This window comes from Labrus mixtus, chromosome 7, assembly GCF_963584025.1.
Source record: "Labrus mixtus chromosome 7, fLabMix1.1, whole genome shotgun sequence".
Classification (NCBI taxonomy): domain Eukaryota; kingdom Metazoa; phylum Chordata; class Actinopteri; order Labriformes; family Labridae; genus Labrus; species Labrus mixtus.
Genome location: NC_083618.1, coordinates 8,573,036 through 8,716,329, shown reverse-complemented (window position 1 = coordinate 8,716,329; position 143,294 = coordinate 8,573,036). Strand labels below are relative to the sequence as shown.

The 143,294-nt window shown below is 39.5% G+C and overlaps 9 protein-coding genes across 13 annotated transcripts; 2 read left to right on the top strand and 7 right to left on the bottom strand.

The window, feature by feature from the left end:
- Positions 1–51,143: 51,143 nt before the first annotated feature.
- Positions 51,144–58,902, bottom strand: gata2b (GATA binding protein 2b). Its single transcript, XM_061042548.1, has 6 exons — positions 58,742–58,902; positions 58,113–58,533; positions 56,909–57,481; positions 54,967–55,112; positions 52,683–52,808; positions 51,144–52,045 (listed from the first exon to the last, which is right to left on the bottom strand). The coding sequence occupies exons 2-6, from the start codon at positions 58,336–58,338 to the stop codon at positions 51,761–51,763; spliced, it is 1,356 nt and encodes a 451-aa protein (XP_060898531.1). The 5' UTR covers positions 58,339–58,533; positions 58,742–58,902; the 3' UTR covers positions 51,144–51,760.
- Positions 58,903–70,318: 11,416 nt separating this feature from the next.
- Positions 70,319–132,390, bottom strand: uroc1 (urocanate hydratase 1). The gene is made up of 20 exons (XM_061042544.1): positions 132,100–132,390; positions 131,457–131,587; positions 130,844–130,937; positions 130,700–130,759; positions 130,472–130,600; positions 130,314–130,375; positions 130,121–130,187; positions 129,090–129,233; positions 128,896–128,984; positions 128,720–128,782; positions 128,448–128,627; positions 128,256–128,353; positions 128,088–128,160; positions 127,814–128,003; positions 127,616–127,714; positions 127,435–127,534; positions 126,050–126,131; positions 125,824–125,923; positions 125,550–125,708; positions 70,319–70,331 (listed from the first exon to the last, which is right to left on the bottom strand). Exons 1-19 carry the CDS (start codon positions 132,223–132,225, stop codon positions 125,568–125,570), a joined length of 2,028 nt encoding a protein of 675 aa, XP_060898527.1. The 5' UTR covers positions 132,226–132,390; the 3' UTR covers positions 70,319–70,331; positions 125,550–125,567.
- Positions 75,597–80,664, bottom strand: si:ch211-157b11.8 (fibroleukin). Its single transcript, XM_061042543.1, has 6 exons — positions 79,770–80,664; positions 78,389–78,584; positions 77,946–78,023; positions 77,757–77,869; positions 77,358–77,620; positions 75,597–76,645 (listed from the first exon to the last, which is right to left on the bottom strand). Exons 1-6 carry the CDS (start codon positions 80,046–80,048, stop codon positions 76,303–76,305), a joined length of 1,272 nt encoding a protein of 423 aa, XP_060898526.1. The 5' UTR covers positions 80,049–80,664; the 3' UTR covers positions 75,597–76,302.
- On the top strand, positions 83,024–96,474 carry LOC132977729 (ras-related protein rab7-like). Its single transcript, XM_061042541.1, has 6 exons — positions 83,024–83,358; positions 88,772–88,834; positions 89,713–89,839; positions 92,357–92,575; positions 94,848–94,976; positions 95,071–96,474. The coding sequence occupies exons 2-6, from the start codon at positions 88,782–88,784 to the stop codon at positions 95,164–95,166; spliced, it is 624 nt and encodes a 207-aa protein (XP_060898524.1). The 5' UTR covers positions 83,024–83,358; positions 88,772–88,781; the 3' UTR covers positions 95,167–96,474.
- Positions 99,102–101,626, top strand: arpc4 (actin related protein 2/3 complex, subunit 4). Its single transcript, XM_061042542.1, has 6 exons — positions 99,102–99,187; positions 100,328–100,446; positions 100,544–100,655; positions 100,749–100,844; positions 101,034–101,204; positions 101,287–101,626. Exons 1-6 carry the CDS (start codon positions 99,185–99,187, stop codon positions 101,290–101,292), a joined length of 507 nt encoding a protein of 168 aa, XP_060898525.1. The 5' UTR covers positions 99,102–99,184; the 3' UTR covers positions 101,293–101,626.
- LOC132977728 (6-phosphofructo-2-kinase/fructose-2,6-bisphosphatase 4-like) lies at positions 101,890–117,164 on the bottom strand. Of its 3 annotated transcripts, none has more exons than XM_061042539.1 (14): positions 117,021–117,164; positions 108,826–108,942; positions 108,135–108,231; positions 107,620–107,686; positions 107,456–107,530; positions 107,302–107,358; positions 106,742–106,863; positions 106,450–106,657; positions 106,164–106,310; positions 105,968–106,072; positions 105,744–105,873; positions 105,488–105,550; positions 105,256–105,320; positions 101,890–103,066 (listed from the first exon to the last, which is right to left on the bottom strand). In XM_061042539.1, exons 1-14 carry the CDS (start codon positions 117,061–117,063, stop codon positions 103,007–103,009), a joined length of 1,356 nt encoding a protein of 451 aa, XP_060898522.1. In that variant the 5' UTR covers positions 117,064–117,164; the 3' UTR covers positions 101,890–103,006. The 3 variants fall into 3 exon arrangements, with proteins under 3 accessions (XP_060898522.1, XP_060898520.1, XP_060898521.1); XM_061042537.1 differs by lacking the exon at positions 117,021–117,164 and adding an exon at positions 109,975–110,168; XM_061042538.1 differs by lacking the exons at positions 101,890–103,066; positions 117,021–117,164 and adding exons at positions 104,204–104,709; positions 109,975–110,168.
- Positions 120,422–124,515, bottom strand: LOC132977727 (MAP kinase-activated protein kinase 2-like). 2 transcript variants are annotated; one of them, XM_061042535.1, is made up of 10 exons: positions 123,914–124,515; positions 122,724–122,863; positions 122,230–122,294; positions 122,063–122,142; positions 121,845–121,971; positions 121,560–121,635; positions 121,288–121,412; positions 121,085–121,170; positions 120,918–121,001; positions 120,422–120,825 (listed from the first exon to the last, which is right to left on the bottom strand). In XM_061042535.1, the coding sequence occupies exons 1-10, from the start codon at positions 124,175–124,177 to the stop codon at positions 120,610–120,612; spliced, it is 1,263 nt and encodes a 420-aa protein (XP_060898518.1). In that variant the 5' UTR covers positions 124,178–124,515; the 3' UTR covers positions 120,422–120,609. The 2 variants fall into 2 exon arrangements, with proteins under 2 accessions (XP_060898518.1, XP_060898519.1); XM_061042536.1 differs by having other exon boundaries at positions 120,918–120,998.
- Positions 132,391–132,743: 353 nt separating the features above from the next.
- Positions 132,744–136,199, bottom strand: LOC132977734 (mitochondrial intermembrane space import and assembly protein 40-B-like). Of its 2 annotated transcripts, none has more exons than XM_061042546.1 (3): positions 135,821–136,028; positions 135,305–135,403; positions 132,744–135,186 (listed from the first exon to the last, which is right to left on the bottom strand). In XM_061042546.1, the coding sequence occupies exons 1-3, from the start codon at positions 135,852–135,854 to the stop codon at positions 134,843–134,845; spliced, it is 477 nt and encodes a 158-aa protein (XP_060898529.1). In that variant the 5' UTR covers positions 135,855–136,028; the 3' UTR covers positions 132,744–134,842. The 2 variants fall into 2 exon arrangements, with proteins under 2 accessions (XP_060898529.1, XP_060898530.1); XM_061042547.1 differs by lacking the exon at positions 135,821–136,028 and adding an exon at positions 136,035–136,199 and having other exon boundaries at positions 133,221–135,186.
- A 513-nt stretch (positions 136,200–136,712) lies between these two features.
- Positions 136,713–142,856, bottom strand: LOC132977733 (protein transport protein Sec61 subunit alpha-like 1). Its single transcript, XM_061042545.1, has 12 exons — positions 142,722–142,856; positions 142,016–142,083; positions 141,867–141,932; positions 140,779–140,857; positions 140,560–140,691; positions 140,360–140,469; positions 139,659–139,812; positions 139,369–139,529; positions 139,060–139,257; positions 138,684–138,875; positions 138,508–138,584; positions 136,713–137,854 (listed from the first exon to the last, which is right to left on the bottom strand). The coding sequence occupies exons 1-12, from the start codon at positions 142,726–142,728 to the stop codon at positions 137,668–137,670; spliced, it is 1,431 nt and encodes a 476-aa protein (XP_060898528.1). The 5' UTR covers positions 142,729–142,856; the 3' UTR covers positions 136,713–137,667.
- Between the last annotated feature and the right edge of the window lie 438 nt (positions 142,857–143,294).

Below are 143,294 nucleotides of genomic sequence, written 5' to 3'. Positions count from 1 at the left end.
GAAAACCACACAGGGAAAGAAGAAAAAAATCAAATCTGTCGCTTTGTTCTACTGTGTCTCTCCCATTTCTCCTGTTTGCCCCCCCACACTTTCATACTGAACTCATTGGAGTTTTATTAAGAATCTTTTTCTCTGTCCATTACTGCTCGGATGTCTCCTCAGTAATCAGTTATGGAAAGCATCTTTTAGCTTCCTTAATATTTCCTCTAACTTGATACCATGACAAAGCACATATTCTAGTCTCTGATGCAGTACAGTCAGTTTGGGTTGGATGTGAAACTCTGTTGGATCCATATCTAATTTATCTTTTATTTAATCCTTTGTAAAGATTACAAAAAATTAAACTAATATACAGATTAGCTGAAAGCATTTATTTTCTCTCATTATGTCCTATAATCTAAAACATCAACTGAATTATGCTGGAATATTATTAACACTGAATTGTTATGCAAGCATGTAATGTTCATAACATTACTTTCATCCTCCTTGTCTTGATATAGATCTTCCTTAATTAATACAGACGTGGGAGTGTGGGTGCAACATGTTTCTCCCCTCTGTGTTTTAACATGCATGCTAATCCTGTTTGTGTGTGTGTGTGTGTGTGTGTGTGTGTGTGTGTGTGTGTGTGTGTTAATGTGTGTACAAAAAACACTGTCCCTTTCAAAGCTTAGGTGAGGAGGTTTTGGGTGGACTGAATAATCTGCTTTAAGAGCTGATTGTTGCAGGAGGAAACAGACAGACAGGCTATGGGACTGCAGCTGTGGGTGTGTTCACGCCTCAGCTCAGCTCAGCACACACACACACACACACACACTGTTACCAAGCCATAACACACAGAGAGACACCTGACATTGACAAGTAATCACAGCCTAGCGTTTATTTTATTTTGGTCCATTTCTAATCATTTCTTTTTAACAATTCCCCCCTCAGCCTTCCTTTTTTTTTTTCTTCCAATATCTCTCCTCTTGCTCCGTAGAGATAAACACAGCCGTGATGAGTTCCCCACAATACCCTCGTCCTTTTTTCCTGAAGACCCCTAGGTCAGCCAGGGGTCACAGGGTCAATGTCTGAGCTCCTGAATGTTTAGAGATGGGAAACAGTCTGTGATGAGCAGAGATAACACAGCAGAGAGAAAAAAACAAGGTGTGTGAAGCCTGTGGATTACTGACGAGGGAGAGGAGGGCAGGAGAATAGTTTAAAATGTGGTTCAAGGCAGAGGAGATTTAAACGACTAATTTGCAGTCGTTTAACTGATAAATGGTTGAATCATTAATTAACACTCTAACCAGTGGGGAGGCAGTTAGGCTGCTGACGATACTTAAATATATTCCTGGCTAACACTACTATTATTTCCCGTCTCTTTTGTCTGACTGCGTTTCTTTGCTCAAAAGCAGTTTCCTTTTTTTTTCTTCTTTTTTTTTCAATTGCTCTGTTTCTGATCCAAACATCTCCCCTCAGATATCGGTGTAGGTGTTTACACGTGACTTATACGTATATAATCATTTTTTAAAACATTATTAACCTCCTTTGATTTCCTTTGATGTTTATTACTGATTATTGGATGTCAGGAGCTGCATGAGACAGCTTCACCGCACTAATGAGCAGACTCCCAGATAAAATCACCCTCAGCCCCCTCACTCCGCTCAACCCTCGCCTGCCAATATAATTAACTGGGATGAAAATGGGCATCATTTAATTAATACCGCCGCAGCCTCTTTCAGATGACTCCTCCATTTCCGGTGCTGCTTATCTTCCGCTCCCCCCTTCAGCCTGTGAAAGTCTATGTGGTTGTTGTTTTTGTTCTTTAACTTTCCTGTGAATCTTGGATGAAGATATAAACATTGAAGTAGCCTCTGTCATCAATAGTTTTCAGATGTCTTTAACGTGAACTGATTGGTTTGAACACAGGCTCGACGTCTTGTTTTATTTGCAAATCAAGGCAGTGCAAGATGAGTTAGTTTAGCACTTACTTACCCCTCTCCTGGTTCCTTTTCCCGAGTTTTAAAGTTGTTATTCCAACTTAAATCTTTCTAGTGCTTGTAAATAACATGGACACAATAAATAAGTATGTTGTATTTTATAGCTCAGAGCATTTAATATAACGGTTATGTGCAGCGATCCTGGTCCATCCCAGATGCTGCTTAATCTAACTCCTCTAGAAAGTTGATGAGATTTATCTGTTGCATTACAACTTTGTTTAAATTATTTTAGCGATTTTAATCCATGTTTAAAAGTGAGGCTTATTCTTGTAGAAGGGCAGCATTTCAAGATCTCAAAGACAATACTGTTATTTAAAATCGAGGGAACGAGTGAACATATTTATTTTGTTCTCCAACAACAAAGATTGTAAGTGGTTAAGCGTCTTTACTGTCGGATGTTCCTCATACTGGAATGTGCCTTAGGATTTAGTCTCACCCTCTTTCTTTCATTTTCGAAACATTTAGATATCGTTTGTTAATCCATCTTCATGATTCTGGTCAAAGATCACTTGGCTGAGCTATTGAGGACCTGTTGAAAAATACTTAAACCTGACTGCTGACACTTTGGAGTGTTTAAGTTTAAGAGACTGAAGATTCTGCTAGAATGCCTTAAAACCAAATCATCCTTTGCATATTAAAGACTCTCTCAGCGGATGTGTCCACAAACTAGTTGTATAGAGTAACAATACTCTCTAGCCTAAGGACCCACCACCAACTCCATGAAAAATTGTCAAACATTTCAGATGTTACAACCAATAATATTCATTTGATGAAAAATTGTGCGGTTTGGACTAACACTCAGACACTATGAAACATTAAAAAAAAAAATTAAAAAGCTATTTTTAGACTTTTTAACACATTTTTATTCCAGGCCCACCTTCTGGACCCTCTAACAAAGGCTCCGTAACCCAATTTTGGGTCCCAACCCACCAGTTGAGAACCACTGCATTGTTCCTTCATCACCTCAGAGTTGTTTGCATATCTATTCCTGTCCCATTTACGTAGACAAAAAAAACAAAACATGCAAATAAGTGCTGGCACCTAAATAAAGCAATCTATTGATGAACTGCATCCAAACCCTGACACACCTACGCACACGCACACGCACACGCACACACACACACAATGTTTTACTGCCACTGTCACCGCCTCATCTCCCTCCTCACCCTCTCAGGATGAGGGGACAGACAACGAAAAGGCAGCTGAGAGCTGATGGACAAAGAACAGACCAAATAGTCGATCAGCTGAGCTCAGCAGAGTCCAGTTGTTCAGGTCAGAGGTCGCCTGCAGCATCACCTTGAAAAATGTCAGACAGCTCTGACGGTCTTTGCTGATGTCCTATCCTCTTCTTTGCCTTCACACACAGAGGAGGGGGGGGGGGGGGGAGACGCAGAGATACTGTTTAAACACAAGTTCTTGCAGTTGTGATTTAAAGTGAAAAGGGAAAGCAGCGAAGAAGCAGACATGACTCAGAGGAAAAGGTCATCAAGAAGGAGGCCACAGAAAAACAAGTTTCTCTTCGTAATTCACCATCTTTTCACACTAAACATCACAGTTATTCTCTCTGTAGTTTTTTTTTTAATATACTTAGAATTGACAATCTCTCTTTTTTGGTCCCTTGTGTTAAAGATAGTTAATTATAAGGGCTGAACATAAAAGACTGATAAAGGTTTACTACCATTGGCTGATAAGTTAAAAGACATTCCAGTGCAGAAAAACGATTTTGGTATTTTTGACACAGTGTCACACGTTTCTTTAACTACAGTATAAAATGTCCTACTCGGTACAAACTTCTTCATGTCATAATTATGTTGGCAGTCAATTGTAAGATTTTATTTACCACTCCTGACCTCCTTAAAATATCCAAAATAACATCCATTACAACTAATTAGAAGGCACACAAATATTTAACACAAATGTCATTAAGCAAATCAGAAATATGTTTTGTCCTTACTTTTCTCTGGGACTGTTTTTCTTTATGTATAGAGACTTACATTTTATTAAACTTCTCGATTTTGATTTGAGGTCTTAGTCACCGAAATGTTCCCACTAATTCTGTTAAACTAACAGAGTAATGATTGTGAAGGAAAGGCCTGAAGCTGTTCCCTTTCCAGCATTGTGTTACTGCTGAGGGACGTCAGGCAGCAGGGTGCAGCGTTTCAAACTGGGGGTCCAGTTCAACTCAAATTGCTGGTGGTGGGGTCATGTGATGCGTAGGGTCATGTGAAAAGTCACTTCCACTCTGGATAACCTTGTAAAAGATGTCAAAGGGATGTCAACTATTCTTGGATTGTCATGCTTGTTATACAATTTAATGAAATGTCTTCAGGGAGCCTTGGCGAGTCCATTTGGCTCCCTGCGACCCAGAGGTAGATGTTATGTTTAGATTAGTCCCTAAACATGACAGTCATAAACAAAGAAACGTTTCCTAAGTCTTTCCTTATGAGTCGAGCACTCTGTGTGGTTAAGATTCTCAATCCACTGAGCCTGAACTATAAGAATACTCTTTGAAGAGTCATGATTATTATAAAAAAAGTGTCAAAATTGAGAATTCTCTCAGAGAAAATGCTAATAAACAGAATCAAAGTTAATGTTTAATTGTTTTAACATATAGAAGCTTAAAATATAAGAAATTCCATGTAGGATAGTTCACACATAAAAATATGCTTAGTTATTTTCTACCACAGTAGTTTCATTTAATTTAAAGTAAAATGCTCAAACTGTCCCTCATCCTTTGTTTAAGACATTTCTTTAACTTTTCGTCTCTTGGCAGTAGCACAAAGGTGATGTAAAACATAACACTGCTGCTTATGTGGACCCTTGAGGACCTGCAGATTTTTTTCTTCCCTTCTGCATTGGCTTTATTTGCTGCTTAGGAACTGTACAGTCAAGTGATAATCAAATGTGGTTTATTATTACAAGGGCCATTTTCAGTTAAATGTGTTTTTATTAATCTAAAGTAATTAATTAATTAACATGATCATGTTTTTTTGAGGAGAAACCCCTGATGTGGATGAAGAGCAGTTACATATCCTTATGCCACAGAAAAAAAGAGGCATACTTAAGAACCTCAGGATCTCGACTTTAGGAAACCCCAAATGGTTCTTTAATGAACAGAGAAAAACTGTTTACAGAGTTTGAGGCTCTCATAAAAAAAATGCTAACATATTTTAAACCTCCAAAAACCTCCGAACAGCAGATTATCAGATTCAAGTACATTTATTGTACACTGAGGTCTACTCTGTGTGTACTGTAATGGCCCTGTGTGTATACAGAGTTAATCCTGGACTGACAGGCAGGGACAGTCGGGTTCTGACGGGCCAGGAGATTTCTTTATGGGGACCCCAACATGGCTCTTGTTCAGTTTGGGACCCGTCTGAAAGCCAAAAACCGCCAGGCTGACCCAAACACTGCCTGACGGGGCTTTTAGAGGAGCAGAGTGAGTGACTGAGGTCTAAAGGAGATCTGACACTGCAGCCTGTGGTGCTGCTGTTTATGTTTGTATGCTAACTCTCCGAAAACTGTGTTTATGAAAACAGTGGCCCACTGCCCATCAGATACGAACCCCAAGACTGGAACAGGAACAACTCCTATGAGAGAACTAAGAAGAGACGAAAAGATGGACAAAGAAAGGGAGAGAAGGACAAGAAAACAGGAAAAAAAAAGACAAACAGTTAGGCCTACATAATAAAACAAGGCAGGGGGGTTTGTTTGACACAAATACGGTCTGAAAAACCAACCAAATCAGTTCAAGTAAAAGCCCTCTTCATGTCTCTCAAACTCTTTTTCCCCATGTCCTGCCCCACTTTGTCTCATCCTCTGTCTTTCCAAATATTTCAGCTAAACTCTAAGTACTTTGCCTCTCTCCCTAATCCCCCCGCTGCCTGTAATTTGATTTCTTCCCTCAGTTTTACCCCTTCAGTTGTCTTCCTCCTTAATTAGCTCATATCCCTCTGGTTTGCCAGATTGAGGGTGTTGACACGCACTAGGCACAGCCCCATATCAAACATATAGCCTACTACAGTATATAGATAAACTGCCCTCCAGATCAATTTATGCTTCCCCACTGTTTTTCTACTTCTTTCAAGAAGCCTTAATTGCATTTTTGGGCTTCTTCTGTTTTGTGTTGCTTGCCGACATGCAGCTCTAGTTATCAGTTGTTTTCTGTTTCATATAAGTGTGGGAAACCTCACAGTTGACAATATTAGATCGTAGTTGTTTACATCTATGTCTATATCAGGTGAGGTTTACATTTTCTGCATTTTAAAAGTGAAAAAAAATAAAAATTTTCTTTGTAAATTCCCTCAAAACACTTTCTTCTAAGACTTCAGTAATGCATTACAAAGACACTTCATGCGTAACGTTTGGTCCAGTGTTATGTTCTGACACTTTGCCTCTACGTATATTTCAACTGTCCTAGATCATTTTAGTGTAATCAAAGAAATAAGGAGGGAAAGTGCTTCTAAAAGTTCACATTTCAAATATCCAAATTGTTTTACGCAGCTTTCATTTATTTACCTAATAATCCCCTGAAGCAGCTGGAAGACTATTTACTGTCTGTAATTTGGAGTCCTGTTGCTTTTTCTCCAAGCGTTAATTAACCTTCAAATGGAGAAATTATTGCAGACACACAAGTATGCATGCACGACAAACACACACACACACAGACTCTGACAATGGAGGAGATTCTGCATGCTTTTCATCCGAGATCTCCTTCCCTGCTTCTTTGTCTTTCAGACACACACGTGTATATTCCAGACTTAAAACATGCGAGTCAACATTTATTCTCCCTCTCCTCCCTCCGTTCCTTTTGTGCAGCAAAGTCCGACTCAATCTCAGCCTCTGGATTCTTTGTACTCCTGTCAGCGCTGAAAGAACATGGCAGGTTCAAAGATGACATATATCTGTTCTCTGCTCAGAAACCAGTTAATTTCCCTGCTTTTGCTCCATTTGTTTCTTTCTTCGGCTCCTTTTAGTCCTATATGTCATCAGTGTGATGACGTAGCTGTACAACATTCTATTATTTTGATATAAGCCCTAATTAGCGCTTCAGTCTAAATTAAAAAGCTCATTCATATGAAAATGGGGCACTGATAGGGATTTCCTCCGCTAGCAATAATCGCTAACCTTACATAGCAACTCTTAATTAGAAACGGACTTGATTGACAGTGAGTAAGTTCTCATATACACACGTGCATACGTAAGCATTAAATAATACATTCCTCTGACTATGTACCATTATACTTATTATAATATATGTTCTTTTTCCTCTCCTCATTTGTTTTTTTGGTCACGCCTCATGATGTCAGCCGTCTGATAGCTTAATTCATGCAGTGTTTACTGTCCCAAAAAGATCCCCGTCAGCCTTCCTCTCCTCCTCTATTTACCGCTTCATGGCTGCATATTAAACATCAGGTGTGTGTACATAAAATCATTGTGAGGAGGCACGGGGTGGCAGGGGGACAACAGAGGAGCGGAGACCATTCTAGGGAGACGCTGAACAGCAGATACAATGACTGATGGTGCGAAACTAAACAAACAAAAAAAAATCTCCTTTTCCGTCTTCTTTGATTCCACAGCTGCGTCTTTTAATGACCCGTTTATTATGTTACCACTCTTTGTGGGAGTTATCAGTGCATTAACAAGTTCCATGAAACAGTGGCTCAACTTAATTCAAGATATTTATATGTACTTTTCTGATAAGTGGATAAAACTTTACTTTGACCTCCCTTTATAAACATATTATTCTGATGTCTGTATTTATGATGACATTTTAATGTTATATTTATTTTATCTAAGAAGCAACCATATCTGGGTAAAGAAGCACATGATGATTTCACAGTAATAAATAAAGCTGTGATTACTAATAATGAGCCATTTATGATAAATGATAAAAGAAAGTTTAAGCTCTTACAGTGTTATACAACTTTACAAACTTAATCTACAAATCATGTCACAGACTGGTTTATTAAACAAGGTTTATGAAGTGAACTGTTTTCCTTCTTGGTATTGGTGACACGTAGGATTTGATTTAAAAAAACAAAATGTCCCCCCTTACTTTCATCTATTGAATATGACCTGCTTCTTGTATTTTCCCTCTTGTTTTAACAGATACTACAGAGTGTAAAAAATAAGCTTTTCATTTATTACTACACAAAAATACCAGATAATAACTACAAACATTTAATATTTGGGCGGCAGTAGGTAAGTCTTTTAGAGACTTGGGTTGGGAACTGGAGGGTCGCTGGTTCAAGGAGGCGGACAAAATTATGGAAGCTGGTCTGGTAGCCGGAGAGGTGGCAAGGCACCTGCCGAGGTGCCCTTGAGCAAGGCACCGAACCCCAACACCGCCATAGTGCGCTCCCTGCGTAGCATTGTGTAGCAGCCCCACTCTGACATCTCTCCACTAGTGCAAACCACACGTCCTGTTTGTGCATGTGTGTGATTCAGGCTTATGTGTGCGAGAAGCATTTCTTTAAATAATAGTTTAAGACAGAATTTCCCTCAGGGATTAATAAAGTATGTAACATTACAAATCAAAAAATCAACACTATGTTATCATACACTTACAACCATACAGTACATAATATTCTGGGCAGCTTTGATTTCTGCTTCACTCATTGTTTATGAATAACTAAGCACAGAATTAAAACATAATAGTGAGTTAAATTGATGGTTTATGCAGTTGTATCAAGTCAAAGTCATCTTTATTGTCCATTTTTGCCGTACATACTGGACATACAGAAAAATCAAATCGTTTCTCTCTGAACCACGGTACAAACTGTAAAAGTATACAAAATATAAAGGACAAAATACAGATATACAAAAGTACAAAGATAATGTGCAAAAACATGTGCATTCATAATGTCATAACCTAGCTCCAGGGCCATGACAAATACGAGAAAGAACACTACTTGACTTGAGATAACAATGATTTATTAGAACAACGCACCAATAACCACAGCACAAACAAACATGGAGTGAATGTGGATGTGTGGCAAGAGAGAGGGAGCTCCACCCTGGGGTCGGGCTTTTATGCCCTTAGAGCTACCGGCCCACGTGCTCTAGATTGAACCAGTCCTAGTACGCTAGGAATCAGACACAGAATCAATTAGCCAATTCATGAACTAAGGCAGTGACCGTCACAATAACAACAGAAACACCAAATGTGCATGGAATTGGAACTAGATATAAATAAATGTAAGGTACTAACTTAGTGAAAGAAATGTGTATTTTAAAGTCCCTTTGTCTCTGTCATTGATAGTGTAACGAAACGGTTCATGAGGTGGTATTTTTAACTGTTAATTAAACAGTCTAACAACATCTACATGCCTTAAAGGCCAGATCAGCAAAGGTCCCAATGTCAGAACCTGCAGAGAAGAGAAAGTTAATGACTGATCTTGTAAAATCATCATCAAAGTTATCAAGTTTTTTTTTTTTAAATATCAAACAGTACTTTCCTCAAACAAAGCAACGCAGTTTGTTTGGGTTTCTTATCTTTACACAGATTCGAGATGACGCAGTTTTGTGATGTAAGAATCCGTTTCCTGGAGTTCGATCAGCTCACGTGTTCTAAATATGTCAACGTTTTCAAAGTTCTTTTTCCCCATTCCTTTGCTAACTTTGTATCTACATTAAAAACAACTAGCAGTGTTTTTTTAAGCTGTTCAATTCAACAACCCGATATTCCCACAGTGATTCATAAAACCATACAGATGAGGTTATGAGTTGAGAAGTTTAGAAAGTTCAACTTTTAGACTCTAATCTTCACTGTTAATGCTCATTTTTTGTGAAATCATTGTTACTTTTCCCAGACACAAAGAAACAGCCAGATGACGGTAAATATGATTATTATGAATTCAGCTATCTGTGCCCCATAGTTTCACCGGCCCTGTCACAAGTGAGTGTGGCTGTCTGTCTGTCTCAAACTAAGAAATCAGATTAGACATACCCGCGGCTCGTATGCACGCTCAGAGTATGTGTGGATGGGAAGATTTAATGGAGGATTGGGGTTGAGGGGTTGTCTCTTTACTGATGTCAGGCCCCAGGCTTCAGGGTAGTGTCCCACGGAAATGAGCCATTAAAATTGAGGACGTATTTATTTTTCTCTTGCTTTTTTCCTTCTCTGCATTTGGCACGGGGTGCAGAAGTCAGGCAGGCTGTTTGGGAATGAGTTTTTGCGGGATGAAGGAAAGTCCTCAGTGTAGAGCGGTCTGTGAGTTAGATTTCGTAAATGGAAGTGCTGCTTCGTTTATCATGGCTTTTGTATTTAATCAGCGGTGTCTGTTAGTGGATGGAATAGTTTCCTGTTGGGCCAAACAGAAGTTCAAGCATGAACCTAGATCTCTTCTCATCACCAGCAGACATTTCAGTAAAGTTAAGTGTGCACCTTAAACTCGCCCACTTGTTTCTGCAGTTCTAGACATCCAAGTGTTGGCTTGTTTAAGCAGAAGATTTAACAGAAGTCAAACACAAATTCAAAATGAGGTGATGGTTTTCAGCCAATATGAGGCCAAGATTTGTGCACTGAGAGAACGTTTGATATGATGTGAATCCATAACTTAACATAATGTTGAACTCGTCAATTAAAGATGATGGGAAAGAAACATTATTTTTCCAATATTTTCATAATCAGTGAAACAACAACACCCCAGGACTACAGGGAACATTTTTTTATTTGATAATTAAAACACAAAATGTTTCATCAGAAAACAATCATTATTTTTCATGTGTACCATCCAACAGTGAAATCAAGTGTTTTGTTTTTACTAAATGTTTTTACAAATTGTTAGTTTATACTTACTATAATACGTCGTTCCATTTGAATTGTTTTCCTTTATGATTGACAGAAATGTATTTAACGGCTCAAAGCATGCACTGTTTAGCAAAAACAACTGAACCAACCCAAACAACAAAACCAAAAATACTGCGACCCAATTTGACTTAATAAGTTGATACCATCACTCCCTTTCTACATGAAATCATTTGTCTACCTGGCCTATAAGCTCTCTTTCTGGCTTCAGAATGATCACATACAGTAAAAGTGACACCTCAAACAGCTTGAACTGTCTCTCTCAGGCTGACATAATAAATACAAACTGTATCAACCCAACTACACAGAGATTTTGTTTCATACTGTTTTCTGTAAACAGTAAAGTTTGTCTCCCAATCCACCGTTTCAGAGACTAGAAGTTGACACATTTATATTTAGCACTGCACTACTGTGTGTTTGTGTTTTGCAGTGTGTGTGTGTGTTTGCAGCGGTGATTTGGTTTGCACAGAGGTCAAGTAAATGCAAAACTCCCAGCAACCACGATGCATGGTCATTGTCTGCGCTGATCCCTTCCTGTCTGCTCGCTCTGTGTATTAATCTGTTTAATAAAATGTGGGGTGGATTAAAGCCTCAGTGGATGCAGACTTCAGGATCATCTCACATGGATACGATTGGCTGACTGGTTCACTCATCTGGAGGCAGTTCTGACTCGTGAAAGACACATCTTGGTTCACTTATTTGATGTTCCTCCCTGAGCTAATCTTCTCCTTCCTCTTCATCACTGATGAAGTAAAAGTGTTTTCAAACACAAAAAAACATGCCTCTTGTTCTCTAATCTTACTCTTTTTGTCAGTTGAGTGGCTGTTTTAATCTATCTTATCTGGTTCTTCTCTTATTTTGTAGTGCTGAGGCTTAAATACAGTATGTGTTGATAAAATGAGAAGGTAATCCAATCATTGTAACATCTGTTGAACCTGTGTAGTCAACACGTTAGATTTAGGCCAGTCCAAAAGTCTAATTCTACATCTAGACATGTTGCATTTAAAGACTTTTTTAATTGTTTAGGCCTGCAATCATTGCATGACTAACTACAACACACCATACCAAAGTCCTGTAAATATATGTGTATTGACATTCCTCTGATTATTATAGATAAATTATAGCTACTTTTGTATGCGATGTATTCAACATAGCACATCTTGTTGGTCATGTCTCAGCTTTGTACTCTATTAAGTCATTTATGAGATCGGGCCATCAAACCAACATTTCTCTAAAGGGCCAAAATAAAGAGCCAGAAACACGTCAAATTGTTATGAAACCAGAGCGAGATTAAGAGCTCAGATAACAAATCAAATAATTATACGTTAGGGAAAACTGTGCTCACAAAATGTTTCCAAAGTTATTGAGATGAGGGCTACGATATAAAACAGTAATATAACAAATGAACATGCATACCAAAAACGCTCACTAAAAAACAACAACTCAAAATATTAAATATCCAAATGTAATGCTTTCTACATAAAAAAAAAAAAAAAAACATCAAATAGTCAAATAAAACTTGTGTTCTCACAGGGATGCGATGCTGTGGTATTTTAGGAACTAACGTAAGAACTGCTCACTTTTTGGTTAGAATTCATAGATGAGCTGATGGTGATAATAGGAGCATTTTTCTACATAAAATCAGATGTTCTGTTGGACCATTACACATCTCGTTTGCAAGTATGTGCAAGGGTGGCGCAATCTGAAATCATAGCTGAGTTTGTTCGTCCTGTTCTCTTATATTCACAAAGTAACCTTTAGTACCGAGTCCCCACAATGTGAGACTATTACACACTCAAAAACAGAAATCTACTTTGGCTCTTCCCTCCTGCTTAAATATGGATGGAGGGATGAAAGGAGTCCATGATGTTCACTCACAGAAGAACAACAAACATGACCCTCCATCTGTATCAGTCCGTTTTTTCCTCGGATGCTCTCTGCTGTGATGCAGTGACTCAGATTTCAGTCCGCCCCTCTGGAGATTTTTTGATTTTCTTTTGTATAAATATGAATGAATGTTTCGTCTGCATGCATTTATTTAATTGGAACATGTAAAAAAAAAAAAAAAAAAAAGGGAAGGTAATTTCACTAATTTCAGCAGCCTGTGAAAACACTGCAGGGCAGAGTACCAATCTATACATGAGTGTTACTGACTGTACACTCACAAATAGGCATGCACTTGATTGTTCACACAGGAGGAACGGACACATGTAGACATTTACAATCAGATTTTCCTACTTCAATGCGTCTGTCTAGGCCTGCAGGCTTTAAAAATCTTTCAGTATCACTCTGTGAGCTCGACCATATGCTTATTGTGGTGAGTCTAAGTGTAATATTGAGGCTTAATGACATAACTCCCACCTGGAGAAGCAGCCATTATTAAGCCTGCTACAGAGATAAGGCAGACATTAGCAGAGTCTGTTCTTTTCATGGCTACTGCAACAAAAAGAGTGACAGCCTCCTAACCCTAACCGTGCCCACTCAGACGCGCTGCTTTCTCTTTCTTGGTTCCTGTCTGCAGGGATGTGGCAGAGAGCATTGTGTTTGGGTCAGAGGCCGTTTTAAATAAGCAATAAATGTTAAATCTGCCTGACATCTTCAGTATCCATTACTGCAAAGAGCAAGCTGGGGGGGAGATAGAGACAGAGAAAAGCGGGAGCCAAGCTGGTAGACGGAGAAGATGAGATCAATAGAGGCAGAATGGAGGATTGATTCGAGCTCTTAGATCTTTCAGATTAGTGGCTCGATTAGGGACAAATATGGAGGCTTATTCATGTGACCTTAGCAGTGACAGCCTGAACTAAGTGGTCAAAGAGTAATTACATTCAAACTCTGATATCACACTGATGTTGGAGATCTGGAGATGATTGCTTTGCTAGATTTTCTAAAATCTCGACAAGACAAAAGTTTGTATGGCCCAATTTTTGTAAAAGGCCAATGCACGCTGTCACAAATGTTGCCTTTTTAACACTCTGAGATTTAACACTCTGCCTCAGATCAAGGATCAAGTCCTTGCTTTGGTCAGTGATGCCACATGATGTGGGGTTTAATTTCTGGTCTGTCCTGTGAAGAACGCGAGAGAAAATTGTGTTGAATAACAAAATGTGTTCTCACATGTCCTGAGGCATTTAAAGCAGCGGTTATGAATAATGGAGCCTTCATGTGGCATGCTGTCCCAAAAAAAATGCACATGCAAATATACAATGTTTTGCAAATGATTGTGCTATCTGTTGGCTATTGTAGTCTGTAATCTAATCACAACCGGTCTGACAAGTAGCCCCCCCCCTCTCTCCCTGTATTAAACACATCACCCTGTACGTCATTCTAGATCGTTCAATGATTGATTGACTTTTTCTTTATGAAAACTAGCTCCCCTAAATAAAATTTGAAGCTAGTTAGTTTTTACTCATTTCTAATTTGACTCACTCCATGTAGACTGTGTGTACTTGCGTGCCATTAGCTGCCCTTTTTAGATGCCCCACCCTTTCCAATGCAGCGTTTGAAAAGCCCTGTTGCTATGTGAAACTGTTCATAAGAAGAGGACGTAGCTTCTCAGGGTCATCATCAGTAAAGTAGGGTGATTGTTTTAGAGCGTGTGCCACAAGAAAACTACTTTGTTCGACATTTGCTTCTGCTAAAATGAACTTTAAGTCTTCTATTTATTTTTTTTCTGTTCAGTACATTTGTAAAGCCCATTTAATGCTAGCCCACAAGAGCACCCACATAAATGTAACACAGCTACCATGAATTACTGATTGTCCTTGGTTCACCGAGCTAGCGTTAGCAATTAGTGTTTAGCTAGTGTTAGCTTTAGACTTAGCTTTGGCAAACCTCATCTTTGGCTCCACCCTCTCATCCGAATACGGTCACTTGTGGTTCCGGCAAACAAAGACGGCAACATTTCAAAAGCAAAACTTGAGGAATGAAGACAAAAGTAAACAAATCAACAGGTGACGTCTCGGTGGATTAGTTTACTTCTTATGTGAAGTGTTTGAAAATAAACCCTCCTAGCTAGCACAACGTACATGCTAAAATGTACTGTGGAGCAGTCCATGAGTCAAACAAATGCAGTTCTTGTAGTTCTCTGTGCTTTATATCTTGTGTAATTCATGTAGCTGATGAGTTTTGTATGATTGGCAGATGAAGTTTACTCGTGTTGCCCACACCGATACGACTGTGAGAGATACAACAACAAACAACACTTACAGCAAGAATTAGTGAAAGACGAGCCCTGTTTACGCTTCTGTGCGAACGGCTATTTTAAATTAGATGAATAAATTTGGAAGCTTAATTATTTTTGGTGCTTTGAGCTATTATTCTCCTCTATAGGAAACCGAGGGGTGAGATGAGAGGAAGGGAGAGGATATATGATCCCTAGAAGACAATTACAGACAAAGTTCCTGTTTTTTTTGTTTTTTTTTACTTTTTCCGTCTCCCTCATTCAGTCCCCAACAGGCATAACTTTAGTTCTTTCACTCATCATAAGATTGGCTCCAAACAAAATAAACTCAATTAACCTTATTTCTCCTCCTTAATTCTTAATTTCTAGAAGACTCCTTCCAGCAAACACCCACTCAAGGGCTCTGAAATTGTTCCTTTAAGTTTAAGCATGAATGTAAAATAGGCTGTCTTAATCAGAGTATAGAGTCGTTACTAACCGCAGCCTGTCAGTCTGTCCACTTTCAGCCCCACACATGGAGTTTTTGGCCGAGTGTAATTCAATCAATTCACACTAACTCTCTCCTCCTCCCCTCTTTTCCTGCTTTACTTGCCAGGTCATGTTCTGTGGCTTGTATGTTTGATTGAGGCCTCCCTCTTGTGTCTGGAAGAGAGGGGAGGTGGGTTCCGTGGGGAGAGAAGGCCTGGTCGCGTCGGGACTGAACTTCCCTGGGCTGGGAAACAATTACAACCCCCACCTCCCCATATTTCTCTATTTCTCCTCTTGTCTGTCCTCTGCTATTCTTTTCTTTCTCTCTTGCTTTAACACTCTGTCTCTTCCATCCCAGTCCTGGGGCACTATATACCCCCTTTATTTATTTATGTATCAGGAGACGGAAATGGATTCCCACCCAGGGAAGAGGGGTGAGAGGGAGGTGACTGGTGAGTGTGTGCACATGGATGTGAGAGTTTGCGTGTAGACATGCAGGCATCCAGTACATACAGTGTGTTGTGATGTATGGGGGGAGATTCTGTATTTAAAGGAACCGCAATGAGTTTTTTGGATTGTATCATTAAGATGTATGAGGATGCATATGGTTGATTTTATTCTGGCTGATAGATAGTTACTGATTTGAACATACTCACTAATATAGCAAGGTACCAAAAGAGGCCATGTAGAATCAGATGCATCGATGTTTTAAAATACTTTAAATTGTCTTTGCAAATATTTTCATATCAGACCTTAAGGATGTAACATGAGTAACATTGGAAGTAAACAAAACTTTGTTTGAGGGTACCTTTAATTCATGTTTAGTGTTTCTTGAAGGGTACACAAACCCCAGAGGATGTTGCCATGGCAGCAGAGCAGACTGTCTGCCTCCTCTTATCCTTTAATTTTCTTATTCATGCTTTTAATTTTTGAACACATTCTGAAAACGCAAACACAACACATCTCGAGGAAACTCATTGATATCAACTGATTTTCTTGAAAAAAAGTTTTCAAACTGTCAACAACAAAACCTTTTTCCATCTCTATAGGACGATGTTATGAAGCAGCAGGCATAGTCTCCATACTACAAATGATCCTTTTGACCAGACATGACCCACAGCGCAATTAATGCCTGCATGAATAAAAAGTGCCAAAAAAAGTCAGAGCTACATAAAACGCGAATAATCAGCTAAAATGGGAAAGGCAAAACACAAAGGAAACACTCTGAAAAGCTAATCAGGCTCACAGCTAGATGAGACGTTGTGATTGAGTTGTGCACTTCCCTGCTCATTCCTGTATGAAGACCTTTGCTTGACCTCTAGGTCACCCCTTTGAAAGAAGTCAAGGACTTCTGCTCAGTTGCTTTGGGCTGGAAGTGGAGGAAGACAGGGTGAGCTGAGGTTCAGCGGGCCAGCTTTCTGTTAGCCCCAGAGTGCGTGTTATCACCTCCATCAGAGCAGCACACTGCAGTAATTGCAGCCTGTGATCTCCGTCTGGCCCAGCTTTAAAACATTTTTTTAACGTCTCTCAAATATTCTCCCCTGCTACTCACATACTTCAGATACTTGAAAGCAAATCATGTTGAAAGAATGTTTTTCAGTCCTTGTTTTGAACTACATGTGTGATTTATTGTGAACATCACACATAAGGCAACAAACTTAACAATGATCACTTCATGTCTGATTTCTGCTTCACATTTTCTTCTTGTGTTGACAGGATTGATCTTTTGAATTTATTCGGTTGGATTTTGATAAATAATGTCTCACGACAATTCGAAGAAAACATCCTGAGGTGTAAGTTTGCCCACACAGGTGGCAGTGTCATAAAGTCAAATCAAAGAGATAATCTGTGTGGGATTTATATTTATTTTTTAATTAATAAGAACACATCTGTGTTCATATTCAGACCAGACACATGATTATCGACTTATTATCAGAAATGATGATAAATATGTGATATGATGTTTGAGATGACACAGTAATTAATTTCACTAATGAGTGTACTCCTATTGTCAAATCTGGCAGTATTTTCATAGTACTGGTTTTAAAAACTTTTTCTTAAAAAACTGAAAACTTTAAGAAATTAAAAAACTTTTTTTAGAAAACTGTTTTAGAAAACTGTAACATCTGTGTGAATTATTATCATAATAATTGCCATAGTGCTGGCACAGTGCAACATTTTATTTTTTATTTCTTATTGTGAGTTTTTTTAGTTTGACTGTAAAAGTTTGAGGAGAAATAAAACTGCCTTTACCTGGATAAATCCAGATATCACATACAAACTTGTGATCTTCACAGTAGAAACATAAACACACACACAAAGTACGCTTTGTTTGTGTGTATTTGCATGTGGTTTGCGTGGCTCTAAGGCTGCAGCTTATCACCTGCCGGACCGGGTCTGTTTTCTTATCACTCTTTTTATTTATATTTTTTCTACCTGTGATTGGCTTTTATCAGCCCTCTGAGCTCTGATTGGCCGTTATCTCTGCTTGCTGCTCTGATTGGGAGGTCAGAATGCCTTATTGAAATGGGGCATGAATAGTCTGATAACACACTGATATCCGAGTTCAACCCAAACTCGCTGATAATACTCAACATTATATCCTTTTATCCCTCAACCTGTTCCCACCAGACCCTTCGGCCTCTCCATCCACGAACAGCATTATCTAATTTTAAAGTTATGTAACCTGTCATATAACACGTGTTCACTTCAGTATAGAAACTGCATTTGTTACAGAGTAGGGGGGTTTCTTGTTAACATTTTAGTTTAAGTGCATGTTTAATGTACTGGACCTTTGAACAAATCTTTGATATTTGTACTTTTATGCTGTGTATTTCCTTTGATTTAATTCTTAAACACTGGAGAAGGAAAAATGTGGATTTATGCTCCACAACGTTAATCAAGCTGCTGTGGCATTAAATGATTCACATGCAGAGTAAAACAATTCTAACAATAGAATGCATGTGCTTCATTTAAATGATTCAACAGAATAGAAATGAATCAAGATTAGCATTTCAGAAACAGGACAATGCTGCTAACTTAATTATGTATCAGAAAAAAATGATCCTTTTTTATATAATAATAACACCTGCTGGGGCCATTTCTATTCATTTTCAATACTTCTACTTTTAATTCCAATTTATTTTGTTAAGTTACTTTTGCTCTTACTTGCATTACTTCACTAGTTTACTATTTTTTAGACTGTTTTTTTTTTAACTTTTCCTTCAGTAATCTATCTGAATATAAATTGCAGCACTGGTAATACAAGCTGTAGTTGATATTTAGAATATCTCATTCTTACTGTAAAATGAATAGCAGGTTTTTAGGATGGGTCACCAACATGTTTTGTAACGGTGGTATAACTGAATTGATTTACCTTCTTTTATTATGTCAGCTCACATTGCAGTAGCTCTGTATTATAGACATTACGAGCACAGATATAGGACACACAGATAGGGGGCTTTGAACTCTTATCCACCCCTTTACATCATCTGTTGTGAAATGAGATGATTCTTGTCTCCCACATGTTGTCTGTTTCTCCTGCTCTGTGTAGTGTTGGTCTTTCTCTCTTTAAAAAAATCACATCAGCAGGTCCTCCTTTTTCTGTCTCCAGGATGTCCGTGTACTTGAATATGTACCTCTAGGGGGTAGTAGTAATCAAGAATGCTTAACCTGGTGACTGATGAGAGTGTGTGTGTGTTTGAGTAGTGTGAGTGATTCTGTGTGTGTGCGTGTGCTTTTCTGAAAACAGTGACGACAGAAAGAAAAGATGAAAAACATTTAAGGACATTTAAGATTTTCTTGAATAAATAGAACATTTGAAATCCTAAATATCATCATCAGCTTACTGTTGACTAAATGGACGTAACTCCCTCCTCTTCAAAACTGTTCAGTTAGACTTCACCCATACTTTAAAAATGACCCCTTCAAAATAAAGTGAGTTTCTTTGTATTACATTGATTTTCACCAAACTCTAAATGTTTAAGCATCAAAAAAGTGAAGGCACTATATAAGTCCTTGGAACCTACCTCACTTTGATACTGTATGAAAACAACATGTAAATATGAACTGTTTGTATAGCAATGACTATAGAGATCTATTCTATTTATATTAACAAAGCACAGGAGGGAGTCAGCTCTATTTTTGCATTTAAATAATGCTTTTTGAAATCCTTTGAGCTGCAGCCAGCATTGACAAAGAGTAACTGTTAAGTACATTAGTGTGATTGTTGAAATACAAGTAATGATAGTGATGTATGTGAGTGTGATAGAGCTAACACAGATATGCTTTATGTTGTCTTCCTGTGCACTTTATATGAAAATATGAATCAGAGAGGAATCTGACAGTGGAAAGAATGCTCCTGAGGTTTTCCACGGTGGAAAAAAAAAGAGTTACTTTGCCCTGAACTTTACTTTTCCCTCCCTCAGTACCCAGCTCAGACATTTAGTCTTTAATGTTGTATATCAAACCCATCCAGATCTCAATTATCATTCTTAATGAGGGTCTGACTCTGGAGGAATCCCTCTTCCATCTGCAACCTTCAAAGGTCCTTAAAAGAAACATCTGAGGCTCTCTATCGGACAAAGTTTCTCCTTCATTTGAATAATTCTCCTAAATCGGCCAGAGGGAGATATGAAAGTAAAGAGCGCGCCTTTAAAGTCCTGAAAGTGAAATGAGATCTGGGGATCACAGGAGGGAGGTGTGGTGGTCTATGATATGAATGAGAGTTTGGGGATCTGTATCAAACTGGAATTGTTTTTATTAATTTCTATCCATTGTACTTTTAGAACGTGATTGCACCGTGTATTTAGTATATCCAGTATATTCACAATCATGCACACTTACTCTGAGGTAGAAGAAGAGGTCAGGAGGTGTTGGAGGGGAAGATATATGTGTGTATTTCTGTGTGTGTGTGTGTGTGTGTGTGTGTGTGTGTGTGTGTGTGCGTGTGTGCGTGTGTTGGTGTGTTCAGAGGGCCTGTATCTCATTACATAGGAGTGTGATAGCCATCAGAGTCAGAATAATATTTAGCACATGCTGCCTGCTAATGAAGCGGTAATGTCCACAGACTGGAAATGAGAACCAGAGAGGCCTTTCTTTCTTTTATCCGCTCATCTTTACAGCTTTCTTCTTCCATCCCTGCTCTAATATTGCTAATCAAATAACTGAATGCTGCTTGTGTTCACTATGTTTGTGACAACTTTGTCTTCCAAAATCCTGCTTCCTTCTTCCATTTGTTGGTTTGGGAGTGATGGGGAAGAGCCGCAGGAGGGCGAAATGTCTCTCTTTTTCTCTCAAAAGGTGAGAAAAACTCATTCAAGCATTTTAAATGACAGAAGGTCTTGGGATTAAAAAAATGTATACATTTTTAATCACCATGACTTTTCATCTTTTTCATGATTTGCATTTTGAGCTAAATCTATCATTCGGGACATTTTAGGCATGACTGACAGGTTGAATTTAATAAATATTTTTCTTATAACCACTTTTTCTGCTTACTTAGCGTTACTGTGAAATAAATAAACTACATTACAAATAAATATACAACTGAAGTGCAAATGTTGTTAGCTAAATGAAACTTAAGTATGAGTGTAAAAGTTCTCACCAGTTAAATGGCCCCTATCAATGCTTGTTGATGTATTTGACTATAACTTCAAATAACTTCAAATAAACTGTACCTCATTTTTTCTATTTTAAACCCTTTTCATAGGTTCTCAAAATTAAATCGGCAAAGTTACTTATAACTAGTTTTGTAGTCAAGACCACACTAACCGAGACCGGAGAGCTCCGCGACCGAGAAAAGACCGAGACATTTAGGTATCCAAACCGAGTCAAGACGGCCGTAACCAGGGAGGAAAAAATCATATTACAAATGAATTGAAGTTATTTGTTGTTTTGGAGAGGGACGTTTTTCTTCTAATCACAGTTATGACATGGAAAAATAGCCTTTGTTTGGTGGTCTTGAACGGACTTGATTTAAAATCTGGAGTCTGCCCAGTCTGAGACCGAGACAAGACCGAGTAAAAAAGACAGAGTTAAAATCATAATACTCAATTCATTTGACCTCAGAGTTTTACAAACACACAGTAATCCAGTAGTCATTGTAACAAGACCCTACATACTTGTGTTGCTGTACAAATAAGTTATGTAATAATAGTCATTGTGCTGTTTTGATATATTACTTTGCATCATAACATTTGAGTCATTTGTTTTGTCCCTTTATCTGCACTCAGAAACAAAGAGGGAGGCTACAACAAATGGGTTTCTGTGTTGTGAATGCAAATCGATCAGAAGTCACGACTACATCTGTCAAGAGGAAATCAGCTGCAGGGCTTCAGATGTGAAAAGCTGTCTTTTTTTTTTCAAGTGTTTTTTTTTTTTTTACAGTAAGTTCCATCTCCATCTCCATCAGCTGCAGATTTTGTATTTCTCCGAAAGCACAAAGCATGATTTCACTCTAATCGTAACAAAGCAGCTCGCTAAGAAGAGAGTTATTATAGAGCATTGTTGGCTGCTGGATGGACTCACCTGTTGTGTAATACAGATATGAACATATTAACATTTAGAAATGAATGGCTGTTTGATTATAACATTATAAAACAACAGCCACACACCTACATAAAACTCTGTAATTTCACTTCATGAACTTTGAAGACTGTCGGACCTCACACACGGCTCTGATGGTGGATTAGGTTTAGAGTCAAAACATAAATAAGGTTTTATAGCTGAACAATAAAACACTCCTCTTTGTTTGATCCTCTGCAGGTTTACTGTGCTTCATTTGGGTTTTGGTTATATTAGCTTGGATTCTTCTGCGCTTCCATTTTTGGGCTCATGTGACTGTTTTATGATCGGTGCGTTAATAACAGTTAATAACAGCCTCGTGTTATCAAGCAGGAAAGCAGACAAAGCCAGGCTGTTGTTTGTATGGCTTATAATATAGACATTTCTTTAAAAGGAAAAAAAAAAACCTTACAACTTTTGTATTATGAAATGAGTCCATAAAAGATGTATATTAACTCTCTGCTCACAGACACACATGTTCACACTCTCTCACGCACAAATGCACACACAGTCAGTGTTAGCAGTCGCTAAAGGCCAAATGCAAATCCTCCGAAAGTTAAACCAACGGAGAAAGCAGGCCTGAACTCAGCTTATTTGGTTAATGTCATTAAGTCTGTCTGTGTCAGTCACCCTCCACACAGCCCATCCTTTCTCTCTTTTTACAAACGCCCGGACACAAAAACACCTGCAGAAAAGAAAACGTGATTGTTTCAACTCTCACCCGTGGCCCCCTGTTCTCTCTCTGTCTCTCTCTCTCTCTCTCTCTCTCTCTGCAGCCCTCATCCTTGTCGAGAAGATTTACATGCCCCCTTTTTTGCCCCTTTTATGCAGAGACTCTCTTCTATAGAACCCCCCCCCCCCCCTTTCAACACACACACAAACACACACAGTTACTGCACAAACACAGCTGACAGGAGGTGGAGGCGCTGCCATGACACAGTCGCGTGCCGTCCAACAAATCCCTCTCAATCCGCCAGCCAGCAGGCCCCGAGTGGGCTTGTGTGCGTCTTTGAAACTGTCCTCAGTCTTCCAGTGTGTGTGCTTCAGGGTATTTTATAGGGTTTGTAGCTTTGTGTATGTGGATCTGTCCGGCTCCCCAACCATTGTGTCTATTTCAGCTTTTTTTCATAGCTTCTCCGATATGTTTTTTTTTTACGGCTATTTGGCATTTGGATTGAGCAGATTTATTGATTTCTGTTTTTAAGAAAACAGAAACAGAATCACACAGTCAATTGATTGTGTTAAAGATGTACTCAGTATCCTGAACATCAAATACAAGTTTGTTTTGAGCCAGCTTGTTGCACTCATCAATCCTCTTTCCAATCAGTTAGTCTCTCTTGATTAATCAATATGTCTATTTGATGGACCAGTCTTCCAATAAATCTATCTTATCTTTTTTATTTGTAAAAAAAAAAAAAAGTTTGACTAAGGATTGGTATCTACTTGACAAATTAGGTTAATATCCACCTTTGTAAAATCCAATATGTTGCAGCATGTATTGCTAACCCAAGCAGAAAGACAAGACAACAGCCATTGTAGCCGCTCTGTGTGGCTGAATCTTAAAGTCAACTTCATAGAGAATACTAACATGCATTTACAGGTTTAATGTGGTCAGGTCACTATCAAAGTTTAGCAAGCTATTTCTAACATTTGCTGTGGTAGCTGACACAAAGTAAGGCTGAGGGGGATGGGACAGCATCTATTCTAAAACCTGTATTGAGTCATTAAGCCAAGTGTTGGGCCAACTTAAATTTAACTTGAGGACGCTAGATGTCAAGTTTGTTATAAAAAATAAAAAAAATCAACTTTGGGGGCGAAAATATGAACCAAGTGTCATGGCAGTCCATCACTGTCACCTGTGAGGACGCTCAGCCTGCCAGTATTATTTCTCAAAGGTACCATCTTTACAAAATGTAAAATAACATTTATTTTGCAGTCAAAATGCTTTATTTTTGTGTAAAATAGTTACGATAAAACAGCCTAAAATTAGTCTTTTGAAAAAAATCTCAAATACTTACTTACTTAATAGATTTTGTATATGTACCAAATGTCCTTGATACAATTTAACATCATTCATATTGCTTAGAGGCCGTGTTCAAACCTTTAAAAACTGCACTACATACGGATGTTGCTGTTTGCTTTTGCTGTCAGGATGTTATAAAACCCCACTAATGGAAAAAGTCATGTAAATCCAATGTGTAGAAACAAATCTTAACTCTATACAGCCATTGTTAAGGTTCCTGTTCTACATGTTTGAATCATGCTGCATGTGAATAAAAAAACACACACTTCTTCTCTAAGTCTGGTTGTACATTACATTTTTTCCATGTGTGTATTCCCTCCTTACATTATGTCTGAAAGATTTAAGTGATGCAGTCAGTGACGGATGGCTTTGCTTTGCTGTGTGGCATTTTAACCAGGTCTTTAGAAACAACTCTGCAGCTGCCTCCTGATATATGGCACTGTGGGTTAAACACACACACACACACACACACACACACACACACACACACTCACAGCAGCCCTCCAGCTCTCCTCAGTCCAGGGGGCAGTAAAGTGGTTATCTCTCTCTCTCAGATCCTAATCTGACAGCAGCTTCTGCCTGTTGCCAGGTTACCCCTTGGGCGTCAATCTCTATTTAAATCCTCTTTGCCTCCCGCCCACCCATCAACACCAGCCCTGCACACCCACCACCACCCTCCACTCCCCTTCTCTTCCCTCCCCAGCCCCGAGACTCCACTCTCTGTTCCCCAACTCCTCCACCTCCCCCAGTCTGGGTTTGACAGTGGCATCAGGCTGGATTCACACAGGGCAGCAGGTGACACATGGACGCTTTGGAATCAGCTTAAGGAAAAAGATGGACAGTGTGTATTTTAGGAGGTAGACTCTCATGATGAAGTTTACTCTACATGCTCTTTGTTTGTTTGAGAGACCAGGGGTTTGTTTGAGAGACCAGTGGCAGGCATAGGGTCTTGAAACTAAAAGGAGGATGTGGGCAGAGTCTGCTCAGACAGATGAGGGGGATTGATGGAGAGATAGAGTGATAAGGGTGTTCTGCTGTCTGACAGAACGTTCTTCTCTTCCTCCTCTCTGTGCTGCTGTGGCTCGTGAATGGAGGTCTATTGTCTGTGTTGGATAAGGCGTCTTGGATGTTGACCCTTCCCCAGAGGTCACAAGGGGAGCAGGGTGCATGAGAGAGCGCAAATACAAAGACAAGGCCACCGAGGGGCCCAGACACTGTGCCAGCTTGACCTTGGAGAGGCTGTACAGTAGTGTGTTTGTTTGTGCTGTTAGTTTGATCTATTAACTATTGTTGACTGCTTAAGGACTGGAGGCGACAGACGCTGTATTGTTTTCTACAGGAGGAAGAAAGACTCACAGGTGTCTGTTCAAAGGTTCATATGAATAGATAGGTAGATATATAGACAAACGGCGGGACGGCTGGATTGATGTATCTCGCCCAGGTCCGTTTACTCTGATGTGTTCAAGTTTTTGGGGATTTTAAAGTTTGTGGCTTTTTTGAACCTAACTATAAAGATGGTTCTTAAGAGAGAAAGGACTTCTTCTTTCTTCCTTTTGTTTTCTTGTTGACAAAGATTCCCACTTGTTCGGGGAACATTATGCAGATTTGGTATAGTGGTGTAATTTGCTCCTTGGTGTCTGTATTTATATTTGTGGTATATTGATACGTGGCTTTAAAACATCCACAGATAACATCCGTGGATTATCCACGGTTCATGAATTTCATTTTTGAAAAGAGGGGATGAAAGGGAGTTGAGCATCCAATGATGGCTTTACCTTTTTCAATTCCAACATAGGCAAAATATGGACACGCCCAATCTGTACATTCAAACAGTTATTGGTGGTTCCTGCTGTTCTCATGCAATGACACTGAGCCTTCATGCTTCATGCAGGATCCCAGAAGAGTTGGGGTTTTTGGTGGAGGTGTGTCTCTGCTGTGTTTTGTGTGTCTGCAGTCCACTTGGCTTTCTCTGGTCAGTGTGTCCGTCAGTGGGTTGTGTTAGAGGGCACGCTCGATGCATCTGAAACCTCCGGCTGGACGGCCGGCAGGCACTGCTCAGCCTATGGTGCTCCACCTGGCTGATTGATGCGGGCCTGTTTGAAGTCCTCTCAGGGAGAATGAGCTCCATTCATAAGCTGCTGAACTCTCCACACTGCCAACCCCACCCCTCACTGCTGTCCCTCCACTCTGTTAACAGCTGAAATGTTACCCCGCTCAGCGCTCACAGTGGTATGAGACGGAGGTGGACCGACAGCAGCATGATAGACTCCGGATGATCTCCGTCTGTGGTGAGCTGCTGCCTGATGGAGTTAGAGTTCTCTGCTTTTCTAATTCAAATAAGCTTTATGTTGACTGTCCCTAACCCTGTTTAGCATAATGTAAGTAACATTAGATCTGTAATCCAAATAAACATTGTAGAATCTCACAATCAATCTATGATTTTAGTTCATAACACAGACATTTGTTTAAAATGCAAATAGCATTTTCTTTGAGCCAAATATGAAAAATTAATTGCTTTTGTCATATTTCAACCTTTGGCAAATCGAAACTAGTACTTGGTATTTTTACTTGAATCACAAATGATTCATCCATTAATAAAAGATATATTTAAAAAAAAATACATGACAGTTTGCTGACTATGAACATCTGGTACTTTTTTTATTATGAAATAATACTGTCATTTTTCAGTCTTGTTAAATGATGAGAAATCTCAATCATGAAAATGCGTATTAGAAAACTCATAACTCCACTCTGTATAGCCCCCAAACTGATACCTTTAAAGCAATAGTTTGAAATCCATATTTTTGAGAATAATATCAAGAGAGAGATACAACTCTCACTTTTGCAAATGTTTTATTTGATTTATTTAACGTTTTTCAACCAGGTAATCAACCCATTGAAATGAATTATTCTTTCACAGGGGTGACCAGGCCAAGATGGCAGCATCACACATCATAATAAACAAATTGGTTCACAGATAAAGTGCAGAAGTGGTGATCACAGATTAGAATTCAAAAACACAGGCCCTGTCCAGTGGTCTCGTGTTTTTTGTCAGTGAAATGAGGTCTGAGAGTTTTAAATCATTTTGGAGAACGCTTCATGTCTTGCAGCAAAACTAAACGCGAACACGAGGAACAGACAATAAGAAAATATCACAGGAACACAGGTACACATAGTGGCTTCTAGTTCTTTTGAGGTATGAACATAAATAAGAAGAACTAAAACAAGAAGAGCTTTATAAATAAGACTAAGCCAGTGTCTATACCTACAAGGTAAGTAAGGCAGAACAAGACAGTAAAAAGACAAAGGACAAAAGTACATCCAAAAAGCTAACACGGTAAAAATCCAGAATGCAAGAGGCACTGAATACAGTATCCCCCGAGAAACTAAACTAATGGTCACTAGTTATCATGTTATATCTGAGTTTGATCTGAAGTGTGAAAAATGTACTGTATTTTCCTTGTGTCGCGTAACTTTCAGTTTTGAAGCTATACAGCTATACAGCTATCTCATTTGCTGGGATATCAAACTTTTCATCTTGCTCATTGAAAGGAACTTTTTTGAAAGGAAGTTTATTTGCCGAAAAGTCAAAGTATCCTGTGACTTTTAAGACTTCTCATAAAACATTCCTTATTCACTTCCAAAAATGTTTTTGTGCACATGCGCCTGGTCATGCATGTGTACTTCTTGTTGTCTCCTTGTATCACGGACATGTGAGTAAGAGTACCTCGCAATTTTCTATCAGAGAGATCTGTTGTTGACAGGCAGAGTCGAGGTCAGTTCCTGGCCCTCTCAGCACGTTTTGTCTGCGGGATCCCTGGAATGTGCAGGAATGTGAGCTTGGACAGGTGGAGAGGTCTTCCCAGAGACACACACCTAAACACAACAGAATCCACCCCCCCCCCCCCCCCCCCCTTCTCGTCTCTTCCTCCATACTCCCAAACTCTTTCAAGTTTCCCCTCATTCTGCATCTTAAGAGTGAGTTTGAGGACACACCCCTTTCTCATTTTGTCTCTGTGAACTGAAGAGACAGTCTGACGAGAAATGGATGATTTTACATTTCCAACCATTTCATCTCATTTTTCTCCTCTCTGCAATTTTCTTCCTTGTTCTGTTTGATTGAGTTTAGGACACATACAGAGAGATAAGCCCACTATTTTATAGATGGACTGTCAGGGTGTTTCAAGGTTTTAAATGTTGACTCTTCTAGGACAGGTATTCCTCTGGGTTAAACAGGAGAAATCATAGCCTGAAGAATTTTTTATTGACTTTGATCAAGGTGTTTTTTGTAGAAACTTTTATTGAATACATAAAAATGATATTAAAGAAACGGACAAAACGTAAAACCTAAAAAACAGAAGACATACACTTGATCACACACAGACTCAAACATATTAATGAGGCATTGATGTAGAGGTAATCAAAGATGATTTAAAGAGAGAAAATGTCAGCAGACTGAGATACTAGGGTTTTCAATTAGCAGTGTTAGAGAATTGGAGACTTTCAAGCATCAGAAATAACTTCAAGAATAAATGTAAAAGACAGCACCTGCATTTTTCATTTCCATAAAGCTTCTTTTATCCAACTCTGGTTACAATTTTAAATTTAGCAAAGGTGACTTATCTTCTGGGTCACCTTCATACTTTCAGTAACCTTATGATGTGTTTTACAAGTTCTATGAAGTAAAAACTTGTTTTAATGGAACAGAATAATCATCTGATTTTCTTTTTTTTGCTTTCATCATGTTTTGTTTAATTTCAACACGCACAAATCTGTTCAGTGTACACAGCGCCAAAAACGCAAACAGAACTTGTGAAACATCCGTTCAGCATATTTGCATTTCCGTTTTTATATTTCTATACAAGGATGCTCGAACACTATTCGAATATCCCATGTCTACTTCCTTCTCTCCTTCATTAGTCTGTCTACAGGACTGTGTACCAGCCTCCTCTGCCCCATTACTGCATCCTCTCAGGGGTAACCAGACCCAACCAGAGCCACCCGGACCCTCTTGACACCCACTCCCACACACACACTGTCCTGTAAGACTTCTGTTCCCTCTGATTAGATTTGTCTTCTCAAATTCAATCTAACTCTGAAACAAACACCCTTTTATTCACCCGAGGATACACACAAACTACTCCAAAACATGACACTGAAACTCTACTTAGTTGATTGTTTATGTGGTGACTCTGATTCTCAGTAAAAGCTGCTAATAGGAGCAAATTACTGCCAACAACTTGGAAATATCAAGTGCTAGACTGCTCTGCTGTAATGCAGTTAGTGCTGACCAATCCGATTATGGGCCTGCGAGGGGTTCAATGGAGCACCGGGGAGGGACGGAAGGGACGGAGAGAGGGGGGCGTGACAGCCTCAGGGGACAGGGAGTGGAGGGGTACCTGGCTCCTGGACGGGAACTGTTGCTGTTTGTCTGTAATTGTGTTTGGAGTGGACCCTGGGTTAGAGAGGATACGTGATCTGGTCAGTCTTTATTAGCAAACATAAAACATCTGCTTGGCTGAGGGCTTCTTTTGTCTCTCTTTAACAGAAATGATACCTAGAGGGCTTCAGCAACACTTAGATCGATACATTTCCATGTAAGAATGGGAAGGTTTTTTCTGCAATTCAGTTTAATTCAGACATCTTCATTCATCCTACTGTGGGCAAGTGGTTTACATAAAACGCATATGAAACACAGCTGCATACAGACAACTTATGAGCTAAAATATGGAATAAGATCCAACACTAATACTTATCATTAAGCGACTTATACAAAAACAAAGTGAATTAAAAGAAGGAAATGTTTCTTGATTCAATGATAGAAAGTCTGTCAAGATACACAAGACCTTTGGAGTATCTAGTCATCTGCAGATAGTTTGAACAATTAAGAGAAGCACTTATTTTAATAAGCAGGTTCAATTGAATTCAGTTCAAACAACTGTATAAATCCCTCTAGGGGCAATAAGTTCGGAGCAACTTCTATGTGAAAGACATACGGACAACAATAAATAAAATAAGAAGAGAGATCAAATATGGGATAAGATCTAAAAAGAATACTAATATTTAGCAGACTGGTGAATAAATAACTGGATAAAACACACAAGGTATCAGTCTTACTAAAGGGTCAGTCTGAAGGAATTATAAAACCCGAGGAGCCTTTACAGTTATTATCACATTGCAGAGGGGAGTTTTACACACAGGTCAAACTGGACAACATGTCTAGAAGAAGTTCATACTTAGTTTTACACCTATGATCAGAGCAGATTTTAACATTATTGCTGTGTCATATAAGACTGTGTTTTACTGTGAGGCTGTCAAACCATCAGGTAAAAGAAAAGCAGAGAACACTCTCTACAACAGAATATGACGACGCCCTGATGGCAGCAGAGCAAATTCACTCGGTGTACTTCAAGCCAAAGTATACCGACTGCTTTCTAGAGGATCTGCTGTTTGCTAAATCAATTCAAATCACTTTCTTATGATCTCAGTGTAGACTTTTTTTTCAAACTGTTCTGTTCGGTTGCAGTAAAATGCTGAAGATGATTGAAGGTTTTATTGAGGTTAAGGACATGTAACTTTCCTTTTAGAACAAGCAGTTTCTGCCTTGTCGTGTTTGTTTGTTTTTTCTTCTTCTTCTTCTTCTTCTTCTTCTTCTTCGAGACACATTAGGCTGGTTGTGAACCCAGAGGTCGGCGAAAACACAGATCTTAGCTCGCAGGGTCGACTTTGTTTGACGTCTGGAAATGTCGGAGTGGTAACTCAAACCAGGCCTGTTAATCACGGCTAATGCAAGTTTGATGCCGCTGTATTTCTCCCTCTATCTACTGCTTCGTTTAGCCTCCATTACCTCAGCCTTACTTCCTCATTCCACATCCCCTCTCCTCCCTCACCCCCCTCCCCCCCCTTGTCTCCCCCTCAGGCATCCCAAACCTCATTTACACAGATATGTTTAGCCAGCACAGGAAGCAACCCGTGCCCTTAACAAAATTACGGCCCAGCCAGCGAATGAGCCGCGGGGCTGGTCTGCAGGGACCAATCACAGAGGGGCTTGGCTCTACCACTTCCTGCTTAGTTGGACTCAAAAATACTGACTTTTTTTCTAGCCCCCCCCTTTCTGTGAGATGAATTTGGACCCAACTGAATGCTCACCTCCTACATCGTGAACTAATGTACTCCATTACAGCTTTTATATGTGCAGCTTTAAACGATGTTAATGATAAGAGCTGTAATGATGGTGATGTAAATGCACTGAGTGCTGCGTTAACAGACTCAGGGTGCACTGCCGCTCTGATCACTATCTCTGCGGCGCCTCAGTAATTTGGCTCTGAAGTTGGCTCTATTAATGGGACTCTGCTTTTCCTTTTTCCTCTCATATCCTTTTATTCTCCCTGCATTCCTTTTTACATCCTCTTTTTCTTCCAGGGCCAGTTTTAAAGAGATCGCACTATTTTTGCAGAGCTTCATATGCCTATATGGGGGTTTGACAAGGATAAAAAAAAAAAAAAAAAGCTGATTTGCATTTGGAGAAACAGGCTGCAAATCAGAAATGTTGCAAATTCAAACACACATCACAGCATCACTTTTTGAGATGATTTTTCTTTTGCATTTGTTTTTTGGGTTTGTTTTCTACTGTGCATTTGCTGCACTTTTTATGCATTTTTGCATTTGTTTTTGGACTTTTGTTTTTGTGTTTTGCATCTTGCATCCTCTCTGAATGTGCAGCCCAATACTTCAGTGAGAAATCTTAGGGGCCATTGCACATAACAGATGTTGAAGAAATACTTAATATACTGTATCTTTAAAAAAAAAAACTCTATCCAACAACCATTTCTTCAGTCATCCCAAACTTGCGTGTTGTATCAGTAGCAGATATCCTAAAGATGAGTGTGTGTGTTTGATTCCTGATTATTATTCCTCTGTTGTCCATGGTCTCACAAGGAGCAGGATGCCACTTAATCAAGTCTCTCCTCCCGCTCCTCTTCTCCTTCTTGAATCCGTTTCAGTATGCATCAGGGACTCTGGTGGGGTATAACCATGTGTGATATCTCTCTCTCCTTCATTCCAATCAGCTCTCCCTCCATGCCCTCCGCTCAGGTAATTAACTTCTGCCTCCCACCTCCGTCCCCTCCACGCCCAGCCTCTCTCTGCTCCTTATCTGTGCTCCTTTCAGACTGTTAAAACTATCAGCCTCCCCCCCCCCCCATCTCACCCTGTCTAATTCCTCTGAAGGTGGGGAATAGGTAGAAACTAATCCAGACCTTCCACCACATCCACTCACCACCTCCGTCTCACACCACCTGAATTTCTTTATACCCTTTCTTGTCCCCTTTTTTTTTTAAAGCATCAGGGCTTTTCACCTTCAGCTTGAATGGAGATTCAAGAGCTGGAGATTGGATTAATTACACATTTTACCCTGATCAGTAAAGAGAAACTTGATCGACACACACTTTAACTGATTAGGACACACACACACACACACACACACACACACACACACACACACTGAGTAGGAAAGGTGAGCACAGAGGCAAAATCTTTGCCGTTTTAGAACTGTGAAGGATTAAAAGGTATTGTAATGGCTTTTTTCTCCTCTCAGTTCATTTGTATTGACAACTTGTTACTCGTCTGTCGCACAGCGGAGAGCAGGGAGGTCGCAGATCTATGAAATGAGTCAGGCCAACAAAGACAGAGGGGGGGGGGGGGGGATGAAGACGCTTTCATCTTTCCTCCAGTGAGGCCTCTTATGCACTAATTCTAATTCATGGTCTGATTCATAGCTTCTCTAAAAGGTAACGTGCACACACTGCAGGAGTGAATGGAGAATACAAAGACAGGTACAATCTGTGACAGATAATCGCAGTCATAATTACCATAGTTTGATAAAGAAGAGACGGCCCTGATTGAATAGGACAGGAGTTTAGCAGAAAGACATACGCGCTCCCCTCTTGACTTCTTTCTTTCTCTCTGCCTCTCAGTATATATAGCCCTCACTAATAGCCTGTGACTGGCAGTGTGTGGCACTGCTCGCTGAGTTAGAGGTCAAGTGTTAAGTGTTGTGTGCGCGCTAAGGATTTGTTCCAGATCGTGTGTGGTTAACCGAGACGATGAGAAGTGCACTGTTAAAATTTTGCTCAACTGGCAAGCACATGACATTTCAGCTGAACTGGGTCGTAAAATCAAAGTCAGCAATACGTTCTCTTACAAAAGGACAAAGTGAGTTTGTATCATCAACAGCCTCTTTCTTCGGGATTTCTTAACCATTACAGGAGAAGAAGGGTTGCACAAAACTATTAGTGTAATCTGTCTGTTTAATCAGGTTTTAGTCTTTTAGATTGAATAAAGAGGAGGAGTATATTTAATAGAATATTTCTCTTTGAAATTTGCTGCTTATTCATATTAGCATTTCAGGTTTTCTTTTTTCCACAATATGGATTCATGCAGGCTTATTTAGTCACAAGCTTTTACATTACGGCTAAGATAACATTTAGCAAAATAAGAAGCTATTTATCATGGAAATTGTTTCTCAAGATTTCTCTTCATTTGATGTATAATCTTAGAGGGACAAAGCATTTTTTTTTGTTTTTTTTTATTGAATTGAATTATCAAACAAAGTTATCTCTACTTTGTCCTCTATTTGGCTTCTAAATTGTACATTTTGGACCTTTTTTATTGGCAATTGAGCGTCTGTCTTACACAATAAGGAGTGGATCATATTTAATAGTTGTCAGTATAAAGGACACTTCATACATCATACAGATTTATGTATTTCTTACTATACAGATGATTAAACTGTAAACTTCCAGTGTTTATTTATTCAAAGCTTATGGATTCTTATGGACAGGTTTACTTTTCATTTAACATTTTTACCTCCATGGGAAGTATCTTTTGAACTCTATTTATTGATCTCATTTCCTGTCTCTAAATGTAAAGCATGAAAAATAAACATTAAAAAAAAACATTTTTTTAATGTAACTAGTGTTGAATACTGGTGAACAAGATCAACACTGATGACCATAGCACCATGTTTGTTACCTGGCTTCTGACTCTTTGAACTGCATTACCTTCTTTCTGTATAAATGTAAACAATTTGATACATCCTTTCACTTTTTTGTTTATTTCATGTTTTTGTTATAGTAAGAAAATGGTTAATTACACTTGTAGTCATATAGCAGTCATTTTTCTCAACATGTCTTTTAATTCCTTTGACAGTTTAAAATGATTCAGCAAGAAACAGGAACATATAAAAATCAATCTGTCACTCTTCTCAGAGGCCAATATGATTGATGGAAACTGGAACTGGTCAGGAAAAAAGAGCTATCAGTGGTTTTCAACATGGTGGGTTGGGATCCAAGAGTTGGTGGTGGGGCTGATTTCAGTGGGACAGGAATGTGTGCCTGGAAAAAAGAATTCTGTCAGAAAGTCTATGAAGAGCTTTTTACAACATGTTTATTTAGTTCCATCTCTTTGTTCTGTAACAGGTTTTGTACTGTCTGAGGTCCAAACTGCACTTTTTTTTCATTAAAGAAATCTGATTGGTTGAAAAATATCTGAAATTTGGGTTGAGATTTGCCATTGTGGGGGTTTGTGGTGGGTCCTGAGGACAGGACAGTTGAGAACCTGCTTTTTGCAACTTTTTGGTGAATTTTACAGTGTGTATTAGTGTGTACTGTTTTACAGTGTGAAAGCTCTTCTGTCAGGTGTCTTTTGTGGGCATTCATGAAGGGACACCCCTCTCTCTACCTGGTATTTAACCATCAGCTCTTTGAAAGGGTGTTCTCCTGATGAATACCAAATCAGATCCTCTCTGCATTGTGTATCTGCTTCCACTTACACAGCCTAAAATACTATCACTGATAGTTTCAAATGTAAAGACTGCCCTCCGTCACGGCTTCAGCACACACATATAGCCTATAGGACAGTATAAATTTCTGAATCCATGCCTCTTTCTTTTTTACTCCACTTGATGTCTCATGTTGCAGAGACAAAGATACAGATCCCTCCTCCTTTTACACCTCAGAATATAGACCTGCACAAAGACCTGATTCACACACCCTCCATAGACTCTCCCCTTTCTTAACTGTTGAACACTTTACATCCAGCAGCACAGCGCAGGTTGGCCTCCGACTCAGGTCTCTTTGCTGTCACAGTAAAAGTGAAAGCTGTTGAGGCTGTAGCTGTGCAGGCCTCAGAGAGGGAGCAGGACGGATGGATGGAGAAAGAGAATGACTGAGATAAAAGTAGAAATGGAGAGCTGAAAGTGAGAGGATGCAACAGGAGAAAGGGAAGCAGTAGATTACTCACAGTTCTTATCTCAAAGTGAAAAAAAAAAGGTTATAGTGTTGAGAGGAGAGACATAGAAGGAGGGAGGGAGAGCATTAATGGCTTTGGTCTGGTTGGTCAACAGCTCCGTATAAGACCTGGAGCCCCGCTTGTGTCTGACCTCCCTGTGTAGTGACGCTGCATGAAGATGAAATGTAAGTGCACGTTATCTCTCCACATCACCTCCCCTCTCCTCCATCTATTCAACCTTTTCAGGAAAGTAGTTGTTTGTAGCAGTGGAGTTTCTTCTTTTTTTTTACCACAGTGGTGGCACATGGGGGACAACTTTTATTGTCGGATGTTGCAAATGTCTTAACAAAAAGAAAAAATGTTAATGCATACTGTAAGCTGTCTTTAAAGTTGAACTTAAATAAAAAACTTTAAATGGAAAAAAAAAGAGACTATACGTTTTCTCAGTTGAACTCAAAACTGTGTTGAAATGATTTATCATTAATCTATTCTTTATTACTGCTATAATTATTTCATAATATACAGTAGCATAATATTTCATGAGTTCATTTATTTTTTGCGGTTGTATCATATATTAATTAAATGTTCAGACATTCAAGCTTAACTTATAAAGAGGTTTATTATTCAATCAGCATGGTCCCTGTTCCTCCCACATTACTCCTTTACAATAACGCACTTAAAAGTGTGCTGGTGGCGCAGTTGTTAATGCCCCATGTACAGAGGCAACAGTCCTCCGAGGGGGCCAGGGGTTCGAATCTGACCTGTGGCTCCTTTCCAGCATGTGACCTCCACTCTCTCTCTCTCTCTCTCTCTTCCAGATTTCTGACTTTATCCCCTGTCCTGTCTCTCTAATAAAGGCATAAAAAAAAAGACAAAAATATATTTATTTATTTTGGGCAAATTATAAATCCTGCCATCCTTCTATACAAACATGACATGCCCACTGTGTCTGTCTGTTTGAACCTGTGAGCTGATTGGCTTGTTTGTTTTTCTTGCCTGTTGTTTTTTTTTTTTTTAACACCCCTCCCTCCTCATCACCTAATTCTAACAAAGAGTGGATATACCTTCATAGTGTTCACTGTGCTACATCTACCTCGTCTTTATCGCTCGGTGTTTGTGGGTCAGATGGAAGAATTAGAAACCTCATAGGTTCACTTGGTACCGTTTGTTGTTTATCTTTATTTCTTTTCATCAGCAGGTTGCTACCAGAGGCATTGTGTAGGAAAAGGTCAAACAGTAAATATTAAGTGGTACAACATGTTAACAAAACACCATCTTGAGGCCTGCTTCAGGTCGTTGCAGTAATTTAAAAGCACTACCCATCACTCTTTCACTGTGTGACAGATGATACAAAGTATCGTTACAAGCAGCTCCCAGGGGAGGGAACAGATAGGAGCACAGGATTCAGCAGGAAGGAGGACTAATGAGATGCAAGGGATGGTCAGAGGTAGATAAGATTTCTGTGTCAATCACACACACGCTGGTGCAGAAAATATGAAAAGCCAACTAAGCACATATATCATAGAGACAACACAATTTGTTTTTATGTATGTAAAGAGCACTGTATAATTTTTTTTGGGATGGGTCCTCTGCTGTGCCCCCCTGGGTCTGTCTCCTTGTGTCTAACTGGATTAGGATGGACAGACAGAGATGGAACCAGCAGGAAAATAATAGCATTAGTACCTGCACACTGAGCACGAGTGATCCATTGTCAATCCAAACCCATTCAGCTGTGATTGACTGGTGATAAAGACTTTCAAATGAAGAGCACTTTGCCCTCCATGTGATAACCATACATTTATAGAAGGAGCATTCACAGTCTAACGGAATGAGTACACTTTACATGTATTAGCATTGGCTGATTTCAGAAGTTTTGAGCCATTGTTAATCAATCAGAGAGAATCTGCTCGTAAACCTGCTTTCCATTGACCATCTTTGTTTTTAAGAGCACAGTGAGAAGTAACTAACTGACAGGAATGCGTCCATCAATGAGCACGCCGTGTATCTTTGCTCCCAGAAACGAATCAGAGATGTGGCTTGTTTCCTATAAGTCAGCTAGAAATCTCCTGTAAAAGGTAGAAATACCAAGATAGCAGAAAGTAACAGTAATAGATAATTTGTGAGCAGTAATCTCCTGAGATCTCCATTAAGTGGCAGCGACCACAGAGCTGGTCCGATAACCTTTCTGTCTGGGAAGGAGCACTATCTGTTAGAAGACGACTTCATTGGATTAAACATACCCACCTACAGCCCAAAACATCTGATCTCTGACTGGTAGTTGCCATCTTTAATTACTGAGTGCAATTACAGTAAAGGCAGACAGATGGTGAAACAGTGATTACACTACACCCATGACATGTTTCAAAGCCTTACTGTAACCTGTATTTCAATTTTTAAGATATTTGTTAAGCAAATGTCAGTAGTCAGTGTGTGCATATTGTCATAAAGTAGATTATCTGATGGATGTGTTGTTCATGCATGTATCTGAATTAATTAGCTGTAGCATGGCAGCGGTGGAAGTTGAGTTTTTCTTCTTTATGCTAATTCAATCCACCGTGGAGTCTGTAAAGTCAGCTTTTGCATTCAAGCCACTTGAATGTATTTTTTGTAGAAAAAAAAAGATAGCAGCACTTCGATTGCAGATTGAATCAAGAGGGAGTCTTTCTCAGGAAGGCATGAATAAACGCTCTGGATTTCAATATTGTTTTTGGGAGGGAGAGGTTTTTTTTCTTGCCTTTGCCTTTGTTGGTGCTTAACATAAACAGGAACCGTGTGGAAGAGAGATGGGGTGACACGCGTCAACTGGCAGAGGGTTGGATTCAACCTGTGGGCCAGTGTACCAGAGCTTTGCTTCTGTGAATGTGGTCCATGCTCTAACCACTTAATCACACCAGCAACCTCACCCTCAGTGTCATTGTTTATTGAAATATTTCACTTTGAATTGAAAATATGAATTTCATGATGCTGCTAGAGGTCCAGATAAACGTAGTCATCAGGATTCGTGTTTTGTTTATCATGACATCGCATGATTTTGCCCCATCTTTTAGGTGAATCCAATATTTGTTTAGTTATTTTCATTCTTCAACCAAGCTGTTGACACGATATGATATGATCTGATGCAATACGATACAATTCACTTTGCCCTTTGGGGAAATTGTCTTGGACTCAAGTGCTTAACACATTCAGCTCCACAGTATCACCAAAAAACAACAACAATAAAAACAAAGAACAATCCAAACAGAGCAGCACACATCAATAAAATCTTCAAACTTATAAATGCACATTACCCATATTGCACAAAATCCGCACAGCATCACAACATCCCTCCACACTACTGAATGAATGTGATTCAGCATTTTAGATCTAGCTGCTATTATACAAAGCATCCTCCATTAAAAACTAGTTGAGCACAGATTGGTTGCAGATTTCTGAATGGCTTTTATATCATTAGTTTATACAAAAAGTTGGGCTAGTTGTATAAGTGCTGGATGAATGCAGGACTTGGGATTCAGCGAAAGAAAGACAAAACAGAGAGCAGAAGAGGATGAATCAAAATAAAAAAAAAGGATGGGTAAAGAAAAAATGTCATTTGTTATTGAGGTGTCTGAAGGAAGTTTTACAAATGATTACACAAAGTCTGTACAACAACAAGCATGTTGCACATCTGTGTCCTATCCTGATATCTACAAATGTGATTGATGATCGTATACATGTGATAATGTACTGCTGGTATCAAAGCTGTTGCTTTGTTGTTATCTGAAAGGAAGTGTGCTGGCATGAATGAAGTGTGTGTGTGTGTGTGTGTGTGTGTGTGTGTGTGTGTGTGTGTGTGTGTGTGTGTGTGTGTGTGTTGAGAAAGCAAGAGCACGCATTAACACAGTGGAAGTGGCGGCGCTGTTCATTTGTCAAGAGATGGATTGCAGCCATTGAGAGGAAAAGCTTTTAATTTGGCTCTGGTGTGGTAATTAGGTTTCAATTCGCAGCGCTCACTAAGAGGAATTGGGAGCATAATGAACTTAGTCATCTTACTGTGTGTGTTATGAAAGTGGAAGAGGAGAGGGGGGGTTAAGTATACACAGTGTACATTTCTCAGTGACCCTTATACGCTCATTCATTGTGTAATGCTGTTTATTACGGGTATCACAGTGCCTCTAAGCATTAGTTAAGTGGCCTCGGCACATTACTGTAATGGAGAGAGAACATGAAAACACATTGGAACTTGATCCAGCTCCTCCCTGCTGCTCTCTCCTCTCTTTTTAAATAATGTCTCTTTTTACAGTATAGAAAATATTTTACCCCGGTCTCGCTCTTCCTCCATCTTCTCCCTAGTGTCTCCTTCCCGTGATCTGCTCGTTGCTTCGTCTGGACCGAGCTGAAGTCACTAATGGCTGCGTTAAGTATGCAGAAAGGACAGAACATGGGAAGTTCATGTTACATGACCTGGGACAAAAAGGAGGTGGGAGGAAGAACGACTTGGCCATGAGAGGATAGAAAGGGTATTAATGTGTGTGTGTGTGTGTGTGTGTGTGTGTGTGTGTGTGTGAATAGGTTTTCCTTAAAAGGACAAAAAATAACAGAAAAACCGTTGTTTACATAAAAAACAGACTAGTCAGAAAGAAAGGTATGATAGATTTAATTTTTCTATTAATGTCTCTAAATGTTTGATAAGTTCTTGCTTCTTGTGTCTCTGTGCATACTTATGCTTTGTGTGTGTGTGTGTGTGTGTGTGTGTGTGTGTGTGTGTGTGTGTGTGTGTGTGTCTGTGTGTGTGTGTGTGTGGCGTGCATGTGTTTGTGTGTTTGTATATTTGGCAGCGGGCACAGTAGCCACATGACGACCCCTGCGTGACCCCTGAGAAGCGTGTAGGCGCCGGGGTTCAGTCTGACTCTTGTCACATGATCCCCTGCTGCCCTCCCTCTCTCCATTCACAATGGCGTATTAATCTGAACAACACACACACACACACACACACACACACAATTTCTAAACAGTCACACTTACTTTCTTCGAAATAAAAAAAAGAAACCACACACACACTCACAAATAGACGTTTCTTTGTCTCCATGTGCAACGTTTGGTGAGGGCCTGTCAGCTATAACATTTGGGGGAAAATCGATGTTCAACACGTTTTATTTAGGACCATTTCTTAATTTATTGGCGTCTTCATAGAATTCCATGTGTCTGATCTCGTGGGGTAGAGGTAGGTGTCCTGGTGCATGGAGGCAGAAAAACCTTTCTTTGAAAAATGCGTTCTGTTCAGGCATTGATGTCTCTCTCTCTCTCTCTCTCTCTCTCTCTCTCTCTCTCTCTCTCTCTCTCGCTCACTGGTTTGTCATCAAGGGATCAGCAGAGTGAGAGATAGATGAGGTGGTCTGAGGTGCAGCTGGTTTTGTGCTAATAGAGGATGTGGGTGTCCTGTCAGTTATGTCACTCCATCTATTGGCTGCACTGGAATCAAAGCCCTGTTCAGCGTTTTATTTTGTAAATCTTAATTTCTTGCTTGTAGAAGTGAACACGCCGTTACCCGAGCGACTTCCTCCTACCTCTCCGGTCTCTCCCACGGTTGGGGCCTCCAACCTTCCAGCATCCTTGGTGTGTGGGCTGACTCCAGCCTGGTTTCCTGTTATAGAAATTTGCGGAACCATGATCCCCCTGAACACATACACACATAGTCACACACACACACACACACACACACACACACACACATCCTCAGTAGTCCTGTTGCCATCTGTAGGTGAGTGTGTCTTTGAATGTGATATACTGTATGTGTACTGCTTTCTCACACAATGGAGTCCACGCACAAGAACCAACAAGGCTGGTGGAGAAGGAGAACTAAAGTTGAACGGGTGAAGTAAAGTCATGACACTCGCATACACAAGGCGCTCACAGTTCTCAAAAAGACATCTCAAAGGTTATCGTCCTGACAAAAAGAATACTGTTATAATATACACATCACTGTGAAAGATGGGGCTGTGCCAGATTATCCATACTGCCCTTTAACGTTAAGCTGCTGTAATCAATGGTTCTGTAGTTCGGGAGGATCAAATGATAATGTGAGATGTGAAAGTGGTCTTTCATCATGATGAACCCACAGAAAATTAGAGGCCCACTTCGCTGTTTCCCCCTGAGCTTTGTAGAGGCCTTTTTTTTCCCCTTTCAGCTCATTGTTTTCTTTTTCTTTTATCTTCACAGTTTTGGATTCTGTTTGCAGAAATAATTAACAAAATTAAGCCATTTATTCCCTTCTGGAGCTCGAGAACAAAAACAGAGCTTCAACCTAAATTACGATGCGAGTCCTCGGGTGGCAACTGACTCCACTCTAAATGTCAAAATCAGCAGCTGCCAGCTACAATGCTATACCTTTCCCACTGTTCAAATGTTGCGATTCCCCTACTCGTCAATGAGTGAATATGAGATAAACAGGAATTGTAGAATCTTAATAACATGAAAAACTTAAAGAATAGTTGGCATTGTCCCACAAAGGTTACTTTCTGTTTTCGATAAGACTTGCACACTTTTATCCAGCTATAATAAATGTGAATTGATTTTAGTGTGATTGGAAATGAAAAGCAGGACACACTGTGACTAAAAGTACACTAACATTAGTTTTCAGGGTGTCTGAGGCACTCACAGTGATGCAGGTGTAACCGAAGAACAAAAAAGTACAAGTCGCAACTTCTCGCTGGAGATGAGCGGGGAAGGTGAGCAGCAGGGTGAGGTTTCAGAACATGGACTAATAACCTCACAGTGTCACTCAATCCACAGCGATTGTGCCGCAGCTCCTCGGCAGTGTTGTCACGGCAATCTGAGCACCATTGTCCTCGTATGTGTCCCGCGGCAGTGGTTCATGAAGGAAGTCATTTCCTAAATGACAATAAAAAGCACAATGAGAGGGTGTAAGCGAGCAGATTGATCATATTTACTTCACAATAGATCCAGTCTAGAGGAGACGGACGGATTTTCTTTCACTCTGTGCACTTGAGGTGAATGTGTGAAAATCTCAGAATGAGCTTCTGTGTTCACATTATACACTTGTTTTATTTTATAACGGAGTTCTGATCAGTGTATGGTTTAATAAGTTTATGAAATTGTGAGAGTCTATGCTTGTTGAGGTCAAAGTGATGTAATTGGCTAAACTTAGGCCCACATTGACTCCAGGTCTCTCACAATGGACAAGGTCTGCCAGCAACATAGTAAAAACATTGTACTAAAACCAGCCTGCTAACCCCCACCCATCTCTAGCCGTGCAGAGAGGTTGCTCATATGCTGTCTGGCTCTCTCATCAGCAGGTCAGGAGAACAAACCCCCAAGAAGAGTTTGAATACAGAGGAATGTGAACTTCCTCATACTTGTATGTTTCAGTAGCTAATGTCCTCCAATTCTCATCCCGCTCCAAACCTGTCTCCTAGAATTCGCTTATAAAGGCCCCTAACTTACAACAAAGGATTATGCTGCAATGTCCTTCCTTAATTGACGTAACTTACAAATATGAAGTATTTGCAAAAGTTTCCACACATTTGTATTTGCATTTTCCAATACTATCTAGTTTTTCTATCATTGCCATTATATAACATAACAATGATCAAGTTGACTTCTTGATATAGTTGTTTACTGACACAGTTTTAAGGATAGGGTTATGTAACTGATATGTCAAGCTCTAATCTTCACTGAAAATAACATCTTAAGAAAATTCAGCATTCTGTGATTCATCCCTTAATTGTCATTCTGCCCTGCGTCTGTGTATGTGTTTGTGTTTATGTTTACAGGCCTGCACATGAGTAGCTCAATGGCACCCAGGGTTAAACTGTTTAGGAAACTCACATTGTGTACGAGCTCATTCAGTTGCAGCAGCTGCATTTGCTGCAGAGATTTCTGTGCACATAAAATGGCTCTTCTGCAGGTGACAAAACAGCCTCTTTATACTGGAGCTGTATAAAGGACAATACAACAATACAGTAGGGTGTTGCGGCCACGGCAACAAAGGGAGTGAAATTAAAGATGTGAAGAAGCTGTGTGAGGCCGTGTGGAAATGGTTACAGTGGGTGGTAGTGGGTTAGTGGGAGGGAGGAGGGGTCTGCTGTGTTAAGAAGCAGACGCAACATGGGAAGCAGATCATGTCTGTCACTGTCCTTCTTTTCTTTTTCTTTTGGCCGCCTCTTTTTCTCTCATCACTCACAACCATGTCTCCAGTTTCTATTGGCCTGTTTTCATCCCTTGCCCCACCTAAGTGTGTGAAAGTTGTGTTTCATTCTAAATATATATTTGTTTTAAATAAAGGGTAGAATTTTACTTTCATAAAAAGTAAGAAATTAACAGTATAAATAGGTCAGTCAATATCAGACACACAGGTGCTGAGCGAGTGGAGGAAGGGTTAAAGAAGCACGCAACAGAAATTAGAAAAAAAAAAAGGAAAAGCAATAAAAGGAGAGGAAATGAAAAGCAGCTTGATGGTGGAGGCTGATAAGAGGTCCACTCGTCAAAAAGGCAATCAGTTGAAATAAAAAAAAAAATGTTTAGAGAAGAAGTATAGATGTGAGAAAGAAGAAGAAAAAGGATATAGCAGCACATATGACACATCACAACACTTTTACCATGAAGGTCTTCAAAGTTACTGAATTTATGCATTATCGTGTATTTCTATGTGTATGCGTGCGCGCGCGTGTGTGTGCATGCGTGTCCGGTTTTGCATATTTAGCTCATTATCAGTTTTGACTGCCGTCATTTCCAGCAAGCTGAGTGAGATATCAGATCTGCAAAGGGGGAGGTTAGAACTATACGTTGCAACATATGAGCTGTGTGCTGTGGCTGGGTTCAAAACTGAGGCTCTAATGCTGTTCAGTTCTGCTCAAGACAACCTGATCACTTGAGTCAACAAACACAAGCCCAGAGGTCTTCCTCCTTCTCTCATAAACACGCTCTTATTCCTGTCACAGCTTCTCCCTGTCCATCTTTCATCAGGTCTTCTCTTTTCCGATTGTTATTTTGCGGTGCGAAACTCTCTCGTTAGTGCATGTTTCTTTTTTTGACTTGCTCTTTCCAATAATGTGTTACTAGGAAAAGAAGGGGCCTCCGGTCTGAGCTGTTGTAGCTCTGCAGGTCATTAGAAGGTCAGCTGAGAGACAACCTTAACAGCATAAGCTCTGGTCTTCAGAATAAACCCCAAGCAATAATTATCCAGACTCTCAAGCATCCCCGCTCATGGCTGTCACATGGACACTGATTTCTTTTAGGAGCAAAACACTGAACTGATGTCGAGTTGACACCAAAGGAAAATGTTTCTATTGGGTGTGGCAAACTGGATAAGTGGCAATTTTGTGGCACTGGAGTAAAAGTTAAGATTTAAATAGTGTCTTTAACATTTTATATCAGGTGTCCTTTGTTGCGTGGGGTTTTATGTGGGACTACAGATTAAAAAATGAGCGACACTCTAAATCTGGTGAAACCATTTTATCCTTTTTTTGTATAAATAATTAATGTCATTGCACACTTCCCCCTGATAAATAGAACAAACAAACAAATCGTTAGATATGGTCAGAGGATATGGAATATTGGTGCAATGAATTTGGGAAATAATATAACTGGAGGGAACAATGGTGTCTAGAGACGATCAGGTAACTGTGTGCATGTGCCAACTTCACATTGTGGTTTATCTGTCACATCTCTTCAGACAATAGATACACAATATAATAACAGTAAGCAAATGTTCCTCTCTGCCATCCCTCAACATATTTTACAGTAGCACAAAATGAAAGGACTGTTAGATTGGAGGTGCTTCTCCATCTATCATTTGAAGATGAATATATACATATATTGTGCATCAAACTAAACAGTTGTAGAAGGTTGTAGTTATTAGATTATGACTGACAGGTTCTGAGGTTGGGCTTCAATGAGTTATCAGCCTGAAATAAGTAACGGAATAACAAGAACAAAGAAACCCTATGACATATCAGATCACAGACTTTATTTTTGTTTTAGTTTTAACTACTGTTTTTGTTTAGTTATATCTCTAAGTTTCTTCTTCTTCTGAGAAGCACTTTGTAACATCTGTTCTTGAAAGGTGCTATACAAATAAACTTTACTTACTTGATAATCAGCTAAGAGAAATCAATGAAGACGCATATTTGGCTGAAAACTCTCTCAAATGTTAGGCAGTTTGTGGTCATTTGTAACAGGTCCAGTTAGTAATTTTAAATCATACTCTGTCTTTACAGACATACAGTATATGGGCCAGTATGGGTGCAACGTACCTGAGGTTTTTTTTGTCCCTTCTTTTTTCTGTACTGCGCTCCCAGCCTAGATACCCCGCCTCTCAGATTTCCTAAGGGCTGAGCCCTGGGCCTTTTGTCAAACGTGTTATAAGATAGGGGGGGGGGCCCAGACGCCCAGTCCCAGGGGCCCTAACACACAGGACGTTAGCCTGGTGCTACAGAGTAGCTCTGTGGGGTAGACGTATTTGTCCCCCGCTCTCTGCTGGACCCTCCCTCCTTTTTTTATTGGAGCATCCGACCAAAGAAAAGAGCTGATTGTTTGGAGACAAGAGGGATGAATTTGTCCGCCTCAGAAGGGAGAAGAAAAGCAATTTGAAAAGGACTTGTCAGTTGTGGATCGGGTGGTTGAGGGGTGTCCTAGTTTGCATGGGGAATGCGCTGTGTGTCAGCATGTTCTATCTGTTCTGCAGAATACAGTGTGTGTGCCCATTCAGTGTTTGTATTCCTTATCCAGTCTGTAACACAGGGATGCATACATCCTGATTACTCCTTTTTGTTGTGATTCGTCCTCCTAACTTTCAACTATTATTATGCCTATCCTGATTTGTTTTATTCACGATTCACGGTCTGCTATTAGATTCTCTTATGTTTCTTGAAAACCTTCATGATATGTCATATCTTCATCCATAAATGTCAGTATAAAACTCATGTATGGCCTCAGTGAGAGTATGTCAGTGTGTCACTGTGAATATGAAAGTTCTGTTAGTGACGTGTTGTTCATTTCTCCGTTTGGATGCAGCTGATGCTTATGGCATGTTCTCAGGATGGCCAATAGTAGCCCTCTCTTTCTTCCCCCTTGAGATCCGAGCAGAGACAACACCTCTGTGTATCAAACCCAGATCTCTCTGCAGCTTGTCCCAGATTGCAGCAGAGACCCACTGGTGCAGAATGGACACGCCAAACATCACCTGGCCCTTTTACAGTAAGCCGTGTGGGAGCGTGGTGTTTAAAATAAAATGACTGCGTCTCAGGTTTATTTGTCTCTTGGTTACCCCGGGGACAGGTTTGAGGAGGATTTTGTTTTAGTTATTGGGGTCGAAAGGTAATGGAGGTGGTGCTATGCTCCCAAAGTGTTCTACAATACATCAATCATTTTTATGATGGATTTGTGATGGGCAGTTATATGTATTTATATGCACGTAAAATTCCTGCAGTTGACTATTTTAATGACAGTTTGACTTGTATCTACAGTACGTCACCATTAAATTAACCTTTAACCGTATTTTGACTAATGTATCTATTTGTGTTCTCCTTCTTCTCGACCCCTCCTCTTTATGTGATTATTGAGGTGGACCTCTGCTCCTTAAGTCTTTCATCTCCTTTATCACCATCTCTAACCTGCTCGTCTGAACTTACTTCTGGCCTTGTTTTTGATTCCCTTAATTGTGCTTTGTAGAAAAGCAAACGGTCTTGCAAAGGTTGGAGCTGATTTAAGATGCCCACCCAGTCCCCAAACTCCTAAACCTCAAGAGGACTTTATGCTTATTCCTTGTCTGTGCTTTATCTCCTCTTTATGAGGAAAGTATCCTTCTGCTCATATTTTCAGCCAGGATGTGACATTTCAAAGAGGCGTGGGGTGGGAGGGGGGTTAAAGACTGACATAGTAAGTGCTTCCAAGGTTAAAGGTCAGGAAAGACTTGAGAGGAGGCTGCATGCTGCACTTGAGTTGACCCTTAACTTCAGTCATCTAAGACTCACAGGTGGAGCCTCGAGGTAGAGACATCAGCTTCAGATTTCTAAGCAGCTCAAATCAGAAGACGAGACTGGAACACTGACATTATTTCTGAAGAATCTGAACTCTGAGCATTACATAATAGCAGGGTTGTGCACAAAGTTCTGGACCCTGCAAATAGACAGTGCCCGTCTTCCATGGCTTTTCATTCGCTTGTATTTTAGAGCCGTTCTCACATAAGAGCCTTTATTTTTAGGCCTGTTTTTCATTTTTGTACTCCTAATAATAGCTGATCTCTTCCCAAAACTATGTTGCATTTTTTTTATTTTTACCATGCACCTTGTTTTTGGCTCCCATCCTTTCATGCTAGTATGAAAATAAACATTTATAACCATTTTTTCTGCTTGAGATAGAACACATTTGAGATAGAAAGTGTAAGTGTTGTATTAGTAGAGTTTGCTTCAGAAGATTTTGAACTGCTCTGCTACACAATGGTAATGTGTCTTTGACCCTAAAGCGGGTGTTATCTTCACTCTGATTTATTACTTATTTTAAAGTTCTGAGGAAAATCATTTTCGGAAATCCAATCATGTCTAACATGGTCAGCAGTGATATTAGATATTAAAAGTATTAAAAGGAAATGGCTTATATCACTACTGTGCTGGTATCATGTAACCGCCTGAGAATGAGAAGGCCAATTTCATAAGAGTATTATCTAATGAGCAGATGCAACTGGTTGAGTAATTGTGGGAACATATGGCTCAGCCTGCTCAGTTTCTGTCTCAGCTCTAATCTGCTGCTCTCTGTGAAGTGACCTGATTATTAGAAAGAGGTGCTTCGTGTCAACGAAGGTTACAGCGGTTATGTTAATGCACTTATACTGTGATGAAGAGAATTACTGCAAAGCCTGTCCTGAATGAAGAGGATAGGCGTGTTATCAGGAGTGTTACAAAAGCCCCTCTATGCCCTGGTCAGACAATAAACTTTAAAAAAAAAATACAACAACAAAAACTTTTTTCAATACATACAAGATTTAATAATAGGGTCTAAAAATGTTTGTAGACCCTGAAATGAAATAATTATTTTTAGTCATCATTGCTACATTTCTTTATTGTCGGGAAGGGGTATCCAATGACCCACATTTTCAACTTTATATGACAGGTCAAATAAATCTACTCCAAAAAAAAATGAAAGTGGCTCACAGATATACTTACGTCACATTGCTTACTTTTATTCATATGATGTATCTACACAAAAATACATGTGTGTTTACATGAAAAATGTCAATACCCAAGGCTCACATCAGAACATCTTAAAGTTACATCACTAGCACACTATGTCAAATGTATCTGTGTTTCAAATATCAATGTGTCAAGTTCACATGTCCGGCATCTTGATTTCACATCAAAGTCTGAAGTAAGCATTATTAAACTTCATCTCCATTAATACCCCTTTTATATCCAACATACTGATTATGTCACCCTGATTGGTGTTCAGAAGAGAGGTGTAGGAAGATCACCCAATGTAGTTAAAGCAACAATTTATAACTTGTGTACTGTCAAAGTCAACCTAATACTATGATAACTTTCAACAGGGAGAATGGTGTCTATCCTAATACCGCAGAGGTCCCCAGTCGCCTGCTTTCAGCACTTTGAAACTTTGGCAGCGGGCCGCAGTTCTCTCCTGAGAAGTGCGTACGGCCTCCAGCCTTCAGCTAAAAAGAAGCCATTTAGCCCGTGTGATACAATGGCTTTGGCTAAGAGACGGTGGTGAATGAAGCTAAGAAGAGAAGAAGAGAGAATGATCAAGCTAGAAGCCAGACTAAAGTAAATATTGGACTTCGTCAGTCGAAATGGTTCTTTGGCTTCTCACATCTTTTCCGGTGTGAAGATGTGCAGAGGCTATGTGTATCCTATAACTTTATATTAATTCACTACTTACTCCATTGCTGTATTATCAGAGTATAGGAGCAAGTTTGGGTTCAGGGGAAGTGTATCTCAATGGACAATTATCCCCTATAAAATCCCAGTACAGAATCACTTTTAAAAAAAACACCATTCACTGCATTTTCATTGTAAGGAAGAGAGAAGCAAGTTGTATTATCAAATTATGCTCCCTGTACTACACAGAGCCGCATGGTACCACATTTGTGTGGGAAGCACTATTCGATTGGAACACTTCCTTCACCACCCTCTGTTTGTCAACAAAAGGACGCTGTCTATTGGGTAAGCAGTGCAGTTGAACTTAGAGACCTTCCATGGACACCAAAGCTTACCAAATCGTATTCCTCCATATTGTTGCTTTCAGTCCTTCAGTTCTGAATTTACATTTCATGACACTCATGTCAGAAAAAGCTGCTTCATAAGGTACATAAAGCCAAATAAAGACGACACCAACACCATCCAAACAAATAAAGAAAACTGGGCAGTATCACCTCAGTCCACCAACTTGCACCTTGTCATGTCCTGCTCCAGCTTCCCTGTTACTTCCCCAATGGCTTCTTGTGCTTTGCTATGTGTTTGGACGGACACTCTAAATGATACCTCTGATGCCGTGTTTGGCATCTTTGGTGGCTAAATGACTACTGGTTGCATTTTTTCTGTGTATTTGTGCGGTCTGCAGAGAAGTTTGCTGCAGTTACTGTGGGCTTGAGCATGGGGCTGCGCATTGCTTCTTTAGCTAACTGAAAGTGAGGCTGGTACCGTCGATGAGGCAAACACACTTGTACGTCCTATTCGCAAAAAAGTCTTCCTCTTTCTGTCCAGTGGAAATGTTACATTTTTTTTGCTTTTTCTAGGCATGGCCAACTTTGTTTTCCATTATAAATCTGGCTAAACTGACTTGCTTATTGCACTGAACGCCTCGCTTTGGCTCAGCTAGCATACAGCGTAACCATTTGGATCTGATGATCAAAGTTGCTGTGACATTGCTGAGATGGTTAAATTCAGCTGTTGAAAAACTAGACAGAGGATTCACCTTTTTATTGACAGCTGACAGGCCTATCCTTTTTGGACACTGTCTATAAACCTCTTGGGTGAGCTACTGAGAACCTGGCAACAGCCTACCTGTAGCTCATGAGTGATTTTCCTTTGTTTAGCTACAAACATTTTGTTATTTGCAGATGTGTGGCTGACGTTCCAAAAATAAGGAATTGTCCATTTTTCAGTTTAGAATATGAAGATATATATCATTTTCGGTTCTGTATGTTGATATGAAGCTAACTTAGGTTAGCACAAAGACAGGATGCAGCTAGCCTGATTCTTTCCATAGAGCACCATTAGCAACGGTAATGCTTGTGTGAAGATGGCAGATTTTGATTTAGAGAAATAGATGTGTGACTTGGCCTGGCGCAGAACCTTCTGGGACTTTTATAGGATGGAAGTTATAGGTGACTGTCAATGGATTTCGTAACATTTGGATAGATGAATGCTTGTTGTTTCCCCCCTGTTTTCAGTCTTTATGCTAAGCTAAGATACCATTCTAAATAGCAAGGGGATTACTAAAGTCTTGGCAAGAAAGCACATACGTGTTTCTAAGAATGTGTAAGTGTCCCTTTAATGTGTAGCTCAAGAGATAAACATGGATGCATATAAAGCAACAGAACATTTAATGCACAGAAGATGAACTTTAGATGGTTATTATGACTGGACAGGGGAAAAAAGAGGAGTGACTGACATCATATCTTTTAATTGTATGAATCTTTTATCTAAATGTGCATTAATGAAAAGGGACATTTGTAACACATACACACCTATGTTTCTCAGGTTTAACATGGTACCATTAATAAGGAGGAAAGCTTAGTTAGCCATATCATTTCCTGCATCTGTTGTTTTTATGAAGACATATATATATTAAATACTGGATATTGAATAGAAGGAGAAGATGTGATAGTGAACTTGATCTCTTTATTTCTTATGAGTATAAATGTTGACCAGCTCAGAGAAAGCGCTTCAGCTAAAAATATATAATCATAACTGTTGTAACAGTATCCGTAATATGACTCAGGGGATATAGTCACAGAAAAACAAGGCAGTGAAAATAAATTATCTTAATAACAATAATTATAATAATAACAATAATTATAATAAACAGTCAAATCAAATTTAGAATCATAAACCTTTCTTGCTCGCTTGTTTCTTTGTGGAAAAAGTTGTCCATAAGCAAAAAGAAAAAAAAAATCCAGCATATTTAATATTCAAAGTTGTGAAAGGGTTTCTCAGTCTGAGACGTCCCCATCAGACTCGCATATTTACAGTATTCACAGTTTATTATAAACCTGTTGGGCACATACTGAACCACACTTCAGTGGTGTAAAACTTTGCTTTACGTGTGTATGGCTGACTGACAGGAAGGAGAATATCTCTTTCAGTCTTCCTCCAACAAAATATGTACCTATAGATCAGGAGTAAACTGGTCCTTTCCTTCCATAATGCATCTGTTCTCAATCAGGAGAAAGTTCTCCAGCGTTCTTATTTGTTAACCCCTCTCCCCTCCTTTTCCTCTCAGCCCATGGCCGTAACCATGTTAGAGTGGTGCGGGTGCCCAAAGGACGGGTGTAGCGGGGTGGGCGTAGGGAGCATGTGTCCTGTGTGGCTGAAAGGCGGCAGGTGGCCCATAGACATGTGTCCGGCCAGAGAGGCTGCGCTGAAGGGAGAGCTCTTGTCATGCAGGCTTTTTGAAAACTCCTCGTAGCTGTCGCTGCACCGCTTGTTCTTTTTGGATTTGTTGGACATTTTTCGGTTGCGCGTCTGTATTCCCTCTTTTTTCATTGTCAGCGGCCGGTTCACCTGTGTAGAGGGGGGAAACGTGGGTGTTAGTGATCAGCTAAAAGTTGAGAGAAAGATATCAAAAAAACACCACAAAGTAGATTAACATCATTTATTTTGTTATTCCTTACGTCTCCGGCTTTTTACCCAGAGGCTATTTTTAGGTGGAATGTTAAACGTGGCCGAATGAAAAATTATTTTTTTTCCAAAACATTTGTGGAGGTCAACATAAGAGAGCAAATCAGGCTTAGGCTACACATACAATACTAGTTCATGAGAACATTCATGGTTACTGGTTTTGGAATCAACCATCAGATTCATCCTTTAAAAGTATGCATCATAAGTCATTTGTGAATTGAGTGATAAACAATAAACACTGAATAGCGTGAAGACGGAATCCAATCTTTATACTTATTCATAAGTACTCCACTCTTATATCAGTCCCACCTTTGTGACTCTCAAGGAGATTGTGCCTCCAATGGAAACAAAAAACACAAAGGAAGATAACACCAACCGGTCCAACAGTCTCTCTCTCTCTCTCCCTCTCGCCCTCCCTTATCCCTCAACAATCAGTGTAACCTTCCTGACTTTACTTCCCGTCTACCTGACCCTGCCTGCTTTGTGCAGGTCCTATACCGGGCGATCAGCAGACACTTACATTATGCAGTTTGTAGTAGAGGCCGCAGGCATTGCACACAGGGTCTCCGTTTGCATTGCGCCTCCAGAGCGTGGTGGTGGTCGTCTGACAGTTAGCACAACAGGTGCCTGCTCGTCTGGCAGCAGACTGTGGAGAAATATGAATAAGGCTTTAAGAATTAACTTGGAAATACGTTTCATAAAGTAAGAGATGACAATTCTAAATAGCTGCATGGCAGGTCACTTAAACTCATTTTGACATTTTACAGCTGTGTTTTTTGCAGTACTAACAGTGCATATTAATATCATCTTCAATCATTTATCAAGTTATCTTTGGTCATGTTCTTCTTGAAACATGACTTAAAACATCAGTTATCACTATTGTTTAACATGCATATATGTTAAATTTCATGGCGGAGTCTCTTCACTATTTTGATAACAGAATTCAAACAGTCATACATTGAGCTTAAGTATTTATTTAGTGCTTAAAGCTCTGATCTAAACTTATTCAAAGTGATGACTATTGGTCCCTGACAGTCAATCTCATGAGGCATGACAATCCAGATGGATTCTTTATACTTGACCATTTCATACTTTTCACCACAGAAATAATGCATCCATCTGCATCCAGAATCTCCTTATCCAAGTTTCATCTGACAAAACAGTTTTTAATTTTTGAGATATTCAAATGATTATTTATAGCCTAACTCACTGTGCCCATATTTCTCCTGTGAGGTCATACATCAGCGTTCATAACTTTCCCTATCGTCGTTTTAATGTTCGCTCAGTACTTTCTCTGTCACGCACTGAAAGCTTGACCACTGTGTTCGAGCTCGGAGCCTGTAGTCAGGAGTCCGCAGCAGGAAACAGGCGCTGGCCCCGCTGCTTTATCTTGACCGGTCACACATCCGGAGAGGAAACAACTGGAAGCTGCTGCTCAACGCAGCGAGCTCCGAGCCCACCGAAGCGTACGGAACATAGTCTGATATGTGGCTGAGTGTGACATTATGGCGGAAAGACGCCGAAATAGTTATCGTATACTTTGTGTAGGCTGAGGCAGACAGGTGTTTGCAGGTCGGCATCGAGTACATGTCGACCCGTTTGTCGTGGCGACGTCGCCCAAACTGAGAGCAACTCCCGTGCGTCAAAACAGAATCACTGATCAGGTGATTCTTTTTCTAAATTAAATATCTATGGAGGTCTTTTAATAATAATAACAAATTATATAGTATTAATCATTTTCAACCAATAAGTCTTTTTACTGTATTCCATATCATAGCGCGATTTGTTTCTTGATTGACCGATATAGGTTACCGTTTTAGAGTAAAAAGTCCCTCCATTTGAAAAGTGTGGATTTTACTTCAATTTTTTTTTTTTTGTTGGTTTGTCGTCCCACTTTCCCACGTCACCCTCTGCATTCGTTTAGGTTTCCTTCAAAAGAAAACAGTTTAAAACCACCTTTCAAGAGAACAGCCTCTGTAAATGAAGGTGCTGTGAAATGAGCAGTGTCGTTTGACTCTACTAATGTCTGTAGGCTATACTTCATTTCATGACTGCTTCCTGCCGCATCTTCACTTAACTACACATAACTACTTTTTAGTAATCAATTACAATTATATCTCACACCTTAAAATGTCCACTCCCATAACTTGGTCGCTGCACACATTGCTGAAGTGTTTACAGATTTGAGCTCTCAGATGAGCTGATATGAAATTGGCCTGACTGCACACAGCATCACTCATGTTTGAAGCAGGTCATCATGGGACATGGGACTTTAAACAGCTCCACATTTGCTCTGTCCCTTCACGCAGACTCTTTATGCCCTTTGAACATTGTGTCTTCAAAACATGCACTTTCAAAGTGCTACAAAAACCTCCCTGCGTGGTTCCAGCTGATAGGAAACCCAAACCCACATAAACAAACAGCTTTTTAAGGGCTTAGAAAGATAGACAGAACATTTTCTGTCCACCTTAAAATGAATAGTAAAATAAATACCTTCAGTTTATTTGAGAAAAAAAAATCACAATCAACTAATTGTGTGTGAGCACAGCCCTGTGATGCGTTGCTGACTCTGCTATCAATGACAGTATCAGAAGCAGCAGCAATAATGATAACAGAAACAACTCAGATAGTCCCTCTGTGCTAACACGCTGAACTGAATGAGCCAGAGGTGAATGACAAACACAATTCCTGGAAACTGATTGGGAAAATATAACTTTCCTGCAATTGTGTTCCTTCTCCCACTATCCCTCCACCTTACTCTCTTTTGATTTATTAGCACACACAAGCACACAGATGTTACTAACCAGTCTGCGTTTGGGTTTGATGAGCGGTCTGTTCTGGCCGTTCATCTTGTGGTACAGGCCGCAGGCGTTGCACAGATAGTGTCCCGTGCTGTCGCGTCTCCATAGAGGGGTAGAGGTCGCTCCACAGTTCACACACTCACGGCCCTCTGAAGAAGAACACACTTTGTGAGATGTGTTTGAAAAGTTCATTTTAAACTTATTGCTCAATTGTAAATCTCTGTTTCATTTGGCTATTGAGCATATTTGTAGAATCCAATGATTGTGTGTAGGGTCACTATCATCTTTTTCTGCCACTTATATGAAGTAACTAATGTGTGCGTGACTCAGTATTTATGTGGACTCATTGCTTTCCCCCCCCCCCCATAGATTAGTAATTCCAAAATTCAGTTTAAGATAAAATGCATTTTCGGGTTAACTTTTCACCCTTGGAGAGAAATGAACCGCAAGTATAAAGTAACTTTGTTCGAGTTATGCACTAGCAGAAGGACAGAAACAGCAGAGAAAGATTTCCAATCATTAAATGTAACGTCAGTTAAAGCTTCAAAGCAGCATGATAGATAGATTTGACAAAAGCAGATTGATTTAATGCAATATATAAAAAATAAATGATCTGAATGTCCAACAAACAAACAACCACTCAGGGAAACATGAAATAATGCCGGCCAGTATTTCTTCACATTTTAAACCAAGTGTTCATATTATAATCACAGTAGAGTCACAACAGTAACTGTGAGAAGAAAATGTCTAACTGAATAATAAACATGTTATTCATGTTATGTTAGATAGGTCACCCTACACTATAAACGTGTCAAACACAGCCAGACTTCAGCTGGCAGCGCCCTGCTCTAATCAAATAACAATCAGGACAGGGTATTAATGTCTAATGTAACAGAGACCAGACTGGGAGCCTAAATGCTCAGGTTTTGGCTCTGTGCACCTGCGGAGCTTCCTTTCACAACTCTGGGCCTGATCCAGTTCACAGTTCATCGTTGTTACAGAGTCATGCTGCACAAAGAAGGATTATCAACGTTTATCTTTGTTGAAGCGCTGTTAAGGAGTGTCCTTAGACAGCATCATTGAAAAATAGAACTGTTTTTATACATTATTCTTCTGTTGCCATTTCCAAATATTACCTGAATGTGACAATGATCAAATTACAGCCTTTAAAAGGCAGGTTTTGTAATGCAGAATAAGTCATAAGAAATCAATCTGGTTACATTGGAAATATAAGCATATTCACATTTATTACCATATGACATTTACGCTACCATTTAAGTATGCAGACAGGCAGTATGTGCATACATTTCCCCTCTGTGAATCAATATTATAAACGCTTTTCTTATCTTAAAAGAACATCTTGAAATATTTGGCTTTAATGTGAAATGTTCTTTATTTAAACAGAAAACAAGTTTAGGCCTATTCTTTAATTAGTCATGTTTAATTAACAGTTAAGTTATTTGGAAAAAATCTTTAGATTATAATCTTCAACCATTTCAATCCTAATTATGACTTTATTACATTCATGTCTTTGTTTTTGTTCATGTATCAAATGATATAAAATCATCTGAAATTGACAGAATATATATAACTATTATATAATTGTAAAATATTCCCTAAAAGAACTTCCAAATGATGCATACATAAGATTAAAAAAAACATTTTAGTATCACATATATTTACAAATGTCAATTTCAGAAGGATACCAAGGTACATTTTATTATTTATTTTAGCATTACCCTTAACTACACCTGATGTAAATTTGTTTTATTTTGGTTGTTTTTTAAGTTGTTTTTTTACTGCCACCAGTCGGCTTACTAAACAGCAGACAAATGATATGCTAACTTAAAAACAGACTGAATATTTCTATATGATCTTTTGTAATCCCCCCTCCTTTAGGCTACTGTTTGTGGGACTGATCTGAGGTGTGTTTCAGGTGACTCACCGGTGCAGGAGCGTGTCTTTCCCTTGTTCTTGGACATGAAGCTGGATGAAACTCCCAGCAGGCTGCCGGAGTGAAACAGGCTGCCGCCGTACTCGTGCGCCTGGAGAGAGTAGGGATAGGTCGGTATGGGGTGGTGGGTGGAAGGGGTCTGAGCCAGGCCGTTCCTCAGAGGAGAGGAGCCCTCCATCTTCATCCCATCCGTTAACGACACCTGGTATTTGATAGATTCCTTCTCGTCCATCCTGCTGAGGCAGGGAGACGTGGCACCGGGGTCCGGTGATACGTCCTTTGGCGGTGTGGGCGGGAATGTGTACAGAGACGGGCTGGAGTGGGACGGCGGCGTTAACGAGGAGGCTGAGACCGTGTTTGAAGTGCTGCTGCACGGGTAGACTGCAGAGAGGCCACCGGGGGACGCGGAGCCTGGGTGATGCATGCTTGGCTTGCTGAAGGGGCTGACGGCCCAGGCGTTGTGGTGGTGGAGGCCTGACAGGGCTGCTTTCCCTCCGTCCAGCCATGAGATCCCCGGGCTGTGGAGGATTTGAGGCCGGCAGACCTGAGTCCCCGTCAGACGCGCTGAAAAATAATCCACAAATTGAATAATTATTACAAACAGACAGAATGATTAAGTGGCTATTACAATAGGCCTAACATGTGAGGTGCTTCGTAGCATGCAAAAAAAACCAAACTATCATTATATTCATCGATAGCTACATTTTCCCGATCTTGATGTGTAAAGAAAGTCACCTTAATTTACAAAAAGAAAAAAACGATCTGCTATTTCCCGAACTTGTTAGTAAGTCCTATAAAAATAGTCCGAGTCCCTTGCATGTGTGCAAATTTCCTTTAGGCCTATCTCTATTCTTTCCGATCTCAAGATTATCTTTTTTCATAAAAGGGACAACTCAAAATCATAAAAAAAACCAGTTTAAAAAATAAAAAGCTTAACTCAATAGGACATCAATATAATCATACAAAAGTGCAGAGAAAACCTCAATTTTTTTTATCACGTGTTAAACTGCAGAAAATGACACATTCAGTGGGTTAAATAGATTTATTTTTTTTAAATCTTAATTCTATTTGAAGAAAATATTTTTTTTTTAAACTTCACTATGTAGACAGTTTTTATTCATGAAAAAAAAAAAAACTTTCCATAAATAACTTTTATTTCTCATCAATGTTTGCACTGTTGGTAGCTCCATCTTACCGTGCGCTTGGCTGTAGGACACCCTGGCCCGGGCGGAGTTGTGGTAATACGGGTTTCCCTGCGAGTCCAGGTGATTAAAGAAAACGTCCACCTCATCCGGAGGCAGCAGCTGCGCCTGAGGCTCCATGTAGTTGTGTCCCAGGCCGTGGTGGTGTGAGTCCGGGTGCTGCCCGTTTAGCACGGCGTGGTGGTGCATCCAGCGGGGCTGATCAGCCGCCACATCCATCTCTGCGTGGGGCTTTACAGTGCTTCACAGTGAGCAAATATCCAGCAGAGGACACCGAATGAGAGGCTATGGAGTCCTTTATGATATATTCACTTTGTCCATTTACAGTAGAAGAATAATTATCTTTTTTTTCCCCGTTCTGATTAAATTCCTCTCTTTTCCTGGAGCCTGTGCGTGAAGTTTAACACTGGAAACCTGCAACAAGCAAACATCACATGTTAATGTTTTAAAGGCTGTAGCCATAGTGTTTTGTTTCTTAGCATCACTTGTCTTTATACCGAGATAGCTTCACGATGGATAGTTAACTTTACTACATCACTCTCTTTACACCTATACAACCCACTTTGTCTTATTGCACAAAATACTTGACTGAATACAGGAAAACAAACCTTGCACACCGTACCTTAGTTGGTTTTATTTTATCCACAGGTTTCGGTCAACTCGAGCCTCCTTGGAAAACTGTCTCGTGTCCCTTTTGGCTGCAGCAGGTCCTCTCCTGTCTTCAGCTGCTGTTTGTCAGAGTAAACTCCGTCCGCTGGGACTTACAGCAACACGTATAAATGTGTGTGACAGCGCGGGGCCAGGCTTGTCAAGCTGGTGGGCGGAGCTTTGATGAAAGCTTCTTCTCAGTCAATCACACAGCAGTTTCTGCTGAGGCGGGTCCAGAGAGCTCAAAGTCACTACGATGTTTCTGTCATATTCATTCGGAGAAGGTGGAGTGTCTGCTTTAGGCCTTATTGTGACTTTGATGTAGACCACTTTATATCATTTAATGTTTTATCACCAGGGTAATATCCCCTGAAGAAGAGTGTCATTTTTAAATTAACTGGCTTTTTCAAAACATATTTATAGTTTATTAGTCTATGAGTTGGCTCAGCCTGCAACCACACACCAGTTTAATAGTCTAAGAAATATATCTGGCTACACTGGATTTCATTTGAAAATGTAACAGAGGAAGTGAAGCTGCAACACGTGTCACTGCATCTTTTTGTACAGCCACTTACTCTTACATTAGTTCATTTCCTCCCAGGACACTTTAATTCTAAAATGTATTCTTGTGTCGTTAAGGTGCCAAAGTGTCCCAAATAGAATAAATAAATACAAATAAAAATCTTTATTAAAAGATCCTTAAAGATTTTTTTTTGTAAGTGTTCTATTATCAATGTGCAGATATAAGAATATTACGTTGAAATAAAATACCTGCTGCACTGATGATATGTTTTGTTATAGATCATTTAACCATCAAATTATTAGGCTAAAGGCTTTTTTTGCAGTAATTTATTGTGAGTATTTTTGGACTCATTCTTGGTCTGTTGTTGGTCGTTTAATAGCTTAAGTTCAGGCTGCATTCTAGAAATGTAACTCTCCCTCTCTCTCTCTCTCTCTCTCTCTCTCTCACACACACACACACACACACACACACACACACACGCACGCACACACACACACACGCACACACACACACACACACACACACACACACACACACACAGGCTCACTCTTTCTCCCCCTCGAGCATGATTGACAGACAATAATTGGAGAGAAGGCGCGTGCAGCCCCGGCCGGCCAGCTCTGCCGCCTGCTTGACGCCGTTTCCTGACGTCAGTGCATCTCAGTGGAGAAAAAAAGAAAATAGAATCAGGACATGAACTTTTAGAGGGACAGAGAGTGTGTGTGTGTGTGTGTGTGTGTGTGTGGGGGGGGGGGGGGGGGGGGGGGGGTGTTCTAGTCCCATCGGATGAACTCAAGGAAGTGATATTTACACTGTGGCAGCATTAATAATACATTAGTAGGCCTTCATCCCAAACCCTGCTGTGATTACTAAGAACATATCAACAAGCAGTGCGTGGCAAACAATAGCTAAGGTTATTTGAGATCAGATTTGATAAGAATAGATTGCAATAAAAAAAAATCCAAAACTGAGATGTTTTGATTAAGGAAATTCTGCAAACGTGTAAGTGACCTAACAGCAGGCTACATCACACAAAAACAAGTCAAAGCGGTTTCGCATAGTCTTCTTATCTTGCACTATTTACACTCTCTCAACAGTTAAACAATAAAAGAAGAGCTTGCTCCAACTGCATATAGTTTTTGTTTCTCCCTCAAGCCTGAGTGTTACACAATCCAACAGGTCAGTTTTGGATTGTTTTAATTGATCCTCCAATCAATAGCTACAATGTAGCCAAGTCATCCATTTCAGCAAAACTATCGGCCTATCTGATAAGAAAGGCCCAACTGGTCAAGGGAGATGGGGTGTTCACCAAAAATTGGATTTCTGCCTCTTTTGGTTTCCTGCCATTTTTGTAAAGTGTCATGAGATACGTTTTGTTGTGATTTGGCACTATGTATGAGGCGACAAACGTTTTGGCATGCTCTAATATGATTTAAGTCCCTCATTTGATCTCTTTTTCTTTGTAAAACTGTGTAACTTCACTTGATAGATGAGTTTAAATCAATGAGCATCAAGTACCAACACTTGTTTCCCTCCGCATGTTTGTAGGGCAGGTGCAAATGTCACTTAGATAAATAAAGGGATCTATCTATCTTTCTATCTATCTTTCTATCTATCTTTCAATCTATCTATCTATCTATCTATCTATCTATCTATCTATCTTAAACAATAAATACGATAGCCTAATTATTTGGTAATGTATTTATTGGTCCTACTTCCTGTCAATGATAAACAGTCAAGTTTATCTTAAAAAATACACTCTGATGTATAGAAGTGAATGTCATTATTTATTCAGGGAAAACGCTTCTTTTCAGGCAGTATTAATGGATAAACTCCCTCTTCTATAGAGTGGAGAAAGCAGAGCACAGCGGAGGGACAAGTGCGTCAGTATTAGAGCTCATCAGCATGATAATGTGCAAATACACATGCTTTGAGTGTGAGCCCTTTTGATCTGGCGTGCCGATAAAAACCTTATCGGCAGAGAACATCCACTTCCATTTTAGGATTTGACATTAATTCAATCCGCCCTTTTTAACTGCTCTTTTTTCTCTCTCACGAGCTCAGGAGAGAGAGGTCGCAGCTCCGAGAATCTCATTACAGAGCTGCCATTGAAAGAAATGATTTACCTTGCCAAATAATAAAGATTAAAAAAAAAAAAAAATTCAAACGTCACTGATTAAAATAGATCAGAATGAAATGTTTTATTTGTTTCAAGCAAATATAAATAACTCTGATCAGATGTTGGTCTGTGTTCCCCTTTTTTGGTTTGGTTTAGTTTTGACATTTTGTGCTCTTTGTGTTTCAAAATAATTGTTTTCTATTTAAATGATCGTGTTGTGCTTGGAAAGGGAAATCCAATGCTGCTAGGATCCTTGGGTCGTTGTGATTATCACCCAGCCCGGGGTAATTTTTCATCGGTGCTGGCTAATCTTTGTTCTTTGTGCAGATAATAAATAGCCTAATCGTTATCTGCGAGCTGCTGGAGGTGTCGGGGAGAAAGGGGGCTGATCGGGCCGGGAAATAGGCTCCAAAGTGCCGCGGAATAAATGGCATTTCTTATCTCTCTCCCCCAGATTATCGCCGCCTTTTCAACACGTGCACAACAAATAGATCTAATGCAGGGAATGCATCATTTACTGGAGCAGATCCGTGCAAATGATAGATGCATAGATAGAGGAAGAGGAGGCCGTATGGTGTTGGCTGTGTTCTTTAGAGGTTTAATGTTGCGCTTGTGCATGTCTTATTTAAACAGCATAAAGAGGGCTCTTTTCTCCTATTATTTTTTAGGTTATCTGCATGAGCCATCTGAGGTTCCGGTTCTTTGTAGTGATATTTCTTTTTGCTTTCATGTTGGATTTGACTGGAGAAGAGTTAAACAGGCGCAGCAGACTCCATCCAGGGAGAAAAATATATTTGAATAGTATTTTCATGTGGTGGATATTCAGTAAAATGGGAGCAGGCGGTTTTAAACCACTGGTTCTGTTTAGAGTTGTTTTCTTATATAAACCACACTTATTTGAAACTCAAAGGCAGAAGACAAGTGGGATTGATTTTACTTTTATTTCATTACATGGTCTTTACCTTATAGCACTTTGTGTCTGTAGAAAACATTGTGTTCTCGAAATAAAGAAAACAGAGAAGATGATTTGATTGAACTATTTCATAATTTCTTCAAAACATCTTAACTCATTTTAAACAAAAGAAGAAAACATGAAAACTTTATTTTCAGTGTCTTATATGAAACACAGACACATAAATTAAAGTGACTGCACGAATCAAAGAACATGCTGATGGAAAACAAACAAACACTTTAGTCCTTTAGCACAAAAAGCTCCACAAAAAGATTCAATACGCATTCAATCAGAAAGAGCTGCCATAAAGTCTGAAGAGAGGTGCTGTGTTAAAGCATTGTGCTGCAGTGTGTTTAGGGCGACCAGTTATGGCAATGAAAGGCATTTTTTCATTCTATACAAACGTGATGTTTAATAAGTTGGCAGCTGCAGCAGCCCTGGGTGCTGCTGATGGTCTCCACGGTAACACAGATAACAGCGCAGTCATTTTCCATATCTTACAGTCTATTATATTCAAGGATTAGTTCTCCTTCCCCAAAAGGTCAAACATAAAGTCAAGCCAGGCAAAAGTCCTCCTCCTCCTCCTCCTCCTTCTACAGTGATGGAGCATTTCTCTTATAAACCTGTGTGATGACCTTTGTTGACATGCTTTGATAGATGCATACCTCCCACTGAGGACAACGAACCTCATATTCTCATACAGGCCTGACACTGATTTTTATTTGGTTTGGCTGTGATTAAATTTTTTTCATATTGTACATCGAAAATCACTGTTTCATCTCCTCTTATATTCCCAGTAATTCAATCATCCCTTAGTCAAAGACAAGAGACATATAATGAAAAAGATTAAATTATACAAGAGTTCATCCGTTGTGTTCAGGAATTTGCAGTATTTTAAACATTAATCCGGCGGTATAGTTCCAAAGATTTTAGCATTTGTCAGGGGGCAGCTTCAATATGTCGTGGTCCTAACTCCATCCAACCATCCTAAGGCTAAAAGTTGCTCCTATAGCTTGCAGAATTTGGAGACACTTCTGAAAAAGTTGTGCCAGTCCCAACTTTAGGACTCCCTTGTTGTACGAAACAGACCCAACTGCTAGTTGATGGGAAAGCAGGGCTAATCCCCTCGTGTCTTATAATATAAAAATGACAAAATTATTCTTCAAATAATTTGTGTGACAACCAAACTTAATTGTTACCAGAAAAACATGCGATATCTCTCAATGGGCTTATTGTTTTTAAAGCCCAAAACCATTTCAGCAGTAAAAGTTGTTCCTAAATCCAGAAAACAATCCCTTGTGTCATTAAGACCTGCTCTCAATCACAGATGTGGTGAGTGTAATGTGACATATCAAAAACACAAAAATCATAAATTTTCAGAGCATATTTTTATGGCTGTTCTATTAGAAAGTAGTTTTAAAAAGAGTCAAAGCAGCTTACCATCAAATAACACGTGCTACCACTGCCACACGGGCGATACACAGCTATATTTTTCATTCAAACCAAATGATCTCAACAACCTCACCACCCTTTGATTGTCTAGCTTCTGTTTGTGGAAGCCGTACAAATTTCCTCCATCTCAACCCGGAGAAAACTGAGGTCCTTGTAGTGGGCCCTGATCTATTTCAGTAAGGAGGTCAGCAATTAAAGCCGACCCCTCTCCATCAACACCAAGTCCTCCTCTAAGAACCGTGGTGTTGTTTTTGACAAACGTTTAAACTTCAAGGGCCACATCACTGAACTGGTTTAATCCTGCTTCTTTTATTTAAGAAACATTGCAAAAAAAATCAAACCTATTCTAACAACCACACACATTGAACTCTTAATACACAACTTAAACTTCTCCCACTTAGATTACTGCATGTCTCTCTTCATGTTCATCACTTAGTCCTCAACGTCATGACTACAGCTGGCACAAAATGCAGCAGCTTGGTTGTTAACACACACAGGTTGTCATTCCCTTATCGCTCCAATTCTTCCAGTTCACTTCAGGGTTGATTTTTAAAATGTGGATTATTAAATACAAAGCCCTGCATGGCCTGGCCCCTACTTTGCCCTCCCTGTAGCAGCCACCTTCTCCGATGTTCTGATCAGGGCCTGTAAACAGTTCCTCGCTCTTATTTTAAAACCAGAGGTGATCGAGCGTTGGCAGAGGCGGCTCCTAAACTCTGGAACAGTCTCCTGCATAACAGCTCCTCTGCCCAATCCGTAGTTTCTTTTAAACAGCTGCTAAAAACTCATTATTATAGGTCTGACTGTGAATGTGACATGGTGTTTGTGTTTCTGTTTGAATGTATGGTTTATGTGACATAATCTAAGTATGTATGTGTGTGTGCTTGTCCAACTGTCCTCAATCTGTGATTATGTGAAGTACTTTGTAACTGTGTGTTTTTAAAAGGATAAATAAAGTTTATTATTATTATGATAAATCTAAATAACACAGGGCTAACAGAGAATACAATTGGAACAACTCTTCACTTCAATGCAGTGCTGATGAATGAATGAATGTGTCACGCCTGTTTTTGAGTGGAAGTCCTTGAACTGAAAATGCGATGAGCACTGTAGATGTGCTCTGACAGTTTTTGTCGCATTGAAATGAAAATCAAAGTGATTTTAAATACCTGAACCCACTGCGACGGGGTAGATGAGTCAGTTACAGCATGCTGGATAGACCTTTTTTCATTTTTGTTTTCATGGCAAAGATTCACACTTAGTGATACATTAAACAGGATACCTTTTTTTTCTTTTAATCATTTTTGTGTTGTTTTTGTTGTTGTCATCATGTATGTTTTGGCTGCATACACTGCAGGCAAGAATACACACAGACACAGAACAGTTGCAGCATTGTAGTGGTTAGAGTTATTTAAGGTTTCCTTCCCTTCTCATTGGTACTTGTAACCTTATAATTCAGAAAAAGGCGGGTCCTTATGTGCCTAAAGTCTTGCAAAGAGCCTTCAAGTAAGTATACAGTGTCTCTGGTCCGTCTTTTGAATTTAGGAATTGTTTGTGCTTTTCAAGATAGAAGTATGAGCCGCATGGCTGTTAAGGAGCTAAATGCTATAACTATATGAGCTTTCCTTTTAGGTAGAAGAGTGTAGAGGCACTCGTGGGATTGGGAGTGATATCTTTTTTGAAACACGTTACATATGCATTTGCAAAGAGTCCAAAATGTGTTAAGGCTGGCACAGGAGCAGAACAAATGTACGTAGTTCTATAAGGCTGACCTTCACATTGAGGACATAAGGGGTCTTTATTTGGGAACAATTTGGTCAGCCTTGCCTCGGTCAGATGTTCCAAACAATTTTGACCTGTTTCAAGCAGTGTTTATATATGGAGAAGATTATTAGGCCAAGCACTGCCTCTCATTGGTTACAATACCATACCATACAATATCATACCAGTCAGAACCATGTGATTTAACTTGGATCTTTCGAAGCACATAAGAAGCCTCCTAATGATAAGATACACATTTTTGAAGGCGCTGCATGTTGGAATAATCAGGTGGACAGTGACACCTAGGGGAGAAGTGCTCTCACTCTGATGCAGCTGCCTTCCTCTTCTCTTGATTCATCCGTAAGCTTTGATTTGTTTCAAGGATACTGCCCACCTGTTCATTTTTTTACAGCAGTATGAAGAACTCTACATTAAAGGTAATCTCTTCTGAACTTAACTCTGTGCTTACAGTAAGCACTGGAGAGTTTCTCCGGTGTCTTTCGATCGCCCTTCTTTCTCTCGTTTCTGCGTGCAGTCTCTTGAAGGATCTTGAGTGAGTCATTAGAGGTCAAAGGTTCGCTCATTCACTTCCTCCGAGGGAGCAGCAGGAAGTGAGAGTTTACAACACCTTGTTACAAACAACCTGTCAATCAAATGGATTCTTTGGAGCCGGTTGGGGAATAACCAGTTTAGGTCGTTTTGGTTTTATTTTGTCTTTCTGAGCCCCTCTTCTCTTTCGCTCTCTCTCTCTCTGTGCTTGCGTACATGGGTGTGTGTGCGTGCTTGAGTGCAGTGTGAATTAATTCAATGACTTAAGAATTGTTTTTTATATACTCACAGGGATTATTAACCTCACATTTTAATTTGTAATTCTGGAATATTTAATATGAGGATTATATTTTTCTTGCTTTATAGTTTCTATATCATTTTAGTGAGACAATGTTTATTGAATTGAATAGTGAACATGGATAAAAGTGATGGATAAAACTGCCAACCTGCCCATTATAGGACAACCTGCTATAGGGTCACCGGTTTCTCTCAGTGGTGAAATCGTGTGTTCCACAAAGGTCATAGCCCTCGAAGAGGCGGCCCCCAGTTTTACTCCCAACTTTCTCCGTTTACTGCATGTCATCCCCAAATTTCTCACCCATGATTCTGACTTCACACACTGTCCTGTCCTCTCAACAAATGCACGAAAAGCCAAAATATTATCTTTACAACAGTCATCCAGTCATTGTGGCAATATTTCAGTTTGCACAAAAGTTGTGTATAGATGTGGTGGACATTGTTATCCATACAGTACAGCTAGAAGTCGGATATGAAATGAATGCAAAAAGGCCAATTTCCCATGTTTTCTTTCACTCAGCCAGCCTTTATATAAAGCATGTTTGATGAGACAATCTGTTCGACTGCTGTTGAAATGACTTCCCTACAGTATATTAGAACATCTGTATGTTTGATTTTGTCCAGAGGTTGAGGTTGACTTCATGCAGATGTAACCGGTGTGCCTGTCCTGCTGAAGTTCTAAACTTCACTGGATGCACATCTGTTACTGGTCGTGATATCTGCGTTGTGTTCTGGTGTTGCGTTGAAAGAAGAAGTACTCGGACCACGATCTGCTACTGGTTTCTCATTTATTGTGAACCGTGCTGGCTGCTGCATCTGCACAAGTCAAAAAGAAATACAAAAGTCTCAGTAACATGCAGTCTCTCTCTCACACGCGGGTCTCCAGTCCCCTTCTCTCAGTGAGCTTAGCGCGGACTGCCTTTTAAATTATACATGCAAATAATGCATTTTTAACAAAGGTCAAATTCTGTTTTAAACAGCATTAATGTCTTTAAATAAAATGTAACACTAAATTAAATGAAATTATTTCAATGCTAAATGCATTTGCAGCACATGAATTACAACCAGCATAATTATTTATGCAAACAGTGAACATATAAAACACATAAAATGCACATACCTGCACAAGTCAAAAAGAAATACAAAAGTCTCAGTAACATGCAGTCTCTCTCTCACACGCGGGTCTCCAGTCCCCTGTTAGCAGATAAACACAAGGGAAACCCTGTAGCACTTGGAAACATGTGTCTGCTAATAAACTTCATAAAGTTCATTTACAAGTCTACATTTAAAACACAACTCTTCTGCATGTTCACCAACTTAAAGAGTAACCTCCAATTGCAAACTGCTGCATTTTACATTGTCTATAACAAGAAATTGTGCTAAACCATGAGCAGAGCAAACTATCCTTATCTTCTCTCAGTGAGCTTAGCGCGGACTGAGAGAAGCACAACACATGACGTCACGCACACTGCGACCTCTTAAAGTGACAGTACAGGTATTAACAGTTGAACTTCAGTGAGCCACAAAACACACATTAAACATGTTAAAACGAATATTTCTTCAATGTTTATCAGGATTTGGTGAAGTTTCAAATATAAAATAATAATAATAATTTTAACCTGGTTACACACACAGAGTGTGTGTAAAAAGAGTTTTCTTCATGTGCGTATCTGCGTGTGTGTGTGTGTGTGTGTGTGTGTGTGTGTGTGTGTGTGTGTGTGTGTGTGTGTGTGTGTGTGTGTGTGTGTGTTTTGCTAACTTTCATGTTTGTTTGTGTGTTCATTTCTCACCTCATCCTGTGTTGGATCCTCATTGAGTCTATTAATCCCTGACTTTGTCCTCATACTGTGAAGACATTTAGGAAATGTATGCTGCTTTGCTTAAGCTGAATCCCCAGCAGTAACCTGTCCTGCCTGTCACACACACACACACACACACACACACACACACACACACACACACACACAGATAGAAACAAGCTCTTAGATCTAAGTGAACCTTGTCTTGCTCTCTCTTGCTCTTGGTTTAATCTTAAGGTCGCTAAAGTTACATCAATCATTGTGTCATTGTGGGAGTGCATGCATATGTCTGTGGGTTTTGTGTGTGTGTGTGTGTGTGTGTGTGTGTGTGTGTGTGCGTGTGTGTGTGTGTGTATTTGTGCGTGTTTTTTGTCACTCTACCTCAACTTTCTGCAGGTGCAAGAGAGAAAGTAACAGTGAGAAGAACACAAATACACACCTGACCATTGGGCTGCTTTACCACATCCTTTGTACTATACTTGGCTTCTTCCACAACACACACTTACTTACACACACACACATACAAGCACAGAAGTTTATGTTTCATAACCTTTGACAAGCACAGGGTGTGTATCTCGTGGTTTTTTTTTTGTCACAGGTATTCCTGGTGTTTATGGGGGATTATGATGAGCTGCTTCTGACTACCGGCTTATTTCCTTTCATGTGTGTTTGTGTCAATCTGTATTATCAGTCTAGATAATCCTCTGATTTCACAAACAGTCTGCTTGATCAGCATTCTCCATCTCCTCACATCTCCTTTTGCTGCAGCTTTCCTCCTCATTCTCATCATCAAAGTGACAGTTTGGTGGATTAAAATGAAAACAGTCAGGAGAGACTCTGATACAGAAGTAAACTAAAGAAGAGAACTGAAGCCTCTCTGTTTAATGTTGGGAGTGGAGGTTTCCATCTGTATACCTGGAAAAAAAAAAAAAACTTATTTATTTTGACCGCAAACTTCAACAGCAATTGTTAAAAAAAAAACTCTGAACAGGCATTAATCTCTTTTTTCGTTCTTTTTTTAAAATTTCTACATGAAATGAACTCTTGAGAAAATAATGGTCACAGTGTACAGAAGGTCTGAATTCAGACATACTGTGATAATCTGTTTCCCTTAACTTGCAAAGATAGATTGACCTTTAACCTACAGATCTAGAGTGTTGGCATCTCCGAGAAGCAAAAACAAGCTGTGAACACATCAGTGACCTTATCACCTCTTAAGATATTGTGAATTTTTCAAAGCGCAGTTGTTTACACACAGGACACAATGAGCTATTTTATTCTTCATTTGAAGTCGTGTTTCAGTGCATTGGATTCAAGTACGCCCAATTCATTTTTAGTCTTCATATACAGTATGTGATGTTATATCTTAAAAGTGCTCCTCAATGTTTGCCAGGTATTTCCAATGTTTTATGGCTGCTATTTGATGCTGGACACACAAGGCTGGTTAGAGGGTTGACAATGAACCAAAACAGTAATGTTGCAGGCTGAACAGATAAAGCTACAATATGTGCAAAGTCGGGAAAGCTTGAGGGGGTCTACAATCAGGTGATAAAATCTGTGCATTCATCCCCATAACCATAAAACTCCCTGTCACATATGTCATTATGTAATAAAAAATACATAATGACATGCAAACATTCTCTATAGCTACTTTAAATATAATCTGATAAATCCAGCTCTCTCCAATACAATGTTACAATTGACTTAGCAGATGCTTTTATCCAAAGCGACGTACATCAGAGAGTAAGTACAACACTAATCCATTCATACACTGCCACCGAAGCAGCAGGAGAAATATGGGGTTAAGTGTCTTGCCCAAGGACACATTGGACATGTTGCTCTGCTGGGGATTGAACCCTCAACCTTCCGATTGAGAGGCGACAACTCTACTCTACTGAGCTACAGCTGCCTTGTTTGAGCTACAGCCGCCTCGCCTGTCCAATACCAGACAGGACACACGGAGACAATGCTGTTTGAATATTTTTCTGCTTTTAACGAAATCATGAAAACTATGAGATCACTTAAAGCATGCCAGGCTGTTCTTAAGTAGAAATGCACATTGTTTATCAAAGTGTAAAAGATGGTCACATTTCAAATAGCAGGATTAAAAACAAGCAAAGGAAACACAATGAAGTTGAAAAAGTTGAAAACGAAGTGTTGGAATAGGAATTGCTGAAGACCTCAGCAGTTAACCTGACTCCAGTTAGATATGTTACTAGGGCTGGGAGTCTTTGGGTGTCTCATGGTTCGATTTGATTTCGATTCTTGGGGTCACGATTCGATTCAGAATCTATTTTCGATTCAAAACAATTCTGGATTCATGGTTCAAGTCTATTTTTGAATAAGTACATACTTCAGGATCTACTCAAGTCATCTGTGAGACTGGCTGAATTTCTTGTTGCTCCATTTGGCATTCTACTGAGTGAAAGAGCTTCTTTTTAATGGACTCACGTCAGGTTTATTATTATGTATTCTATTTTTGTTGATCTTGATTTAAATAAAGTACTATAGGCCTACATGTTCACACAATCAATGATGTAACCCAAATTTCTTTCTGCAGCAAGACATAAATGTTTGACAACCCCCCGTCTACAAGCATGCATCAAGCAGACAACAAGCAGATGCTGCTCGTGTTAGTTTCATAAATATTTTAGATCTAAATGTTTTTCTATGTTTGAAAACTTCACATACAACACATCCTCCCCCTCTCTCCCTCTCACTGACAAACCCCCTTCATCACCACCTTCTCATAGAGATCTAGAAACGATTTAGTGAGGCCTAAAACACATGGGGCTTTCTGTGTCGTCCCCTCTCTACTCTCTCCCCCCCTTCTCCCCCCAGCTCCTCACCACATCAGGATACACTTGTTCTGGTGAATTCCGGTTTCAAACGGAACGCTGCCTTGCTCTGGTTTTGTGCAGGAGCAGTATTAAAAGCAGGCACATGCTGTCTCTCAGTGGCCCTGTGGTCTTGGGGGGGTGGGGTGGGGGGGTGTAACGGCCAGTTAAACCTCACACACCTTTGAGACCTCACCCGCTCCTGCTTCCTCCCTCTCATCACCCATAACAGCAACTTGTGCAGCCTTATCAACATGAGAGCAGATAGATGGATGGAAGGTTCCTTCCACAACAGGCCAAAGTTCAACACCTCCTCCTCCTCCTCTTTGTCCTCCCGCTTCCACAACACTGTCACTGATCACTGAGAACACCTTTACACCAGACTCCCTGATGTTCAGCCTGTGCAGTAAATAATCAACATATATTTCACATTCAAGCATAAATGGGAGGCCACAAACCGTTTTAAAACTTCTTAATCGCAACTCAATGTCTAATTCTGCCTTGACCCCTAACCTCAGTTATGCTGCCCCTAGTGTGGAAAAGATGTACTACAAAGAGTTTTGAATTTTATTTTGTTTTTTATTGGTGAGATAACATATCAAAAAAGGGACATAAATGACTAAAAGGTGCACAATGAGACAATTGACAGACACAAATTATTAGTAACAATGTTCAGATGATGAAGATGAGTTTGGTAGCAGAGCTATAATGTTCATTTAAAAAAATATGAAACGTATGAGGAAACGTATAATATAAATAAATAAATAAAGGTAAATGTGGTTGATTATGTTGTGTGTGTGGAAGGCAGTGATATGCATGTGTGTTATGTGATCTGTACATTTTTTACGAGGAATAAGGGTGAGACCTGTTTTCACATTTGTCAGTCGACGCTCTCTTGTTTTTTCAGTTGTTCGAGAACAGAACTTAAAAAGGTATCAGTTGTAGACATCAAAACCACTGCAAAAACATCACATTTAAAAAAAAAAAAGCTTTAATAAGTATGACAGCATTCCCTTTTTCTCACTGAATTGTTCTTATAATCCCAGAGTGTTTGCACAAGTATTGTTTTGAGTGTTTATTTCTTTTCAGAGCACAATATCTATTGTTCTGTCATTTCAATGCACAGAGTTTCTGCCTTTTTGTGTTTCTCATGTGAAACATTGAGACAAGACGCCCAACCATTTTTTTTAGGCTCTGCTAAGCAACATTGCCACCTGGTGTTCAACAGAGTGGGCCTTCTGGATATACTGTATTGTTGCTCGTGCTGAGCCCTTAAGGGAGGTTTTGGTCGCCACTTGTGATCTCTGTTACTGAACCAGAGGAAGGAACTTCATTTGTACTAAAGTGTTAAAGTTGCAAATTGCGAATTTAAGTCATATTCAGTCTTTACATGTCATTGTTTGACCATCATTGAAGTTGTCTGGATTTATGAATGTTGCCTGAATAATCAAATAAAAAATTGTTTTAAAGCACATTTAAAAAACAGTCACAGTTGACCAAAACCATAAAACCATAAAACACTAAGACCAATTCCAAAACAACTGGGAAATAAAAAGGAAAGTGTGAAAATTTTGATTTGATGTCCTTTATTAATCCCTGAGGGAAATTCGGTGAAGATTGATTGGAAAAGAAAAGATAAAAACCCATCTCTCATGCAGAGCCAAAAGCCATGGAATAAAAGTGTGTATTGAGGTCTGATTTAAAAATAGGCAGTGTGTTGGTGCCGAACATGTGGAGACAGAACGATCACCTCACCTCAAAAAACAGCTCTTGAATTTAAATTTTAGTTGAAATTTCCTTAGCAATTTTGGAATTGATATATTTTTTGTAATATGTCTATGTATTTACCTATTATTTTATATTATAGCTTTTTAACCTTTCAAAACTTTGTGTTTACATTAATTAAGCCTCTTTTATTGCCATCATAGGTCAGGCTCTTGCTGTGTTTTTGCAAAATTTGTCTTTTTAAAAAAATACTTTATGTTGACTGCTGCTTATACATATTATAAGGACATGTTACAAGGGAACTTTCCTCAGAGCACTGCAGCGGGATATGCTGGCTAACCGCTGCCCAGGCTGAGGCTTCCGGCCCGGGGGGCAGCAGAGCCTGCGGGTACCCCTCACACCCTGCTGCAGCTTCACTATCACCTAACACCAGACACTGTGCCAGGATACTGTGGTGACACAACCCTGGGCCTCTGTTCCTCCCTGTCAACAAGACTGATGGATGTACAGTGAGGAAATGAAGAGGACAGGAGGAGTCATTGACATTTAGAGGGAGAGCAGCTGATTAAGATTTTTTGTTTGCCTGTTTTTTTCATCATTTATTTTTAGGATTTCTCTCAAATATAAACTTTACTTACAGGTCCAACAAAAATGGGTTTGTTCCAAATAGACTCACTGCAGAATTAAGCAGACAGACATCTTTAGCTAAAATGAAGTTTTCATTTGGCGCTTCAATATGTCACCAAGCCACCAGGGGGCAGAACATAGTCTTTTCATTATTTTCTCCTGTAAGACAACATACATACATGGACACAAAGGCAAAATCAAATGAGGAAGCTGATATTTTAATGGTTTTTATGGGTGATTGAACTTGATTATACCTACTATCTGCTGTGTGTGTGTGTGTGTGTGTGTGTGTGTGTGTGTGTGTGTGTGTGTGCGTGCGTGCGTGCGTGTGTGTGTGCGTGTGTGTGTGTGTCAGGCCTCTTTGTGGGGGCATATGTGTAAACCAAAGGAAAGGGTAAAAGGAGCTTGTGGATGAATAACAATAATTATGCCGGCGTGATCAAACCATCTTGTGTGTGTGTGCGTGTGCGTGTGCGTGGGACGAGAGAGAGAGAGAGTGTGCACTTGGATACAAGCACATTGCAGATGTGTGTATAAGTAGTGTGTGTGAAATTCCGTGGCCGGTCGGGAGTCTGCCTGAGATGAGTCTGTGTGTTTAGATCAGAGTCCACTGGGCTGAGCCCCCTCACAGGTTAATATTAGACACCCAGCTTGTCGAAGGGACTGACAGCTCATCGTGAACACACACACACACACACACACACACACACACACACACACACACACATAAACTGTGTGTTCCAACTGTGAGAACCCAACACATCACTCACAAACCAACTCTAAGCTCTCAGGAAAGCCTCCATGTCTCTCTCTGACTCCAACTTAAAAAAGTGGGTGAGGTCAAGTGTGTGTGTTTCTTTGTGTCTCTGTGTTTTTTTTCACTTTGTGGTAGTGGGAAGAGGATACTTTGAGACTATGACTTCAGGGTAAAGCTTCCAAAGGTCAGTGTGTCAGACTTAGACCTGGGAAAGTATGAGAAAGTTAGGAAAATGGCCTCTTCCAAACTGGGCTTGTCTGTGTTAAGTGTGAAACCACCAGCTTTGGGTTTGGCTCTACCTTAATACAGCTGGAAGCAGAACACAAGAGGCAGTGGGTGGACAGAAAGGGAGGGGTTACAATCCCAGTCACCTCTCTGCTGCATGAATAACATGGTGATGAAGTTTACATTTCAAGAGCTGTTTTTCAACCACATCTAGGTTGGTGATAACCTCTCATCGACTGCTATGAAGACGTTGACTCTCATGTCATCATCTGACCTAAAATACATGTACATGTTAAAATCCACGTGAAGGCTGTATTTCCCACAAAATGAGAATCCATTTGTGGTTGTTGCTGACTGGAGTGGTTTATTTCATCTTAAAAAGTGAAGAGTTTGTGGAACATACCATACTAACTACATGCTTAGTAGAGCAAGCAGCAGGATAATAAAACAACCATGTAACTAAGGAAATAATAAGGGTCTCCTATCATCAGCTGTATTTTCTGCAGGAAGAATACAGCAACATTTCTCTCTCCCATGTATGGGCTGCAACAAATAAATCAATGTTTGAGAAACACTGAACAAGCTATCTTGCCAGATATGGAGAGCTCAACACTGATAGCTAATTAATGCTAACATAATGTTCAGTTATTCTAAAAGCTGGAGCAAGGAATTAGCTGAGACAACACCAAGCAGACAGTCTAGAACCAGACAACCACCTCCTAATCAAACATAACTCGAACACTAAACACTGCTTGGTCTACATGCCATTGTTGCATAAGTCACCAATCCTTGAGTCCCCAGTGCTCGAGTCCGAGTCGAGGCCGAGTCAACAGAGAAAAAATCGAAGTCAAGTCCGACTCTGAGTCCAAGTTTGAGTCCTCAGGGTCGAGTATGAGCCCAGATGGGCTTCAGTTTTTCACTTTAACACTTTCATTTATTGATGTAAAGGCGTTAAATACTAAGTCTTCATGTTTACACTGTACCTAAAGGTCTATAGGTTGTAAAACACAGAGCCAAATTAACATTGAATAACTGTAAAAAAACAAAAACAAAGTCAGCATTACAAAATGTCAGGTGATTTTATAGTGTTGTATTGATATGAATTCACTTTCAAAGATTAGAGAAGCTGTTTACAGGAGCTGTAAATGTTTTCATGTGAGCAGTGATGCAGCAAATATCAGAAACTTAACCCTGTTTTAAAAATGTTGTAAGTTGCCAAAGCAGAGGAAACTCTCCAGAGAGGAATGATGAACTTTAAGCATCTAAAATAAAATGTTGAACGCAGCTCTGATGGATCGCTAGATTTATGAGGAGGATTTCACTCTATGAAACTCAGCTGACTTTGTGGGACCATTTGGACGAGTAGAAAAAGTTAATATTGGATTCTGGATGATCCTGTTGGCGTGTCTGGAATTTGAATCATGAAGTCCAAGTTGATGTCACCAGTGCACGAGTCAGAGACAAGTCACAAGTCCTGAACGTCAGAGCTGGTGTTGGACTCGAGTCCGGGTCCTGGACTACATGCCTCACCCATGCTGGTTATTCATTTTTATCATCAAATGTTCTTTTATAAAGTAAATCAAATATTCTGGAAATGTATTATAACAACAACTTCAACAAGCAGTATTATCTATTATGTGTCATTGTTCTGAGTAATGGTTTCAATTTGGTTTTGCAAAAGAACAGCCCTTTAATAAACAGAGAATATTACAGAGTCGTATGGAGTTCCAGTGAGTGCTTGGATATGATTCTTTTAAAATATATTTTATTCTGTAATCCTTTAGCTGCCATGTGCATGTTATTGACTTAAAGCTACCTTACATTGAGTAAAACATCCTTCAAAGAAAAAGCTGTAGCTGACATGCTGTTATTGTACTTTAGAGGATGGTGCTGTGACATGTGGTCATCATCTTTAGGCTGTTCCTGCAAAGTTCCTGGGTCTTGTCTTCATCTCCACCCTCTTAAAGGAGTAGCGCTCTCCTGTTCGGCCATCTGTCAGGATGTACCATGTACCCCAGTAGATACCGTTGGTCACCCCACTGTAGCGCCCCGGGTAATACCGTCCATTCAGGTTTGCTGCCAGGCATGCATCAAACCACCATCCTGCACCATAGTACTGACCACAGTTCCCGGCTACGTAGCGGTCGTTGTCTCGGTCAGCAGTACTGAAAGATCTGCCATCATGGTTGTAACGTTTGCTGTAGCTCAAAGCATTGCCTGCATCACCGGAGTACTCCCGCGCTGTCAGACGATACCTGAAGACAGGGAAGCAACATGTTACTCATTTTAGTTGGCAGGGTTGTTCTTTACATCCAAGTTGATAGTATTTGTGTCAGTGTATACTGCAGAGCCAAGTAAATACAAATAACATCATACACAAAACCATGCGTGCATTGAGCCTACTGGAAAAACACTAAACCTAGACCATTTACACGTCAGTGAACCTGTGGGAGAGGGCAAACGAAACATTTCAGGCCCAGTTTTCTTCTTTTTTTTTCATGGATAATCAAATTTTAAAAGCTTGGTATCTTATTACTGAAAAACTTTACAAGTGTGTGTTCATATGTCATAATGTCTTTAGGTCTCTAGGAGCGACTTGACAATCAATCATTCTCTTTAGTATACTCTACTTTGTCTATTTCACTCCTAAGGGGACCGCTGTTGACTGAATAAAGATCATGCTGGGTTGAAGAAGACTTGAAACATGTGACTGAAACATATCTGTGCTCGGTGAAGAATAAATCGGAGGAGAATAGGATCATTTTCTCATCTTCCATTCAAACATATGATCTCTTTTGACGGCAATGCATTTATGCACTGCTGGCCGTTAGAGAGAATGCAGATTCATGTAACTTCCTTACAGGCTTCACTTTTGAGACAAAGAGACTTCATCCACTTCTTATGCGCAGTCTATTGGCTTTAAGTGTCGTTTAAGAGTTATGTTTGAGTCTCTGCACTGTGCTTCACCTCTGTGCCTCTGAGGCCACTTTGAAGTTGTTGTAGTTGGCGTGGCGCTTCTGCTGGTGCCAGTCCTCCAGCTCGATGCGAACTTGGTGTTGGCCACTGGAGGTGAGGGCGTAAAGTGCTGCGTTTCCCAGCCACAGCTCTCCCTGCGGACTGCCAAAGCCCTCCCGGTATTCCTGCCATGTCTTGTTGAAGTCCAGTGAGCCGTCCTGCCGATTCTGGATCACTGTCCATCCCCCACCCACTGTCTCCATGTCACATTTAGCCTGAGCCAAAACAAAGATATTATAAAGCCTAGATTTTAATGATCCACAGATAGATCAAAGATGCACACCTCTAAAACAGGATAAGTAGGGTGGGGGTCCGCCTGTGTATTTTATGAGTGTGGTAAAGCTGAAATACCTCCAAAGCTGGTCGGTGCAAGTCCGGCTGGATAGTGTAGATGCCATTTTCTTTGATGCCGAGCTTGTAAATCTCTGCACAGTCCTGTGGATGTAACCTCTCCAGAGGGGGGACTAATAACCACACCGGTGCATCTTTATTTAACCAATAATCAACAACAATTGTATCATGTGATCACCGTTTCCTTACCTGTGGGTGGATGTTGTGTAATGCTCTTCAGGAAAAGCAGCAGATCTTTCTCCCCCTCTCTTCCCACGGCTGCACTCTCTGTCACCCCAGAGACAGATTAGGTTATCAGTGTGTTGTCAGGGGTTTAAAATAGAAGCTTTGTGTTTCTAAGCCACACAAAGGGGGGCCAGTTTGGATCATGAATCTTTAAAGCGTCTACACATCGGGATCCATTCCATACTGTATGTGTGGCTGTCTGTGCGTCTACACAGGAGGCTCATCCTCCTCAGTGCAGTTAAATTCCTATGCACTCACCTATGACCAACACTTAGCAGGCCTCAGTGAGGTTCTGTTTACTATGTGTGGGGGAGTGACTGCCCTGGCATTTTGCATGTGAGTTCGTGTGTCTGTGTGTATTCGTCTGTGTGTTGCAGAGATGGTAGATATAAATGTGTATTACTCACCCAGTCGTTTGGCCATCACCCCAAGAGTCTGGCTGTGACAGTGGAGGTCACACTCCGTCAGTACAGCTGCCATCAGAGCCAGGATGGCCCCTAGAGAGTTGCTGTCCTGGCCCCCGTAACTCCAGGGGCCCCCTGTTTCCTGTAGGGAGCGCATGCAGCGCTGCAGCTGAACGAGACGCTCTCTCACACCTCCAGTCTGCCAAGAAAGTGCTCAAAGGTACTTCTCTATAAGATATTGTGTCATGCATTACACACAAAGGAATCCTAACCCCATTTTAATTTGACATGATGGGAAACTTATAAAGTATAATTGCAGGATATCTGACAACTGTAAGAGGAGTTACCTATAACCAATCACTATGGACATCTTGAGGTTCATTGGGAGATATTTCAAAGTAAAATAACATATAAAATATTATTTGATAACCCATTAAGCCTAACATATAAAACTTTGCTTACATTGTGTTAGCCTATCAATGAGTTATGTAACACAAACAAATGTTAGTGTTTCCTTTCCGCTACTTCCTGGCTCACAGTAATATTATCTATATTACTGTATGGTGTTAGAAATTTAAATATAGTCCCAAGATCCTCTGTATTTCCACAATCCAGTCTTTACTCTTGATTAAGTCAAAAGTGCTACATTGATGATGATTACATAGATGCCCTAAATATATATGATTTGCAACCCAACAATATGACATTGAAAAATATTTAATATCCCCACCCTGAGTGTGATGTCATAGGAAAAATGGCCACCTTGTGAATATGATGAATGACCTTTTGCTTTTCATATCTATACATTTTGTTGAGTAAACATGAATGAAATGCGTTTGAGTACTGAAACAGAACCTACATATATATAATCTTGCATTCAGTTTGAAAGATGTCCAAATCACAAACCTCACAGCACGGTGTCTACTGTCACACTCAACCTGTCTCTTACACTTACATCAGCCTTTGTAATAGTCTCCCTCACACACCTGTTGCTGCATGAGCTCAGAACAACCATATGATGAGGACACTTTTACAGCAGGCCTAATTTTGTCCCTTCTTTGATTACTGACTGTTATTGCTCCATGACTGTCAGGTGGTGCCAAGTTTAGTGTGCCGACTGTCCCATGAGGAAGGACCTGCTGGCCTCAGACTGATGACACTGCTCAGTCTCGCTGTGTATGTGCAATAAACAACCAGAGATCAGCTCCTGTCCTTACTTATATTTTTTCCTAACTTCCCTCGCTGTTACATGGCGGAAATTTTGTTTTTCATTTAAAGATTGCATTATACGGCTTTTTAAAAGAATAACATTTTGATTTAGGTTATGTAAGCAAGGATCAGTAAGTCTAACTTGGACAGATGTGCTGTGGCTGATGCATCTTACCTTTGGCAGAACCTGGGGAAATTCATGCCTGTGCTCCAACCTCTGAGGTGCATTGGAGATAGCTGGGAGGGAGAACCCCATCCTGCAGGCTGATGACCCAGTTTGACCCTCACAGGCACCAGTGCTGACTCCTGCTCCCGTTGCTGGCTGGATGGGCACAGCCACCAGAGTGTCCCTGCAGGGAGGGCTTGTGCAGGCCGGAGAAGCATCTGAGGACAGCAAAGCTCCCACATACAGAGACAGCAGAGTGAACAAGCCGAGAGAACCAAATGCTATCATGGGGATATTCAAAGACACAGGCTTTTTTTTAAACTCTTGAGCAATGGTCCCAAGTTTTTTCTCCAGGAGGAGAGCTTCCTTCCACTGAGCTGCAAGGTTTTTGTCCTCTCTCTTTTCTGTTGTTGAGGATTCTCAGCAAACTTTCTCTTTGCTTTGTAGCTCTATAACTGCCTATTCAGGTGGCAAGCGTTTGCAGACCTGTTCTTTTTATTCAGCTCTTTGGCGTTATCGTCGTCTGTCTTCTTTTTCTACTTGTCTTTCATCTTCTTCTTTTTTTTTTTTGCTCAGTTCACCTTACTCCTGGTTCTTCTCTTCCTTCTGCTCTCTCTCTCTGTTGGTGAGGTCGCTTTGGCTCAGATTCCTAGATAACTGCAGCACTCTTTGCTGTCTGACACGGACTAATGCACCCACCCCCTGATGCATGCATGCACACACACACACACACACACACACACACACACACACACACACGCGCGCGCACACACACACACACACACACACACACACACACACACACACACACACACACACAGACACCACTATCCATCCCATTAACTCATCTCATTCTCTTCCTCTTCTCCCACGCAGCCATAGAGGTGCATGTTTAAATACACACACATACGGGCACCCAGACTTTAAAATAATTATCACTGAATTGAACTAATGTGCAGTGCAACATTTTGCATGTATCACTCAGTCTTTTAGAGCTCAATTTTAGATAACGCTGTGATTGAGCTCTGTCTGTCATTTTTACCTGCTCCACACTGTATTTTCTACACACTATGTGCTACAGTACCTTTTGGTTCCTCTTTTGAACCCCTATACACACTCTTAATAGACTTTAACCTCGCCTTACCCATACCTGTCAACATGCATACGTGTCAGTGTTTGTGGAGATGAAAATGCAGCAGATGCTTCAAGTATGCAGCTCCTTCCATCCTGTGTGCCATTTTGTCACTCCTGTCCTTTTGTGTTGCAGTATTTGTGTTTACAAACGGAGTTCCACAGAGGCCATAAAGGCACTACATTCAATAGGGGCGAGAAGGCAGGAATTCCTCTATAAACATCCAGTCATCAGGATTCTGCAGAGGCACACTCCCACTAACAAGAAGCACAAACACGCACACAAGGAGACACACTAACTCATGAACATGCGGAAAAAAAGATCAGTCAGGAAAGATAGGTTGCAAGTGGCAGCTCTGGTTAAAGAAATAGGATTCTTTGAGTTTTAAAGAACGCAAGAAGACTCAAGTTAATTTTTTTGTTACCAATCATACATTGAGTAAATTCTTATTGAAGCAGATGCTATATCTGAATTTGTTAAAAACTTAAATTACAACTGATTTTTCTATAGTTATTCAATGAACAATGTAAAAAAAAAAAGGACTGCATATCATTTAGTGTGTATGAGTGTTTCTAGTCTGTTATTTCCTGTTTGACAAAAGCTTTCCTTAAAATTTAATAAGAGGTCCAAAAGCTCCAGCAACACTTGTAGTATGATTATCAACTTTATTAACAAATTAGACAGACGTGTTTCGGCTTGTGGCCTTCTTCAGGGTCATGAACTTTCTAAGCCTTTCACTCTTCATGAGTGATAAGACATAATAAAAAAGTCAGGTACAGGACAGTACAATATTCTCTGCACGTAAGATAAGCGAGGCAAAAAAAATACATTTGGCTATTGAGGTTTTCCAGATCAGGTTAATGTAGCTCCATCTAAACCACATGCACTTGTTTTCTTACTAGAACTCAAATTATTTTAGAGATCAGATCTGATGTAGATGTGCAGGAGCTGTCACTCGAACAGAAAATAATATTGTATGTGCATATTGTTGTGCAACATATTGTATACCTCATTAACCATGAATCACATTTATTTCGGGTGACTCTATGTTTTCAGAAATTCAACATTTTGTCAGCCTTGTGTTACAATATGCTCTAACATACACACACACACACACACACACACACACACACACACAGAGGCAGGAACATATTTTCTCTCATCTCATGGACATTTACATGCTGTAAAATGGACAACAACAGCAGATTACTCACTTACCTGTGACCTTCACACTCTCCCTGGACAAAACCAACACCATTGAGTGTTTGAAACACAAGTGTGGGCTTATGTCAAGGAACTCCAGTAAGATTTGGTTCATTCATTTTAAACGAGCTGAGACTGCCCTCTAGTGGTGGATTGTCACTTCATCAATCGAAGCCACCAAGAGCAGTTTAGTTACACTTGTAAACATCACAAGACTCATTACATCAGAGTGCTGAAAAAAATCAATATCTTTCACTACTTCTCTTTAATCACAACATTAATCTTCACCTGGGGATGGGGATAATGTGATCAAAAGCTTAAGAAAGGCCACTTAGTGGACTTTGAGACTATTTTCTCAACTGCGGCTTCCGTTCAAATGATACCTTGAACACATACTTTCAAAGGAGAACAAAGTTTAAAGTTATGAAGAGTAGCCTACTACTCTCACAAAGCCTGATAACCATGATAATGTTGTCAGGGTTATCTCTGTCTTTTCAAAAAGCATGACCTGTTTTTTTCCACAAGAATAATAGCCTGCAGCTGCAGGGCATGATTTTTTTTAAACTCATGAAGGCCTAATCATTTTTTCCTCTCTGCAGCTTTGATTCGGACTATTATTTTTAATCTTTCATGTTCGGATCCCTTATAGCCTATTTACGGGTTAAAATACTTAATCTATGGAGTTTCACTTTCATCCCCGTTATGTTCACAGACCAAACAACAGTAAATCGCCATACCAATACTTATATTAAACCTACATGATCTGTTTTTCATATGAATTCTTCTGAATCCTGACCTGAAATCCTGAAAATCCTGAGACCAAAAATGCAATCTATCCTGATTCCTAAATAGTCTGTGATGAAGAAATAATTTAGAAGAGGGCTGGAGTTATGGAGCTGCGTCTGACGTAGGACGCATGCGTGGTTTTGGAGGAGGAAGTGAAAGGGGAACAGAGGTTGGGGGTTGCAGATATTTAGCTCGCTGGCAGACAACCCTTCAAGCAAAGTGCCAAATTAACATACCAATTGGAAAGGATCTACTTTGTCATTTTGTGACATTTCTTTTTTAATAATTATTCGCGTAACGACTCACGAAACGCCTTTCTAAGAATTCAAAACGACATTGCTAAATTGACGGTGTCTTACTCAGTACTGGAGAGTTAGCTCGCTAGCTAGCTAACGCCTAGTCAGCCTCATACGCTGACTGTCCTGAACAATAACAGCTAGTTAAGAAGTCGGTGCTCCTGTGTGCTACACGTTCAAGGTAAGTTTCGAAACGACAGTAGTGTGTAAATATATATTATGCTTGCCCACTCATCAGTGTGTGCTGAATTATATTAAACAAACACTATAATGGTTAATTGTGATGCAATAATTTTCGAGAAGCTACTTGGCAAAAACAAGGCCTGTGGCTCCTCTGGGAAACAAACAAGGACTACAGTGGAGACAAAGCATCGATACAGGCTTTCTTTACAGTGGACATATGTGTTTATATAAAACTTTATATGTTGTGTTCATGTTAGTAGGGAAGCATGGGGCAGATGGGGGCTTTTGAGTTTTATTACAAGTATACTTTACTGCTGTTATAGTGTTGCTGGCTTCACATATGACTAAGATGGTCATGTGTTTTCCCATGTTATCTAGTTTTTGTTTCGCTTGTGACTCACAGGTCACGCAGGTACATGTTGTTGGATCATTGGCACTTAAATAACAAACTGCTGTGCCTACAACGCCCAAAAGACAAAAAAACCCCTCCTGGGATGAAGTGTAACCTGTAATCTATTGCCATCTGAATAGTCCTGAAGCCCTTGGCTTTCCAAATCAAACACAGATATTTGTGACACTGTTATACAACTTCTATACCTTTACGTTTTGTTTTAAAGATTTAATTCATCATAATTTTACAACATCTGTGTATGAAGACTGCGACTTGTTTATTCTCCATTATGTTGTATTTTGCACTCTGTAAACCATCCTGCATGTTAATTGAATCTCAAGTCTGACTCTGAGGTACCTGTGCTGTACTCTGACCGGCTCTGAGATTTACTCATATCCTATGAGTTTGCATGAACTGGCAGAGTCCTTGAATACAGTTTCTCAACATAGCTTCGGTTCATGTGGGCTTTTATGGTTTAACACAGCCTGCACATTTTCCTCACAGTTTACATTGTAGCATACACAGCTGGATCTAATTTTACGCCGCACAGTGTACCTTCCAGTTTGTTCTGCAGCACTGACTCCTTGAGTGTTTTGGAGTTGAATGCTGTCTGTAAGCTCATGTGGGGAAAAATGGTATGTCAGGAAACCATCGGTCTACCTTTCATCACAATCCTGAATTAACACATAAGTGGGTTAAATATACTTCTCAGTAAATGTAGATAACATTTCAAATGTTTTACAAATCTTTAACTGTAAATGATGGTGTATCTGCTACAGCGTTGGAAATTTACTTTTCTGCCTACCTGCCACTGTGACTGGTGGATTCAAAAACTATACCAGTCACTATTTTTTTTACCTGCCACTTAATCTTTTAATGAAGTATAATGTCAAATAAAGGCTTACAGTATTCAAGAACATTTTCGACTAGTACAGAAAATACTGACATGATCTTTGTCTCGCTCATATACAAAAAAAAAATCATGTTTATTTTAGTTATTTTAGTTTATTAAGTTTATTAGGCAGGTAAGAGTTTCCAATACAGCCCTGTCCTCAAAGGCTCGACTGAGGGGAAATCAATTTGTGTTTTAAAAGTATATGAGCTTGGCCTATATGAGGAGAGTCTTGGAGACGTTAGACCTACTTTTATTTACCCGCCACCGTGGCGGCCGGGTAAGTTGAGCAAATTCACCCGTCACTGCAAAAAAAAAAAAAAAACGTATTTGGCGGTTGCACCCTGATCTGCTAATAACCCTACAGTATCTAACTTAATCACATAATTCATTTAATTTGAATGATTTGTTTAATGCTGTCCATACTTTTAATTTACTTAAGTTGACAGTACTTATGTGTGTGTGCGTGTGTTAACCCTGGACCACTGAATCGACAGTTCTTTACATGCACAGTTACCAAGATGCACATCAGATAGCGAAACAAGAAACATAAAAATGTCTAACCTCTCTGACATGTTCAGATGGGTTATACACTCCACGGGTTGGGTTCCTGCTTGTGTATTCTGGTTTAAATCAGAGGTGATCTGTGGATAGATCTAGCTTCTTTCAGTGATTTGAACACTTTTTATTTTGTCTCAGCAGCACAGTGTTTATCACACTTCTATATATCAGATTCTTAAAGTTATTACTGCACTGATGTTTAGTTGCCACAGTGAGTATGTTCTTGTAGGTCTATGGTCAACAGGGTAACCCGTGCACAGCCTAAACACGCTCCCAGGTGCTCACGGTTGTAGGATCAAATCATGAAAAAACAGAAGTCCGTGGCACACTGAAAATAACTTTACTATATTTTTATTGTGCGCGAACAACGCTTCAGGTTTGCCCAGCACAATCTCTACGAGACGAACCTGAAGAAGCTACAGGTGAAACGCGTTGGTCACACACAATAAAAATATAGTAAAGTTATTTTCAGTGTGCCACGGAAAAATGTTTTTTCATGTTCTTGTAGGTGTTTTCCTGTTGCCTTATTTTTGGTTAACAGATACTCGCCCAGCTGCATTTTTTCTTGATAAATGTAAATTGATGAAGCGACTGACTCAAAAGAAATGTGCAATAACAATTTTTAAGAGTTGTAGAATAAGAAGACTTATCCTAACACGTTGATATCAGTTAAAGTCTAACTGTATCAGTTTAAGGGATTCCATAAAGCTGTCGTTCATAAAGTTTGTTAGATTGCATCAAACATGAACTTCGACCTGAAAAAGATGGATCAACTTTCCCTTTGGAGATAAAAAATAGTTTAGCACTAGTTATCTGTGCAACACTACATTTCCTGATTTTATTTTAATGCAGAAATGTGTTATAAAAGGTTTCTTTGTTTTTTGCCTTTACCTCACATCTGACACCTTTAACCAGTAGAACTTATTTATTTCAACAGGATAATGACAAAAAATGAGATCCAATAATTCCAAATGATTTAATATACATATTTCTTCAACGGCAATTCAAACAAATGTAATGCTTCTTGATTTTAGATTTCCACACATCTGCAGATGTTTTATAAAACTCCTCATAGTTTTTTTTTTATTTCTTCAAGAATTTTATGGAAAGAAATACTCCCAGAATAAATCAGACTGAACCTCCTGTCAGAGACAAAAATCTTCATTGTCTCGATATCTTACCACTCAGCTGTTTGTCAAAGGTTACCGATCTGATTCGAGGTTCTTTTGATCCATATTGTGGTCTGAGCATGCCCAGTCATCAGTGTTGTTCTGTAGTTCATGCTGGTGTCGGCTTCTCTGTGCTTCACAGTATGTCGGGATCTCAAGTGCTGTGCTCGTTTTATTGAGAAACAAGTGTGCTTTCCAGCTCCTGATGGTAACTCAAGTGTTTGTGTTTTAAGCACAGTTTCAACATTCAGAGTCATTTAAAAGCTCAATGTTTCGATTTTTTTAATTCGTAAAAAATGGTAGGAATTGTTTGGTTTCATAATTGAGTTGGAACAAAAATGGGTTTGTGTATGTTAGATGCTGATGTTCACGAGGAGCTCATGATTGGATTTTGGTTTTCTATTACATGACATGTTACTGTGATTAACTGCCAGAAAATGATGAAAGTCATGTTTTTTACTATAAAGGAGCAGGTTGGATAGGAACAAGGTTTGTGCACGAACAGCAAACATTATCAAATCCACACATTTCTAGAGGTGGGGGAACAAAATTGATACAGCATAGTATTGTGATATTTTGTGTGGCGATATTATATTGTCTAGTGGCCGCCAAGTATCAATATTTTTATTATATTATATTAAATATGCTTTTTAATCTTTTTTTTATTGCTGAAGGAGTTTCACAATTCATTTTGTACAAGTTGCATTGTTGAAAAATCATGTTCAAGTTTGATTGGACTGAAATACTAACAGTTCAGATTGTTAGCTGCATGCAGCCTTTGACAGGCTTTTACTTTGATCAGTGTTGGTCTGTCTGGGGGCTTGACTCCCATTGTGTAGAAATAAGAAGACTGAAGTGAGATGATTAGAATGAGAATGTTTTCTTATTTGACAAAACTGTTTTTGATTTATTTTAATTTTGTGGACAAAATAAGCAGTTAAAATATCTCAATCGCAATATATTGTATCACAATTCTCAGCATATCGCAAAATGTTTAAAATTGCAATAATCTGAAGTATATAATAATGACTAAAGTATCTTGGGGCCTTACACATTTCTACAACTTTATTCTTTTGAATTCTATATTTTGTGCATTCTCAAATATCAGTTTGGTAAATTGTCAGATCATCCTTAGTGGTATGAAGTAGCTCAATCATAGAAGCCGAATTCATACCAAGCATCTGTGAAAGCTGACAGTCTCACTGAGAGCATGAATGACTTCATTTAACCCCAGAAAAATGTTTTCTTTCTTGTCAATAGCGCTGTGCTGGACTGTTTATGTAGTACTGATAAGATGAATGTGTGTCAAAAGATAAAGCAGCCTCCTTAGAAATCAATGTTTATTTTAGTCTTTTTGGTCTATTTACTTGGAGAGGGTTTCAGATAACACTATCAGAACCGAATTACTTTTCTTTCTTTTTTTTACTGTCCCAAAGTTCATTTTTCTTATCGGAGTTTCCTCCGTTAAATATTGAGTCGTTATGTTTGATTTTCACCGTAATACAATTCTGAATGGTCGGTGGGATAAAGAAAGAGGATTGCTTCCAATACTTTGATCGACCTTATGTCATTCTTAATATCCAACAGACAGATCATATTAGTCAAGGAGTAGTAGTGTACAAGTAATGGCTTCTTTCTGGCGTTTCAAAATGTGCACTGTAAACTACCAGATGTTTTGTGAAAAGATGTCTGAATGAAACTTCAATTTCAAAAATGTGTAAAACAATCACTCATTCATGTGTTCTTTAATACTAGGATCTTATTTACTTAATTTTGAAAAGGAATTATGTGGAAATAATTAACCTCATGGTTCACTTTACATTTGAGCGTCAAGAAACTACACGTTACAAAATCATTAACAACAGTTTTAGCTTAAAGTTACCTCACATATTGTATCTCTCACTCACAACCAAATCTCTGCCTCCATCTTGCAAGCTCAAGTTATTATGAGGTGTAAGTAAACGCCATGGTGTGTTTCCTCTATATATTTATGACATATATCATCAAAAAAACAACTGCCAGATGTGTCACTTCATTTGTGCAATACTGAGAGTGGTTGAGACCTCTAGGAGGAAACTTCCTGTGCTTCGTGAGAGAGAGAGAATGATGTGTTCCTCGTGATTTGCTCAACAGCTTAGACAACGCATGACTGGAATGAGTGGTATTCAAACCTTATTGGTCTAAGGGCCATGAGTCTTTATACACACGAACAAACTTTTGGGCTAATGTTTTCCAAAGGGCCTGTCTGCAATGCAAACATATTTACCTTATGCATTGATCATATGTTCTCTGACCAGTCGGAAGCTGGTGATAAGGTCGTAGCGATGAAGAGGTCAGGGAGGCGTGTGGTGCTGTGTCTCTCTGTGTGCTGAAGTTGTTGCTCTTTGTCTTTCTGCAGCCGTGGAAAAATGACATCTCGGAAGAAAGTGCTCTTGAAAGTCATCATCCTGGGAGATTCTGGGTGAGTCACATCTTGGCATATTTCTCTGCTACATGTTAAAACCAGAAATGCAGGGTAAGAAATAATCAGTTCGCCTGAGTGATGACTGAGTCAGTTGTTAAGTGTGTAGAAAAATCAAGACCAAGGTGTCTGAATCATTGAAGAGGATTTGTATCAGTGGTACTTCCTTGTTAGCAGGCATTAATACATTATCAGCTGTCTCTAGGCAGAACTATGCTCCTGAATTATACAGCCTTCCTGCTATGTATCTGCAGACTTATGAGACTTTATCAAATTATGTATGTTCTTTCTAAGTACGGCACAAGATTGTCTGTTAAAAGTTGTAACATCATTATGTGCAGAATATTTTGCACACTAAGTATTCTGCAGAAATGTCTATCCTTCCTTTTGTCAAAACATTTAGCTGTGTTAAATTGTGGTGAAAGGTCTAAAGTCTTTGACATATTTGAAACAAAAACAATCAATAGCAATATCAATCTGTCACAATGCTGCAGCCTTTCTGATTACAGAAAGGAAACATGAAGTCACTATAAATTACAGAACAATATGAACCAAGATATCAGACAGGATCAAGACATTTTGGACCCCTTTTAGGCCCTTTTTATATTCAGATAGTTTATTACACTACAGACACATGCTTCTGTCAACTGGATAAAAATGTTTGCATCAGGCCTATATTCTTCAGTAGTTCCACTTGGAAGGAGTTGGTTTAATCGATCAGATATAGTTTGGAGTAAATAGGGTCTAGATTACACCGATAGCTGAATCAGCTCTTCATAAATATTTTTACTGCATGTGTCATACTACCTATCAGTTGTCTGCTCTTTGTCTTTAATATAGAATCTGATATCTTTCTGTCTGTTTTCCTCTGCTCTCAGTGTCGGGAAAACCTCCCTAATGAACCAGTATGTGAACAAGAAGTTTAGTAACCAGTACAAAGCTACAATAGGAGCAGACTTCCTGACCAAGGAGGTGATGGTGGATGACCGGCTTGTTACCATGCAGGTACAGAGCACATACATCTTAAAGGGTCGCATCCTGGGTAGATTCTCCTTCACAAGAACGTCAGAGTTGAATCTTGATTTTTAGGCTACAATCCAATTCATAGACGATTCATTAAAACAGATTCTGTATTATTCAATTCAGGCCGTGGCTAATTGATAGCTGAATTAAAAGCATTTTTTCAAAAAATAGGAAAAACAAAATTAAGTGTCTCTGTGTTTATTACTTCTCTAAGCGACAAAAAACGAGGCCTACTGGGAATATGAACATTTGACATCATGTGTATGAACTGAAGTCTTTATCACACCAAAGCTCATATGAGAGACGTGTTTTTGTAAATAACAACGAGCTTGTTATTCACAAAAAATATTTCTAAACCCTGTTTGTGATGTTGATGTATTTATATTCTACCGTCTGTTGTACACACATTTTTGAAAAAGCACTTTAAAAGAGGGAATGTTAGTTTATTTATTTGCGTATATTATTATTTATCATGTAGCAATGTGTATAAAATGAAGTAAATTCAGTTATATATTATATATATATATATATATATATATATTTTTTTTTTTTCATTTCTTTTTTTGTGAGATTTTTAATCCGTTTCACTCCTTATAATTTGTTTTATGTTCATAATTCCGCTGTGATTGTCACATATGTGCCTTTAGTTGCTTGTTCATCTATAGAGAGACAGGAAATGTGGGGAAAGGAATTGGTCTAGACATGCACCGGTAGTGTCAGGACCTGAAGTCGATTCTGCAATCTGTGGGATGAGGACCGTATCCTCTGTACATGAGGCGCCTGCTCTGCCCACTGAGTTAAACCACATGCCTTGTTAAACTTTCTTCTTAAATTGATAGACATCGTTGGCACGCAGCAATGAAAGGCTGTCTTCTTGTTGTCTTGTAATCAAAGTCATCACTCTCAACCACAAGTAAAGGTCACAAACATGAACAGTGGTGCAAGATATCACTAATGTCACAGTTCAGATCTGATCGCTGATTTTAGTCACGGATCGGATCCTTCTTGGGATAGCCTTAAAAAAAAGTGTAATAATACTTTTCTTCTCCTCAGCTAGCTAGGATTACAACAGTTCATTTTAACAGCACTGCAGATCAAAATGTATATCCATGAATTTTAATATTGTATCAAATTGCTACAATTTGAAATAATAATAATAATACAAGCTAGATGAACCTGAACTCCTTTTATTAAGAAAGTGCTTTTAAAAGTCTGAGTACAGCAGACTGTAAAATAAAAAGCTTAATCATTTCAAACACAGTATTTGTTTCCTCACAACAAAGAACATCAACCTACAAACAATAATTTGACATCTTCCTGTGACTAACCAGTTCGCTGTAATTTACAAAAAATATATATTTTCTTGCTGAAAATGTTGAACATATAACAAACACAAACTGTTCATTAAGTTGTTGTGTGTGTTTGTGCACTGGCTGCACATGCAGCACAAACCGTGTGACGAAACAACAAAGGGGCCGTGTGCATTTAAGTCATAAATCTTTTTTTTTCGGTTTTTGGACCGAACAGAGTGCACTATAAGAGATTCCATTTGGCTAAGTTTACTGCTACAGACGACAGCAGGCTCTACATTAGTAATGTTAAGTGATCTGATTGATGTCATACACAGTCACCAGCTGATACCTGCGAATAACTGAAGGTACAAAAACACATTTTAAGAGCTACATTGTCTTTCTATTGGTACAGCAGATCTCCACTGTGCCTGCACACACTTCTTAAACGCTGCCTTCTCTTCACAGAGACTCCACACAGGGATTTAGCGGCAGTATGTTTATTTTACACCATTGTGATACATTTTCCATTGATCTGATCAACTGTGATCCTTTTCACCACTATAAGCAGCACAAAAGACTACAGATACCTCGATGACAACAAAGACTTTGCTGACTTGTGGCTGGAAAAAGTGTTTAATATCCAGGTTGGCTTGTGCTGCTAGCTAGAGCATCTTAATCCTGGTTTTATCATGCTGTTTCATCAGGTGAGGTTTGGCATTCAGAAAGGCTGACTTTTGGACTCCATTTGTGAGGTGGAGAACTGTAAATCACTTCAGTGATCTCAGATATGTTTAGTTTCTGCATGCAAGCCACCCACCACTAACCGGCAAGCCAGCTAGCTAACTTGATTCTCTTTAAATGTTAAAGGTCAATGTCAGAGTCTTGCAAAATTCAGGACAGTGAACACTGTTTGCAGAACAAGCAGCAAAACATCAGTAAACTAGCTCATAACTTTGATTTGGACCATCAATCAGTACGTTTTACATTCTTACCCATCACCTGCCGGCTACAATGTACTCATATCTTTCACATCAGTCACTGTTTTGGGATAGTCATTCTTCACACCCCTCATCCTCATCCAGGACAATTTTTATTGTTTGAGTATTTAAAGGGCATTATTTTTAGCGTTCTTTTACTAGAATGACTTCTCATACCTCCTGTTATCTTGTCTATTTACGGAACATTTTGTCTCGTTGTGGTTGTGTAGATCTGGGACACGGCTGGCCAGGAGAGGTTCCAGTCTCTGGGTGTCGCGTTCTACCGTGGAGCCGACTGCTGTGTGCTGGTGTTTGATGTGACTGCACCCAACACCTTCAAGACGCTCGACAGCTGGAGAGACGAGTTTCTGATCCAGGCCAGCCCTCGTGATCCTGAGAACTTCCCCTTCGTGGTGCTAGGCAACAAGATTGACTTGGAGAACAGACAGGTTGGTATAAATTCCTCCATGATTGTTTCTTACATGGTTACCCATGCTGCACTTAAGTGTCAGTTTCAATAAGGTCAGTGTCCTGTTTTCATCACAAACAGCTATTGCTTTTTCACTCATGTTAATCATATTTGGTTGTGAGTGGTGTTAAATTGCAGCAACAACAACAACAACAGCACTATGGCTGCCACTGTGTGCGTTGGCTAGTAAACAGACGGACTGAGCCCTAAAAGAATTGACGTTACCATAATAACCAGCACAAATGCCCAACAGGAAGTGTTGCTGATGTGATTTGGGGTAAAACTTTAAGCAGGTTTACAAAGGCGCCTCGGTTCTGCCTCTCTTAGTAACCATAGCTTTAGCCAGCAATGAGGTCACTCAAGTCTGAGAGTTTTGAGAGTTGCTCTGTATAATTTCCTGCATTTTTGTACTTTGTCAATCACATCCCATAAGTGCCCATGGAGTGTGAGAATTCACAGTGTTCTTGATGTCAACAGAGGAGAGAGACTGCCGAGGCAAAATACGTATCTGTGGTCATACTTTTAAAGGTATAGATCACATTAAATGCAAACAAATTAACATAGTACTTCAATGGAATTAATAATTTCCCACTGCTTTTGCTAAAAACATTTTTAGTGGCATAAAACAACATGAAATTTCAATGGAAGAAACCTCCCACCTCTTCCTCTGCTACCTCGAATCTCTCTGCTAACCGCCTCCTCCCACCAAATGATGCACCAAACATGCACGCCAACTGTGGCAACTGATGTGGTGTGCTGCACAGCTGTTGCACCATGAGCCACCAGCAAGGCAGGCAGAAAGAGCAAGTGAGAGAGAGAGGAAGATCTGCTAAAACAGGGTACACACTACAAGATAATTGGGCAGATTTTGGGCCAGATTCCTTTCTTCCGACCAAAGACAGCAAAGGCACGATTATCTGATGGTTTCCAAGATTATCTTTCCGGATGTTCCTGTGGTGTGAGGTGTGTTAGGAGTGGTTTTACACTTCCCAATATGCTCGGAAGACGATCGGGGCCGCCCAGATTTGAAATCATAAATATTAAACATGTTCAATATTTATGGTTAGAAGTCCTGTTGTGTGGGTAGAACAACGAAGACGGCCGAGCCCGGACTCTTTGAATTGTCACGTGGAACGGAACAATTGGAAATAGGGAAGCAAGCTGACTGAAGCAGGAAGCACAAGAAAAATAACCATGGCAACAACAGCACACACAAAGCTTAAAGTTAGATGGATGTTATAAAATCAGGACCAACTTGGTGATTTGTGGCAACAACACGAGTGTTTACACAACGTGTCCCGTAAAACAATCCAACTGACAAGGAAAGGAGTTGGACCTAAATGTTTACTGTACTGGATGTACCAGCTAACATCGAGCCACATTTAGCTTGTCCTTTGTGTTTGTTTACACCTGTGTTGCGTTTGACTGCGCAAGATTACACGATTTGATAGTGCAGACTGGTTGTTGGTGAATAAATCGGTTAGTGTGTGTTGTGCTGAGTTGGTCGTCTCGTTGCACACCACACACTGTAGGATCTGAACTGTTACATCTGTCATGATCTGTCGTCATATGTGGGCTCTCACATTTAAGAATCGTTTAAGATTTTTTAAATCTATTACTGTGTGCCAGGCCTAACACAATTCATGTAGCAGCCGGATGCTGCTAAATTGTACAGAGTGATATACTAATGGACTGTGATCTACTACTATCATGCAAGTTAGCCCTGACAAGTTTTATTAAATTATAAAATACTATTAATGTTAAATTCTATTGAAATGTTTTGCCTACAGTAGCAAAAAAAAAAAGATTTGCCACATTTTATTTTCATTGTTCCATTTTATGGCTTTTCTGTCATTACAATTTTTAACATTATAAAGGATATGCTGCTATATGTTTTTTTGAATTGTGGATAATTATTCGTATACAATTTGTGCAGAAAGGGATCAGAGTTTAAGAACCTTCTTGCTTAGTTGTGACTCTAAGCCTTTTGAAGAGGAGAACAGGGACAATGTGGTCATAGTGTGTTTGTCTTAACAAAGGAGATGCCAAGGGACTGAAGATGAAAGTTAGATTTCAGCAAAGTCATTATGTCCTATTGAACCTTTTATTTGGAATATGTCTCCTGGTCCAGTTATAAAATAATAAATGTTCCAGACTTCAATTAAAATGTTTCTTTCATAGCAAACCCTGAGCGCCCTCGTTTGCATGTCAGCTCACTACATGAATGCATTTCTCCCTCTTCTTACACACAGGTAACCACTAAAAGGGCTCAGGCTTGGTGTCAGAGTAAGAACAACATCCCTTACTTTGAGACCAGCGCTAAAGAAGCCATCAATGTAGAACAGGCATTCCAGACAATTGCACGTAACGCTCTCAAACAGGTACGTAACCATTGCTTGAAATGCAGAATAAAAGACAATGGGACTTTGATCTTTTTTTCATGCTGACTATTTTCTCTCCGTTTTGCATTGTCAGGAGACAGAGGTGGAGCTGTATAATGAATTCCCAGAGCCCATAAAACTGGATAGGAATGACAGAGCTAAACCTTCAGCAGAAAGCTGCAGCTGTTGAGGGAAAACTTGGACCATCTTCTCTCTTGGCTCTCTGAAACACCGGTTACATCACCTGCACCTTGCTCCCTGGGAAAGTACTTCCCTTCTGGTCTTCCTCCTTCACCCCCACTCTTCATTCCATCCACAACGCCCCTCACGCAGTATGCTGCACATGGATGTACACGCCCCTCACACAAAAACACAAACTTAGCACACAAATTATTACACTAGTGTACTCTAAGAAAATTCGCTGACAAATCCCGTTCCCAAAGATGGCTTGAGAGAAGAATGACACCCCTTCTGGCCCGACAATCCCAGACTTGAGAGGGAGTGATCTTCTGGCCCCGCCCACCCACATTTCTGACTGTGGCCCCCTGCATCTCACACTAAAAGGGGAAAATGGAGCCATGTTCAAAGAGTGCAATGGAGAGCTCTATAGGACTGGCTGATGCTCTGTAATGTGAGATGATGTTGGCTAATGTCAGCATCCCAAGTATCGTATTCTCTCTTTCTGCTTTCTCTTTGCTTTCTTTTGCCAATGTGTCAAATAATCAAGTTGAACTATATATATATAAATATATTTTAATTGGCTGATGTTATTTGTCAAGCCAATCTAAAACACTCTTGTTTTTTTTGCACTTTCTTTTTATGTTTTTGCCTTTAAATGTTATAGAGGGATGACTGATTTTGGACAACATCTGCTAGCACACGCCTTTTGGTATTCTTCAAATTTTACCCCCTACTCGTTTTCCCTGTCAAATCTCCGCTCAAACACTTTGGTGATTGTACTGCCTTTTCCCTCAAAGGTTGCGTTAAGGGGTTTAGAATTGCCTCACACTGCAGAAAAAATGTTGACAAAGTAGACAAGCCGATAACGCAGCCACAGTGTAAAACAAGGTTTATTCCTCAATATATTAATATTTGCCTTTTATGTAACATTAATTGTACTGCTACTATTACTGCTGTAAATGTTCTGTCCGTCATCAGACATCTTTCAACGCTGTGGAATTACAATATGTGTCACCAACACAGCAAACACCTGTCTTCTGTCATGTCTATGTTATAGCTGTTCTCTCTATCTGCTTGTAGCTCAGGTTGGCTAAGTACTTCATATTTTTAACGGATTGTGCATTACGGTGTATAGATGGTAAAGGTAAAAGGCAGGTGGATGAAACTGAAATGGATGGTCTCGCTTTCCATTTAAAGAAAAATCCAACTTTCTGCCCTGGTATAACTCTTTCTCCTTATCGAAAAAAAAAAAATCACTGCGATGCCAATGATGTTGTCAAGAAAACTGGGACGTCAAATAATTAAACTCTTGAATATATCAATGGTGTGGGATTATGTGTCCAAGTTTGTGTTGAAAGTACATTTTTGTAGTGCATCCAGGCACTGCTTCGTGTGCACATCATATCAGGGCCTTTTTATGTTTTCAGGTGTTTTTGTCAGGTTATTCTGGCCAAGTAGGCCTCTCTTCAGGACTCTGAGGGTGTTTACACGTGAAGCTTGACTTCTGTTTGTGTAGCTGAACCTTCAGGAAAGTCATTTGGCGTGCATAAGACTAGTACCCTCCAACTAAAGCAGTTCAATGGATTGCATGCATCAATCATTTGATTTATAATACCGATGATCTTCTGCTTGAAGAATATCATCAGTTCTTCAATAGATAAAACCATTTTAATCATCAGACATCTTGGATCTAGAGAGCATGGACAAAAAGGTGTCTTTCTGAACCTGTCTAAGGAAAGCCACTAAAGTTCAGTAGCTATTATCCAATGTACACATTTTAAAACTACTAAAGGACTTATGTCTGTAATGTCCTCTACATTATGTCTCTTCATTATAGGCTAAATGCTGTTTTTCAAAGCTGTCTTCTATGTCATGCAGGGTTGAATTCTAAATCCATTTTAATGATAGATTTCCCTATGGTTAGTCATTTAATATATTTTTCTGCAACATATTAGACACTGATATAAATTGAATATACAGTGGGTACGGAAAGTATTCAGACCCCTTTACATTTTTCACTCTTTGTTTCATTGCAGCCATTTGCTAAAATCAAAAAAGTTCATTTTATTTCTCATTAATGTACACTCAGCACCCCATCTTGACAGAAAAAAAACAAATGTAGAAATTTTTGCAAATTTATTAAAAAAGAAAAACTGAAATATCACATGGTCATAAGTATTCAGACCCTTTGCTGTGACACTCATATTTAACTCACATGCTGTCCATTTCTTCTGATCCTCCTTGAGATGGTTCTGCTCCTTCATTGGAGTCCAGCTGTGTTTAATTAAACTGATTGGACTTGATTAGGAAAGGTACACACCTGTCTATATAAGACCTTACAGCTCACAGTGCATGTCAGAGCAAATGAGAATCATGAGGTCGAAGGAACTGCCCAAGGAGCTCAGAGACAGAATTGTGGCAAGGCACAGATCTGGCCAAGGTTACAAAAGAATTTCTGCAGCACTTAAGGTTCCTAAGAGCACAGTGGCCTCCATAATCCTTAAATGGAAGAAGTTTGGGACGACCAGAACTCTTCCTAGACCTGGCCGTCCAGCCAAACTGAGCAATCGTGGGAGAAGAGCCTTGGTGAGAGAGGTAAAGAAGAACCCAAAGATCACTGTGGCTGAGCTCCAGAGATGCAGTAGGGAGATGGGAGAAAGTTCCACAAAGTCAACTATCACTGCAGCCCTCCACCAGTCGGGGCTTTATGGCAGAGTGGCCCGACGGAAGCCTCTCCTCAGTGCAAGACATATGAAAGCCCGCATAGAGTTTGCCAAAAAACACATGAAGGACTCCCAGACTATGAGAAAGAAGATTCTCTGGTCTGATGAGACCAAGATTGAACTTTTTGGCTTTAATTCTAAGCGGTATGTGTGGAGAAAACCAGGCACTGCTCATCACCTGCCCAATACAATCCCAACAGTGAAACATGGTGGTGGCAGCATCATGCTATGGGGGTGTTTTTCAGCTGCAGGGACAGGACGACTGGTTGCAATTGAAGGAAAGATGAATGCGGCCAAGTACAGAGATATCCTGGAAGAAAACCTCTTCCAGAGTGCTCAGGACCTCAGACTGGGCCGAAGGTTCACCTTCCAACAAGACAATGAACCTAAGCACACAGCTCAAATAACAAAGGAGTGGCTTCGGAACAACTCTGTGACCATTCTTGACTGGCCCAGCCAGAGCCCTGACCTAAACCCAATTGAGCATCTCTGGAGAGACCTGAAAATGGATGTCCACCAACGTTCATCATCCAACCTGACAGAACTGGAGAGGATCTGCAGGGAAGAATGGCAGAGGATCCCCAAATCCAGGTGTGAAAAACTTGTTGCATCATTCCCAAGAAGACTCATGGCTGTACTAGCTCAAAAGGGTGCTTCTACTCAATACTGAGCAAAGGGTCTGAATACTTATGACCATGTGATATTTAAGTTTTTCTTTTTTAATAAATTTGCAAAAATGTCTACTTTTCTGTCAAGATGGGTTGCTGAGTGTACATTAATGAGAAATAAAATGAACTTTTTTGATTTTAGTAAATGGCTGCAATGAAACAAAGAGTGAGAAATGTAAAGGGGTCTGAATACTTTCTGTACCCACTGTATGTGAATTATGCACATAACCATGAAACCATTTCCCAAATAATATTAAGGCTTCTGTTCTACCAATAGTGTAGTGCTCTGAATCAAAGAGAACGGGCGTTTTATGGGATTGTTATCATAAATAAAGCCGTGCTGAACACAAACAATTCTTTAAATGATCAGTGCAAAGGTAGCTCCAACACCACTGACTGATGTGACTTGAACACCCTCACACAGAAAAAATCAATAAATAGTTAACCATTTGATTAAATTCATAACGTACAGTGGTACAACATGATTTGTCTCAAATGCTCTTTTCATTTATTTCTTCTCTTGACACGCTTCTCTCCAGAGACAGCATAGGGTTAGAGTTGAGTTCCTGTCTTCTCGCGGGAAGACACTGACAGTGTAGCTACTTCCGCCTTTAGCCGCCGCTCGTCACATAGAGAAATGGTAAGAGAAATCAGACTAATATGCAAAATAAACTCCTTTTAACAGCACGATTTATAACGCGTTCATTCCTCATAGACATTAACGCATTACTCCTGCTCGTCTTATACTGCATCATTTAGAAATGGGACAGCTACGCTTTCCTCTGGTTGTGTTTTGTACTAGCTTAGCAGGAAAGCTATTAGCCATCAGGCTAACGTGAGCTAGTCGGTGTAAAGAAAACATGCGAAGTAGAAGATATTCAGTCAAAGGTATAAACGTGCTGATCCGAGGTGAGGTGGTGGGTGAGGTCTGACATAGTCCGGACACATGGTAACACGTTGTTAGACATACAATGATGAAAAGAATAGAAGAGAAAACATGAAGTAGCAAGCTGTCACTGAAACCAGCTGATATAAGGGCTTGTATCAGTCTCTGTCCCTTCAAATCACCTCTTTAAATAAACATCATTTCGTCCACCTGTGTTACTACTATTTTTTTCTAACTGGCTGACCATTTTTCTGATAGCAGCTGTCAGATGATGGGGTTGTATATTTCCTAAGCTATGGTAATATTATAGTTGATCGAGCAGAGCTCTATGGGGTTGTCAGAGCTTGTGTGTGAGGTAGCTCAGGACCCAACCAGGTGTAGTCTGTCTCACCTCTTTTTTTTTCCATACTAAACTGGGTCAGGGACCAAAATCCTCGAGGACATTTAAACTGAATGGGATATGTTCAGAGCCTCTGGATGTGCTTCTAGAAATTGTGGTCTTAAGGTTCTCTGTTCCTGTCTTTGTGGCAACTTCAGTTGACACCTCGATGAAGGTAGGAGAGCTGAATAAGTCTGCCTGCTGGTACTTAGAGTGGGTCTCCTGAGGCCAGAAATACTGCAGCTCTAGGGGTAACCAAAGCAAAAGCCTGTGTGCTTTAGAGTTTTGGGGGGCTTTGGTGATGTACCTTTTTTAATTTCTATACTGTGTACTTAAACCCATTGATACATGGAGTAAATGCCCTTTAAGATAAAGTATTCTAGGTCAAGGCTTGAGGTAGTTAGTGATCTTTTCTGTGTCATGTTATCAGGTGCAATGAAATCAGTGAAGAGTGTACATCTCCAGAGCATCTCAACAGTCAGTTTAATTGACTCTTCTCTCTTTGTCTCCCTCAGACGGCAACCTTGCGTCCTTATCTAAATGCAGTGCGTGCTACTCTGCAGGCCGCCCTCTGCCTGGAGAATTTCTCCTCGCAAGTGGTGGAGAGACACAACAAGCCAGAGGTGGAAGTGCGGTGAGTTTGATACTGCAACTTTACCCGTGACTCTGACGCCACTTTAATCCAAGCGAGGCCTGAAATCTGACCTTCATCTCTTCATGCCCACTTTTAGGAGTAGTAAAGAGTTGCTCCTCCAGCCGGTGATCATCAGCCGTAACGACAAGGAGAAGGTTCTGATCGAGGGATCTATCAACTCTGTCAGAGTCAGCATCGCTGTCAAGCAGGTCAGTTAGGAGGTCAATTGTAATGTATTCAGACTCTGATACTAACAGATGGTTACTTGACAGTCATTCATTTGAAATAATCTGCTGTTGTAGGCGGATGAGATTGAAAAGATTCTGTGCCATAAATTCATGCGTTTCATGATGATGAGAGCAGAGAACTTCTTCATTCTGAGGAGGAAACCTGTGGAGGTAAGTTGGTGATAAAAAGGATCAAATATAGAGAAGTTATTCAGCTGCTAAAAACTGAAAAGTGGAACCAACATGAACTTTTTGTTGACACTGGTGTGACTTGTTGCTGATTAAAGTTCATTGTATTCAGCTCATACAAACACACCGTGTAGCTGACCCTCATCTTTTGTCATCATCCTCATTTTGCAGGGCTACGACATCAGTTTTCTCATTACCAACTTCCACACAGAGCAGATGTACAAACATAAACTGGTGGACTTTGTTATTCATTTCATGGAGGAAATTGACAAAGAGATCAGCGAAATGAAGCTGTCTGTCAACGCCAGGGCTCGTATTGTTGCAGAGGAGTTCCTAAAAAATGTAAGTTCTACAGTTTCTACAATCTTATTCTCATTGCTGAAATGTGTGCTGTGTTATTTTGAAAACATTTTGTTGTCCCTAGTTCTGAGAGAAAGGGAGAAAACCCAAACAACCTTTTGCATTGTGGCCATCACAGTGGCGGGCTCACATCACTGGGTGGAGGAGGCAAAGCAGGATCAATCAAGAGACGCTGATGACGTGCAGATAAACATGCACAGGCCAACGAGTGTTTTGCCCTTTAAACTTACGTTTCCCTTTGCTCTGAAGTATTGATGTTTGTATATAATACATGTTCTCACCACACATTAGTTTCTGCCATTAGAACATCAAAGAAGGTCTGGTCCTGTTTCAAACCATATTTTGTTTTCAATATTTATGAGCACAGGGTAATTTGACATTTTAAAACGTATTTAAATGTTGTTTTTTTTAAATGTATATTATATGCATATACATTCAATTTAGGTATTTTTCTGTTATAACAGATCTGAAACCATGAGGGCAATCAATTGGAGTATGTTTCCTGTGTTAGTACACAAAGCGAACCCTATTGTAAATGGAAATGATGAGAATAAATATACATGCTGGCTTGTAATACTTGTGAAAATTAATAAAGAATATGCTTTGTATTGTAATGATTTTTTTTCCTTTTTTTTTTTTTTTACAAAGCAAAAACAGCATCTCAGTCTTAACCCCAAACATCAAGTGTTTATTTTGAACTTGACAGCTGGACACAAACAAGGCCTTTGGAATCTTACTTTTAGTACAGAAATGTACAATAAAAAATATCGAAGAAAAGTTTCACAAAAAAAAAAGGGTCACAGCATGTAGTAAATGTTGGTTTTGCACACACAACTCACGTCAGACAAACATGCAGGTACAGTTTTCACAATACTGTTAAACTCTCAAACGGGCATTTGAAAGATGAAAGTCATGAGTTTAATGCTGCTGCTCATTAAGTAACCGCCATGCGACTGAAGATAGTCACAGCATCACGAACATCTAAAAAAAAAAAAAAACGCAGCCCATCCCCAACAGTAATTGTTTCGGTTCTAACATAATGATTGTGTAAAAAAAAAAAAAGGGCCTTATCTCAAGATTTTTGGTCCCAGAACATTCACTACATCTTAGAGAAAAGAGTGCTTGCTGCTGTTACAGCCTGTTTCCACCCTTTGCTGTCTCAGAAATTGTCCTCGGGAATGTTTAAGAACAATATTGATCTTCATTCACTCAGAGAAGATAAACTTATCACATTTAAAGCAGGGGGCTAATATCCAACCTTCATTTGTGTCTTGCATTCATTACATTAAATGATTGAGGACTTTGATCAAGAGCGTTTTAACAAAAAGATTTACAGTCGCCTCACAGTTTTCATGGGGATTATGAAAATTAGTTTTTTTATAAAATAAAAACATCTTTATAAGCACATAAAAGTCGACACAGTATGCAATGTATTTTACAGTAGGTATTAACTATGATCATGGACAAAATATGCCAAATGTTGAGGGAGAATCATTCATCATACAATAATATTAGACGCATGTAAAGATATTGGCATGTTCTTTTAGCTTTCCTCAGTGGGCCTCCATCTACAGGAAGCAGTGCAGTAGAGATCACGAACAGAACACATTTATAAAAAAAAATATAAAACATTTAGTGAAAGTGCTTTACAGTAAGTCTGGGGGGAAAACAAACTCAATTCTCTGTACAAGTGAATTGAACAGCACCATTTTCCCATAATGCTGTTTGTGGGTCCAAACAGAAATTCGGATGAAGCCTCGGCTTGAACAAGAAAGTGCAGGAAATCAGAAGTGAAGTGGGACTGTTCCCAAAGCGTCTTCTGTGGTGCGCTGCACGTTCACATTCTGCAACAAGGATGAGAGGACAGAGTCATTATCCAACAAAACGTCTCTGACCTTAACATACTGAACAATCCACTCAGAGAAGTGTGTCCCATAAAAAAATTCATCCTTTCATTTGATTAAGTATTTAGCACTGTGGGCAGTTTTTGTTCTTTTCGGTTTTTCCCTAAAACACATTTATTTACGGCAGATTTTGAATGATATTAGAAACATGCTCTTAAATCTGTTTTACCAAAGACAGATTTTAATTGTTGACTTCAAACAATGAAGACTTAAGTGTTTTGTGTAACTATTCATTTATTACTTTATACTTTACTGAGAAATCCCTCAGGGTCCTACACACCACCCCCCTCTGCCTGTCTACTTATACTTTGTAAACACTTAATGGAGAAGCTGACAGATCAAACAATCATTGATGTTTCAGGAGGAAGACAATGATTTTTATATAAATTATATAACATTAAGTTATCAGACAAACACAAAAATGAACAAAATGTCCCATGTGATTTATTAAATTAAGAATGTGTATTCAAAACCAGCAGTAAACAACATTGGAGATGATTCAATGATGAACAGGTCAACAGAGAGACATTAGCTTTAAACAAAAATATAACTGGTATGAAAAATATATAAATAAAAAACAGCAAAAATGTTTAATGACATTAAATGTATCTTTCAACTGTCACCTGTAAACACAAGTTTAATAAAAGCAAGGTTATATTAAACACGTTTATGGGTTCATGTTCAGACAAAACACTTATGTTAACACTTATAATCAAGAAATGTTTAATTCTACATGGTTATTAAAGACATTAAAGAAACATTATTAGCTTTCAGTGTGATTGTTCTAATGTAACTGAATACCAGCAGTGCCTACAAAGTAATTCAAACTGGGAACAATAAGACGCTCCCCTGCACTCCAACTGTGACAACTGAAGCAAACTGAGAACATCTTCACTAGTCTGTCACCCTATGCAGATCAGTTAGACAAAAACAAACAACACAACCCCTCATAGACATACTGGGAGTCACCATGAAAACAACATTAAAAAACAGTAAAAGTGATGAAACTGGACAGGACACAGCAGGGACATGTCACTTCATGATGTGTTTGTCCATTCATGTTTCTACCTGTCTGAGGTATTTAAAGATAAGATGAGTATGACATCTTTTGTTTAAAATCTGACTGAATGATAAAAAAGTGTTAATCTGGCATCAGCATTTTACTGAAGATTACATTACATTCTAAATCATGAATTCAATGTATTAAAAAGCAGAAACTTAACACATTTGACCCTCATTTTCTTGTGACTTGCAGTATTTCTGTATTTGGTTCAATTTTTCTTATTTTTTTCACTCTCGATGTGCTTCCACTTTTCTCTGTGTGCGTTTTCTCAAGTGTCAGTGTGCTTTGTACTCAGGCTCGCTCTAGTGGAAAAAAAACATGATGTAGGAAAATAAACAACATGATGCCACCAATTTCTGCTCCCCTGAGGGAAAAAAAAAAGGCCAGAGACAAAAAGTCAGAATGGAGGTAGGAGTGTAACTGCTAAGAGATGTCACAGTTGTCGGGTTGCTCTCAGGGATCACAGGTGGATGAAGACTGAACACGGCTTCCTCCGCTGTGTGTCAAAGATTTACATTCTCTGTGCAGTAAGAAGAGAGGGAGGGATCAGTACCAACTAGTACTCCTTAATAAGCTTGAAGAAAACAATGCGCTACTCCAGGAATCAAATAGAGAGAAAAACATTTTTTTTTAAAGTTCAAGCATTTCCTGAATGAATTCCTCCTGCTCAAAGACGAGTGGAACAGAAGGTGAGATGGATCACCCCTGATGTCGATTCAAGTTGTCAATAGGCATTTTCGGACCGTAGGAACTTTTTCATAGTTCTAGGAACTGTTGGAACCATCCCTTTATTTATTTGTTATGCAATGCTGAAAATGTAAACTATTTTACCCTGTTTAGATGAACCTGTTTATTTCCTGCTTCAGAGTAGGTACTCAAAGCTTTTAATATTATCATTTTAATTGTAATAGTAATTAATTTATTATTGCCATATTTCGTATATGCTATAATAATTATAAAGGTTTATGTCAGCTAACACCATGGCGGTGCAAATGCAGACAGAAAAAAGTCCCCATGGTGTGTAGTTCTCAGAGAACTCTCTTGTGTGTTTTCTTGGGATACCTACCTCTGGTCTGTCTCTGTGTGTGTTCACAGAGTCCACCCCTAAATACACAGACTCCACTTTACATCCTGAAAAAGAGCAAAAGTAAAATTTAAACACAGAACTTTCAATAAGACTGTTTTCAAACATAAGACAGGATTATCTTTTATATGTTTAAGACCAAGACTAACTACAAATCTATTCAAATTCATTTTCTTTTTTTAAATTGTGGAACAAGATTGCAAAAGCTACTCACCATAAGCCATGGGGGTCAACTTCAACACAGTGTGCAAAGGGCACTTCAGATAAGGCAACTCATCTGTGGGCACAGAGACATTTTATTATTAAGGTTATTAAACCTCATAAGGTTTCAGGGTAACGGTGTATTCATTGTATTTATTTTAGGTTGGAATCACGCTCAGTAGTTTTTCATATAATATAGCCAGAGTAAGATTTGATAAAAGTCTTGACATGAATCTTTATTAAGTAATCGTAATGTAGGTCCTTCACACCTGCAGTCTTGTCCAGGAAATATGCGAGAAGACAGCGCATGACGGCTTGGTGACAAACGACCAGAACATTCTCCTGCCTCTCCAGCTCCATGATCACAGGCTCCAGTCGCTGCACCAGGTCTTCATAAGACTGACACAGAATCACATCAACAAAATGACCAATCCTCGCACCTCTGAGGGAATTTAAGAGATAGTTTAGAGACTTGCAAGAATCAGACTCTCACCTCTCCTTTAGGATAGCGGTACCGGTACTTGTCCTGGTCTCTCAGTGCAAACTCCAGAGGGAAATTCTCCTGGATCTCCTCATACATCATTTCCTCACATACACCCTTTGTAAAGACAGAAGAAGAAGGTTTTACATTGAGTGCACACACATCCGTTTAAAGGCAATCATCAGGAGGAATACAGGAATCAACATACAGCGTTGATTTCATTCAGAGACTTCCACTGTTCATATGGGACTCCGAGGCTCTCAGCTGTCTGGATCGTTCTCTTCATCTGACTCGTCCACACTTTGAGATCTGTGATGTTCTGGTCTTGGAGGAATTCCCCCAAACTTTTGGCAAACTAGATGGAAAGAGACCGTTTAGGAAAACACTTCAAATACATCCTTAAATTTGTCTTTCAAATTATTTGAAATACATCCGTCTAGGTTATTTTGATAACATTAGAACTCCTGACTGGCTCACAGCACACAGTAACGAACCTCTCTTCCTCTCGCAGAAAGGCCAGAGTCTCCTCCAATCCGTCCTTTGATGTTGAGGTCACTCTCCCCATGGCGACATAGGTAGATTGAGCGCGGTGTGATGTGAATGTTCATCAGGTAGTAGACGATTCGGCTCTGGATGTGGTCCATAACACGGTTCACCAGGTAACGTCTACCCACATCCATAATCTTTATGTAGGACAGATCTCTGCAGCAACAGAGTCAAGTTAACCGTCTGTGATTTGAAGAGGTTGTTGATTTAGATCGGAGTAAATTCTTTGTGTGTCCTCACCTGTCAAGAACCTCGTCAAGAGGCTGGTAAGACGACTCGTAACACTTGATCCTCTTCATAAAGTCCTCAATGGCCTCCTCTGTGTTGCAGTGGATGTAGTCTGGGCTGCCCAGCTTCACTTGCTACAAAGAGAGGAAACACAGAGAGAGGATGTGAGCAGAGAGAGGAGGAAGTATGCTGTCTGAAGCACTTCTGGCTTTTTAGACATTGAGCATGTTTGTGTACATCAAAAAAGAGGCTGAAAATATTCTTGGCCTGTGCCAAAAGGCCTACATTCCAAGCTTGACCCGAAGGCAACTGGACTTGTTTGAAGAGCTAGAAGACGTTTCACCTCTCCTCCAAAAGGAGATAAAACATCAAATTTACCATGACCTGGATGACTTAGAACCTACTCAAAAGGCCTAAATATTGCCAAATGTTGAAGTACATCACTTAAAGATGTTGACGAAATATCCATGTGAAACCACACTTATGAAACAGCCATCTTCTTTATAGTTACAGACCTTTTTATTTTATTTCAAAAATATGAGTGATGTAATAGAGAAATGGACTTAACTTACCACTATATTTTGTGCAATGACATCTGGGTCCTCACACACAGATTCTACAAAAAACACCTGGATTCAAAAGAAAATGAATTAATGAATTCATTTTGAGATTATGAAGTTGCAGAGAATGGTTAAATCTGACTAAACTGTTCTTTGGCTCACGTACCTTAAACCCACTCTGCTCAGCAAACTTGACGATGGTCCCTCTCCTCTCTCTGGTTGTGTTTGTGGCATCAAAGACCTAAAACAGGAGTAAGAAGATGTTTCTTATGCAGCCCTGATGTGTAATCTTTGGGCTGTAATTTTTAATCATTTGTCATAGAGACTCACCGCCACCTGTCCTCCTTCTATACTCAGGTACTGTCGCACATCATTAAGAGCTGACGTGGCGCACTGACTGTGAGAGGACAGCAGGAAAACAGTCAAGTGTACTGATGAGGTTTTTAACAATATGTTTGTTCACTCACCTACTAACTTACAGTGACCACTTATTTTTTTAAATTAGAAGTACACAATATATAAACTATTTATATATACGATTTTATTTTCTGTTATTGCTTTCTTTGAATGGGACCTGAGCACCTGATTTGTCTCCCTTCCATGTACTAAAAGATTTTGAAATGAGAAATAAACTCTCTATTATTCTTGAATCCCTAAAAATAATGTTCAATCAGGTTTTCATTTGAAGTTTAGATGGGTGCAGATCCTTAAAACACTGTCTGTTTATCAGGATGGTCAAATCCTGGGCAACAGACAAGCAGAAGACTTCAGAAGAAGCAGAAGAAAATCTCATTCTTTTCACTACCCGGACTGAAAATAGCAGACTGCATTGTCAGCACACTTACTGCCTGATTTTTAAGCCTTCTTCATTATCTGGACGGAAGAATTCAAAGGACTTGTAGATCTTCAGACACTCCCTGCGGTACTGGCCAACATTGAACTCTGTTACAGACAAAATATGCAGTTAGGCTTTTGGGAACCTGATCTACTCAAAGTCATCCATGGAGAAACAAACTCCTCATATTATTACAATAAATAAATGGCTGTTTTGTTTGAAATGATTATTGAAAAAATTATAATGCAGCAAGCAGAGAGAATAGACTCTGTACCCGTGTGTATGATTGTGTAATTCAGTGAAAAACTAAAAGCATTACATGTGGAGAGAGTGAGATTTTACAGAAGAAGTTTGTTTGATGAAACCTGGAAACACACAAAGGACTGATGTGGTGAATCTCTCTATGCTACAGCAGTTTGCTGTTTTGAAATGTTTTCCTTATATCAATATTATAACACACTTTGTGCTTTTTAAGAGAAGCTGCTCTTTTTTAAAAACTGTTATCGTTGTGTGTTTTATGTAGGATATGCAGTGTTCATTATTCATTCTTCTGGTTTGATGGTATTTCTTCAAAGCTCTGAAAATATAATAAAATGTGTATTCCAAAAAAATATATAAAGTGACAAGTATAACTGCTCCCTCCTGAAAAGTGATTTGCAAACATAAGTATGTTATGTGTGTGGTGAGGCTGAAGCTTCTACCTTTTGTTGGCACACCTATCCAGTTTAAGTATCGCGTCAGCTTCTTTGAGATGTAAGTCTTTCCTCGGGCTGGAAGTCCAACAGTCACAATGATGGTTGGACAATTTGTCATACATACTGAGAGAGGGAGAGAGAGAGAGGGAGAGAGAGAGAGGGACAGGGAGAGAGAGAGAGGGAGAGAGAGAGAGGGACAGGGAGAGAGAGAGAGAGAGAGAGAGAGAGAGAGAGAGAGAGAGAGGGACGGGGAGAGAGAGAGGGACAGGGAGGAGAGAGAGAGAGGGACAGAGAGAGAGAGAGGGGGGGAGAGAGGGACAGGGAGAGAGAGAGGGAGAGAGAGAGGGGGGAGAGAGAGAGAGAGAGAGAGAGGGACAGGGAGAGAGAGAGAGGGAGAGAGAGGGACTTGTTGAAATATTTTTTCAACAAGTATTATTTCTTATCAAAATACTAAGCTTCTTTAGTATTATGTAAATCAAACACAAAAGCAATTTCAGAATCTGCTAATTAAAAATAATTGTTTACAAAGTGCCACACGCCTGGTAATAGAACATTTTAAATTAACAACGTTGTAGTCACAAATCAGATACCTGACATCGATTTGGAATTGAAGACGTATTTTTGCTGTAAATATAATTTGTATACTCCAGGTAAATGTCTGGTGCCGGATGCAGGGCTGATCCAGCTGCACCCTGCTTTAAAAGGGATGCAGCTCTGAAGAGAGCTTGACTAAGCAAAAACCAGCAGAGGGAGAAAAGCCAGTTGCTCAGTGTCACATCCAGACTGAAGGGTTAACGTTCACAGCATCAGACGTGCTGGTCCACCTGGGTGCAGTCTAGTCATGCTTGTCTCATTAGTTTATCTCATAAAATGAACTCCCCTTCACGGTTCAAATGTAGCTATATGCGCCTGAAACAAGGAGCTGGAGACACGGCAGATAGATGGACATGACGCATAACACTGTCAAACACCAAAGGTAAAGGATGCTGCTCATTACTTTAAGAGTGCGCAATATCTAAAACAACAGCTTCAATTATTGGACAAGGTGGGTCTATGAGAACGAGTCTGAAATAATATGTGAAAAATAAATAAAATACATAGAATACTAGCAAATGTCCAGCATCAGCTCCCACATGCCGGTTAGCTGCATCTCACCCCTTCTATGAGCTATGTGTCCGTTTCTGCACGGCATCCAGATCTTCCTGAGCGGGTTCTGCGTGAGCTCCCGCGGGGAAGTCTCCAACCTGAACTCATCGTTGTCTAACATCCTGCGGTTTCGATCACTCATGTTACTCTCCTAGTCTGAAAGTGCAGCGGTGGGCTTCAGCCCTTGAAGTCTTGATTCTGCAGGGGGGGGGGGGGGGGGGGGGGGGGATGGATCCCTCATATCAGCTGAGAAACAGCAGTTTCGTATTACCGTAACGACTGGAGGAAACGCGCGCCGGATATTGTGACATCAAAACAAGGAGTCTGGTACAGGATGCGACTTTGCTTACCCAGCACTTTAACCATGACACATCACCTCACTTTCCGCAGGTCAGTCCTGGCATGAGGAACCTGGAGAACCAGTCTCTCACTTGAACGAGTTAAAAATGAACCAGGGCTTAGATGTAACAAGGAGGTGATATATGATGGTAGCTTTCCGGTAAGTGCTTCATAGATAAATAGATCTATGCCAGTGGTTATTGCGTCTTTGGAGTTGGTTATTGGAGATCAATGGAAAACGCCATGCTTGGCAAAATAACCCAAATTCAAGGCTTAATCCAACATTAAAACAGATCACAATCTTTAAATAAAGGGAGGGAGACTAACTTTTTTTGAACATTACATAAACAAATGCACCATTCATTATTCACAGAAAGATATGGATGAAGACACAAAACTTCACCCCCATAAAACACTACCACATGACCTGCTTCATTATTATCATTACTAACATTGTATTATTATTATTATTATACTATATTATATTATTATTATTTAGCATCAATATATATATACTTTACATTCTATATATGTTTATTATATTATTATACTAGTCTATATTATATAACATTTCATTATATTACACTATATTGTTCATATTGCACTATATTATATTATATTACATTATATTATATAACAGCACTCTGCATTACTGTGGTACAACACTGCCTCTCTTTACTGCTGTTTTTACATTGCTGCTGTTTATCATACCGAGTCACTTTAATCATCACTTGTCACTTTATCTTGTCATTCTCTGCAAAAACTGTCTCAATTCTCAATTCCCCCCAGTTAAGTTCATCATTCATTTTGTACTTGTATATACCCCCTGTTTTTATTTTTATTTATCTTATCTATTCTGTTTAATGTGTATTTTGAGCTTTCTTGTCTGTGCTGCTGCAACGCCCGAATTTCCCCCCTGGGGACCAATAAAGTATTATCCTATCCTATCCTAAGAAATGGGAAGCAGGTACTTTTATTTTTTATGTATGTCAACTTTGTGTTGTAAAAGCATCAAAACAATTCCTAGAATCCCTCTCGCATATATTTCTAGGACACCGGCTTTCTTAGACAACACCTTGGATACCGTAAATGTGCGACAAAGGAGCAAGAGAATCGAGGAAAAACAGATGTCAGAAGAATAACAACCTGTCAGCCATTCACATGCAGTGCACATGAGCAGTGAATGCAGCTCTGAGCTGAGCCAATCATAGAGGAGATGAGAGGAACAGCAGCCAATGGGGGAGGCCGGTCTCTGAACCGGAGGGCGTGCTAACTGCTGACAACTCAGATAAACGTATGCATGAAAAACTGTGTAGCCTCGTGGTGCACGGCCCAGCCACGGGCCCCACGAGCGCATCACACAGTCGGTGTGTAAAAAAAGTCAGCACCAACTTCAGTTACATACACAGACAGCCAAACAAACCAAGAGAAAGTCAGCTGGCTCTTCTTTAGAAAATCGATGGAAAACATCGTTCTGCAAAAACACTATTCAGGGTCCCAATAATTGATTATTTCCATCATTCGTGAATCAACTTCTTAAGTGATTGATCCATAAGTGTATAACTACATAATAAAATAAGTTTAGTTTGTATTTCTAAAAGCTTGCGGTGTATGCAAGTGTACAAGTTATGACACTAGGGGTCGCTGTGTACTTACTTGGTATGGTAAGAAGTTTGAAATTCACTTTGTATCCTTGTGGCAGGTGTGTTAACATTGAGCATCTACTGTGACAGTTGTTTCCCCTGACAATATGTCAACAGCTACAACTGTTTTCAAAACAGTAAAGACACATGAGAACAAACCCACCATTATTAATAACATATTTTTAACTTAGACTGCTTCAATACAGTATCCATACATTGGGAAATCATTTGGATGAGATATAACTCCTGTAAAACATTAATACATTTCATAAAAAATATATAATTCTATAAAGCACATACACTTTTTTGAAAGTATTGAGCTTAAGATTTAATTTACTCTAATTCTTTTAATTCAAATGTTTCCCCTTTTATATAATAGAAATTACTTTCTTAGGCAGCATTTTTAACTTGGCCCTCATCATGTACATAAGCCAGTTCACGCCTTAATTCCCAAGTTAAAAAAAATGTATGAATAACTTATTTTGCAAGTTAAGTCCGATGAAGCTTCAAACCTCAGTTTCAACCAAGTGGCAACTTCAGTGTTGAAAAATGAAGCCAATGCAGAAGTGTACAAACCTGCAGTTCCTCTAATGTCCACTTGAGGCTTAGGTCACAAATGCGCCCCTTATTAAAATGTCAATTTTTACAGCAGAATAAACATGTTTACAGCTTGGTACAAAAAATAGATTTTGGTCTGAATATTTCATGTCTTTATCGACACGCACTGAAGGAGGGGTGATTTTGTTTTAATTATCCTCATTTTCATTTTATGAAGGGTAAGAGTTATTCATAATAAGGGTCATGGCTGATCTGACTGACAGACCAGCTCCAGCTCTTTGCCTGATAGGTTGCCGAAAGTTAGTTTAAGACAACATTTTCAATATGTGGATTTCCTACGATGGGCTTCAAAAGTCTGCTTCAGTAACCAAAGGGTGACGTTACTGATACTAAGGCCATGTTTAGTCTATGGTTTCCTACTTTCACACCCTGCTTGTTAGTTTCAGCTGGTGACCCCTTCCTATATGTTGTTTTCAATTTTAAACTACAGCTTCCTAAATGTACTTTATGGAAAACCTTTTTCTAATTCACTGAGTTCTTCCTCCATGTCCTCCTCAGTTGGCTGGTTGTTCTCTTTTCATATAAATATAAAATATCACTCTCCCTCGACTCTTCAGGGGATTTTCTTTACATTGGCCTAAATGTTGTTGTTTTTGACAGGTTTTCATGGCTGGAACCTGTGGTATTAACAAAAAAAAGAATTCAAGTAAATTTTTTAGGCCATTTTGACTTTATTAGATAGGACAGCTGAAGAGAGACAGGAAATAGTTTGAAACCCATCGGCCTCTGTAATTAGGACTACAGCCTACAGTAAATAGGGCGCATGTCATAAACACTAGACTAGGCACATCCAGCGCCCCTTCAAAAAGATTTTACCATTCAAGTTTATCAGAGAGTGACAGCAGTGAAGCTATTGAAGGCACACGTGGACAAACGAGCTCAGAGGCCTTTATGAAACGTTGATGCTGTAGCAGTAATTAACAAGTTGATCTCACAAGAGTCACTTACAAAACACTGGTATCACAGGAAAGTGGTATGAAGCTATGAATTATTTATAATGGTTTTATATTTTTAAGGCAGTATTCTAACTGGCTCGGGCCAGTGGAACGTGTAATCAGCTGGCCCAGATATTTTTAATCAGGAGTCTGGGCCAGCAGGCCAGTTATTATGTTGTGTCCTGAAGGCCAGTGAAGTTCATCCACAATCAACTGAGAGCCTCAGGCAAATGTCCACCTTTGGTGGACAATACAGATTTATTCTATTCTATATTCTTACTTGTACCTGGAAAAATCTAACAAAACAATACAAATTTAAACAATTAATTACCACTCCTCACAGCCTCATGAGAAAACACCAAAGGCCTGCTCTGCTTTGTTTGTACTGGGCTACTGTAGAAACATGGTGGTGTATCATGGTGGACTCCTTGGACAAGCCCCAATGCCTCTGTTGAAAGAGTTCCTTCTAAGGTAAAGAAAATATGGATCATACACTTAGATGATTATACATACACTAATAAAAACATATAAACTATTTGTGTTACATATTTAATCCCCTCCTCCCAAACCAGCACCATCTTACACTGTACCCTTACGTGTAGAGGTGGGAAAAAAGTAAATTTATGGAAAAATCGAGATTCTTTTCTTCTAAGATTTAAAATCGATTCATAACTTCCAAAAATCGATTTTAAAAATAATGATTTTTTTTTTTAAAAGCTCTAAATAGTATTGTTTCTTTTTTTTTGGGGGGGGGGGGGGGGGGGGGGTTATCAGTCACTCCCTGCTGAGTGCTAAGGCTAGCTCTTTAATGCCAAATAGAGCAACAAGAAATTCAGCCAGTCTAACAGATGACTGGAGTAGATCCTGAAGTATGTACTAATTCATCAATAGACTTTGAATCCATGGAGCAATGAATCCAGAATCGTTTTGAATCGAAAAAATCAATTCTGAATCGAATCGTGACCCCAAGAATCGAAATCGATTCAAATCATGAGACACCCAAAGATTCCCAGCCCTACTTACATGTCAATAATAAAAAATTAAAAAGTCAGAATTTCCTAGAGGCTAAATGTGAAGCCATATTGATCCTGGTTTATTATTATCTAGAGACTCAAACCCAAATAAAATAATTTCATGATGAAATCCAAAGACAACTTTAAAAGGAGCCGACAGATTGTTTTGTGTCTTTTAACTGCACTAGCAACTTAAATAATTACTTGATTATCCAATACGTTTTTAAGAAATGTATTGTTGACCAACCAAATTAAAAAAGTAAATATCATTTTCAGTACTATTTTGTATCCTATGTAATCCTGACTCTGTCTATTGCTCCCTGTAGTGTTATATGTGACAGGATGACAGGAGAGAGCCTAAAGAAGCAAGATTAGACATACAGCGAAATTCTCAAACATAAACATTGCAAAAATAACAGTCCTTAAATGCCCATGTATGTAAAACATCTGCTAGAAGAGTAAACTATGCAGGCGTACACTTGTACTGCATAGTCACCACACACACATAAGCTACAGCTCTGCCTGAAGCCTATAATGAGATTCTGAATGTGCTGGTGAACTTTCCCCCAGATAGAGAGCAGACGCGGGGAGGGAGGGAGCTGCAGCGAGCGAGTGAGGTGGAGTGAGTCAGTGAACAAGGATGAGAAGGAGTGATTTATTTAGAGGTCGGCTAAAGAGAGAGATAAAAACACAAAAAAGGATTATGGAGTAACATACAAAAGTGAAAAAAAAGGGGCAAAAGGAGGCAGCAATCTGCAGCTGGTAACGTGAGAGGCAGTCTCTCAGGCATGCAGATAAATATCCTGCAGGGTTTAAAGCTACTGTTGAAGGGTGCATGTAAGGATATAATCTGTGCCGAGTCTGTTGCAAACACTAAAGCAGATCTCTCTCTGTCTGCAGTTATAAACACATATGCGCTACATGTGCACTCTTGAGACAAAAGATAAGGCAGTGCTCTTACAACCAGTGTCTTCTTAACATCAAATGTATATCAGTTGGGAAATGCTAATATCCAAGCCAACTGTTAACACACCAAATCACAAAGTATCTGTTTCATATTTCCATACAATAAATAACTAGCTTCCACTAACAGGCAAGTATGTTACTTCATAGCATGTTTTTCCTGTTTTTTCTGCTTGGCTCCACCTCTTTGTGTTGGCAGACAGTCAGCCAGCAGTGCACATCTCCTACTCAGCAGCAGCATAGCCTGAGCTCTGTTCATCCCCTGTACATCTGCCACACCAGCTCAGCTGCAGACCTTTAAACACCTGTGACAAGATATATATATAAAGGGAACAGAGTAGAATCCCTCTATCTGGATTCAAAGTCTGACAGAGACCTTGCTAGACTTTGTCCTTCCTGCTAGGTTTATGTCAACAAAACAGCATGTTAACCAGATGCTATGCTACATTGCAAGATGAATTACACAACAGCCTGTTCTTTTAACAAATGAGTCATTGAATTATATAGGTGAAAGTATTAAAAACCTTGTTCAAGACGCCATTCATATAAACATTATTCTTTCATAAAAGGAGAAGTGTTCGAAGTGGAACCCTAAACCCAGGTCAAATACAAGAGGCTGACATTAAAGCATGCCAAAGTAAACTTTTATAGGTTCAATGAGGGCAACACTCAGGCTTATTTTGGAACCAAATTAACACAATACCCAAATAGACATTGAACTCTGTCCTCCATCTGTCTCATCGCCAGCTGCACACGTTGTGAACAAATAAAGCAACATTTACAGTAAGTGTCTGAAGTGATGTGACTTAAAAAAAACCAAGATGAATCATTGAGACACAACAAATCAAGCATATAACTTAAGACAATCAAAAGCATATTTAGTTCTCTTGGAAACAAAGACTGTTGTGTTCTTTTAATGTAAATTATGAACCACATAAGGGAGCTCCTCAACATGTTTTAAAGAGGAAAGTTGGCACCTAATTATAAAGTAAGTATTACTCTCTCCTTCCAACATGCATGCAAGGGCAGATCGAAACTTATATTACAATTGTACAGAATTAAAGTCCAAGGTAAAAAATAAAAATAATGTAGAAATTCCACAAAAAAACCTCTCGATTTTGGTGTATCTTGTAGACATGATGTTATGTCATTTTAGAAGCCCTCAGTGTTTACATCCTACCAGCCTAGCAGCTAGCTAGCTAACCAGCAGCTGAAGCCAGGTTGAGCAGCAGATAGTGAGGGCTTATATTTACTACCAAGGCATCCTTAGCATTCGCAAAGTTACCAACTATTTCCCAGTTTATTAAACCGTACACACCACGTCTTTCCCGTGTTTCCGGGCTGTGTGCCGCAGTCTGTTCCACCTCTGTATGTAAAGCCCCTGTCAGACCCTGGAAGCGTGCCTACGTGACACAGACTTGTTTACTTCATCTGCTCGCTAGCACAGCTGCTCTGTAGCACTCACTGCTGCACACACTGTCACCAGAGTAAAGAGACAATATACACATAACAAAGTCAGATTTGAGCAGGAGTTTGCACTCTACCTGCCCTTTCCCGCGTGTGTCTCGGGCGGCATGAGCCCCTCATGGTCGCGATATGAAGCCTCGTCTTCCCAGCTCTGTGGACAGGAGGACCTTCAGCAATGAATGAAGCGAGCGAACAGTAGAGCGCGCGCTCATTGTCGCGTCTACCCACACGTGCACACAAGCAAACCCACTTGTTATTTGTTTAGCACTGAGCTCCATCTTTAACCAATCATTTAAAAGTTTGAGCCGTTTTGAAATAGGCTACAATTAGCTATATTAGCAAATGGAATTGCATACAAATACCCCATTACCCTTTCTTCTCTGCAGTTAGTTTTTAGTTATGCAATGTTGTTACAGATTTTGCATAACTCAAAGATACAATAATTACATTTTGAAATAATAGATAATGTTTTGCAAGAATCTGAGCTTCATCTAAAAAGAAGCATTCATTTTATTGCTTAATAATTTTGTGTTTTTCTTTGATGTCTTTGAGCTTCTTTCACCAGTTGTTGCATATTTTCACAGGAATGCAGTTAATCACAACATCCTACACTCTTGTGCCCTGTGTGTCATACAGCCGGTGCCCCTGCCTCTGGTACAACCTGAGGTATTCACTGCCTGGTATAATAACCACTAACATTTCCACATAGAAATAATAATAAAAATAATAATAAAAAAGATTGGGACAATGTGTACCTTTATGTGTACCTTTATGTGTACCATGTGTACCTTTCAAAAATATCTCACACCAAAATAAATCCAAAAATTCAGTTTTGTCACCTTTTGACTTAAGGAAAATGGTTAAAAAATAATATATACAGTAGGCCTATACATGTATATATTTATTTGTAGGTTAAGATAGAGTGATAAAGGAAGTCTGCAAAGTAGCCAGGTTAGCGAGTATAAATTTGGCTACTTCATATAATTAATATTATATAGCCTTAATAAATGTGACTAATTTCATTGTAACTAATACTTTACAATCATTGTTCAGCAATCATATACGTATGTCTGAGTTGAGTCAGATAGATTTCCATGGGCAATGGAAATTTTGCATAGGTATTTTGCTATGTGTTGATTAACCTTAGCAGCAGCATGTAAAAAATAATTTTGAAGTCCAATATATTGAGACCCTTGTGGGGATCGTGTGTAAGAATGCAGTAATAATTCAAGCCCTACGCAGTTTCAGCAGATGGCTGTTCATGAGCCTGGTTTTGCCCAAGATTTCTGCCTCTGAAAAGGAAGTTTCTTCTTGCCACTGTAACTTTGCTAAATGTTGCTTTATGATGGATTAACGTTGGGTCTTTGTAATATAGCAATGAGTAAGATCTTTTTACACCCGTGATGCCAAGGACATGCTCCGTCTTCCTCGCAGTGGCCTCCTCCAGTCTTCTCTAGGAACTGTGAGATCCAGCATCACCAACCGTCTTGATGTTTCTGACAGCAGAACTGTATCTGCTCTGAGCGTGGTGACTTCTATTGGGTTTAGGGAACCAGAGCTGTTCCCCCATCAACCAACAGCTGCCAGTCTTGGGCCGTTGTGAGGAGTCCTGTTGTGGCCTGCGGCCCTCTCCCAGGGCTTTTGGACAGCAGCTGAGGATATGCTCTAGAATCCCAGTCCCAGAACACAAAAATCAAGCAGGGGTCTAAACAGGAGTCCCAGCAGAAAGGGTTCAATGGAGTGGGGAGAAAATCATACACTGACTGCACAAGGAATATAACACAATGAGGTTCAGCTTGCCACAGGTCTGACCAAGATACAGTCCAGTGACCTAGTTCCAACAAATCCATGCTCGCTGCAGGCGTATCCCCACTGCCCTGTTGCATGATGTGCTCCAAACATGCCCTCACCTCCTGCTGGACCAAGTGAGGTCAGGCTCTAGCACTGTTGCTGGATTTGTTGTAGCTGGTTGTTGGGTTGCTGCCTAACCCAGCCAGCCTGTCTAGATGTCCCCCGGCTCACAAGCATCCTGTTTCAACACTGGGACTTGGCTTACTCCGCAGCAACTTCCTCCCCATCCTCAATTAAATCCCAGTACTAGATACCTTGGGGTCCCTGGACTACCTGTACTGCAGCACCTAGCTTGAACAGTGAGTGATTAGGAGTGTGAGCTTGCTCTTCTGTATGTACAAAGCGATGCCCACAGGATCCATGGGAGAATAGCATGCTGATAGTTCCAGGTCTTAAAATTGACAGGACTTGTTGACAGCAGCCAGATTGTTCACCAGCTCTTGCACTGCTCTCTTGATGGATTCCGTGCCCTTCAGAGAACCGTTCAACACCTTGGTGGTTGAGGACCACTGAGGACCTGGACTTTGCTGGTTAGAAATGTATCTGTGCCCATGAGCTTATCCAAGCCTTTCAGCTGACATCTGCAACCTGGGCCCGCTATTGTGGTCACCATTAAGTCGTCCAAAGAAATACATTAAGACAAAATTATGAGCCTCTGATCAGCTCCCCCTATGTTTAAATAAAGCATGAACATATGAAATTGATTCCCCAATACTTTTATAAAAAACGGATTGAAAAAAATCAAATGGTATATGTCTCCTTTCTATACTTTATTTCTTATATTTTACATAATTACTTTAGCCATCTGAAAGATGTATATTGCTCTAAACAGTTTGAAAGGAAAGTCAGGAAGACTTTCAAGACCAAATGACTGAAACTAACTCACATTTATGCCTCAGAGTAATATTGAGACATTGGTTTAGTTTCAGAGTGTTATCTGTCACAGAGGCTGTTCCTTGGGGGCACACTGATCTATCTTCGGAGGCGCATGATACAAGGAAATGATTCATGTTCTGATCATTTGTCATGGCTTCATGTGATAATACTACATTAGTATAAGCCTAGATGTGAGAAACCCAAACAAAATAATCACAATAGATAAAACACTGCAGGTTCAGGGTGAGTGTGTTCAAGTATTTTTTTTGTTTTGTTTTAACCTTTTCACAAAAAATGTTTAATAGTATAAATGTAAGGAATTGATCATAGAACATAAATCTTACACCAAACACACTCTGAAGTCCGAAGGCTGGCTATAAAACGGCTGAAAACATTTTTACACAACTGTAAAGAGACTGTTTGTTAAACAGACAACATTTGACATAGTTCGTGTCCCTCAGTTAATGGTTAACAGTAGGCACCATTGATTTCTTTGCAGAGGCTGCCTCAGAAAGGAAATGGAAAGTGTGCTGAAATGTTTTATCGTGTTGGAAGATGGTTTGTTATGCGTTGAATATTACCTTACACATATTTTTCATGACTTCCACATACTGTCTTTCTTTGTTCACAACAGGAGGATTAATACTCCCACTGCCACAAAATCTATGCCTCAAACTTACGAATGAGGTCTATGTCATTATCTGTGTCAAAGAAATGGTTGAAGTTCCAAATATAAAAGTGACACAACACATTTGTCAAACAAACAAAAATGAAACGTTTATTTCAATGCTATGGTGGAAACAATCAAAATAAATGATGTCTTTTGAAAGACTTTAGTGCTACGATACAAGTAAGACAAAAAGTGAGTAAAATACAATAAGTGATATGAAAACAGAAAATAAGGCCCACTCTGGTTATCATACATTTACACTACTTGTGTCAAATGCTCATTTTCCCATGCTCTTCAGGAAATGCAACCTCTCTGTCACTATTAGACACCACTTGTCCGTCTCCTCCTGTCTCTCCTTCTTCCCCTCCCGACGTGGGCCTCTTTCTCCTCTTGTTGAGAAGAGGATTGTTGGACATGTCCAGGTCTTTGATCTTCACCTGGTCGTAGTCAACTCGCATGGTGGCCAGGGCACTAGTCATTTCCTCCTGTTGGGGTGACATTAAATGGAGTTAATCTGGTGCTTTACCGCCATCTGCTGGTCGAATTTAGGAAACAAGACAGTCGGCGTGGGGTTCACCTTTACGTCATCCCACAGCTCCTTGTCTTCGGTCAAAACTCGAGAAGTGTGCAGGGGCGTCGGAGGGACTATCATAGACTGCTGCTGTGTAAACAACGCACAAATCTTATGAATAAATGTAGGAAAGATACATAGTATGGCAACTGAAAGACAATGTGATGACTAACACTGATCCAGGGATGGTTCACAAACTGTCCAATGGTCATCCTCTCATTGGGGTCGGTCTTCAGCAGCTGATAGATGAGCTGTTTCGCTACAGAGGTGAGAACATAAAACATGATTGTACTGATTGTAATACAATGTACGTTGTCGTTACCGTTTTTTAAAAATCTCTTCCTTTGATTTATAAACCATACGTTTGATATCTGACCTTCCTCGGAGACATCAGCCCACTCGGGGTTTGGGAACTTGTACTGGCCCAGCCTGATCCTCTGCTTCATGCCTGGAGAGATGGCCTGACCTGTGTTTGAGTAGAACGGAGGAAACCCACACAGACTGAAGAAAAAAGAGAAGACAGGAAAGCGATAAGGTTATTATTCTATCTTTATTTACCAAATCACAGGGTTTACCATTATATAACGCTTCAGAAATGAGCTATAAATGGATTAAGTTCCATCAGTTTCAGATGTGCATGACACTCACAGAATGTACATGATTACGCCCAGAGACCACATGTCACATGACTTGTCATATTTCTCTGGCCCAAGCACCTCTGGAGCTGAACAGACAAAGGCACAGAAAAAACAACACAGGACTGTGGAGAAGGACAGACACTGTTCCACAAAAGCAGTCCAGTATGTAGACATATAAGATGACAGCAAATAACATCAACAATTCAAAGCCTACGTCTATAATAGCACATTTAAAACGATGACACAATAACGATTTTACTAAAAGTCTTTCAGACATACAGCAGCCAATACTCACCGACATAATATGGAGTGTAACAGGGAGTCTGCAGGGAGTTGTATAGAGTTGTCTCCTTAGCAAAGCCAAAGTCGGTCAGTTTTAGTGTAGCGTTACTTTCTTTGGTGGTGTAAAGCAGGTTTTCAGGCTAAAGTGTTCATGACAATGAAGAAAACACTTAAAGATTCAAACGTTTAAGATTCTCTCACATTATTCCTGAAGAACAACAGCAGCAGTACCTTTACATCCCTGTGAGCGATGTCCATGTGGTGCAGGTACTCTATGGCTGTGCCAATGTCATGCATGATCTCTGACGCCTCTGATAAACACACATGATATCAACATATCAAATACAGGTGAAGAAACTCATTATTAGAATCTGTTTGAAGTTAATTTCTTAACCAACCTCTCTCGGTGAAGGCCTCATCCCCCCTGGCCTGGATGTGACTGAACAGCTCCCCTCCCTCCATACTGAGATGAAATTAGATGAAAGATCATAAAGGGGAAAGAGAGAGCAATCCTGGCAAACAGACTCAGCTCTGTACTCCAATTGTGGTGGGACAACAAAGGAATTCATTTGTTTACTGCTGAATTGAGTCCAGTGTTGGACACTCACGCAACGATACATTCAAGGGAAAATCTAGCCAGGAATTTGAGACGTTAAAAAGATAATGTTTGTGTTCATGATATGGAAATTCCAAATGAGCTTTATTTCAATACAGCAGTAAAATTACCTTTAATTTGTTGCTAAAAATATATTTATTTCAATGTATCTGAATCACTTCTGCAAGCTGCAAAATACAGGCGTGAACACTTCCTGTATCCAGTTGCCTTTTGGATTAAACTTTGAATTACCTTGACCTGGATGACTGAGAACCCAACAAATAAAGACATGCTCACCACTCCATAATAATGAGGAGACATTTCTTCCCCTGGTGCATATTCTCATACAGACTGAGGATTCGAACGATGTGGGGACCTCCAGAAACTCGTAAGTGCAGCTCTACCTCCCGTCTGGCTTTAGGGGTATCGTACAGGATCTGCTCCACAAACACATATCAATCAAATGTCCCATATTGGTTAAAGAGTATTGTTTTGTTGAAATTAAATCATTTGAAATCCTTTTCAAGAAATCACTTAACACACATGGAAAAGCCCTGTTTGTATGCAGACCTGTAAGGCATCACAATAACAAATGTAGTTCCTGTTTGAAGTTGTAATGTCTAGAGTGAATAGTTAATTACAAGTGAATGAATTAAGAAAGCATTTAGCCCTTTAGCCATATGCTGTCAAAGGCACAGTATGTAGCTGTGGTGTTACAGATAGGGGAGGGGGGATATCCTTTATTTCTGGACATGTAGACCCCAGACAATTTTAGATCTCTTTTTTTTTTGTCCAAATTTTCTTGAAGCCACTATGAACCACTATTAACACAAAACACAAGTTAGAGCTATTATACTTTTTCACTTTTGGCTTATGACCAACTGAATCCCAAAGAAAACATGTGGAGGCCCCCCTGGGGCTGCTCTTCCTGTTTGTGTTTTCTTATGGCTTCAGTACAACCCTACAGTCAGCTGCTTGATGAATTAACGGCTTTTCCATATTTCCAAGACTTTTAAATGTAAACTTCTAGTAAGCTCTTTACTTAATTGGGAATCTGTGAGTGATACCAGTTTGTTAGTAGACAAAGATGATTATGTAGAGCATCAGAGCAGATCATTGTCCACACAACAATCGCGTTAAGTGTGTCAAAGCATCCCATAGCACATCACTGTCTCACACTCATCTACTATCTGGGCAGCGCAATAATAAACTTTAGCTTAAGATTATTCCTTCAGGCGTCATGAATTATTTCTATTTCATCCGCATTAGATAAAACACTATAAAAAAATACATTTTCACATAATGAAGCTTCAGCTGATTCAGATTTCCAGTTTGATACAACATTATGAGTTCATAGAGAAGAAATTAATAATTGATGGATGCTCTCTTTCTCTTCAGTGACAGCAGCCTCCAGAAATGGACACGTTACAGATCACAGTTGGGTGAAGCAGACAGGCCCACATATTGACACAAACAAAAAAACACACCTTGAGGGCACACTTCTCTCCTGTTTTCTTGCAATAACACTCCAGCACTTTGCCATTGATTCCCAAGCCGAGAACCTGCGCGGTGATTTTATAGTCATCTGTCACTGCATTTCTCTTAAACTCGAGGTAAGGGTAAGGAGGGGGCTGGAGCCCGGTGAGGCCACTGACCAGGCTGCTCCCCGGGCTGGTGGAGCCACTGTGGCGTGCTGTCCCGTGCTGCGCAGTAATTGGATTTACCGGCTCTTCCCCCCGGTTGTGATGCATTTCATCCGAAACGGTGATCAGTCTCTGCCATAGAAAATATTCAGAATCTTCCTTGTCCACAAGACTTGTGTACTTCCTCTAAACGCACTTTGAACACTGTAAGAGCAAAACAAAATCTGCATTCTATCCAAAAAGGGCGGAGGTCTGAAAACGCACCGTTATGTTGGCACAGGGGACCTCAGACGACTCCACCTGTTTTCTGAATGTACGTGAAGAGATGGGTAAACAAACCAAATGACTACGAGGACAGAACAATGCTGAAAGTATGCTGGTATCCCTGGTCGGTCTTCATCACGTTCATCTGCCTCCTCATGCAGGGAACACCAACCTCTCCGGTTCCTTGACGTCAGCAGAGAGGCTCAATTCCAAATTCTTAAAGGAACAAATACTTTTTATTACCTCGGTTTCCCGTGATATCTGTTTGTTTTCTCCAGATCTCTTATCTCCATAACTTGCAAAGCAAACAACAAAAATAGATAGCTTATAGGCTTAATTTGCCTCATTGGTGTGGGCAATCATGGCAGCACATCCTGTGGTGGTCTGGCCTTTCACAGTGACCAGTCTTTTGTTTTGTTACTAGATCTAGAAGCCTTGTTACCCCACCACAATGGGATAAATTAATCCTTTATAAATGGGAAATAAACAGATTTTTTTATCCCGAGATAACAAATAAAGTAAGTACAGATCTTGAGAAAACAACCAGAGATAACTTATCAAGTGAAAATGGAGTTTATGGTTGAATATATTCTTACAGCGCTTCAATACATTTTATCAAAAGTTTCAAAACTTAGTTTTAACATCCCTTCAGAAGATCCTCCAGTATTGACTGCTCTTTTTGTATTTTTTTTTTAAGATACTCACACATCCAACTGTCTCTTCAGGTAGGTGCGTAGGGCGAAAAACTAGGACTTTAAAAGAAAAATCTGCTCAGTATTTGGTGATACTGAGCAAGAGTAGTGTGCTGGATTTTTATTTTCTACTCTTTTTGTGTTGAAATACAGTCCTTTTTCTAATTTAACAATACAAAGTATTAAAACATATCTCCATTTTCATATTATGATATTGAAGAAAACATTTTTGAATTTGCTGATAGACAAATGACTCATATGGGCTTTGTTCTGAATGCACTTTTGGTTTAATATTTGGCACTGGACATAAGGAACATGTATTTCAGGATTAAGTAATCAAAAACAGACAATATTGCAGCCAACTTTGCATTCAATTTGTTTGTGGCAAACTTTGTTGAACTGTCTAAGAGTGTGATTTCTGGAAGACATTAGTGTTTAATTTCAACAGCTAAAATAAAACCAGATTAAACTGATTACAGATGCAGGTATTGTTTCAGTGTGGCTATATGTAACTGGCTGTCAACCTAAGCTTTATGTCTTGTTCAGCCTTGCAGGGCACGGTCCAGTATATGCTCATCCTGAACAGGAAATGGCATGGTGACCCGCAACTGCCTGTTGTCCTCCATAGTGCGCTGGATGGTTTCGTAGGCGTTGGAGTTTCCAGACCAGCATCGACGAGCCACCTGCAGCACACATAAACAGGTAAGAGCAGGCCAGCTGTCAACTGTCAAATGTTTTCATGTAAACTAAAGTGAGGCTGGAATCTATCATGTGACTCTTCTCTCGTCACACTCTCACCCCATTGGAGACGTCCCAGTTGAGCATCAGTCTGGCTCGCTTCCCTGCCTCGTCTGAGCCATCCAACAGCAGACCAAAGCCTCCGTTCATCACCTCGCCCCTTGACAAGAGATCAAAAAAAATAAAAACACTCTGACACGGTATAAGGTATGTTTTGATTTACTTATTGGCTAGGAATAAAAATAACCATTTGCACAGATTTGTATTTTGAACAAGACAGCCTTACCAACCAACACCACCACCGTTGTGAAGAGCTACCCACGTGGCGCCCCTGAATGCATCACCAACAAAGTTCTGGACCGCCATGTCTGTATGGAGGAGACATTGTTATAACTATAATCAGCCTTACGTCTATTATCTATATTGTAAATGTTTAAAGTGAATCCAAAAGCTACTTGACTTAAACTGCCATGAAATACATCATCAGTCCTCCCCATTTCATTATCTTCATAGTTGTCAATATTAAAATGATCTCATAACAATCTAAGTCTAGACTTTAATGATGAATGATTTAGACTAGTTACCATCTAAATTAGTCCTCATGACGAGTCTGTGTGCATGTCTTTAGGGTGTATTTCGTGAATGGAGTGTTTTTGATCAGGGCAGTTAGCTGTGTTTTATCTTTTAACATACAGCCATGGTAAGTAGCACTCATTTTGGTAATTGAATGTGTTAAGAAATTATTTGCGCATTGTTTCAATTAATAAATAATGTCAGTTTTTTTTAATAAATTTGGTATGTCACATAAGCATTAAGTTTATATTTATTGATGTGTGATTTTATTACAAATCATTCAGTCATTTTTTTAAGGGTGGGGGTGTTACCGCTGTATGTTGTTCCCTGTGCAGTTTGTCCCTTCTCCCCTTCTGTTGTCTCCACCTCTACCCAGGTGAAACCACTGATCACTAAAGGTGCACCTAGCCTCAGTGTTTAAAAACACAGGTACAGGCTTGAGAAGGTGGAGGCTTATGAGTGGGGACTGCTGCCTCAGACTGGGATTTTGTGTGTCTTGCTGCTTTAGTCCTTTGTTATCTACTTAGTTGTATATGTAAAGAGTAAGGTCCAGACCTGCTCTATGAATGAAGAGAGACTGGGAGGAGAGGCAATAGGATATTGAACCATTGATATCCTATCGCCTTCTCCAGCCTCCCTTTTCTCTCTAATAATAGCGGAAAGGAAAAGGAGGCTGGATGTAGAATGCAGTCTCATTATTTTCATGTCACGTGTAATTGAGATATTACCGTATGTGTTCTGCTGCTTCCTTATGTAATGGTACAATGCATCACTGTCCACAGAGCATAGAACTGGCAATACATGATAAGTGTTACATTGTCTTTGACCGGTGTACATGTATACTTCTGGTTTTCTTTAGAGAAAAGAAAACCTCATAATAGGTTGGTTAGTTTCAGGACTCATTTATATTGTAATATATATTTTGAAGACACATTAAACATGCCTTAGGTTTTATTTTATTTTACAGTTGATTTGTTTTTAATTTTTGTTTCATTATAGTCTGGTTATGCAGGACCTGTTTGTTCCTGCCAGTCTGAAATATTAAGATTGTCATATTGAACTGCAGTTTCAAGCTGCGTCCCTCTGCACAGCACATACCTGCACAGAAGGCTGATCCATCATACACATTGGAGGTTTCTCTGAAGGGGCTGTCTGTGCCACTGACATCATGATGGTCTCTGCTAATAACCACAGGAGCCTGAGCAACAGAGAAAACTTGATATTCAGTATACCGCATTAACAGGAAATGATCTTCTTAGCAGACAATTTATCCTCTTACTGAGACTCTTCCATCAGCGATCGCCTGGTTTATAGCCAGAGCAATGGAGACTCTTCCTTTCTGGTCAGAGTAAAGGATCCTGGCCTGGGATCCCACAACCTAAACAAAGAAGAATACAGAGGAAATCATCCTGCTACTGCTTTGTATGGCCTTATCAGATTCCCACTGAGAGCATTCAAATTCACTAATGCTGCTGACCATCTTGTGTTTTCCAGCCTCTCTGATCCAGTGTATGTTGTCATCATACTGCTGTCTGACGCGATCAGTAACATTGGCACTCATTTCCTCCAGGACAGTCGCCGCGATGTTGTCTGTTACAGCAAGATCTTGAGGGTCCCCAGATGTGCACACCCAGCGAAACGGGCCAAAGCCCAAAGAGAAAATATCCCTGGGGCACAGGAAGAAGCATAGAGAACCTTTATAATACATTGCAAGATCACAGCTAGATCAAATAAATAAGAAAAGGTCTCACCCCATAATATCCTGGACATAAGACGGGTAACGAAATTCTGTGGGTCCTCCACCAACTTTTCCTACATCTGCGCCTGTAAAAAAAAACAAAAAAATACCTCTTTAATGATTTGACTTGGATTGTATGGTTGTGAAGTTATAACTTGTGTGTGTAGTGTTAAATACGAACCGGCTCTTTGGGCCTCTAGTAGAAACGCATTACCGTAGTCCCAGAAGAACATACCAGCATCAGACAGCTTGTTGATAGCTCTAATGTGTCTACAGAGGCTGTGAAGTTTTGCAAAACATTTTATATTATCTAAATAGACCCACATATTTAATAGAATATAGCAGAGAAGTAAATCTGGGCGATTAGTTTTACCTTTCCTGAACCGTGGTCCGAAAACGTTTAGGATCAGTTGCCATGAGCTGATTGGCTTGGCGGAAGCTGAGCTGAACTGGGTAGTATCCGCCATTATAAGGGTTGTGCAGGGAGGTCTGGTCTGAACCCAGATCCACCAGCAACTCCCCCGTCCTCTCGTACTCTAACAGCAGCCTCTCCCTGATCACAAAGAACGAGGTCGCAGAAAGAAATAAGCTGCTGACCAAGGTCCAAATGTCTGTGCCGTGAAAAAGTTTTCACCTATTACTTACCATAGGTCTACAATGTTGCCATGGTAACCCAGACTGAGGGCAGTCTTGGAGCTCTTGGCTTCTCTGCAAGAGACAAAATAATCAAAGATACTGTGTCTTACAGTAGACATGGTCCGGTATGTAACATTATATGCTTGTGGTTAAGAAATACTTTTTCCTTATTTTTTGTTAGTTACCTTATGCGTTTAATACAGTGCTCAGTGTTGCTAGTGACCTCCATCAGCCAGCCTTGCTCATGCCTCTTTCTTAGAGGAGCCTCATCCACCTACATACAAACCAAATCACACAATCACGTTGACATGATGAAGTTCCTTTCATTTAGCTCCAATAGAAGTGAGTATTAACAGGAAATGACTCAAGACCAGTTGACCTCTGCGACCACGCCAACACAACCAGCAATAACAGCAGCTTTAGCCTGAGCTCCACTCATGCCCCCCAGGCCAGAGGTCACAAAGACACAACCGCTCAAGTCACCTGAGCCCAGGTACCTCCGGCCAGCATTCAGCACAGTCAGCTATACAGAAAGACACGAAGAAACGTATTAAAACGGGAAACGAGGTGTGATTTCATTATACATTGAACATTGATTCCATTTTATCTTCTCAAATTGAATAATTTAAAAATATAAAAGGTGTAAAAAAATTAAACCATCCAGTGATTCACAAGAAAAGGTCAAGAAGTAAATATGCAAGAAAAACCTTAAAAGAAGAATAACTTTCTGAGAGGCACAGTTAGATTGTTACACTAATAATAAGACCTCCTGGGTGTAAAAGTAATCCTTGTTCTATATGAGACGCATCATTAAATCATTTTCTCCCTTTCATTTGGCTTCGATTGGACATTTTTATTTGGAAATGTAAAAAAGTTAAATAAATCTACAAACAAGTAGACAGAAAAAACGAATAATTAGAAAGCAATATGTACAAACAGTGAAAAGTTAAATGAATTTGATGTCTTCAAACATTTGTTTGAATACCATGACATTTCACATGTCAGCTTTCCTATTTATATACACATGAACCTATGCATTAATCAATTGTTAAACTTCTCCATATATCTAATATTTAATACTAATTATCTGTCTTACAAATGAACTAATATACATTTATTATTATATATTTATCTTGATGTAAAGACGTAAAGATGTAAAGACCAGTTATATTTTCACATATGAATGATTAATATACAAGATGTGATTACAATTCTACAATTCACTTAGCAGATGCTTTATAACTCATTCTCATGATAAACTCATTCTCATGATAAACTCATTCTCATGATAAAATCATTATATATTTGAGTACACCCACATAACCTTAAACAGATGTTGACATTTGTATATTTATATACATGGTATTTACAGAAAATAGAAGATGAACTAAAAAAAAAAAAATCACCAACCATTGTGCCATGAACAATCCCTTGAGGGCCAATGTAGCAGTAACTTCCTGCTGTCATTTGACCGTACCTGAAAATAGACAGAACACACACCTGGGTCTAACTCTTCTCCCATACAGTAAATATTACATTATTTTCTACCTAAAAAAATAAGAAAAGCCAGATAACTCAATTTAAACCTCTGTTAAGAACTCACATTGACACACCGAGAGCAAACATCTTTTCATACTGCTCTTTGGAGGAGTAGTTTGGAATGACCTGAGTGATTAAACAAAAAGAGTAAGTTAGGACAGCAGAATGGGAATAATATTGACTAAAAGTATTATTTGATCAAGATTTGTGTTGGGTTGTTACCATGCCGTTAGTGATGATGGCGCGGGGTGAGGAAGGCAGGCTTGGGAACAGGCCCATGGGATGACCGCTGTACATGACAAGCGTTTGCTCGTCCGTCATCTCACTCAGGTAATGCATCACCAGGCGAAACTGCATCCAGACACACACAAACATTAATATTCTTGCACTCAAACTTTATCCGTCATAACAAAATCTACTTGTTGACCTAAAAGCTAACTCTGGGCTCACCTGGGCCCAGTTGCTGAACACCTGTCCGTTCCCTCCGTATGTGACGAGCTCCTGGGGGAACTGAAGGATCAAGAAACAAGAAGGTGTCATTGAAGCAGTGAATTAAGACCTCGTACAGAGATTTAGCTTTGACACAAGTGTCACCTGAGCAACAGCAGGGTCCAGGTTGTTCATGATCATTAGCATGATGGAGGCTGCCTGACGTGAACGGCATGGATACTGATCAATGGGGTAAGCTCTGAAGAAACACAGAGAAAGACACCATTGTTGTGCAATGTAAATGACTGGACAAATACAACATTAAAACAGGACAATGAACCTTGTAGTTTTAATTACAGGAGGACACTGGGAATTCTGACCTATTCTATGTGAGGAAAGGTGTGTTTCTTTAATTCAACCAGTTAAATCTTTACCTAGAACTTAAAAAGTCCATACAAATTGACTCAAACCAGAAAGGTTGTAGCAGCAAAGCAACACTATGTGCCATGTTTTATTTGACATTTAATATGTGACATTTGACTCTTGGCCTGGTATTGTCAAAAAGCATTACTGACATCTATCCTTTGTTGTTTTTTTTGTAAAAAAAAGGAACTTCTCCTTTCTGGGTACTTTCATGGTTGACAACTCATTTATGTTAACATGTTGTTTTATATTCTACCACAACGCATATTTTCGTTTTAACCTTGGAATCAAATTGAAAGATTATTAACTGTCAAAATATTTTAATAAATTGCGATGCCAGTGCTGGTCGCCTCACCTCATGCGTATTGTGGGGCAGAAGCGGTACATGTAGATGTGGCCGTACTGCCGCAACTCTTGAGCAAATTCAGGTGCGAGCGTTGAATGGTGTGACGGGCTGAAATACCGCAGGGCATTTTTCAGTGCCAACTAAAGGGATCAGGAATTAACAGCAGGTTAGTGTCACACTGTGATATGCAAACCAATGTTCAAATAACATTCATAAACATAACAGTTATACCACTCATTATTATTTTTAGATTGACTATATATGGGTATTGAGTCAATCAATTCATCTTTATTTGTATAGCACCAATTCCAAAAAAATGTATGTTGAGACACTTTACAAAAGAACAGGTCTAGACCACACTCTTCGATATACTGAGTATTTGCTTCAAGTTTGGGCAATCAGTTTAGGACCTAAGAGAATAATCCAATGTATTATTAGGTAGGCCGTGGGCCAGCAAAGGTGATGTAACAGGTCAGAGTACACAGCATGCCATAATGACATCGTCTCTGGAAAAGCAACTTTTAGAGTTCTCCGCTCAAAATAACTAATCCTATAGAAAATTCAAATATTGTGCATGTTACATTGATAAATAATGCTGAGCCAATTGTAAAACCATTTTTTAAATGCACAGAAACTGTATGTATTTACTCACCCGTTCCTCCTCTGCTGTAAGTTTGGGGGTCCTGATGGGTGCATGCGGCACATTGGGGTCTCTTCCCCGGTTAGAGGGCAGAGGGTCCAACGGGAGACCGCCGCATATCTCCTTTAAAGAAGACATCCTGCTGAGTATTTTCTGCCAAAGACTTGAGCAGACACCTGGAGACAGAGATCACACTGGAGAGAGGAGGCGGCTCCCACTGTCACTGCTGAAGGTAGTCTACGGGGAGGGAGACTGTGTGCTGGTGAAGATCTGAGGGCGATCACTCTTCAGCTCATTGTCTCATTGGCTTTTTGGTTGTTTTTGTCCTTCACAATCCACCAATGGTAGGGCAGGGAGAGAGATGGGTGTTTGGTAATTATTGATCTCTGATAGAGTTTGAAGTGGCACATGCTTCAATGGACAAACACAGCAGCAGACCTCTGACCCCTGACGCTCAGACATGTAACTTAAAAGTTAAGCTAAAGTGTGTGCCAGAACCTTTGAACAGGTCAACAAATTTTATGCAAATATCTGCCCAGTCCCTTTTATGTTTTACTGGCACAACAAAAATCGTTTTTTACAACCATGACATAAAGATCCATCCATCTTTTACTTAACAAGTCTATGTAACAAATAACAATACATGCACAACTTAATTTCATACTTTGAGGTCTTTATTCTCAAATTATGACTTTTTTCTTTAGACAATGTGATACAAGGTATAGAAACTTTATTCAAAAAGGTTGAATATTCTTTAGAATTCTTTGAACATTACCATTATCATGGTCATATTTATATAGAAGAAAAACCATGCGTGTCATACTCAAGAGATCCAATGACAGAGCTTTTTGTCTTATGTGCTGTAATAAATTAGTTTACTTGCTGTGTTAAATATTTTTAACCAAAATCATGGACGACTACTTTTCAGCAAGCTTGCAGTGTTAATACTGAACAAAAAAAAAAACAAGTAGTGAATTATAATTATTAAAATGGTTTATACCATACACCAACTTTCATAGTTTCACCAGTATTTCTCAGCAATGCCTGTGCCTGTGGCTCTCTCTGTAATTGCAGATTTCTTACAGACATAAGAAACATAAAGGTGAAAACAACAATAATAACTAACAAGGATATATAAAGGTATGCTATTTATTATAAAAAAAACTTTCAACAATATTCACTTCAAGTCACTTCATCAGTCCGGCATCGCACACAAATGGATCCTCAAAGTTCAGCTGAGGTAAATGTTTAAAGTCAGGTAATAAGTTAGCAGAAGAAATGCAGTCCTACAGCACAGAGAGCAGCTGAGAATCCCAGATTAGGAAGATTCAGTTTTTTTTCCCCTGTACATTCTTCACACCTCTGTGAATTTAAAAGTTTAGTTTGTAACATTGTGAAAACAAACTAGAAGTTTAACATGAAAATCAACAATCACATGATGATTGTAAAATGCCCTTTAATGAAAAATGCATGAGCAACATCTAACATGTTTTCATGGTAAATCCTACCCAGGAACTGTCATTCTTGAAAAATTGAAACTGAACTCTATACACCTTAGTGTACTAAATAAGTTTGGTCCATTAAACTCTAAATGCAAGCAAAACTTTTTAAATCTCGTTTTTGCTTGAATCCAGTAAAAAAAAAAAAAACCTTCAATTTAAAGGTGCACTATGTAGTTTTGGTAGAGAAATGTGAAAGTTGGAGAAATGTACAGATTCTGTGGTATATGTTCATAACTCTATACACAAACTGTCCTCAGAGTAAAATGTGGTCCCTGGAACAATGTCTGAAGATAAAATGCTACGAGAGAAGTTGTGGTGGGGGGAAGGCAACAGTAAAACCGTAACTCTCCTGCTCGCTTTTTATCTCCAAACAGTGTTCCAGGGAACCATTTTTTTTCTTTGAATACATTTTGTGTATTTAGTTCAGAAAATATAGCATACAATTTTTTCACTTCTCCAACTTTCAAATTTCACTCGCAAATCTACATAGTGCACCTTTAACCTTTCCAGAGAAACATTTTTTCTTTGGTCACATTATATTATTTAAAAAAGGTATAAACCATCTTATTTACTATAGAAGGTTTAAAGACCAGCTGAAATGAAATGTCTTCTTTTGTGTCTTAAACAACATCCATATTACCCATGTAAACCACATGTTCAACATTCTTGTTTTATGATGAATGAAAACCAAATGATTATTTCACGGCTCCATGACGATAACATTTGCATAATGCGACAATTCCCACCTCAATTCTCCTTTAAATGTAATTTACTTGTTTTGCACATACACCTGTTGATTAGGCAACCTAACAAACATCTGATAAGGAAAAGTGCACTGCTCGTGTGAGTTTGCTGGTCAGGTCTGATAAGCTGTTCAGCTTCAGCGTATAAAGTAGCATGTAAACATACCCATTCAATATTATTTTGAGTTTAGACCCTGCTGTAATCCTTTCTTTTTTATCATATTATCAGCAGATTGATTGTGAGGTAAGGGTGGAAGTTTGTCTACTTTGTTTTTCAGTCCTCCGCAGGCCACTTGGACAGCCCTCTGAATTCAATAATGCACATATAGTATGTTCCATCGGCTTCCTATAGTATGATGAATATACTTCTCTGAAATTTACTAACTTACTTACTTTACTAAGTAAATTGAAAAGAAAATGATATTTTTGCCTGCAGAAAGGGGGGTGACTAGATGGGATTTCAGTTAAATCTTAAAGTCTTGTTGCCAACATCACCCTGAGGGCTGATTATTAGCTTTCCACTGCACCCTCTTTGTTGGGTTGTGTGGTGTTGGAGTCTTTTTCAATGTCAGATGTCGAGTTTGCACCTGATGTTTCTGCGGATGCGGAGTCTTGTGATGTCTGGTCTTTTTCTCTTGACTCTTTCTCATCCTCCTGTGGGTAGAGCTCTGGGTAACGCTGCATACACCCCTGCATGGACCTGAACTGATCCAAACAATCAGAGCCCTTCACCTCCTCCTTACTATAGTGAAAACAGGAGAAGGCCTCCTTAAATTCAGTCCCACAGGGACCACTGGCCATCCCACCCAGGCAGGGGCAGTTCCAGTTGATTTCCCCACTGGGAAGAATCAGACCTGGGATTAAAAAGCAGATATAAATTAATATGCAGCTAATCAAGCATTTCAAAGTTTAACCTTGAGCTCCTGATATATCAGACATTCTGTTCCTCTTTGTGATTTCACTGCTCCTTACCTCGCTCCTCGTATGGGTCATTAGGATCCTCCTCTACAAGCTCAGCATTGCTGGGTGTTGCATGATCCTCTTTGGTAACAAAGATGATTCTGTCTTTACCTAGAGTGCAACATTTTGAAGGACGAAACAAACAAATAATCAGTTCTGAATATTGTGGCAACTTGCTTAAAATCAGCAGCTGATATTCTAGTTAATATGAACTTTTGACATGTATGTCAGATGAATAATAATTACGAAGTGTGGAGAGAGGTAATAGAGAATCATTTTGATTACACTGTGTCACACCAAAACATGTGTGCGCTCATAAAGGTCTAAGTGTGTATAGGTTTTCTTTGTCCAATAAAGGTTATTGCTTAAAAGCAAAATAGTTCTAGCTCAAATATAGATTTCATTTGCTCTTAAAATGCAAATTAAGTACAAGTCCTAAATTACTTTTTAATGAAATCAGCACTGTCAAGATGTTCATGACAACAAGAAAAAATGACTGTACTACAACTGACTTTCAATGAAACTCACCTTGGAGTGAGTCATTCTGAGATATATGCTTCATTACACGTCACTGTGGATGCTGGTCAAGGTTAAACTCTGATGTGACAGAAAGCTAACACGACTCTCATCTTAGTCAGACGCTTGTTTAATCATTTCAAGGACCAAAATTCAACATTTATTCATCAGTCAGACTATATTTAACTTCGATATTAGCTTTAGTCAGATAGCAATGCATGGTTACCTTCCTGCCTGAGCGAGCTCATTTCTTCAACATGGAACAGATTCAATTCCTCTTATTGATGTACAGGAGGATAACCAATCCTGTTGTCGCACAACGACACATAACAAATTGTCAGGGCTTCCTGTCCACTACTGCAGCTGGTTTCACACATAGACTGTTTCACAACTACCCTTGCTTGAGTGAAATTAGTCGTCTTCTTCTTCTACTGTTCTGTTTCCGGTAGCGCAGACGCTCCTGGGGCGTTTTGCCGCCACCGGTGGAAAACTGTCGGAACAGTATATTCTTCTTCAAATGGCGACCAGGCGGAGCATTACCGCCACCTACTGATGTATTAGTACATTATTCCTTCATTGTTAATACCATTGTTATCAGTCCAGAATTGTGGAGAAAGATGAAGAAATGCTCGGATACTGACTTCCCCAAACTATTTCAGAAGATTGTTTATCGATCCACATTTATTTCCTTCATGTCCCATATCGTTTTTTAATAATTGTCTTTCATTTGTATATTTGGAGCAGATAAAAATGACATGTTCCAGTTTCCATTTGATTGAGGAAATTGTAAGTTGTAGAAATATAAATCATGATCTCATGCACTAAAGATCACAATACATGCATAAACAATGTAATTGTTAAAATTTGTAAGTATGCTTGCTTTATCAAAAAAAAAGACAAATGATTAACCTATTTGTCACAAAAGGTTTTATTGAGAATGTTTTTCTATAAGTTTGTTCTGAAATGCAGAATTTTTTACACAATCAAAAGCTTTATCTTACACTTAAGACAAATACAAAGTTATTCGATTTATGGCCTATGTACACAAAATCATAATTTGTCAGGTGTGGAAAGCAATTAATGGCCAGTATGCTTAGAAGGAGAATATTTTAAAAACAAAACAAAATCTAAAGGGGATAACAAAAGAGGACATGACGTGTGAATTAATACTGCATCTCCTTGGGAATGCCATACATTTAAATAGAGAGGGTCCTTCTTAATGGTTCATAAGTTGACTGTCAACAAAATTATTTAATTTTACTACAGTCCGACCCTAATGTGAGCTCAACTTCCTCTTCTTACAAGACCCTATTCATATAACATCTATAAAAAGGGTCACACATCAGAAATGACAGAACTACACACTTCAGCATTTGATGGTTCAAGTACTGGTCCACACAGTCATGTAATTGGCAGGTGCATAGGAAAATTAAAATAAGGATGAAAATGAACTTAGACAACATCAAGCAGAGTATCAAGTGTTTTTTAAGCACAAAGCAGGCAGTTGACCTCTGTCCTTTGTATTGAGTATGCCTGCATACTGAAGCACTCTATTGTCAATCTGGAAAAACATCCAAACTCCAAAAGGACTTCATCTCATACACAAGAAAGATCTTGGGGATTTCAAGTCAGACAGAAAATCTGATGTATTGAAATGTCATTCTGTGAAAATTAGGAAGATTTGTGGAAGGAACAACATGCCGTGCAGCTCCCATTTCAGCTGAGATCCCCGAAGACTCCTCAATGCTCTTGAGAGCTACAGACGCAGGGGCTTCACATAGATGTGAAAGAAATGCAAGGTTGGTAATCGTGATAAAGTTTGTAGACAGTGGGAGTTTAAACTTTTTTTTTTTTTTTTTTTAGAAGAGCAGGGCCCCCATGCTGCCTACTTCACTCTGTTCTTTCACAAAGATCTCAAAGTACTGATAGATGATGGTGACAGCCAGCAGGATACCAGTGCCAGAGCCAATGGCTCCAAGGAAGTCAGCCATTACTGATAGTCCACCTATACACAGTCCACCGAAGGCAGCAGCTGTAGGAATGTACCTGGAACACAAAACAGGGATAATCCGATAAATATTAATACAAAAGAAACTAACCAGAAGTTATAATCATAAAGAATGGAAGAAAGATACTGAAAGTCATTCTTGATGACAGTGCATAAAATAACTATTACCAGTAACTATAATTATTGAACGGCTGCCTACTTTGAATGAGTTTAGTAGAGCTCAGTAATCGACGTTGCTGCATTTTTGCAAGAAGTACTAAACTTTTATATGTATGACTTTCAGAGCATTTTAGGAAACACAAATCTCATTATAGAACAAACATGTGAAAAAACAAGAACGGTGAGTCTAGTGCAAGAAGTTAAACCTACACTTGTACGCTTGAGTCTGGATTGTCTTATTATACAAAGTATTTGATAGCTGCAGTGTTTAAAATGGAAATGTATGTGATTTAGCATGTTAAAGTTAACTGTTGGTAAAACCACCGCAGCCCACACTGACTAATACTAATGTTATTAGGTGAAACAGGATGACGGTATGTATAGCAGATTTGATAATGAAATGAGAGTTATTTCTGTGTGACAAAACAGATTACAAAAAGCCATGATGAAAGATTTTAACTTTCTGAAAGAGAAAATTGTATGCAAATGAAAAGCAGGAAAGAACTGTACATGAAAGGGTTTTTGGTTTTACCTGTTCAGTTCATGAACCATTGAGGTTTCTCTGTGTCCCCTCATCACCATCTGCTGTTCCTTCAGCTGTTTGGCCACCTGGATGAAAGTCAATTAAATAAGGTTAAACGCAGCCTGTTTGGAATACACTCATACCATCACCTGTTTTATAACAGCGGGACTAGGACTACAACTTACATCTTTAGCAGAGGAGCCTGAAACTTCAATCCAGGTTTTGGAGAAAAAGGCACATGATCCGAGCATGAAGACAATGTAGATGACTGCGTGGACCGGGTCATCCAAAACTGAGCCAAACGACTCAGGGGGAGAGAGGTAGTAGCAAAGTCCAGCTACAGGGTAGGCACGGGCCGGACCACCTGACGATGTGTCCTGCAAACATGACGGAACAATAAAAGCTTTAACAGGCAAAAAAATATTCAAGGATGTTGGGTTACAAAAATCTGTTAAACCCCCCCCCCCAAATAAAATTGCAATAGAACATCTAAATAAGTGTAGTATTCTTTGCATTCAGCTGTAAAAACTAAATAGAAAGGTTGATTAAACAATTACTTACAGACCAGGTACCAAGCAGATTAACCAGGAAGTTGCCACTGAAGCGTGTCGAAAGCATCTGGGAGATAACATACAAGTTGGAGACCAGAGCAGACTGGAGGATGATGGGGATGTTGGAGGTGTAGAAGAGCTTGATGGGGTAGGTGTTATATTGGCCACGGTAACGTGCTGACTTGATGGGCAGATCCACCCTGAATCCCTGTGAGGTGAGGTGAAATTGTAGGATGACTGAACAATAAAACTGCGAATATACCCTCGTTTCATGACCCGGACGTTTTTTTTTTTACTCTGTGAAAAGACAGCTGCATACCTGAAAGTATATCACTACAGCAAAGACGAACACAGTGGAAATAAGATTCATGAGGTTGGGCAGGTTCTGTCTGTAGAAGGCCTCTCTCAAAGCACGCACTTTGTCTGTGCGAGTGGCCAGCAGGTGGAAAAGGGCAATGATTGCTCCCTCAAACTCCGTACCTAGAAACATAGAAAGACACAGGGATGAGGCTCGGCTCTGTGGAGTAACTAAAAGCTACAGAATGGACTTTCCCCATCCCCTGCTATGGCCTCTACATTTATAAATCAAACCCCCACATAGTTTCTTACCTCTTCCAGTGTTCACTGTTGTGGGGCTGAAGGCCTTCCAAACAATCGTCTCACAGATGTTGGTGGCAATAAAGAGTGAAATCCCTGAACCAAGACCATAGCCCTTCTGGAGCAATTCATCCAGCAGCAGAACAATCATCCCAGCCACAAAGAGCTTTGGAAGAACACAACATGAACAGTCAGCTTAGAAGGAACCGAGCTAGCGTTGGGAAACTGTTTGTTTTCAGTCATATTTTTCTGAGTAATTGCCATTTATTCTGACTAGGAGAGTTATGCTATGTTTTCAAGATCTGAACTTCAAAACAGAGTAAGCTTAATAAGTGCAGCATTAGAGCATATTTGAATTTCTTATGATCTCAATTAATCAGCAAACCTGTTGGTCATGTTACTAAAATTATAAAGAGCGAAACATTACTGAACTTTGGGACTTGACATAATGAGAGGTTTCGTCAAGACACTTTGAAATGATCTCGATGCATCTCTTGTACTTCAGTTGCAAGTCTGTTTTTAGGATTTGTGAGATCATAAATCACCAATGTATCAAGAACTTTGAAACTATGATATTTAAGAAATTTGGGCTTAAGCTTACATCATATCATCCATTATCACATGATTTTTTTTATCCCTATACTGACTGCCTTTTATTTTTCGTCAACCTTCAAAATTGCTCTGAAAAATTATAGAAAATGTGCCGTTCTTACTTGAATGATGATGAGCAGACAGATTCCTGCACCCATCTCTGAGGGGTCTCCATACATGCCGGTCATTACGTATACAATTGCCTGGCCGATGGTGATGATCATTCCAAACACTTAAAAACAGTAACAAAGGTTAGACATTGAATTGGACATGGTCCCTTTCCATATGTTTACAGATCATCACTTGATAAGTGCTTTCTTACATTTCTGAGCTCCATTGAAGAGGGCTCTGTCCTTTGGTGTGTCTCCAACTTCAATGATCTTAGCTCCAGCCAGCAGCTGCATTATCAGGCCTGAGGTGACGATAGGGGAGATACCCAGCTCCATCAGGGTACCTGGAGGGCAATACACAGGTTAGAATAACCTAGCAGGAAGGGTCCCCTTTATTTAATCTCTTATTCAATTATTAGAGAAAGAAATACCTCTGTTTGAGGCCAGGATTACTCTCATCCAGTAGAATGGATCCGCAGAGTCTGATGACATTATGCCAAAGAGGGGGATCTAGAGAAAAGATTTTCACAGTGTGAGGCATTTTTTGTTTGTATTTTAACAGCTTTTATGAACTTGCAAGTGTTGATTTTACTACTCTCAAAATACAATAGAACCAAATCACGTGTAAATAGAAGTACTGCAGGGTTTCCCTCTCCCCATATGGAGAGAGGCGGCCTGCCCTGAACTCGAAACCCGCCTCTCCAAAAGAAAGGCACAGGATACTTTCTTTAAGGATTAACGTAATATATTTGCACTTGTTTTTATTTCAGCAGAGCATGAATGTCTTTCATGTGTTTTGCTGTCCCGAGCAATGACTCTGCTCTGCTTGCATGTTCCTACCAAGGGCGAGTTTGACACGATCATACTCACTTAAACATATCATTTAGGGAGGTTTGTGTACATACACACAAAGGAACATAGTTTATTTGCATTTACTGTCCCCAACTAACATTAAATTAACTAAAATGGTATATTTTTTTATATATATTTATTTTAATCTATATTATATTAGATTAAATGCACTGTAAAAAAAAAAAAAAAAAAAAAAGTCTTCTTTTGTGAAACATAAATGTAAAATATATACTTCCTGTAATTCTTGGAGCAAAAGCAACAGAAACAACAAATTCAATGCATAACTTTGAGCAACATGTGTGGTCAATCTGGATTTTAGATTTTAGAAGAAGTCAAAATTATTAATGGAAACAATTAATCAGTTAACAAACCATAATAAAATATTAGTTCACACTGCAACCACTTGTACCCCTTTGTTTACAAGATTTCAGTTGACTTTAAAACCAGAAAGTCTGTCATGAATCTAAATTGACAAAGCTCAAAGGAGCAGATTGTCATAAATAATGTGAGTTCATGCATTTATTTAGAATTCATAATATATATTTTTTTTTAATCTGAAAAGTTTTACAAATGGCAACCACATTGATTTTTTACAGATTTAACATCTAAACTGATTGCAGCAATAGATTATGTGACAATACTGACAGTAATACTTGGTTAAACTTACCTGGCAACACACCAGGAAGATGAAAAGAGTGATGGCAGTCCATAGTACTTTCTCCCTGAACTGGATCTGTTGGACAATCAATTAGAAAAGTTTTATAAGGAAAAAAACTTCAGTGAGACAATGATCCTATAAAAATGAGTAAAACAAACCTTTCTCTCGGGTTTTTGGATTTCTGGCAGCACTGCACAGAATGGCTTTATTACCTCCAAGAATTTGACTGGAAACAAGCAAACATTAAAGTGTAAGTGAAATAACTTGAGATGAAAGCAGGACATCAGCAGTGGGACGTGGCAGTGGATAGTGGGCGGATTCAAGACATAAATAAAATGATTAAAAAATAACGCTACGGTAATTTCACAAAGCTTTTGCTGGTTGGTTCGTTATAACTTTATATAATCCATTACACATGTTTGTTATAGACATTTATCAGCAGGTTCAGGCTCTGGAGAGCAGAGATGACAGTGGTGTGTAATGCGTCGTCATCACTAGATTGTCAGTGTCTCTGAATGAGTGGCTAACTAGTTAGCATAAAATATGCTTCCAGAGTACCCGCATTTTGTGTTTAAGATCTCACTACGAGCAAGATAACCAACCTAAAAAAAGAACCCCCCCTTAATGTATAATGAACTCCACAAAAAAGTCATATTGTGAAAGGCTCACAATAGTACAAATCAACGGCCATATAGCTAGCTAGCAAACCAAGCTAAGTTAGCTTGCTTTCAACGCCAGCGCTAACACCGTTAACTAAGTTGTAAAATAAAAAAGTTAGAACAACATTTCAGCTCTCTCTCAACAGACCCCAAATATATATATGTAGATATGTCATAGAATACGTCAATTCAGAATCATACTTACTGCCCATGATGTCTAAGCAGTCCTCCTCGCTGCACCTCTAATGTATAAATCTGACCACACTTCAGTCTCACTATTGAGGAGCCGGAGGAGGAGGAGCAAAGAGGAGGAGCCAGAGGAGGAGCAAGGAGGAGGAGCCAGAGGAGGAGCAGAAACCTAAGAGACACGTCACCACTACAGTCTATGCTACAGACACGCACACCAACCACACGCTAAAATCACCTCTGAATACTTATTGGTAAATTTCACATTCATTTAATTTCATTTACATTTTACCTTTATTTATTCTCGAGAAATCATTGAGGGTAAGCCCTCATTTACAATGATGTCGAGAGTACAATTAAAACAAATGAGACAAAAAAAGACTAAATACATAGATTATAAGACCAGAATAATAAGCAGTAAGCAGGTAACTACAGTTAATAACATTTACACTCACTACAGTGAGCTGTGATCAAGTTTTTAAATTGACCCATGGAAACCATTGTATTGAGTTTTAATGTGTTTTGTATTGTGTTCCAGGTGTGTGCAGCACAATAGGTGAAGGATGTTTTCCCAAAGTTCATTTTTATTTGT

Bases quoted from the DNA above. Each gene is read 5' to 3' on its own strand.
- LOC132977734 (XM_061042546.1), bottom strand. From the start codon at position 135,854: ATGAAGCATATATCTCAGAATGACTCACTCCAAG. The intron at 135,404-135,820 runs GTGAGTTTCATT...GTTGCACTCTAG, and splicing joins TCAGAATGACTCACTCCAAG to GTAAAGACAGAATCATCTTT. The intron at 135,187-135,304 runs GTAAGGAGCAGT...TTTTAATCCCAG, and splicing joins TGACCCATACGAGGAGCGAG to GTCTGATTCTTCCCAGTGGG.
- LOC132977728 (XM_061042537.1), bottom strand. From the start codon at position 110,107: ATGAGTGATCGAAACCGCAGGATGTTAGACAACGATGAGTTCAGGTTG. The intron at 107,531-107,619 runs GTGAGTCTCTAT...CTCCTGTTTTAG, and splicing joins TAGAAGGAGGACAGGTGGCG to GTCTTTGATGCCACAAACAC. The intron at 103,067-105,255 runs GTAGGTATCCCA...TCCTTGTTGCAG, and splicing joins CACACAGAGACAGACCAGAG to AATGTGAACGTGCAGCGCAC.
- LOC132977727 (XM_061042535.1), bottom strand. From the start codon at position 124,177: ATGCATCACAACCGGGGGGAAGAGCCGGTAAATCCAATTACTGCGCAG. The intron at 122,295-122,723 runs GTGAGCATGTCT...ATTTCATCTCAG, and splicing joins CTCCTCATTATTATGGAGTG to TATGGAGGGAGGGGAGCTGT. The intron at 120,826-120,917 runs GTGAACCCCACG...TCACCCCAACAG, and splicing joins AGCTGTGGGATGACGTAAAG to GAGGAAATGACTAGTGCCCT.
- si:ch211-157b11.8 (XM_061042543.1), bottom strand. From the start codon at position 80,048: ATGATAGCATTTGGTTCTCTCGGCTTGTTCACTCTGCTGTCTCTGTAT. The intron at 78,585-79,769 runs GTAAGATGCATC...CTTTCTTGGCAG, and splicing joins TTCCCCAGGTTCTGCCAAAG to ACTGGAGGTGTGAGAGAGCG. The intron at 78,024-78,388 runs GTGAGTAATACA...CTGGGGTGACAG, and splicing joins GGTGATGGCCAAACGACTGG to AGAGTGCAGCCGTGGGAAGA.
- LOC132977729 (XM_061042541.1), top strand. From the start codon at position 88,782: ATGACATCTCGGAAGAAAGTGCTCTTGAAAGTCATCATCCTGGGAGAT. The intron at 88,835-89,712 runs GTGAGTCACATC...CTCTGCTCTCAG, and splicing joins ATCATCCTGGGAGATTCTGG to TGTCGGGAAAACCTCCCTAA. The intron at 94,977-95,070 runs GTACGTAACCAT...TTGCATTGTCAG, and splicing joins CACGTAACGCTCTCAAACAG to GAGACAGAGGTGGAGCTGTA.
- uroc1 (XM_061042544.1), bottom strand. From the start codon at position 132,225: ATGTCTTCTTTAAAGGAGATATGCGGCGGTCTCCCGTTGGACCCTCTG. The intron at 127,715-127,813 runs GTCAGCAGCATT...TTCTTTGTTTAG, and splicing joins AGGCTGGAAAACACAAGATG to GTTGTGGGATCCCAGGCCAG. The intron at 126,132-127,434 runs GTATGTGCTGTG...TCCTCCATACAG, and splicing joins TGGATCAGCCTTCTGTGCAG to ACATGGCGGTCCAGAACTTT.
- gata2b (XM_061042548.1), bottom strand. From the start codon at position 58,338: ATGGATGTGGCGGCTGATCAGCCCCGCTGGATGCACCACCACGCCGTG. The intron at 55,113-56,908 runs GTGAGTCACCTG...GTTCTTCTTCAG, and splicing joins AAAGACACGCTCCTGCACCG to AGGGCCGTGAGTGTGTGAAC. The intron at 52,046-52,682 runs GTAAGTGTCTGC...CCCTCTACACAG, and splicing joins TCTACTACAAACTGCATAAT to GTGAACCGGCCGCTGACAAT.
- arpc4 (XM_061042542.1), top strand. The intron at 100,447-100,543 runs GTGAGTTTGATA...GCCCACTTTTAG, and splicing joins AAGCCAGAGGTGGAAGTGCG to GAGTAGTAAAGAGTTGCTCC. The intron at 100,656-100,748 runs GTCAGTTAGGAG...CTGCTGTTGTAG, and splicing joins TCAGCATCGCTGTCAAGCAG to GCGGATGAGATTGAAAAGAT.
- LOC132977733 (XM_061042545.1), bottom strand. The intron at 140,858-141,866 runs GTAAGTTTAACC...TCTTTTCTCTAG, and splicing joins TCTTCCTGGTGTGTTGCCAG to ATCCCCCTCTTTGGCATAAT. The intron at 140,692-140,778 runs GTATTTCTTTCT...ATTGCCCTCCAG, and splicing joins AATCCTGGCCTCAAACAGAG to GTACCCTGATGGAGCTGGGT.